General features: G+C 44.1%; 5 protein-coding genes across 8 annotated transcripts in view; 3 read left to right on the top strand and 2 right to left on the bottom strand.

The window, feature by feature from the left end:
• Positions 1–28124, top strand: part of epn3a (epsin 3a) — a 48306-nt gene extending 20182 nt beyond the window's left edge. Inside the window, exons 6-13 of one of the 3 annotated variants that reach the window (XM_045221473.1) lie at positions 12979–13100; positions 14392–14469; positions 15330–15419; positions 17924–18010; positions 21825–22020; positions 23547–23720; positions 25916–26152; positions 26512–28124. In XM_045221473.1, coding sequence (XP_045077408.1) covers positions 12979–13100; positions 14392–14469; positions 15330–15419; positions 17924–18010; positions 21825–22020; positions 23547–23720; positions 25916–26152; positions 26512–26801 — 1274 coding nt within the window. In that variant the 3' untranslated portion in view covers positions 26802–28124. The remainder of the gene's footprint in view (positions 1–12978; positions 13101–14391; positions 14470–15329; positions 15420–17923; positions 18011–21824; positions 22021–23546; positions 23721–25915; positions 26153–26511) is intronic. The other 2 variants (XM_041881757.2, XM_045221474.1) reach the window with 2 other exon arrangements.
• Positions 28125–30146: 2022 nt separating this feature from the next.
• On the bottom strand, positions 30147–33037 carry LOC121570002 (ADP-ribosylation factor-like protein 16). Of its 2 annotated transcripts, none has more exons than XM_041881438.2 (5): positions 32793–33037; positions 32339–32397; positions 32109–32225; positions 31179–31351; positions 30147–30779 (listed from the first exon to the last, which is right to left on the bottom strand). In XM_041881438.2, the coding sequence occupies exons 1-5, from the start codon at positions 32851–32853 to the stop codon at positions 30617–30619; spliced, it is 573 nt and encodes a 190-aa protein (XP_041737372.1). In that variant the 5' UTR covers positions 32854–33037; the 3' UTR covers positions 30147–30616. The 2 variants fall into 2 exon arrangements, with proteins under 2 accessions (XP_041737372.1, XP_041737373.1); XM_041881439.2 differs by having other exon boundaries at positions 31236–31351; positions 32793–33036.
• A 67-nt stretch (positions 33038–33104) lies between these two features.
• Positions 33105–43153, top strand: LOC121570001 (fructosamine 3 kinase related protein). Its single transcript, XM_041881437.2, is given in 7 exon segments — positions 33105–33386; positions 33921–34072; positions 34292–34383; positions 34523–34596; positions 34908–35030; positions 42305–42370; positions 42372–43153. Coding segments are annotated over 7 exon segments (924 nt in total). The 5' UTR covers positions 33105–33245; the 3' UTR covers positions 42648–43153.
• Positions 43154–44285: 1132 nt separating this feature from the next.
• Positions 44286–132359, top strand: tbcd (tubulin folding cofactor D). Its single transcript, XM_041881441.1, has 39 exons — positions 44286–44385; positions 44714–44906; positions 45117–45167; positions 45276–45373; positions 47876–47977; positions 51087–51233; positions 51350–51405; positions 51678–51810; positions 53824–53869; positions 54904–55036; positions 55252–55394; positions 55699–55759; positions 56054–56128; positions 57686–57780; positions 68816–68972; positions 87423–87480; positions 88032–88061; positions 88786–88871; positions 92412–92492; positions 92798–92871; positions 93323–93440; positions 93744–93804; positions 95048–95070; positions 95222–95316; positions 96810–96886; positions 98730–98811; positions 98953–99071; positions 99994–100079; positions 102030–102170; positions 104321–104404; positions 106104–106262; positions 107036–107174; positions 114314–114435; positions 114718–114795; positions 116730–116819; positions 117232–117319; positions 117409–117518; positions 131434–131518; positions 131988–132359. Exons 2-39 carry the CDS (start codon positions 44723–44725, stop codon positions 132000–132002), a joined length of 3582 nt encoding a protein of 1193 aa, XP_041737375.1. The 5' UTR covers positions 44286–44385; positions 44714–44722; the 3' UTR covers positions 132003–132359.
• Positions 57802–63443, bottom strand: znf750 (zinc finger protein 750). Its single transcript, XM_041881442.2, has 3 exons — positions 63360–63443; positions 59381–60702; positions 57802–59202 (listed from the first exon to the last, which is right to left on the bottom strand). The coding sequence occupies exons 2-3, from the start codon at positions 60673–60675 to the stop codon at positions 58389–58391; spliced, it is 2109 nt and encodes a 702-aa protein (XP_041737376.1). The 5' UTR covers positions 60676–60702; positions 63360–63443; the 3' UTR covers positions 57802–58388.
• Positions 132360–143152: the final 10793 nt, after the last annotated feature.

The following is a 143152-nucleotide window of genomic DNA, read 5'->3' as shown; positions in this document are numbered from 1 at the left end:
CTCCAGCTGAACAGCAACCACAAAGAATAGGACACACACACTCACTACCTTTTTTCCCTGTCTCATCATGGCTCTGTGTATACATGGTTGTGCTGTGGTAGCCATGTTTAGCTAGCTGGGACTGGGGATCATGTATTATGCGTCAGCAGCAATTGTTCCAGTTCTAGGGTGATGGCAGCAGACATGCCACCAAGCCCAGGGGCCCTCTCTCTATTCTAACTACCTCTGGCCTGGGGGGTTTTAGTACCACTGCATGGTGGCTGTGGGTCCTCTCTCTGACTCTCACTACCTCTGGCCTGGGGGGTTTTAGTACCACTGCATGGTGGCTGTGGGTCATCTCTCTGACTCTCACTACCTCTGGCCTGGGGGGTTTTAGTACCAATGCATGGTGGCTGTGGGTCATCTCAATTCAATTTCAATTTAAGAGCTTTATTGGCATGGGAAACGTGTGTTAACATTGCCAAAGCAAGTGAAGTAGATAGTAAACAAAAGTGAAATAAACAATAAATATTAACAGTAAACATTACACTCAGAAGTTTCAAAAGAATAAAGACATTTCATATGTCATATTATGTATATATACAGTGTTGTAACAATGTGCAAATAGTTAAAGTACAAATGGGAAAATAAATAAACATAAATATGGGTTGTATTTACAATGGTGTTTGTTCTTCACTGGTTGCCCTTTTCTTGTGGCAACAGGTCACAAATCTTGCAGCTGTGATGGCACACTGTGGTTTTTCACCCAGTAGATAAGGGAGTTTATCAAAATTGGGTTTGTTTTCGAATTCTTTGTGGATCGCTGTAATCTGAGGGAAATATGTGTCTCTAATATGGTCATACATTTGGCAGGAGGTTAGGAAGTGCAGCTCAGTTTCCACCTCATTTTGTGGGCAGTGTGCACATAGCCTGTCTTCTCTTGAGAGCCAGGTCTGCCTACGGCGGCCTTTCTCAATAGCAAGGCTATGCTCACTGAGTCTGTACATAGTCAAAGCTTTCCTTAAGTTTGGGTCAGTCACAGTGGTCAAGTATTCTGCCACTGTGTACTCTCTGTTTAGGGCCAAATAGCATTCTAGTTTGCTCTGTTTTTTTGTTTGTTCTTTCCAATGTGTCAAGTAATTCTCTTTTTGTTTTCTCATGATTTGGTTGGGTCTAGTTGTGTTGTTGTTGTTGTTGTTGTCCTGGGGCTGTGTGGGGTCTGTTTGTGTTTGTGAACAGAGCCCCAGGACAAGCTTACTTAGGGGACTCTTCTCCAAGTTCATCTCTCTGTAGGTGATGGCTTTGTTATGGAAGGTTTGGGAATCGCTTCCTTTTAAGTGGTTATAGAATTTAACGGCTCTTTTCTGGATTTTGATAATTAGCGGGTATTGGCCTAATTCTGCTCTGCATGCATTATTTGGTGTTTTACGTTGTACACGGAGGATGTTTTTGCAGAATTCTGCATGCAGAGTCTCAATTTGGTGTTTGTCCCATTTTGTGAATTCTTGGTTGGTGAGCGGACCCCAGACCTCAGAACCATAAAGGGCAATGGGTTCTATAACTGATTCAAGTATTTTTAGCCAGATCCTAATTGGTATGTCAAATTTTATGTTCCTTTTGATGGCATAGAAGGCCCTTCTTGCCTTGTCTCTCAGATCGTTCACAGCTTTGTGGAAGTTACCTGTGGCGCTGATGTTTAGGCCGAGGTATGTATAGTTTTGTGTGTGCTATAGGGCAACGGTGTCTAGATGGAATTTGTATTTGTGGTCCTGGCAACTGGACCTTTTTTGGAACACCATTATTTTTGTCTTACTGAGATTTACTGTCAGGGCCCAGGTCTGACAGAATCTGTGCAGAAGATCTAGGTGCTGCTGTAGGCCCTCCTTGGTTGGTGACAGAAGCACCAGATCGTCAGCAAACAGAAGACATTTGACTTCAGATTCTAGTAGGGTGAGGCCGGGTGCTGCAGACTGTTCTAGTGCCCTCGCCAATTCGTTGATATATATGTTGAAGAGGGTGGGGCTTAAACTGCATCCCTGTCTCACCCCTACGGCCCTGTGGAAAGAAATGTGTGTGTTTTTGCCAATTTTAACCGCACACTTGTTGTTTGTGTACATGGATTTTATAATGTCGTATGTTTTTCCCCCAACCCCACTTTCCATCAATTTGTATAGCAGACCCTCATGCCAAATTGAGTCAAAAGATTTTTTGAAATCAACAAAGCATGAGAAGACTTTGCCTTTGTTTTGGTTTGTTTGTTTGTCAATTAGGGTGTGCAGGGTGAATACGTGGTCTGTCGTACGGTAATTTGGTAAAAAGCCAATTTGACATTTGCTCAGTACATTGTTTTCACTGAGGAAATGAACTAGTCTGCTGTTAATGATAATGCAGAGGATTTTCCCAAGGTTGCTGTTGACGCATATCCCACGGTAGTTATTGGGGTCAAATTTGTCTCCACTTTTGTGGATTGGGGTGATCAGTCCTTGGTTCCAGATGTTGGGGAAGATGCCAGAGCTAAGGATGATGTTAAAGAGTTTAAGTATAGCTAATTGAAATTTGTGGTCTGTATATTTTATCATTTCATTGAGGATACCATCAACACCACAGGACCTTTTGGGTTGGAGGGTTTGTATTTTATCCTGTAGTTCATTCAATGTAATTGGAGAATCCAGTGGGTTCTGGTAGTCTTTAATAGTTGATTCTAAGATTTGCATTTGATCATGTATATTTTTTTGCTTTGTTCTCTGTTATAGGGCCAAAAAGATTGGAGAAGTGGTTTACCCATACATCTCCGTTTTGGATAGATAGCTCTTCGTGTTGTTGTTTGTTTAGTGTTTTCCAATTTTCCCAGAAGTGGTTAGAGTCTATGGATTCTTCAATTACATTGAGCTGATTTCTGACATGCTGTTCCTTCTTTTTCCGTAGTGTATTTCTGTATTGTTTTAGTGATTCACCATAGTGAAGGCGTAGGCTCAGGTTTTCTGGGTCTCTATGTTTTTGGTTGGATAGGTTTCTCAATTTCTTTCTTAGGTTTTTGCATTCTTCATCAAACCATTTATCACTTATTACTTTTCTTTGGTTTTCTGTTAGAGATTTTTAGATTTGATAGGGAAGCTGAGAGGTCAAATATACTGTTTAGGTTTTCTACTGCCAAGTTTACACCTTCACTATTACAGTGGAACGTTTTGTCCAGGAAGTTGTCTAGAATGGATTGAATTTGTTGTTTCCTAATAGTTTTTGGTAGGTTTCAACACTACTTTCCTTCCATCTATAGCATTTCTTAATATTATTCAGTTCTTTTGGCTTTGATGCCTCATGATTGAGTATTGCTCTGTTCAAGTAGACTGTGATTTTGCTGTGGTCTGATAGGGGTGTCAGTGGGCTGACTGTGAACGCTCTGAGAGACTCTGGGTTGAGGTCAGTGATAAAGTAGTCTACAGTACTACTGCCAAGAGATGAGCTATAGGTGTACCTACCATAGGAGTCCCCTCGAAGCCTACCATTGACTATGTACATACCCAGTGTGCGACAGAGCTGCAGGAGTCGTGACCCATTTTTGTTGGTTATGTTGTCGTAGTTGTGCCTAGGGGGGCATATGGGGGAGGGAATGCTGTCACCTCCAGGTAGGTGTTTGTCCCCCTGTGTGCTGAGGGTGTCAGGTTCTTGTCCAGTTCTGGCATTTAGGTCGCCACAGACTAGTACATGTCCCTGGGTCTGGAAATTATTGATTTCCCCCTCCAGGATGGAGAAACTGTCTTCATTAAAGTATGGGGATTCTAGTGGGGGATATAGGTAGCACACAGGAGGACATTTTTCTCAGTTGAGATAATTTCCTTTTGAATTTCTAACCAAATGTAAAATGTTCCTGTTTTGATTAATTTAATAGAGTGAGTTAGGTCTGCTCTATGCCAAATTAGCATACCCCCTGAGTCCCTTCCCTGTTTCACACCTGGTAGTTTGGTGGATGGGACTACCAGCTCTCTGTAACCTAGAGGGCAACCAGTGGGTTCGTCTCCTCTATACCATGTTTCTTGTAGGATGACAATGTCTGTATTTCCGATTTCTTTGGTGAAGTCCAGATTCCTGCTCTTTTAGGCCAAAGGCAGATGACCTCAGGCCTTGGATATTCCAGGATGAAATAGTGAAGGCTTTGTGTTCCATAAAGTGTCTAATGTTGTTGGTTGTGTGGTTTGGCCTCAGGCCAGTAATTTGAGCAGAGCCTGCTGAGCATCTGGTACATGCCATTGGCTTGGGCTAGTGTAAGAGTGGGTGTTGGGCCTGTTTGCCTGCTCACGGCCTGGGCGTATGTGTGACTTTTATGTTGAGGCCCTCTTTGTGGGAGTGGGGGCTTGGGGTGGGTAGGAGGGGCATAGGTCTGATCTGAGGGGGGCCTAAATGGGGTGTGGGCATGGTTGACTTGGGGGGGAGTTAATTGGTTGGGGTGGGGGGTGTAGATGTGGTTGATGGTGCTGTGGTCTGGATGTAGGTCCTCTCTGCGGGGGTCCTCTATGTGTAGGTCCTGGGGGGGTCCCGCAGGTCTGGGAGAGTGTCTCGCTGGTCTGGGCGGGGTGTCTGTTGATCTGTTGCTCCTGTGTGAGGTGTTGGGTCTGCGGTTGAGGGCGATATCCTTTAGGGTCCGGGCGAAGGTGGGCACTGCTGCCTTGTATAGGTGGACCTGGTCGTAAAGGCTGTTCACGTCCAGGGTGGAGTGGTGGGCCAGGAAGACATTTGGTTTTGATGCACAGTCACGGGAAATACTTGCGTTTACCCGCTGTATGGTAGCAGGGTGGAAGTCTTTTCGTGGTAACAGGGTTGAGATAACCACTTGTGCGTTGGGGAAAGTAGAAGAAGCTTTTCTATCACGCCCTTGAGTGATGTGGCCACCCTTTCCTGCTGTGTTCTCAGGTCGTTTGTGCCTGTGTGTATTATTATGTGGCTGGGTGATCCTAGTCGGTCCTTAGACAGAAGGTCTAGGGCGCGCTGGGTATTTGGACACCAGAGTTTAGACACTGTGTGTTTTGGAAAAAGTTTATTTTCTTGTATGTATTTCCCGTTTGAGTCCATAAGGAGTACAATCTGTGGCTTGTGTATGTCCTCAGTGGGTGTGGGGGGGCGTCATGAGGGCTATCAGGGTGTCTGACTGGGGGGTTGCTCAGAGGGGGTTGGGGTCCCCAGGGCTTGGGGTTCTTCATTTGTTTGTCTGGGTGTGATGTCGAGGCTATGATCAGGGTCTAGGGTGTACTGTTCTGCTGCGGTGTCGAGACTTTGGCCAGGATCTGAGGTGGGCTGTTCTCTAATGGGTTGTTCAATGTCACCCGTCATCGTTCTCACCTTCTCCTCCAGCACTCTGATCCTCTCCTCTAGTGCTCTGTTCTTCTCCTGCTCCTGCTCTTTCTCCTGTTGATGTTGTCTCACCACAGTCCAGAGTGCAGACATGTCTCTCTCCACCTGCAGCTCTCCAGGTCTAGTTAAGGGGGTGTTGTTGTGCTGGACTGTTGTCTGGGTCTGTGCTGACTGGAGTGTGTTCACCTGCTGTTCCAGCTCCACCTGCCTTACCTCCAGCTGGGTGAATTTATCCTTCATTTCAATGAGGGAGTAGTACTCTGTGCTGGGAAGTTGAGTTTCTGCTTGGGGTTGCTCTGTGGGGTTATTTAATGAAGAGGTCTGGTCTGACCCGCTCGGGGGTAGGGGTATCTTTCTCAAGGGACAGCTTCTCCTGCTGAGCTATTTCTTTGATTAGGTGAAAGTCCAGCTGGAACTGTTTGGTGTTGCCTTGAACCAAAACGGTTCCAGATTTATAGAGATTAATATTAGACGACTCAGAGTCCTCGTTGTCCAGTATCCTGAGTTTCCACCCGTCGCTAACACCCCCCCTCTTAAGAGAGGGGTAGTGTGCTAGTATAGCACTGTGCCATGCCAGGGGATGGTCTGTGTGGAAGATAAGGTTGCTTATGTTCCCATTTTTATACAAATCAGCAAAAAGTGTCTCGTGCTTCCCCAAAAGAAGTTTCAATTTGTACTCTTTTCGTGTCTTGTCGTTTTTTACATTCAGAGGGTACTGTATTTTAATGACCTCTGAACAGTGGGGAGTGCTTCTAAGGCCTCTTCTAAGGCCTCTAGTTGGGGTAGACTGTACGACTCTCCTGCCATTGTTGGGCTCAAGGGCTTTGACACCTCTCACTTCACACGTCAGTGCTAATTGAAATTGTATCTCTTTGTAGCAAGCTTAAGCTTGGTAGCCTTAGAATTCAGTCCTTATAATATAAAATATATCATTGTAATGAATTTTTCTTCTTGGTTTTTGAAAGTGAAAAATAGCTTCATACTAAACATTACTCACTCAGTTCCAGGTTGGATGGTGTTTTCAGGTTTCTGTTTGTTTTCCAGAGCATTTGCTGTATAGTTTGAGAATAGTAATCCTTGGTAGTAGAAAGCTTTCCAGGTAATTCCGTCCAAAATCAGGTTGTAGGTTTGGAGTTTTGGTTTGGAATAAAGGTTATGTTGTGGAGGGTAGCATCCTGTATATGTCCCTGCCAAAAAATCCTACTTTATCTAACTCTAAATCTATATTTTTTGTTAAAAATGCAGGAGCAATGTCTTTGAGCTCTCTCTCTCTCTCTCTCTCTCTCTCTCTCTCTCGCTGTCTCTCTCTCGCTGTCTCTCTCTCTCGCTGTCTCTCTCTCTCTCGCTGTCTCTCTCTCTCTCTCTCGCTGTCTCTCTGCCTCTCTCTCTGCCTCTCTCTCTCTCTCTCTCTCTCTCTCTCTCTCTCTCTCTCTCTCTCTCTCTCTCTCTCTCTCTCTCTCTCTCTCTCTCTCTCTCTCTCTCTCTCTCTCTCTCTCTCTCTCTCTCTCTCTCTCTCTCTCTCTCTCTCTCTCTCTCTCTCTCTCTCTCTCTCTCTCTCTCTCTCTCTCTCTCTCTCTCTCTCTCTCTCTCTCTCTCTCTCTCTCTCTCTCTCTCTCTCTCTCTCTCTCTCTCTCTCTCTCACACTACCTCTGGCCTGGGGGGTTTTAGTACCACTGCATGGTGGCTGTGGGTCCTCTCTCTGATTCTCACTACCTCTGGCCTGGGGGGGTTTAGTACCACTGCATGGTGGCTGTGGGTCATCTCTCTGATTCTCACTACCTCTGGCCTGGGGGGTTTTAGTACCACTGCATGGTGGCTGTGGGTCCTCTCTCTGACTCTCACTACCTCTGGCCTGGGGGGTTTTAGTACCACTGCATGGTGGCTGTGGGTCCTCTCTCTGACTCTCACTACCTCTGGCCTGGGGGGTTTAGTACCACTGCATGGTGGCTGTGGGTCATCTCTCTGACTCTAACTACCTCTGTCCTGGGGGGTTTTAGTACCACTGCATGGTGGCTGTGGGTCATCTCTCTGACTCTAACTACCTCTGGCCTGGGGGGTTTTAGTCCCACTGCATGGTGGCTGTGGGTCCTCTCTCTGACTCTAACTACCTCTGTCCTGGGGGGTTTTAGTCCCACTGCATGGTGGCTGTGGGTCCTCTCTCTGACTCTAACTACCTCTGTCCTGGGGGGTTTTAGTACCACTGCATGGTGGCTGTGGGTCCTCTCTCTGACTCTCACTACCTCTGGCCTGGGGGGTTTTAGTACCACTGCATGGTGGCTGTGGGTCCTCTCTCTGACTCTAACTACCTGTGTTTGCCGGTTCATTAAATTGGTCCAAAACATATTATTTAAATAAACATACACTGAGTATACAAAACATTAAGGACACCTACTATTTCAATGACATAGACTGACCAGGTGAATCTAGGTGAAAGCAATGATCCCTTATTGATGTAACTTGTTAAATCCACTTAAATCAGTGTAGATGAAGGGGAGGAGACAAGTTAAAGAAGGATTTTTAAGCCTTGAGACATGGATTGTGTATGTGTGCCATTCAGAGGGTAAACGGGCAAGACAAAATATTTAAGTGCCTTTTGAACGGTTTGTGTCAAGCACATTCTAGATTTGACAGTTATTATATTATAGCCATCAAAATTTGACTAAGGCCACCGATTTGAGTTGACCACATTGTACACTACCAGTCAAAAGTTTGGACACACCTACTCATTCAAGGGTTTTTCTTTATTTTTTACATTGTAGAATAATAGTGAAGACATCAAAACTATGGAATAACACATATGGAATCATGTAGTAACCAAAAAAGTGTTAAACAAATCAAAATATATTTTATATTTGAGATTCTTCAAATAGCCACCCTTTACCTTGATGACAGCTTTGTACACTCTTGGCATTCTCTCAACCAGCTTCATGAGGTAGTCACTTGGAATGCATTTCAATTAACAGGTGTGCCTTCTTAAAAGTTAATTTGTGGAATTTCTTTTATGGCAAGAACAGCTCAAATAAGCAAAGAGAAACAACAGTCCATCATTACTTTAAGACATGAAGGTCAGTCAATACGGAACATTTCAAGAACTTTGGAAGTTTCTTCAAGTGCAGTCGCAAAAACCATCAAGCGCTATGATGAAACTGGCTCTCATGAGGTCCGCCACAGGAATGGAAGACCCAGAGTTACCTCTGTTGCAGAGGATAAGTTCATTAGAGTTACCAGCCTCAGAAATCTCAGCCCAAATAAATGCTTCACAGAGTTCAAGTAACAGACACATCTCAACATCAACTGTTCAGAGGAGACTGTGTGAATCAGGCCTTCATGGTCGAATTGCTGCAAAGAAACCACTACTAAAGGACACTAATAATAAGAAGAGACTTGCTTGGGCCAAGTAACATGAGCAATGGACATTAGACTGGTGGAAATGTGTCCTTTGGTCTGGAGTCCAAATTTGAGATTTTTGGTTCCAACCGCCGTGTCTTTGTGAGATGCGGTGTGGGTGAATGGATGACCTCTGCATGTGTATTTCCCACCGTAAAGCATGGAGGAGGAGTTGTTATGGTGTGGGGGTGCTTTGCTTGTGACACTGTGATTTATTTAGAATTCAAGGCACATTTAACCAGCATGGCTACCACAGCATTCTGCAGCGATACGCCATCCCATCTGGTTTGGGCTTAGTGAGACTATCATTTGTTTTTCAACAGGACAATGACCCAACACACCTCCAGGCTGTGTAAGGGCTATTTTACCAATAATGAGAGTGATGGAGTGCTGCATCAGATGACTTGGCCTCCAGAATCCCCTGACCTCAACCCAATTGAGATGGTTTGGGATGAGTCGGACCGCAGAGTGAAGGAAAAGCAGCCAATAAGTGCTTAGCATATGTGGGAACTCCTTCAAGACTGTTGGAAAAGCATTCCAGGTGAAGCTGGTTGAGACAATGCCAAGAGTGTGCAAAGCTGTCATCAAGGTAAAGGGTGGCTATTTGAAGAATTTCAAATATAAAATATATTTTGATTACTACATGATTCCATATGTGTTATTTCATAGTTTTCTACAATGTAGAAAATAGTAAAAATAAAGAAAAACCCTGGAATGAGTAGGTGTGTCCAAACTTTTGACTGGTACTGTATATGTTAAGATACAATTGGGTGTGTGTAGTAGTACGATGTGATAGTGTGTGGTAGTAATACTACGATTGGAACATGACACACTAGTAAGATAGAAGGATGCAGTATTATGATACAGTAGGATGTGGTGGAGTTGTTAATACAGTAGTATTATGATACAGTAGTGTGTGATGGAGTTGTTAGATAGTACAGTAGTATTATGATACAGTAGGATGTGATGGAGTTGTTAGATAGTACAGTGGTATTATGATACAGTAGGATGTGGTGGAGTTGTTAGATAGTACAGTGGTATTATGATACAGTAGGATGTGGTGGAGTTGTTAGATAGTACAGTAGGATGGTACTGAGACCACAGCCAGTTGCCTGTGTATTATGTGTGAGGTCTGTGCACCAGCTGTGTGTGATCTGGTATCTATAGTGTGTGTAGGGTGTGTGTGATCTGGTATCTATAGTGTGTGTAGGGTGTGTGTGATCTGGTATCTATAGTGTGTGTAGGGTGTGTGTGATCTGGTATCTATAGGGTGTGTGTGATCTGGTATCTATAGGGTGTGTGTGATCTGGTATCTATAGGGTGTGTGTGATCTGGTATCTATAGTGTGTGTAGGGTGTGTGGGGAAGCTATGTAGCATGAGCATGGTTTCAGTTAGTCACACTGTGTTAACGTTATACTTCTGGTGTCTGTGGCATGTTTGATTTTCCCACAGACACACACACACACGCACCAACACACCAGAGTTTTTTCTGGGTCAAAATGGGGCTTAGGTGATTGGCGTGGTGGGAGCTTGGCAATGGGCGTGGTGGGGGCGTGGCCATGGGCGTGGTGGGGGCGTGGCCATGGGCGGTGGGAGCGTGGCCATGGGCGTGGTGGGAGTGTGGCCATGGGCGTGGTGGGGGCGTGGCCATGGGCGTGGTGGGAGCGTGGCCATGGGCGTGGTGGGAGCGTGGCCATGGGCGTGGTGGGAGCGTGGCCATGGGCGTGGTGGGAGCGTGGCCATGGACGTGACCATGGGCGTGACCATGGGCGTGGTGGGGGCGTGGCCACTGGTGCGGTTGCCGACTGGACATTTTAGAGGCCCTCCTGTTGGCCGCATTGTCAAAATGTGCGGTTTTAAAGCTAATTTCCTTAAATTCTACACAAGTTGCCATGGCTTATGCTATCTGAGTGACTCAAACATTATAACAAAATCAATGGGGGCCCCATGCCATCACAAAAATACTCCTGAATGCATCATTTGTAAAATGTGTTATTCTCCCTGACTTTCTAGTTTTTTTTTTGTTATTTAAAAATTATATAGGTCCATTATCTTTTCTACATATTTTAGATCTGGTTTTAGTCGTTTAAGCTTACACTGAAAAGTGTTTTACATCCTGAAGCTTTGACACCTTAGGGATGGTGCCAGGTTTCCTCCTTTCCTCACATACAGTACTGTATGGATCAGAACCAGTCCCAGCGGTCCAGATGAATGGTTGTTACAACAGGGACAGGGGAAAGTAGTCCACAGCGGACAGGAATTAGATCAAATATTTCATATTGTTTAAATACAATTACAGTACAAACAATATCATACAATTCCATTTTCTCACTGTGAAACAATTACTAGGGTTGATCAGCTAAAAAGTACTCAGCTAATCCCCCACTTGGTGCTGGATAATTCTTCTTACTTTTGATATTACTACATACTTTGGAGATTGCTTCTTGTAATTACTGTGAAATGATTCAGACTACATCCAGATTGACACTCTTGCCTGTTTTCTGCCCCATTTCAACACCGTTACAGAAGGACAGTTGAGGTCGGAGGACATACTGTGTGTCCTGGATTGATGATCTTTGAGTCTGTCTGTGTCTGTCTGTCTTGTCCTGTCTTGTCCTGTCTTGTCTGTCGTTGAGGGCTTAGACGGACCTGATGGATGGGCTGGGGCTGGGTGGTTGAGTGGGGTTCAGAGGGTTGGCCTGGCACTGTGGCATTCCTGTCCCTTCCCAGACAGACCTGGGTTCAAATACGATTTGAAATAATTTCAAAAATACTTTGGCTGTGCTTGATTGAGCTTGTCTGTCTTAATGGAACCAATAGAATAACCGTGCAGACTCTACCCATCTGGCACTCCAGGCAGGCTAAAGCAAACGCTTAAAACTATTTGAGAAGATTTGAAATAGTATTTGAACCCAGGTCTGGTCCCAGCTGGCCCAGCCAGAGTACATTCCAGCCCAGGCGGGCTACATTGAGAGGCAGTGTACTGGAAGTGATTGGGGTTCAGCAGAGAGAGACTGGACGTGCCAATGGCTGCATCCCAAATCACACCATATTGCCTTTATATGGGCTCTGGTTAAAAGTAGTGCACTACGTAGGGAATAGGGTGCCATTTGGGACATATATACAGTACTGTATGGAAGAAGAAAAAAAAGTATGCACTCTGGATAAGAGCGTCTGCTAAATGACTAAAATGTCAATGTAAATGTACTGCCTCCCTCCACAGCCCCCTCCCTTACAGCCATGACCCCCCCCACCTCCCTTACAGCCTAGAGAAAGGTAAAGTTTAAAATGAAATAAGTTTGCTAATATGCGTGATTGTTGATGGGACAATTGATAGCTACAACATTTAAAGTAGTAGTATTCGTTTTAAGGGTAATATTTTTTAAAAATAACTGTGGTGCACATTAATAAATGTATCTTTCAATTCATCGTTATCGTGATAATTTAGTCAACTTATCACCTACCCCAAACCTTTGTGTGTGTGCCCTCCTCTCCCCTAAACCTGCTGGCCTGTCTTGGAACCGACCCAGAGGATTTGGGGAAATGGCACACTACAGACTCCCTCAACCTCCTCTACCCCTACTACCTCCTCCTATACCCCCTCTTCCTCCTCTACCCTTCTACCACCTCTACTTCTACCTCCACTACCCCTCTACCTCCTCCTCTACCCCCTCTACCCTCCTCTACCTCCTCTACCCCCTCTACCCTCCTCCTCTACCCTCCTCCTCTACCCCCTACCTCTACCTCCTCCTCTACCTCCTCCTCTACCTCCTCTACCTCCTCCACTACCCCCTACCTCTACCTCCTCCTCTACCCCCTACCTCTACCTCCTCCTCTACCCCCTCCTCTACCTCTTCCTCTACCTCCTCCTATACCCCCTCTACCTTTACCTCCTCCATCTCCCCTCCCCTCTACCTCCTCCACTGCTCCACACAAGCCACCATTGTTCCTAGTGCAGGCAGGCAGAGAGCAGCAGTTAGGCTTGTCCCAAATGGCATCCTATTCCCTATATAGTGCACTACTTTAGACCAGTGCACAATATAGAGAATAGGTTGCCATTTGGGGCGCACCCTTGCAGACCAAGGCAGAGCATGCCATGCCAACACAGCACAGCCCTGCTGGAATAACACAACACACACTGGTTGACTTAACATGCAAACCCAGTGCCAGCTCTCTCTAAAACTCTGCTCTTAAAATCACAGACTAAAATGACTTTTCTCTCTCTCTCTCTCTCCTCCCTCCCTCTGTCCTCCTCTTCCTCCTCCCAGCCACCTCTTCCTCCCCTCGCCGTGCCGCATCAGACATGGAGCAGGCCCGCCCCCAGACCAGCGGGGAGGAGGAGCTACAACTGCAGCTGGCTCTGGCCATGAGCCGAGAGGAGAGTGAAAAGGTGATACACACACATACGCTCATGGGTATGCACACACACACACACACACTGAACAAGAGGCACTGATACTCTGACTACATGCAGTGTGAGTATGTTGTGAATGTGGCTGCCTCCCTCCCACTCATACGCACTCTCCTGCAGAGCTCCCCCCCCCCCGTCTCTCTCTCCCTCTCTCTCTGTCCTCTAAGTGTCATCCATTTCACTGAGCCTTTAATAGAAACCAATATCATCCCTCTCTCCTTGTGATGCGATCTATAACACAGATCTGGCCAATCAAAGACACTGATACTCAGAGTTGGCCGCCGATCTGGCCAATTACAGAGAGCGATGCTGCAGAGAATGATCCGCCGGCAGCTGTGCTGAGTGAATGAGTGACTCGACTGGACAAGATGGAGCCATTCGTCCACTGTTAGATAGCCTGGTATTGATCCACTGTTAGCTAGCCTGTTATTGATGGCACTGAATGGCCTTTGTGTCTCTGTATTACTGTATTGTTAGATGGTGATCCTTTTATAAAACACACAAACTCTTAGCTCCTTTTATAAAACACACAAACTCTTAGCTCCTTTTATAAAACACACAAACTCTTAGCTCCTTTTGTAAAGCACACACAAACTCTTAGCTCCTTTTGTAAAACACACACACTCTTAGCTCCTTTTGTAAAACACACACAAACTCTTAGCTCCTTTTATAAAACACACAAACTCTTAGCTCCTTTTATAAAACACACAAACTCTTAGCTCCTTTTATAAAACACACAAACTATTAGCTCCTTTTGTAAAGCACACACAAACTCTTAGCTCCTTTTGTAAAACACACACACTCTTAGCTCCTTTTGTAAAACACACACAAACTCTTAGCTCCTTTTGTAAAACACACACAAACTCTTAGATCTTTTTGTAAAGCACACAAACTCTTAGCTCCTTTTGTAAAACACACAAACTCTTAGCTCCTTTTGTAAAACACACACAAACTCTTAGCTCCTTTTGTAAAACACACAAACTCTTAGATCTTTTTGTAAAACACACACTAACTAATCATTGACTAACATTATAAGCGGAATTTCCAGTTGTTAGTCCAACTCCTAACACGAAGCTGTTCAACTACTGGCCGTCGAGAGACAAATGATTTCAGGTTCTCTTTTCTACCTGTTAATTCATCAATTCATGTCATTTATTGACCAGAGTCCACTCACCTGGTGTCCCTGATCCCTGGTTAGAAATAATAAAAACCAGAAGTGTTTTGACTGCAGTTAGCCGTACTAATAACACGCCCCCCTTTAACACTCCAGCCTGCTCCCCCGGTGGACATTGATGAACAGACCCAGCTCCAGATCGCTATGAGCCTCAGCGAGGAGGAAGCTCAGAAGGTACTGCTGAGATGTAGGGAGTCATTCCCTCTAGCCTCTGCATCCTCAACCCTAACTGGGGTTGCAAAAAATCCAGAAACATTCCCAAAATTCCCAGGTTTTCCAGAAATCCCGGTTGGAGATTTCTCTCCCTCTATATTCCCTCCTGATTCTGGGAATCATTCAACTGGGATTTCTAGGAAACTAGGGAATTTCAGGAAAGTTACCTGAACTTTGCAATGCTAAACCTAACCAAACCATTTTACCTCCTGCTGCTATACTGAAGCAAGCTCTCTCTCTTAGACCTGTGGGTAAAATGAACTTTGACCCTGGTTCCTGAACAGCCAAGCAGCTTGTTGTGCTGCACCTTTTCCCTCGTCACAGATTGGATAAGGCTGCATCCTTCTGTTTCCACTAACCAATAGCACCATCTCCCTCTCTCTTTAGACCAATGGTATGAGATCCCGCCCTCTGACCCTCTGACCTCTTCTGGTGTACACACCAATCCCTGTCTTGGGGAGGGGCAAAGAGACGTCATCCTTTGTCCTGATTGGTTGTCTGTGAACACTCATAATTCTATAGGTTCTAGAGTGGCTTGCCTTCCATGCAATGTATCAACAACGGTGGCGTTCCAGGTCGTCTTTTATCAACAACGGTGGCGTTCCAGGTTGTCTTTTTTTGCATGTCTCAGCAACCACATGGTGTGATACAGCGTTGTTCTGAGATTCGCGGTGCGTCTGTAAAAAAAAACTAAAAGACAACCTGGAAATGCACCAATGTGAATATCATGGCAGGTTAGGAAGTGTGTTTTTTTTATTTGTCCACCAACGACTGATCTGTATTTCCCTCCTCCTCCACACACCCATTTGGCTCCCTTCTAGCCAGCCCCGCCTCCTCCGGTTGCCTTGGATATGGATGAAGAGACACAGCTCCGGATCGCCCTGAGCCTGAGCAAAGAGGAGCACCAGCAGGTAGCGCCCCCTGGCCCTGGGTGTCACTGGCCAAGTCCCACATGGCACCCTACACACTACCTAGTGCACTGCGTGATAGTGGCCTGGTGGAACCAGCCTGATCCCCCTGCCAGCTCACATTCTGGTGTAGTGAAACAGAAACGTGAGTGAGTGCAGCGGTCAGACTGCTTGACCAGGCCAGCCACAAAGGTTTCAGGCCCAAAGTAGTGCACTACACAGGGACGAGGTTTGGCCCACTGAGAGGGGAATGGGGGAGCATGTTCTCTCCCCCTGAGCCCCCTGTGTTTTGTGTCTTGTGTCTAACCCCTTCTGGTCCTTCAGCTCAGCACTGCTCAACACCTCTCTTTCTTTCCTTCCTTCCTCCTGTCTGGCTGCTCATCCCCCCATCCTCAATGTTTTACACTCTAGACTGGGAACTCACTCTGCTTCTCTAGACTGGGAACTCACTCTGCTTCTCTAGACTGGGAACTCACTCTGCTTCTCTAGACTGGGAACTCACTCACTCTGCTTCTCTAGACTGGGAACTCACTCTGCTTCTCTTGCTCCACTGGCTCTCTCTCTCTCTCTCTCTCCCTCTCTCTCTCTCTCTCTCGCTGTCTCTCTCTCTCTCGCTGTCTCTCTCTCTCTCTCGCTGTCTCTCTCTCTCTCTCTCTCGCTGTCTCTCTCTCTCTCGCTGTCTCTCTCTCTCTCTCGCTGTCTCTCTCTCTCTCGCTGTCTCTCTCTCTCTCGCTGTCTCTCTCTCTCTCTCGCTGTCTCTCTCTCTCTCTCGCTGTCTCTCTCTCTCTCGCTGTCTCTCTCTCTCTGTCTCTGTCTCTCTCTCTCTCTCGCTGTCTCTCTCTCTCTCTCTCTCTCTCTCTCGTCTCTCTCTCTCTCTCGCTGTCTCTCTCTCTCTCTCGCTGTCTCTCTCTCTCTCTCTCTGTCTCTCTCTCTCTCTCTGTCTCTCTCTCGCTGTCGCTCTCTCTCACTGTCTCTCTCTCTCGCTGTCTCTCTCTCTCGCTGTCTCGCTGTCTCTCTCTCGCTGTCTCTCTCTCTCTCTCGCTGTCTCTCTCTCTCTCTCTCTCTCTCGCTGTCTCTCGCTGTCTCTCTCTCGCTGTCTCTCTCTCTCGCTGTCTCTCTCTCGCTGTCTCTCTCTCTCTCGCTGTCTCTCTCTCTCGCTGTCTCTCTCTCTCTCGCTGTCTCTCTCTCTCTCTCTCTCTCTCGCTGTCTCTCTCTCTCTCTCTCGCTGTCTCTCTCTCTCTGTCTCTCTCTCTCTGCCTCTCGCTGTCTCTCTCTCGCTGTCTCTCTCTCTCGCTGTCTCTCTCTCTCTCGCTGTCTCTCTCTCTCTCTCTCGCTGTCTCTCTGCCTCTCTCTCTGCCTCTCTCTCTCTCTCTCTCTCTCGCTGTCTCTCTCTCTCTCGCTGTCTCTCTCTCTCTCGCTGTCTCTCTCTCTCTCGCTGTCTCTCTCTCTCTCGCTGTCTCTCTCTCTCTCGCTGTCTCTCTCTCTCTCTCGCTGTCTCTCTGCCTCTCTGCCTCTCTCTCTGCCTCTCTCTCTCTCTCTCTCTCGCTGTCTCTCTCTCTCTCTCTCTCTGCCTCTCTCTGCCTCTCTCTGCCCCTCTCTCTCTCTCTCTGCCAGGGTGGCACAATGGAAGCAGTTACTCACTGAGTGACTTGTGCTTGACTGCTCTCCTCTCTGACCGGAGTAGACTCTCTGTCTCCGTCTGTCTCTCTGATGCCTTCTCTTCCTTCTCACATGTCTTGTCCAGCTTCTAGACATGTGTTGTTGTTGTGTGACCATGCATGTGTTGTGTCTATGTGTATGTCTGACTATGTGTGAGTCAGTACATGGAGTCAGTACATGGAGTCAGTACATGGAGTCAGTATGTGAGAATCAGTGATGCCGTTCCTACTCGCATGTCATGTCATGTCCAGTTAGTAGACGTGTTGTTGCTGTGGTTCAGTAGTCTGTTGTCCAACCATGCATTTCTGTTATTGTGACTGTTTCTCTGAGTTAGTACTGTAACTGTTTCTCTGAGTTAGTACTGTGACTGTTTCTCTGAGTTAGTACTGTGACTGTTTCTCTGAGTTAGTACTGTGACTGTGTGTAAAGACTGTCTACGTTCCAAATGGCACCCTATATAGTGCACTACTTTAGACCAGAACCCTATTCCCTATATAGTGCACTACTTTAGACCAGAACCCTATTCCCTATATAGTAAACTACTTTAGACCAGAACCCTATTCCCTACATAGTGCACTACTTTAGACCAGAACCCTATTCCCTATATAGTGCACTACTTTTCACCAGAGTCAAAGCACTACATTTGTTCCCTATGTAGTGCCCTATGGGTCCTGGTCCCATAGTGCACTATATATGAAAATAGAGTGCCATTTGGGATTCGGCCAGTGTGTGTGTGTGTGTGTGTGTGTGTGTGTGTGTGTTAGAATCAGTGAGCTTGTCTCCGAGCCCTGTCATGCCCTAACAGCGTCCATGCATCTGTGTGTGTGTGTGTGTGTGTGTGTTGCCAGGAGCAACAGAGTCGCCAAGGAGACGAGTCGTTGCTCCAGAAAGCTCTTGAAGAGAGCAAACGGGAGGCGGCATCTGGTGGAATTGGGGTAGGGAGAGTTAACACACCGTACTACTCTATGTAACCTAGAGTATACAGTGGGGAAAAAAAGTATTTAGTCAGCCACCAATTGTGCAAGTTCTCCCACTTAAAAAGATGAGAGAGGCCTGTAATTTTCATCATAGGTACACGTCAACTATGACAGACAAAATGAGAAAAAAAAATCCAGAAAATCACATTGTAGGATTTTTAATGAATTTATTGGCAAATGATGGTGGAAAATAAGTATTTGGTCAATAACAAAAGTTTCTCAATACTTTGTTATATACCCTTTGTTGGCAATGACACAGGTCAAACGTTTTCTGTAAGTCTTCACAAGGTTTTCACACACTGTTGCTTGTATTTTGGCCCATTCCTCCATGCAGATCTCCTCTAGAGCAGTGATGTTTTGGGGCTGTCGCTGGGCAACACAGACTTTCAACTCCCTCCAAAGATTTTCTATGGGGTTGAGATCTGGAGACTGGCTAGGCCACTCCAGGACCTTGAAATGCTTCTTACGAAGCCACTCCTTCGTTGCCCGGGCGGTGTGTTTGGGATCATTGTCATGCTGAAAGACCCAGCCACGTTTCATCTTCAATGCCCTTGCTGATGGAAGGAGGTTTTCACTCAAAATCTCACGATACATGGCCCCATTCATTCTTTCCTTTACACGGATCAGTCGTCCTGGTCCCTTTGCAGAAAAAACAGCCCCAAAGCATGATGTTTCCACCCCCATGCTTCACAGTAGGTATGGTGTTCTTTGGATGCAACTCAGCATTCTTTGTCCTCCAAACATGACGAGTTGAGTTTTTACCAAAAAGTTCTATTTTGGTTTCATCTGACCATATGACATTCTCCCAATCCTCTTCTGGATCATCCAAATGCACTTCAGACGGGCCTGGACATGTACTGGCTTAAGCAGGGGGACACGTCTCGCACTGCAGGATTTGAGTCCCTGGCGGCGTAGTGTGTTACTGATGGTAGGCTTTGTTACTTTGGTCCCAGCTCTCTGCAGGTCATTCACTAGGTCCCCCCGTGTGGTTCTGGGATTTTTGCTCACCGTTCTTGTGATCATTTTGACTCCCACGGGGTGAGATCTTGCGTGGAGCCCCAGATTGAGGGAGATTATCAGTGGTCTTGTATGTCTTCCATTTCCTAATAATTGCTCCCACAGTTGATTTCTTCAAACCAAGCTGCTTACCTATTGCAGATTCAGTCTTCCCAGCCTGGTGCAAGTCTACAATTTTGTTTCTGGTGTCCTTTGACAGCTCTTTGGTCTTGGCCATTGTGGAGTTTGGAGTGTGACTGTTTGAGGTTGTGGACAGGTGTCTTTTATACTGATAACAAGTTCAAACAGGTGCCATTAATACAGGTAACGAGTGGAGGACAGAGGAGCCTCTTAAAGAAGAAGTTACAGGTCTGTGAGAGCCAGAAATCTTGCTTGTTTGTAGGTGACCAAATACTTATTTTCCACCATAATTTGCAAATAAATTCATTAAAAATCCTACAATGGGATTTTCTGGATTTTTTTTTCTCAATTGTCTGTCATAGTTGACGTGTACCTATGATGAAAATTACAGGCCTCTCTCATCTTTTTAAGTGGGAGAACTTGCACAATTGGTGGCTGACTAAATACTTTTTTTCCCCACTGTATAATGTAGGAACAGTTAACACACCGTACTACTCTATGTATCTATGTAACCTAGAGTATATAATGTAGGAACAGTTAACACACCGTACTACTCTATGTAACCTAGAGTATATAATGTAGGAACAGTTAACACACCGTACTACTCTATGTAACCTAGAGTATATAATGTAGGAACAGTTAACACACCGTACTACTCTATGTAACCTAGAGTATATAATGTAGGAACAGTTAACACACCGTACTACTCTATGTAACCTAGAGTGTAGGAACAGTTAACACACCGTACTACTCTATGTAACCTAGATTATATAATGTATATCCTATAACGCCTATGACTATCTTATAACTCCTATGACTATCCTATAACGCCTATGACTATCCACCTATCCTATAACTGCTATGACTATCCTATAACTCCTATGACTATCCACCTATCCTATAACGCCTATGACTATCCACCTATCCTATAACTATCCACCTATCCTAACTCTTATGACTATCCTATAACTCCTATGACTATCCTATAACTCCTATGACTATCCTCCTATGCTATAACTCATATGACTATCCTATAACTCCTATGACTATCCACCTATCCTATAACTCCTATGACTATCCTATAACCCCTATGACTATCCTCCTATCCTATAACTCCATCCTCCTATCCTATAACTCCTATGACTATCCACCTATCCTATAACTCCTATGACTATCCACCTATCTTATAACTCCTATGACTATCCTCCTATCCTATAACTCCTATGACTATCCTCCTATCCTATAACTCCTATGACTATACTATAACTCCTATGACTATCCACCTATCTTATAACTCCTATGACTATCCACCTATCCTATAACTCCTATGACTATCCACCTATCTTATAACTCATATGACTATCCTCCTATCCTATAACTCCTATGACTATCCTCCTATCCTATAACTCCTATCACTATCCTATAACTCATATGACTATCCACCTATCCTATAACTCCTATGACTATAACTCCTATGACTTTCCACCTATCCTATAACCCATATGACTATCCCCATATATGCTATAACTATCCTCCTATCCTATAACTATCCTGTAACTCCTATGACTATCCACCTATACTATAACTCCTATGACTATCCTATAACTCCTATGACTACCCTCCTATCCTATAACTCATGACTATCCTCCTATCCTATAACTCCTATGACTATCCTATAACTCCTATGACTATATCCTCATATCCTATAACTCCTATTACTATCCACCTATCCTATAACTCCTATGACTATCCACCTATCTTATAACTCATATGACTATCCTCCTATCCTATAACACCTATGACTATCCTCCTATCCTATAACTCCTATGACTATCCTATAACTCCTATGACTATCCACCTATCTTATAACTCCTATGACTATCCACCTATCTTATAACTCCTATGACTATCCTCCTATCCTATAACTCCTATGACTATCCTCCTATCCTATAACTCCTTTGACTATCCTATAACTCCATCCTCCTATCCTATAACTCCTATGACTATCCACCTATCCTATAACTCCTATGACTATCCACCTATCTTATAACTCCTATGACTATCCTCCTATCCTATAACTCATATGACTATCCTCCTATCCTATAACTCCTATAACTATCCTATAACTCCTATGACTATCCACCTATCTTATAACTCCTATGACTATCCTCCTATCCTATAACTCCTATGACTATCCTCCTATCCTATAACTCCTATGACTATCCTATAACTCCTATGACTATCCACCTATCTTATAACTCCTATGACTATCCTCCTATCCTGTAACTCCTATGACTATCCTCCTATCCTATAACTCATTTGACTATATCCACCTATCCTATAACTCCTTTGACTATCCACCTATCTTATAACTCCTATGACTATCCTATAACTCCTATGACTATATCCACCTATCTTATAACTCCTATGACTATCCACCTATCTTATAACTCCTATGACTATAACTATAAGGCCCTGCAACAGACTAGCGTCCTGTCCAGGGGGTGTATTTGTACATCACGCTGCCTCACGCTACAGAAACAGGACACAGGCTCCTGCTCTATGGGCCGCTCTGACTCCGACAAGACTTACCTATTTAATGATTAGAACCTGTTTCTTCTTTCTCTGTGGATAGTCTGCCATGATGGACCTGGTGGAGGTGTTTGCTGTGTCGTCTGAGGTGCCTCCTAGTTCTAGCGCCAACCCCTGGGACCTGCCAGGGGGGAACATCCGCACCCCTCTCCACCACCCCCTCCCCCAGGCCCAGGCTGCTGCTGGGGCTGGTCACCTGCCTGGGGCTGGGGCAGCCTCCGACCCCTGGGACTCACTGGGTAAGAGCTGCTCCAAGCCTCTAAAGAGCTCTAACTCTTAACAGCCGGTCCCAATTCACTCCCTAACCCTTCAACCTTGGCCCTACCCCTTCCTCCGATCTGAAGGGTCTGGATCATAGACATGTATTGGTCTGGATATGTATACACAGTGTAGTTAGGACCAGGGGAAGGGATAGAACCAGGGGGAAGGGATAGGACCAGGGGGAAGGGATAGGACCAGGGGGAAGGGATAGGACCAGGGGGAAAGGATAGGACCAGGGGGAAGGGATAGAACCAGGGGGAAAGGATAGGACCAGGGGGAAAGGATAGGACCAGGGGGAAAAGGATAGGACCAGGGGGAAAGGATAGGACCAGGGGGAAAGGATAGGACCAGGGGGAAGGGATAGGACCAGGGGGAAGGGATAGGACCAGGGGGAAGGGATAGGACCAGGGGGAAGGGATAGGACCAGGGGGAAGGGATAGGACCAGGGGGAAGGGATAGGACCAGGGGGAAGGGATAGAGAGTGAATTGGGACTGTATCCTCATTATACTGCACTGTCTGCCCTCAGTCAGCACTGACTCATTAATACAGTTAGTCTACTGTCTGTCCTCAGTCAGCACTGACTCATTAATACAGTTACAGTCTACTGTCTGCCCTCAGTCAGCACTGACTCATTAATACAGTTACAGTCTACTGTCTGTCCTCAGTCAGCACTGACTCATTAATACAGTTACAGTCTACTGTCTGCCCTCAGTCAGCACTGACTCATTAATACAGTTACAGTCCGTCCTCAGTCAGCACTGACTCATTAATACAGTTAGTCTACTGTCTGCCCTCCAGCATTATCCCAGCATTATCTCTCTCTCTCGCTCGCTATCTCTGCTCACCACTTATACTGTACTGTCTGCCCTCCAGCATTATCTCTCTCTCTGCTCACCACTCGTACTGTACTGTCTGCCCTCCAGCATTTTCTCGCTCTCTGCTCACCACTCATACGGTACTGTAGGCCAATAACATTATCTCTCTCTCTGCTCACCACTCGTACTGTACTGTCTGCCCTCCAGCATTATCTCGCTCTCTGCTCACCACTCATACGGTACTGTAGGCCAATAACATTATCTCTCTCTCTGCTCACCACTCATACTGTACTGTAGGCCAATAACATTATCTCTCTCTCTGCTCACCACTCATACGGTACTGTAGGCCAATAACATTATCTCTCTCTCTGCTCACCACTCATACTGTAGGTCAATAACATTATCTCTCTCTCTGCTCACCACTCATACTGTAGGCCAATAACATTATCTCTCTCTCTGCTCACCACTCATACTGTACTGTAGGCCAATAGCCCAAATCAATTGATTACATAATGTGTTCCAGGCTCTGGTAGTTATTCTCTTACCAATACACACCCTCATATAAAAGAAAACTGTGAAACAGTTTGCAAATAATGTTAATAAAGCTTTGTGTAACTCTAATGGACTGTTTATGATCTGCTTATAGACGTGTAATAATGTAAATCCTTACCCTGTCCTGTTACTGCAGTGGAGGCTCGCTCCACTCCCCCTGTGATAGAGTCTCCCTGGATGGTTCCTCCCACCTCCAGTAGCTCCGCCCCTCCTTGGGAGCGTAGCCGGTCCCCTCCGGACCCCTGGGAGAACCCGGGGGTAGCAGACCCATTCTCTGTCCCAGCTGTTCTTCGAACTGGCAGCCCTACAGGTGACTGGCTATCTCTGGCTCCCTATGGCTAAACACACACACACACACACACACACACACACACACACACACACACACACACACACAGAGACACTCACACACAGAGACACACAGAGACACACACACACAGAGACACACACACACACACACACACACACACACAGAGACACACACACACACACACAGAGACACACACACACACACAGAGACACACACACACACACACACACACACAGAGACACACACACACACACAGAGACACACACACACACAGAGACACACACACACACACTCACAGAGACACAGAGACACACACACACAGAGACACACACAGAGACACAGACACACAGAGACACACACACACACAGAGACACACACACACAGAGACACAGACACACAGAGACACACACACAGAGACACACACACAGAGACACACAAACACACAGAGACACACACACAGAGACACACAGACACACAGAGAGACACACACACACAGAGAGACACACACACAGAGACACACACACACACACACAGAGACACACACACACACACAGAGACACAGAGACACAGACACACAGAGACACACACACACGCACAGAGACACACACACAGAGACACACACAGAGACACACAGAGACACACAGAGACACACACACACACACACAGAGACACACACACACACACAGAGAGACACACACACACACAGAGATACACACACACACACACACAGAGACACACACACACACACAGAGAGACACACACACACACAGAGATACACACACAGAGACACACACACACAGACACTGACACACACACACACACACCTGCTACCTTTTGTTTAACACATTTCTATGTATCATGTAACAACATGTAAAGTATTTGATCCCCTGCTGATTTTGTACGTTTGCCCACTGACAAAGAAATTATCAGTCTATAATTTTAATGGTAGGTTTATTTGAACAGTGAGAGACAGAATAACAACAACAAAATACAGAAAAACGCATGTCAAAAATGTTATAAATTGATTTGCATTTTAATGAGGGAAATAAGTATTTGACCCCCTCTCAATCAGAAAGATTTCTGGCTCCCAGGTGTCTTTTATACAGGTAACGAGCTAAGATTAGGAGCACACTCTTAAAGGGAGTGCTCCTAATCTCAGTTTGTTACCTGTATAAAAGACAGCTGTCCACAGAAGCAATCAATCTGATTCCAAACTCTCCACCATGGCCAAGACCAAAGAGCTATCCAAGAATGTCAGGGACAAGATTGTAGACCTACACAAGGCTGGAATGGGCTACAAGACCATCGCCAAGCAGCTTGGTGAGAAGGTGACAACAGTTGGTGCGATTATTCGCAAATGGAAGAAACACAAAATAACTGTCAATCTCCCTCGGCCTGGGGCTCCATGCAAGATCTCACCTCGTGGAGTTGCAATGGTCATGAGAACACCCAGAACGGGAGGATCTTGTCAATGATCTCAAGGCAGCTGGGACCATAGTCACCAAGAAAACAATTGGTAACACACTACGCCGTGAAGGACTGAAATCCTGCAGCACCCGCAAGGTCCCCCTGCTCAAGAAAGCACATATACAGGCCCGTCTGAAGTTTGCCAATGAACATCTGAATGATTCAGAGGAGAACTGGGTGAAAATGTTGTGGTCAGATGAGACCAAAATCGAGCTCTTTGGCATCAACTCAACTCGCCGTGTTTGGAGGAGGAGGAATGCTGCCTATGACCCCAAGAACACCATCCCCACCGACAAACATGGAGGTGGAAACATTATGCTTTGGGGATGTTTTTCTGCTAAGGAGACAGGACAACTTCACCGCATCAAAGGGACGATGGACGGGGCCATGTACCGTCAAATCTCGGGTGAGAACCTCCTTCCCTCAGCCAGGGCATTGAAAATGGGTCGTGGATGAGTATTCCAGCATGACAATGACCCAAAACACACGGCCAAGGCAACAAAGGAGTGGCTAAGGAAGAAGCCTCGACTGTTGTTGTTATTCTGTCTCTAACTGTTCAAATAAACCTACCATTAAAATTATAGACTGATCATGTCTTTGTCAGTGGGCAAACGTACAAAATCAGCAGGGGATCAAATACTTTTTTCCTTCACTGCATGTATGTACGGGTAGAAGCATACATTTCTAAACATATTTGAACATTTAAACATATTTGTACTCTCCATTAGATGGTGACCTGTTTGACGAGGCGATGGACGGAGGTCATTTCAGCCTGAACAGTCGTGGTGAGGGAAGCCCGGAGCTGTTTGATCTGTCTCGTTTAGTGGACAGTCTGGGGGTCCCCAGCCCTCGGACCTGCCGGACCCCTGAATCCTTCCTGGGGCCCACAGGGGCCTCCCTGGTCAATCTGGACAGCCTGATACCAGCCAACCCCCCAGCCAAAACCAAGAACCCCTTCCTCTCAGGTGAACACAGCCAACCATACCATGTACCCCATCCAAAAGTGCTACTCAGTCACTTACTCAGATCTGGGGCAATTACAGCTTGAAGTTTGCTCTTTTGGGACTATTCCATTGATCCTATCGTAGCTTACTGGGCAAACTTAATAATCAAGTGCAGGTAAAGTATTTAAACATTTAATGTGTAATGGTTAAAAGTGCTTCTACTGACTCTCTCTCTCTCTCTCTCTCTACCTCTCTCTCTCTACCTCTCTCTCTCTACCTCTCTCTCTCTCTACCCCTGTTTCTCCTCTCTCCCTCTGTCTCTCTCCCCAACCTCTCTCTACCCCCCTCTCTCTCTTCCCCTATCTCCTTCCCCCCTCCAGGTCTGAGTGCTCCATCTCCCCTCAACCCGTTCCAGAGTGAACAGCCTCGTCTCACTCTGAATCAGATGCGTCCCAGCTCCACGTCCCCCGTCCCCCCCTCCGGTCCTCCCTCCCTGCCCTACAGTGCTTCTCTGCCCCTGCCCTCCAGCCACCAGCCGGCCAGCCTTCCCTCCTCCCTCACCCAGCCCACCCAGGGAGCCCTGGACATACCTGGGCTGCCACAGCCCCTGCTACCCCTCTCATCCATCTCGTCTCTGGGAGACCAGCACAGTCAGAACCCCTTCCTATGATGCCTGTCCAGCTGAACTGGACAGAACCCCGTAACAGGGAAGGTGGACCAACACCAACGTCTGCCATGTGCAGTAGATCACCTGATGGAGGAGGAAGGAGAGGTAGAAAGAGAGAGAACAGAACTTGTTTAGGTCTATAGTAACCTGATCCTGATACATACAGGCCTATGCCCAAGCTCATCCTTCGCTGTAGTAAGCACAGTGGGTGAAGACATTTTGATGCTAAAGTACTTAGCAATACTTTACAAAGCGAGTGTGTAAGCACTAACCTATTCTCAGATCTGTTCGTGCCCTCTTTCCAACTATGGTCATTGGCTATACAACACAAACAGATCTGGGACCAGGTTAGTTAACTGCTTTTCCAACTGCTTCCTACCTAGTCACATGCCCCGCCCACTCTGCTGCATACTTTAGTTTGATTGGCTCCTCAATGTTGCTCCTGATCCAGCACTGAACTGATTGTACACCAGATATGCCTGCTTATCTCTCCGACCGACGGACCACAATGCACTGGGACAGGACGCCCACTGTTCCGCCGCACTGCTCTATGCTGATTGGTTGGTCCGCTCTCTGGACTGCTTTCATTGGTCGGCTCTTTCTCTCCTATTATGTCTCCCATGATGCCCCAGGGGATAACTCGGACAAGTCTTTTCAGGAGGATGTAACGTTACAGAATGCTCAGATAGAAATGTATCATATAGAACAGATATGATTGTCTGCCAGATAGAATAAGGGAAGTGTGTCAGCTCTATTCAATCTATTTCTGTCTGCAAACGTTCAGTATGTTTCCCAGCACAGACTGCAACTCTTGCTTTCTGAGAACGGACAGAGAACATGCCACACCGGTGATGAGACGCCAGACAACCCACATCCATATAATGACCACTCAGTTTTAAGTTTCCTTTTTGTTGCATTAGGCCTAGTAAGACTCACTCAGAGTGAGTTCTTGTGTAATGGTGGTTTTCTGTTGGAATGGAACAGTGTTGATGGTGAGAAAGATTCTAATGTAGTTTGATTGTATTGTAGTGGACTGGAGTGGGATTCCTTTGGGGGATAACTGAATGAAATCTGCTTTTCAAGGGACCGGAATAACTGCAGGATTCACTACAGGGGCAAATCCTAACGCTCTCGCTTCAAGTTGAATTTTGCATTGATGTCAATGGGAGAAGTGGAAATTCAATTGCAGTGGAAGTTAGAATTCGACCCTATAAGCAAGGCAACATATTAGAAGAATGTTGAATTGAAATCATGATTTTTTTTATTCTCATTGCTTGTGAAACACTGATTGTCATCATCAAATATAAGGGTATAATTAACTAATAACAACACCTTGGATTGGCATTCATTCATATTTTATAGCTTTTATTTCATGATCATTTTTGATCAATATTATATTTCTTGACTTGTTGTTTTGATACCATTCAACCGGTTTACATCTGTTAATACATGACTGTGTATATATAGGCCTAGCCCTAGATTGTAATATCAAACATTTTATTATGTAATGTTTCTACATATTGAATGCTTAGAAAAGCACAATCTTTGAAGGGTTGACTTTTGTACACCATGTTTATCTGCCCCCTGGATGCCAAACATCTGTATAACAGTTACTGTATTTCCACTGTCATCCATCATTTCCCCATATCAATGAATCCAGCATAGTAAGGCTACATCGAGGACACTACTCCAGTATAGTAAGGCTACATCGAGGACACTACTCCAGTATAGTTAGGCTACATCGAGGACACTACTCCAGTATAGTTAGGCTACATCGAGGACACTACTCCACACATGATTATGCATTTCCCCGTTTGAAAATTCTTGAACCAAATGATATACAGTGGGGGAAAAAAGTATTTAGTCAGCCACCAATTGTGCAAGTTCTCCCACTTAAAAAGATGAGAGAGGCCTGTAATTTTCATCATAGGTACACGTCAACTATGACAGACAAATTGAGATTTTTTTTTCCTAAAAATGACATTGTAGGATTTTTAATGAATTTATTTGCAAATTATGGTGGAAAATAAGTATTTGGTCACCTACAAACAAGCAAGATTTCTGGCTCTCACAGACCTGTAACTTCTTCTTTAAGAGGCTCCTCTGTCCTCCACTCGTTACCTGTATTAATGGCACATGTTTGAACTTGTTATCAGTATAAAAGACACCTGTCCACAACCTCAAACAGTCACACTCCAAACTCCACTATGGCCAAGACCAAAGAGCTGTCAAAGGACACCAGAAACAAAATTGTAGACCTGCACCAGGCTGGGAAGACTGAATCTGCAATAGGTAAGCAGCTTGGTTTGAAGAAATCAACTGTGGGAGCAATTATTAGGAAATGGAAGACATACAAGACCACTGATAATCTCCCTCGATCTGGGGCTCCACGCAAGATCTCACCCCGTGGGGTCAAAATGATCACAAGAACGGTGAGCAAAAATCCCAGAACCACACGGGGGACCTAGTGAATGACCTGCAGAGAGCTGGGACCAAAGTAACAAAGCCTACCATCAGTAACACACTACGCCGCCAGGGACTCAAATCCTGCAGTGCCAGACGTGTCCCCCTGCTTAAGCCAGTACATGTCCAGGCCCGTCTGAAGTTTGCTAGAGTGCATTTGGATGATCCAGAAGAGGATTGGGAGAATGTCATATGGTCAGATGAAACCAAAATATAACTTTTTGGTAAAAACTCAACTCGTCGTGTTTGGAGGACAAAGAATGCTGAGTTGCATCCAATGAACACCATACCTACTGTGAAGCATGGGGGTGGAAACATCATGCTTTGGGGCTGTTTTTCTGCAAAGGGACCAGGACGACTGATCCGTGTAAAGGAAAGAATGAATGGGGCCATGTATCGTGAGATTGAGTGAAAACCTCCTTCCATCAGCAAGGGCATTGAAGATGAAACGTGGCTGGGTCTTTCAGCATGACAACGAAGGAGCGGCTTCGTAAGAAGCATTTCAAGGTCCTGGAGTGGCCTAGCCAGTCTCCAGATCTCAACCCCATAGAAAATATTTGGAGGGAGTTGAAAGTCCGTGTTGCCCAGCGACAGCCCCAAAACATCACTGCTCTAGAGGAGATCTGCATGGAGGAATGGGCCAAAATACCAGCAACAGTGTGTGAAAACCTTGTGAAGACTTACAGAAAACGTTTGACCTGTGTCATTGCCAACAAAGGGTATATAACAAAGCATTGAGAAACTTTTGTTATTGACCAAATACTTATTTTCCACCATAATTTGCAAATAAATTCATAAAAAATCCTACAATGTGATTTTCTGGAGAAAAAAAATCTCATTTCGTCTGTCATAGTGGACGTGTACCTATGATGAAAATTACAGGCCTCTCTCATCTTTTTAAGTGGGAGAACTTGCACAATTGGTGGCTAACTAAATACTTTTTCCCCCCACTGTAACAGTGTTCTCCCTCAGCCTTTAAAAAACAAATCCTGGTAGATACAGTATCTATACAGAGTGTTGGCAATAAATACAGGGATGATATTCCAGCTGTAAGAGCATTAATATCCCGCCTCCTCAAGAAGACGTGATCCCATGTGAATGACGGCATCATTCTTGGTGTGACAACTGAGGGGGGACGAGCTCCGACTGAGAAAATCGTTTTGAACGGTCATCCAACTTAGAATTCCAACTCGGGAACTTGGGCCTCTTTCTAGTGCTCCGACTTTCCGACCTGAAGATCACTGACGTCATGATATGACCTCGTATTTTTCCCAGCTGTCTTGAAAGCACCAGTAATGAGGAACTGCTTCCTGAAAGGAAGATGCTTCTATGACATCAGTCAGCCAGCCAGTCAGTCAGTTAGGGGTGGAGTCCAGCCAGGCCAACACCTCCTGGAGCCCCTGGCCGGATCGAGCGCTCAGTTCCAGGGTTGTGATTGGCTGGGTGGCAGAGGCGATGATGTCATCCATCCTGAACAGTGACATCATCTCTACGAGACTCATGGTACAAGGGAGGTCCCTGGAGGAAGGGCGGGTGGAGAAAGGGTTAGAAATTTGCAGAGGGAGGGAGAGGCACTGTTGATCACTTATGCAAAGGAGGTGAATAAAGATAATCTCTACTAGACTCATGGTACAATAGAGATCCTGAGAAGAAGGGTGGAGAATCAGTCAGGAACGTTGCAGGGAGGGAGAGAAACTGTCTGTTTGGGAAAAAAGCATTTAAAGTGGGAGTATATTGGGAGGAATTAGATACGTCTGTTTCGTAGCCAGGGGTCTGTCTAGTAAGGTGCAATGTTGCAAAACATTCAGATAGAACTGTATTGTGCTGAATAAACCTGATTGTCTGTCATGTAGAAAATAGGGGATCATGTCACATCTATTCATTACATTTCTATCTGGAACTTTCTGAATGTTTCACCTATAAAATACACTGATCTTGTCCAGAGAATTTGTAGTGTCTGTGTTACTACAAGACCTCTTGTTGAAGATAACCAGGACAGAGGCTGTGTGGAGAGGTTCAGCAGAGAGGACAGACAGGAGCTGGATACAGGAGGACGAGATCTGGGTGGTGTTGGCAGAGTCCACCATGAACTATATAGAGGACAAACAACAATTATTTTATTTTAAATCATTCATGCCTGCAGTTGACACGCCTGAAATTATGCAGAATGCACAGATGATCTCCCAGTTTTACATTTACATTTACGTCATTTAGCAGACGCTCTTATCCAGAGCGACTTACAAATTGGTGCATTCACCCTATAGCCAGTGGGATAACCACTTTACTTTTTTTTTTAGGGGGGGGGGGTAGAAGGATTACTTTATCCTATCCTTTCCCAGTTCAGTGGGCTGATGGTCTACCATGTATTGCAGTGATATTAGCCTATTCAAACCTCTGGTTGATCTCTATTTTTGATCAGAGGAGCTTTGCTTATTAATCATATAGAAATATTTACTATTTTTGCATTAAACTTCACAATCAATGTATTATGTGTACAAAGTATTATTGAGATCATTCCAAGCACTTACAATGAATTATTCCCAAATTGAGAGAAACGTCTTCCTATATAGGAGTCATGACGTGGTTCTCATGCTACTGCTATCTTGGACCAGGGCTCTCTTGCTAAAGAGATTTGATCTCAATTGGACAAACCTGAATCCATAAAAGGTTTAATTTATAAAATGTCTATGGACAATAACAGAGGAGCATTCAGTGTAGGTAGTATCTGGACCAGATTGCCTGCCTGCCTGCCTCCCTCCCCCAGCTCTCACACTGTCATCATCTTCTTCTTTAGAGTAGATATATTAACTCGACTTATACACTGTATGGATGTGGTTCTGGACTCACGATGACAGAGGAACAGTCCGTATAGTAGCTGGGCCAGATAGGTCCCATACAGCCTCCCAGCTCTCTCACGGTCACCCTCTTCCTCTTCAGAGTCAGGTCTGTCAGGTTGGTGCCCACCTGTAATAGAGGGATACATAATAGTAGTCTAGAATATTCCTTTTCTGTTTTAAAGACACCCTCGAATGGTGACTGACGCAACAATCACTGTGGTGAATACTGAATGGACTCACCGTAGGTAGAGTAACAGGGGGTTCCCCTAAATCAGTTGTCCCATCTCTCAAACTGAGCTGTGAATCGTCTGTTAAGGGTGATTAAATAGACACTGTGACGTTAGCGCTTGTTATTTATGAGACAGGATGGCATGGAAATGTCCTCTGAAGATACATGTTGGAGTGAGACATGGGCTGCGTCTTCTCAATAGTCAACAGCGGCCCCCTCTTCCGGTCTCCTCTCCTTCATTTGCACTGATATTAAAACATAGGATAAGTGAGAAGAAGAATATGGTGGATGTGTATTGGAAAACTGTAATCAGATTCCAAGCAGATGAAGAAGAGGATACGAGGAAAGGAAGCCAAAACATTATTGAGATGCAGCCATGGTCATAATTGCTAACGTTAGCTAGCTAGCTTATTATCTTGCTTGCTTGCTACATTAATCTCAATGATGGCTAGTTTGAAAGGATATTCTGTAAACGTTTCAAGAGCAGCGTCTTTCCAACACCGGTCGCACCGAGCAGCAAACACATTTCGTAAAATCCAACAAAGACTTCATCCGTATCAAACTTTTCGAGACTAGTTAGCTAGCAAGCAAGCCTCTCCAGCTTCCTTTGACACCATTGCGACGCTCATATGATCAACTATGATTGCACAAATAAGAAGTAAATCATTGCAAATCCAGTTTCCCATTAGTCGTTTCATTGCCGACTGACCCGGAACCAAAACATTTAATCACTTCCTTTCCTTCGAAAACAAGCCACGCCTTCTTCCACCCAGTTGTCAAAACATAAACAGACAGCTACAGGAGTGGGAGTCAAACCTAAAGAAGTTTGGGAGTCAAACAATCCACCCCGGTGGTGTGCAGCTAAGTTCAGCAATAGGTTATTCTTCAAGCGTTTGGAGAGCATCTTGGAGAACAGCCATGGAAGCTCAGCTAAAGAAGGAGCTGGGAACATCCATGCTTAAGTCAACTGGCCATTCTGGAGGTGGTTGTATCAGCCAGGGACAGAGCTTTGATACTGACCACGGGAGAGTGTTTGTCAAGATCAACCACAAGAGTCAGGTTCTTCATTTACTTAATACCAATTCCATACTGCATGCCTTTACATTGACATATGAAGTCACTCAAAATAGATTAGCACTGTAAAATAGTAGCCTAATAAGGATAATTTGTCAGAAATATCAAACATTATTTTGTTGCAAGCTATTTAGCTACACACTGTATCAAATGAATTACAGTAGCCAGCACTCTGAGAGCAAAGGATTAGGATTCACAATATAGCCATCCAGTCATGTGCTGGCAAAATCAGGGCACTGTTGTGCACAGAGCTGGATGTTTTTATGTGATGGGACAGCCCTAATCCTGACCTCTGAAAAGTCATAAACTGCCTTCTCTGAAGGCTGCTAGACTACTTCCGTGGGAGGCTAGTTTTGCATGTTTTGTAAACAAGTGATCAATTGTACATAGAAACATACATAATCACTTTTTCTGTACAATACATTTCATCACAAAGGGCTGTGCCACTATCTCAAGGTATGGTATAATTCTTTGGTCAATGTCATGATGATCCTCACGTCTCCTATCCTCGTCCCCCAGGCGAAGCGTATGTTTGATGGGGAGCTGGCTAGCTTGGAAGCCATCGTTATGACAGACACAGTGAAGGTCCCCAAGCCTGTCAAGGTGATAGAGCTGGATACAGGAGGGGCTGTGTTCGTCATGGAACATGTTGACATGAGGGGTCTCAGCAGGTAAGAGAATCTCCTCATATACTGTATAATACACGTATTTGATCTTTCCTCCTTCTTCTTCTTCTTCTTCTTCTTCTTCTTCTTCTTCTTCTTCTTCTTCTTCTTCTTCTTCTTCTTCTTCTTCTTCTTCTTCTGTATGCATTAGTAAAGTATTAGTGTTATGTCAGACTTTATTGTGATGATTGAGTGTGTTAATGATTGTCTGATTGATTCCCCCAGGCACTCTAAGCAGCTGGGAGAGCGTCTGGCTGATCTGCACCTACACAACCAGAGACACAGGGACAGACAGAACAAGGAACAGCAGACAGTTGGTAACTCACCTAGTCCATTGATTGACTGATCAATTTTTTTGGGTAAAACAATTCGTACAATTTAAAAGTCAAGCTTTCTCACGTATACAACATCAGACTACTGCATGCCTTCACTCACCACTCTATTAAATGTAAACAGGAAAAGGACCTGATGTTCCTGTCATTGACCAGTTTGGGTTCCATGTCCCCACGTGCTGTGGATACCTCCCTCAGGTGAGCTACTATGCAACAGATTGTCTGATATTGGGTGACAACTAGATTTCCACCTTTCCCACAAGTGAATACGAGACTGGAATATGTGGTAACATGGGATTTAAACTGTATGCTGTACAAATAAATAAACAGAGTCGCACACTCAATATACAAGCTCCCAGTAATTTATTGGGTAAACCACCAATGTTTCGGCATCACTGTGCCTTCAACATGGGATTTAAAAGACAAACTGGATGAGAAAACCTGCCACTTTTTGAATGACATTTATCTGTGTTCCACTTTCTAACCTCTCTTTGTCTCTCTCTCATCAGGAGAACGAGTGGCAGAGTGACTGGGTAACATTCTACTCTCAGCACAGACTACAGCACCAACTCAATATGGTGGAGACGTCTTATGGAGACAGGGAGGCCAGGGAACTATGGTCCCAGCTACAGGTAACTGTAAAACTAGGTAACTACAGGGAACTATGGTCCCAGCTACAGGTAATTGTATAACTAGGTAACTACAGGAACTATGGTCCCAGCTACAGGTGACTGTATAACTAGGTAACTACAGGGAACTATGGTCCCAGCTACAGGTAACTGTATAACTAGGTAACTACAGGGAACTATGGTCCCAGCTACAGGTAACTGTATAACTAGGTAACTACAGGGAACTATGGTCCCAGCTACAGGTAACTGTATAACTAGGTAACTACAGGGAACTATGGTCCCAGCTACAGGTAACTATATAGCTAGGTAACTATAGGGAACTATGGTCCCAGCCACAGGTATCTATATAGCTAGGTAACTACAGGGAACTATGGTCCCAGCTACAGGTAACTGTTTTTTTTTTTTTTTTTTTAGGGGGTAGATCAGCTTTAAATATTTCAGATAGATTGTAACTTCCATCAATGTAATTGTCTGCATCACTTCCAATCCCCCATATGTTTTTTTTTCTCATAAATATATATATATATATATATATATATATATATATATATATATATATATATATATATATATATATATATATTACAGTGGGGAAAAAAAGTATTTAGTCAGCCACCAATTGTGCAAGTTCTCCCACTTAAAAAGATGAGAGAGGCCTGTAATTTTCATCATAGGTACACGTCAACTATGACAGACAAAATGAGGGGGAAAAATCCAGAAAATCACATTGTAGGATTTTTAATGAATTTATTTGCAAATTATGGTGGAAAATAAGTATTTGGTCAATAACAAAAGTTTCTCAATACTTTGTTATATACCCTTTGTTGGCAATGACACAGGTCAAACGTTTTCTGTAAGTCTTCACAAGGTTTTCACACACTGTTGCTGGTATTTTGGCCCATTCCTCCATGCAGATCTCCTCTAGAGCAGTGATGTTTTGGGGCTGTCGCTGGGCAACACGGACTTTCAACTCCCTCCAAAGATTTTCTATGGGGTTGAGATCTGGAGACTGGCTAGGCCACTCCAGGACCTTGAAATGCTTCTTACGAAGCCACTCCTTCGTTGCCCGGGCGGTGTGTTTGGGATCATTGTCATGCTGAAAGACCCAGCCACGTTTCATCTTCAATGCCCTTGCTGATGGAAGGAGGTTTTCACTCAAAATCTCACGATACATGGCCCCATTATTCTTTCCTTTACACTGATCAGTCGTCCTGGACCCTTAACAGCCCCAAAGCATGATGTTTCCACCCCCATGCTTCACAGTAGGTATGGTGTTCTTTGGATGCAACTCAGCATTCTTTGTCCTCCAAACACGACGAGTTGAGTTTTTACCAAAAAGTTCTATTTTGGTTTCATCTGACCATATGACATTCTCCCAATCGTCTTCTGGATCATCCAAATGCACTCTAGCAAACTTCAGACGGGCCTGGACATGTACTGGCTTAAGCAGGGGGACACGTCTGGCACTGCAGGATTTGAGTCCCTGGCGGCGTAGTGTGTTACTGATGGTAGGCTTTGTTACTTTGGTCCCAGCTCTCTGCAGGTCATTCACTAGGTCCCCCCGAGTGGTTCTGGGATTTTTGCTCACCGTTCTTGTGATCATTTTGACCCCACGGGGTGAGATCTTGCGTGGAGCCCCATATCGAGGGAGATTATCAGTGGTCTTGTATGTCTTCCATTTCCTAATAATTGCTCCCACAGTTGATTTCTTCAAACCAAGCTGCTTACCTATTGCAGATTCAGTCTTCCCAACCTGGTGCAGGTCTACAATTTTGTTTCTGGTGTCCTTTGACAGGTCTTTGGTCTTGGCCATAGTGGAGTTTGGAGTGTGACTGAGGTTGTGGACAGGTGTCTTTTATACTGATAACAAGTTCAAACAGGTGCCATTAATACAGGTAACGAGTGGAGGACAGAGGAGCCTCTTAAAGAAGAAGTTACAGGTCTGTGAGAGCCAGAAATATTGCTTGTTTGTAGGTGACCAAATACTTATTTTCCACCATAATTTGCAAATAAATTCATTAAAAATCCTACAATGTGATTTTCTGGATTTTCTTTTCTCAATTTGTCTGTCATAGTTGACGTGTACCTATGATGAAAATTACAGGCCTCTCTCATCTTTTTAAGTGGGAGAACTTGCACAATTGGTGGCTGACTAAATACTTTTTCCCCCCACTGTATACTTATTATGGACACAGTATGCTTTACATTAGTTATCTTGTTGTTATTAGGTGTTGTTATTAGTCCCATCCTTCAGCTCCATTCAACACCTCCCATATATCTCGTAACACCATCCATATTGGATTTCTATTTGCCATATATTTTTCAACTGTACTGTGATGTTTTACAAAAGTTCTGAATCTTTCTATTCTCATTGTTTCTACAGATCGTAAATTGAATATAAACATTTTTGCTAAAAGTATTATTATATTATTGATCGTTTGACTATGACTTTTCAGATCACCCAGTAGTGCTATCTGCAGGGTTAGCTCCAGGTAAATATTGCAATCCTTTAGCCATTCCTGGACCTGTGTCCAAAAACAAGCTACAAATGGACAGTACCAAAACAAATGATCTAATGATTCTGTCTCTTCGCAACAAAATCTGCAGAGCTGGGAAGATTGTATCCCCCATATAAATAACATTCTATTGGTAGTAAGAATTTTATATAATAATTTAAATTGAAAAATTCTAAGTTTTGAATCCGGCGTCGTTCTGTGTATCAATTCATAAACACTATGCCATGTAATCGGTACGTCAAAAATCTCTTCCCAACTATTTTGCAATCTATATGGGACAGCTGTCAATCCTTTGGTCCTTAAATGAAACTGGTATACTTTTTTATTTATCACAATTTTCTTTAACCAATTATATTCTTTAATGCAAGGCCGACATACAAGTTCCTTACTTTTTCCACCTTCCACTTTCCTTTTCCATTTTTGCGGTAATGCTGCAATTATTTGGTTGTCATTTTGGGTAGAGCAGACATTTCCATATGTTTTTGTTAGCTGCATGTGCGACATAACTCCACCAGTCCTACCAATAATATCATTTACGCAGATTATACCTTTCTTAAACATTTTGTCAAAAAAATTTAATATATTTGAGTTTAACCACAATATTTGTTGCATTATTTGTTCTGTCGTTTCTGGAGGATTAAATTGAAATTGCAACCAACTTTCTATGGCTTGTTTTAGAAATAGTGATATTTGGGAGATTATTTCCTTTTCAAATAACTTAAAGTGAGAGGTTGTAATCTGAATAAAGGGAAAAAGGCCATTCTTGAACATTGGTTGAGACAATTTTACTAATTTGCTAGAGAACCAGTTCGGATTTAAGTATAACTTTTGTATGACTGAAGCTTTTAGTAATAGGTCTAATGCTTTAATATTTAATCATTTCTGTCCTCCGAATTCATATTCATTATATAAATAGGCCCGTTTAATTTTGTCTGGCTTGTCATTCCAAATAAAATAGAATATTTTTTTTCTTATATAATTTCAAAAACTGTTCGCTAGGCCATAAGCAAATAGGTAAACTGGGATAATACTAAAGAGTTAATCAGGGTGATTTTTCCACAAATTGACAGGTATTTAACCTTTCCATGGTAGCAAGATCTTATCTATTTTTGCTAACTTTCTATTAACATTTATTGGAGTGAGATCATTTATTTCATTTGGGATATGTATTCCGAGTATATCCACATCACCATCAGACCATTTTATTGGTAAACTACATGGTAATGTAAAAATTGTATTTTTTTGTGATCCAATACGTAATATAGTACATTTATCATAATTTGGTTGTAATCCAGAGAGGTTAGAAAATGTATCTAGATCCTCTATGAGGCTGTGGAGGGACTCAAGTGGATTTAAAAGAAAACATGAATCATCAGTGTACAATGACACCTTTGTTTTTAAGCCCTGGATTTCTAATCCCTTGATATTATTGTTGGATCTGATTTTAATAGCTAACATCTCGATGGCAATAATAAATAGATACAGTGGGGAAAATAAGTATTTAGTCAGCCACCAATTGTGCAAGTTCTCCCACTTAAAAAGATGAGAGAGGCCTGTAATTTTCATCATAGGTACACGTCAACTATGACAGACAAATTGAGAATTTTTTTCTCCAGAAAATCACATTGTAGGATTTTTTATGAATTTATTTGCAAATTATGATGGAAAATATGTATTTGGTCACCTACAAACAAGCAATATTTCTGGCTCTCACAGACCTGTAACTTCTTCTTTAAGAGGCTCCTCTGTCCTCCACTCGTTACCTGTATTAATGGCACCTGTTTGAACTTGTTATCAGTATAAAAGACACCTGTCCACAACCTCAAACAGTCACACTCCAAACTCCACTATGGCCAAGACCAAAGAGCTGTCAAAGGACACCAGAAACAAAATTGTAGACCTGCACCAGGCTGGGAAGACTGCATCTGCAATAGGTAAGCAGCTTGGTTTGAAGAAATCAACTGTGGGAGCAATTATTAGGAAATGGAAGACATACAAGACCACTGATAATCTCCCTCGATCTGGGGCTCCACGCAAGATCTCACCCCGTGGGGTCAAAATGATCACAAGAACGGTGAGCAAAAATCCCAGAACCACACAGGGGGACCTAGTGAATGACCTGCAGAGAGCTGGGACCAAAGTAACAAAGCCTACCATCAGTAACACACTACGCCGCCAGGGACTCAAATCCTGCAGTGCCAGATGTGTCCCCCTGCTTAAGCCAGTACATGTCCAGGCCCGTCTGAAGTTTGCTAGAGTGCATTTGGATGATCCAGAAGACGATTGGGAGAATGTCATATGGTCAGATGAAACCAAAATATAACTTTTTGGTAAAAACTCAACTCGTCGTGTTTGGAGGACAAAGAATGCTGAGTTGCATCCAAAGAACACCATACCTACTGTGAAGCATGGGGGTGGAAACATCATGCTTTGGGGCTGTTTCTCTGCAAAGGGACCAGGACGACTGATCCGTGAAAGGAAAGAATGAATGGGGCCATGTATCGTGAGATTTTGAGTGAAAACCTCCTTCCATCAGCAAGGGCATTGAAGATGAAACGTGGCTGGGTCTTTCAGCATGACAATGATCCCAAACACACCGCCCGGGCAACGAAGGAGTGGCTTCGTAAGAAGCATTTCAAGGACCTGGAGTGGCCTAGCCAGTCTCCAGATCTCAACCCCATAGAAAATCTTTGGAGGGAGTTGAAAGTCCGTGTTGCCCAGCGACAGCCCCAAAACATCACTGCTCTACAGGAGATCTGCATGGAGGAATGGGCCAAAATACCAGCAACAGTGTGTGAAAACCTTGTGAAGACTTACAGAAAACGTTTGACCTGTGTCATTGCCAACAAAGGGTATATAACAAAGTATTGAGAAACTTTTGTTATTGACCAAATACTTATTTTCCACCATAATTTGCAAATAAATTCATTAAAAATCCTACAATGTGATTTTCTGGATTTTTCCCCCTCATTTTGTCTGTCATAGTTGACATGTACCTATGATGAAAATTACAGGCCTCTCTCATCTTTTTAAGTGGGAGAACTTGCACAATTGGTGGCTGACTAAATACTTTTTTCCCCCACTGTACATATCGGATGAACCGTTTAGAAATGACAGCACCTTTTGTACATGGTCCACCCATTTTAAGGTACTACAAGTATTTGTTAAATTGGCTTCACAGATGTGTGTCGTTAGGCAGGTGTATTCATTTGTGTCGTTAGTGAATGCAGGAGAGCTGTTGATGAATAGTATTGATTCTAGACTTTGCTATTGCCTTTGGGGTTGTTGTTGGGGTGTGACAACATGAGGAAGACGGCAGTGTCGATGCAAATGAAGCTGGCCGTCATAAGGCTCAGAAATAAAAATCAATCAATCAGGAACATTGCAAAAACCCTGGCCATGCCCAAGTCAACAGTTTGGTTCATTATTAACAAGAAAAAAACAACCGGTGAACTCAATTATGTCAAAAGACCCGGTAGACAGAGGAAGACCACTGTAGTGGATGACCGGAGAATACTCTCTATGGTGAAGAAAACCCCCCTGACAACAGCCCAACAGATCAAAAACACTCTCCTGGATGCAGGTGTAGATGTGTCAAAGTCTACCATACGTAGAAGACTACACCAGCAGGACTACAGAGGGTAACACTACAAGATGCAAACCACTGATAAGCCTGAAGAACAGAAAGGCGAGATTACAGTTTGCTAAAAAGCACCTAAAAGAGCCCTAAGAGTTCTGGAAAAAAGTATTGTGGACAGATGAGACAAAGATGAACATGTACCAGAGTGATGGAAAGAGGAAAGTGTGGAGAAAAAAAAGAAATGCCCATGATCCAAAGCTTACCACCTCATCGTGAAACATGGTGGAGGGGGTGTTATAGCTTGGGCCTGTATGGCTGCCAGTGGAACAGGCTCACTTGTCTTCATCGATGATGTGACTGCAGACAGAAGTAGAACAATGAATTCTGATTCTACAGAAATATTTTATCTGCTCAGATAAAACCAAATGCCTCCAAACTCATTGGACGGCACTTCATCATGCAACAAGACAATGACCCTAAACATTCTGCTAGAGCAATGAAAGGATTTTTGATGGCCAAAAAGTGGAAAATCCTTGACTGGCCGAGTCAATCACCGGATCTGTATCCAATTGAACATGCATTTTACATGCTGAAGAGGAGACTGAAGGCAATAAGTCCCCGAAACAAGCAGGAATTGAAGATGGCTGCAGTACAGGCCTGGCAGAGCATCACCACGGAAGATACCCAGCGTCTGGTGATGTCGATGCATCGCAGACTTCAAGCAGTCATTGCATGCAAAGGATATGCGACCAAATATTAACAATGATTACTTTATTCTACATTATGTTAAATTGTCCAATGTTTTTTGATGCCCGAAAATGGGGGTGACCATGTACATATTATATATATTGTCAAAGAAGTGTGGATCATCATTATTTGGTCCATAAAGTTTAATGAGCCATATCTGTTTATGGTCCAATAACATATTTAAAATAATTCATCTACGTACCTGCGTATCTGTTTGGACAATTTGCACATTCGGATCGAAATTACTGTTAATTAATATCATCACCCCTACAGGTAACTGTTAAAACAACAACACAGACTACAGCAGCAGCTCAACATGGTTCTCTACTATGCCCAATCCCAAACCAACCCCTTACCCCTATGCACTTTTTGAGATCTGAGAGGACTTTATGGGTGATTGATCTTCTGTCTGATATCTCCTTTCCTCTCCTTAGCTGAAGATCCCTCAGCTATTTACCGACATCGAGGTGTTCCCCGCCCTGCTTCACGGGGACCTGTGGGGGGGGAAACGTGGCAGAGTGTTCCGACGGCCCTGTCATTTTCGACCCTGCCTCCTTCTATGGCCACGCTGAGTACGAGCTGGGCATCGCCGGGATGTTCGGAGGTTTCAGTGACTCCTTCTACTCTGGGTACCACAACAAGATCCCCAAGGCCCCGGGGTTTGATAAGAGGAATCAGCTGTACCAACTCTTCCACTATCTGAACCACTGGAATCACTTTGGTGGAGGATACAGAGGGTCCTCACTGAGGATCATGAAGGATCTGGTCAAATACTGACCACTGATCATCGCTGTACAGTAGCATGATGTACAACTACACTACCCATAATGCTCTGTAACATAAACACACCAATGACACTGACCAGCTTGAAGGACCTTACAAAGTCTTACACTGCAGCTTAGTGTTCCATCCAGAAGGGAACAAATCAATTTTTGGGTGAAAATATTAGTTCTTTCGAAAACCTTTTAATTCAAAAAGCAAGAAACAAGAAAACTATGATGCTATGGTATAGAAGAGAGATTCCACAGAATCCCATTCTATATTCCTATTTATCTTGAAATGCTTGAGAAATATATCATTTTTGAGTTCACATTCCACAGCTGTTTGAAAGCATAATTGTGATTTTAATGCTACAGTGTAAAACAGAGTATTGCACATCCTGCTTAAATAAGAAACATAGCAGCAAGCAAGGTTATGATCTGTTTGAGTTGTAATAATTAGCTTTGTTAAAAGCTGTGTTAATACTAATAATGCAATGCTAAATAAAGTACATTACTTGCTTCTTTGGTGTTGGTTCTTCCTGTATCCTGGCCAATATACACTAAACTAGGTTTTTGAATACCTCAATAAGGACAATAACCTAAAAAAGGGCAACAGTGTACAAAACATTAGGAACACCTTCTTATTATTAAGTTGCACCCTCATTTGCCCTCAGAACAGCCTCAATTCGTCGGGTCATGGACTCTACAAGGGGTCGAATGTGTTCCACTGGGATGCTGGCCCATGTTGACTCCAATGCTTCCCACAGTTGTGTCAAGTTGGATGTCCTTTGGGTGGTTGACCATTCTTGATACCACAGGAGGTTTGGTGGCACCTTAATTGGGGAGAACGGGCTTGTGTTAATGACTGTAGTGGAATCGGTGGAATGGTATCAAACACATGGTTTCCAGGTGTTTTTTTCCAGGTGTTTTTTTGCTCCGTTTCAGCCATTATTATGAGCTGTTCTCTCCTCAGCAGCCTCCTGTGCTTGATACACACAGGAAACTGTTGAGTGTGAAAAACCCAGCATCGTTGCAGTTCTTGACACACACAAACCGGTGTGCCTTGCACCTATTGCCATAACCTGTTCAAAGGCACTTAAATATCTTGTCTTGCCCATTCACCTTCTGAATGGCACACATACACAATCCATGTTTCAATTGTCTCAAGGCTTAAACTTCCTTATTTAACCTGTCTCCTCCCCTTCATCTACACTGATTGAGGCAGGGAGCTTAGTGGGTAAGAGCGTTGTGCTCTTCTAATCCCCGAGCCGACTAGGTGAAAAATCTGTTGATGTGCCCTTAAGCAAGGCACTTAACCCTAATTGCTCCTGTAAGTCGCTCTGGATAAGAGCGTCTGCTAAATGACTAAAATGTAAATTTAACAGGTGAAATCAATAAGGGATCATAGCATTCACCTGGTCAGTCTATGTCATGGAATGAGCAGGTGTTCTTAATGTTTTGTACGCTCAGTGTATTTTATTTTTTATTTTCATAATATACATGAGGTGAGATAATATTTCCACCTCTGAATATGTCTGATGCAAGAGATTGAAGAGACATGCATGATGCATGAACCTCTTTGGTGTGGCGCGTCTCTCATTAACGAAACGCTTTTTGTCCCCATTCGCTTAACGTACTGTAGGGTGGAGCAACTTGCAAACTTCACAACAGATAACAGACATCCGCAACTGCGTGAGCATCATCATCCGAAGTTATAATAATTCATTTTCTGGACAGAATTTTCATAACTACAGGTATGCATTCATAAGCTTACGATAACCAAATGTATGAGCTGTGTGTGTTCACTGATCACTCAAATTCTGTTTGATTTATGTTGCCACTTGCCAACCAACAGCACTAGCTAGTAAGCTAGCATCATTGGCTAGTATCGGCATGGATAGAACCAATTCAGTGACACGCCCATGCTAGGCGTCACACTGTTCTCATCTAGCTATGAAAACTACAAGGCAAACTAGCTACACTTGCTAGCTATTATGAAGACGTGTGTTTAAACATTAGACAGTAGACATGCATATAACCAAGTGCATGAAATGTATCAAATCTGTCATACCGGTAATCTAGGCAAGTATAATGGCCCAGACCGACATGGATTCCGGGGAGGATGGAGGCGGCGGCGGGGAGCCCGAGGTGATCGCTAAAGCCAGTGTCTTGGGAGGTTTTACAGAGAGCACTGAGATTCGAGCCCTGATCTCCAACCTACCAGAGGTTCACGAGAACATCGTGACACTGGAGTCAGCCATAGAGAGGTTCCTCGGTGAGATTCATACTGTACATGTTTAGTCTGTTGTTGTGGCCAACTTGATCCAGTCTTGCATGGAACAGTCTGTGGGCTTTAGGCCTAAATGCTTGTACTAACTACAGACATAAGTCGTAATAACACATTCATAACCTATACATACCACAATCATAAGCAGTCAAAGAAAAGTCAACAACTTTATGTTGACCAGTTATTTTTTTTCTACAGTGATAATGGACCGTTATCAAGAGCAGCCCCATCTTCTGGATCCACATCTGGGTAACAACACACATACAGACACGCACAGCACATGATCTTCTGCATTAGTGAAACGTGCGCTTGTTATGATCGCATGATGATGACAGTGTTTCTTTCCTGTGACCACAGAGTGGATGTTGAACCTGCTGTTGGACCTCATCAGGAGTGAACAGTCTCCTCCTCTACTGGTTCACCTGGGCTTCAAATTCCTCTACATCATCTCCAAGGTAACTACAGACAGATGTATTCAGCTACATCATCTCCAAGGTAACTACAGACGGATGTATTCAGCTACATCATCTCCAAGGTAACTACAGACAGATGTATTCAGCTACATCCTCTCCAAGGTAACTACAGACAGATGTATTCAGCTACATAATCTCCAAGGTAACTACAGACAGATGTATTCAGCTACATCCTCTCCAAGGTAACTACAGACAGATGTATTCAGCTACATCATCTCCAAGGTAACTACAGACAGATGTATTCAGCTACATCATCTCCAAGGTAACTACAGACAGATGTATTCAGCTACATCATCGCCAAGGTAACTACAGACATGTATTCAGCTACATCATCTCCAAGGTAACTGCAGACAGATGTATTCAGCTACATCATCTCCAAGGTAACTACAGACAGATGTATTCAGCTACATCATCTCCAAGGTAACTACAGACATGTATTCAGCTACATCATCTCCAAGGTAACTGCAGACAGATGTATTCAGCTACATCATATCCAAGGTAACTACAGACAGATGTATTCATATACAGTGCAGTTGGAAAGTATTCAGACCCCTTCACATTTTCTACATTTTTGTTACATTACAGCCTTATTCTAAAATGGATTAAATTGTTTTTTTCCCTCATCAATCTACACACAATACCCCGTAATGACAATGCAGAAACAGGTTTTTGCAAATGTATACAAAATAAAATAATGAAATATCACATTTACATAAGTATTCAAACCCTTTACTCAGTACTTTGTTGAAGCAACTTTGGCAGCGATTACAGCCTCGAGTCTTCTTGGGTATGACGATACAAGCTTGGCACACCTGTATTTGGGGAGTTTCTCCCATTCTTATCTGCAGATCCTCTCAAGCTCTGTCAGGTTGGTTGGGGAGCGTCGCTGCACAGTTACTTTCAGGTCTCTCCAGAGATGTTTGATCAGGTTCAAGTCCAGGCTCTGGCTGGGCCACTCAAGGAAATTCAGAGACTTGTCCCGACGCCACTCCTGCGTTGTCTTGTCTGTGTGCTTAGGGTCGTTGTCCTGTTGGAAGGTGAACTTTCGCCCCAGTCAGAGCAGGTTTTCATCATGGATCTCTGTACTTTGCGCCGTTCATCTTTCCCTCGATCCTGACTAGTCTCACAGTCCCTGCCGCTGAAAAACATCCCCACATCATGATGCTGCCACCACCATGCTTCACCGTAGGGATGGTATTGGCCAGGTGATGAGCAGTGCCTGGTTTCTTCTAGATGTGATGCTTGGCATTCAGGCCAATGAGTTCAATCTTGGTTTATTCAGACCAGAGAATCTTATTTCTCATGGTCTGAGAGTCCTTTAGGTGCATTTTGGCAAACTCCAAGTGGGCTGTCATGTGCCTTTTACTGAGGAGTGGCTTCCGTCTGACCGCTCTACCATTAGGGCCTGATTGGTGGAGTGCTGCAGAGATGGTTGTCCTTCTGGAAGTTTCTCCCATCTCCACAGAGGAACTCTGGATCTCTGTCAGAGTGACCATTGAGTTCTTGGTCGCCTCCCCCCAAGGCCCTTTTCCCCCGATTGCTCAGTTTGGCCAGGTGGCCAGCTCTAGGAAGAGTCTTGGTGATTCCAAACTTCTTCCATTTAAGAATGATGGGGGCCACTGTGTTCTTGGGGACCTTCAATGCTGCAGAAATGTTTTGGTACCCTTCCCCAGATCTGTGCCTCGACACAATCCTGTCTCGGAGCTCTACGGACAATTCCTTCAACCTCATGGCTTGGTTTTTGCTCTGACATGCACTGTCAACTGTGGGACATTATATAGACAGATATGTACCTTTCCAAATCATGTCCAATCAATTGAATTTACCACAGGTGGATTCCAATCAAGTTGTAGAAACATCTCAAGGATGATCAATGGAAACAGGATGCACCGGAGCTCAATTTTGAATCTCATAGCAAAGGGTCTGAATACCTATGTAAATAAGGTATTTATGTTATTTTTTTTATTTTTTTTGCAAACATTTCTAAAAAAGTTTTTGCTTTGTCATTATTGGGTATTGTGTGTAGATTGATGAGGAAAACATGAAATGTCATTCATTTTAGAATAAGGCTGTAACATAACAAAATGTGGAAAAAGTGAAGGAGTCTGAATACTTTCCGAATGCACTGTGTATCATCTCCAAGGTAACTACAGATAGATGTAAAGTTGGTGGTTTGATGAACCACGCTCCTATGATGAGTAACCTTGACTGAGACCTATAGACTCGCGTTAGCTTCTCAAGCTAATGTCTTGGCTTTAGCTCAGCGGTTTAACGCTATTGTGTCACCCAGGTTTGAATCCAGTTGGTCACACAGATAGCAAGATTTCAGTTCACGAAGCCAAGTGTTCTGTTGTGTGTGTTGATTCAGTGGCGTCTTACCCTACAGTCTCAGACTAGAGTTAGAAGTATTGTGCTCAGCTTTCTCAGCCTGTGCAGTTGTGACAAGCCAGACTCCTAACCCCCTGGTGTTTTTGTCTTGGCCAGGTGAGAGGGTATAAGATCTTCATGCAGCTCTTCCCCCATGAGGTGGCTGATGTCCAGCCAGTCCTGGACCTCCTGTGTCGACAGGACCCCAAAGACCCAGAGGTGAGCCTGAATTCCTTAATTACAAGACCTCAATGGAAGGTGAGTCTGTTACTTCCTAGCCCAGTAGCCCCCCTGATTTCTCATGTTACAAGACCTCAATGGAAGGATAACCCTTTACTTGAAGGGGTACCTTTTATTAAGTATACATTTATAATCATTACATTGCACATTCGTAAGCAGAGTATCCATTGCTTTTACCCTCTTGTTGCTTTCTAGATTAGGCCTATAGTGATTTAGCTAACTTGAAACTGTTTACTTCCAAGTTGTTTAATGTATCGTATGTGTAGAAGCTAATGTTTGTCTTTGTGTTGGCCCTGTCTGTATCTTGTTATGGATACAAATCAAATAGTATTCGTCACATGCTTGGTAAACAACAGGTGTAGACTGACAGTGAAATGCTTACTTATGGGCCCTTCCCATCAATACAGAGAGAAAAATAGAAAAAGAATAGAAAAGTAAAACACGTAATAATAGATACACAATGAGTAACGATAACTTGGCTTTATACACGGGGTACCAGTACTGAGTCTATGTGCAGGATATGAGGTAGTTGAGGTAGATATGTACAGTCGTGGTCAAAAGTTTTGACAATGACACAAATACTAATTTTCACAAAGTCTGCTGCCTCAGTTTTGATGATGGCAATTTGCATATACTCCAGAATGTCATGAAGAGTGATCAGATGAATTGCAATTAATTGCAAAGTCCCTCTTTGCCATGAAAATGAACTTAATCCCAAAAAACATTTCCACTGCATTTCAGCCCTGCCACAAAATTACCAGCTGCCATCATGTCAGTGATTATCTCGTTAACACAGGTGAGAGTGTTGACGAGGACAAGGCTGGAGATCACTCTGTCATGCTGATTGAGTTAGAATAACAGACTGGAAGCATTAAAAGGAGGCTGGTGTTTGAAATCTTGTTCTTCCTTGTTAACCATGGTTACCTGCAAGGAAACGCGTGCCGTCATCATTGCTTTGCACAAAAAGGGCTTCACAGGCAAGGATATTGCTGCTAGTAAGATTGCACCTAAATCAACCATTTATCGTATCATCAAGAACTTCAAGGAGAGAGGTTCAATTGTTGTGAAGAAGGCATCAGGGCGCCCAAGAAAGTCCAGCAAGCGCCAGGACCGTCTCCTAAAATTGATTCAGCTGCGGGATCGGGGCACCACCAGTGCAGAGCTTGCTCAGGAATGGCAGCAGGCAGGTGTGAGTGCATCTGGACGCACAGTGAGGCGAAGACTTTTGGAGGATGGCCTGGTGTCAAGAAGGGCAACAAAGAAGCCACTTCTCTCCAGGAAAAACATCAGGGACAGACTGATATTCTGCAAAAGGTACAGGGATTGGAATGCTGAGGACTGGGGTAAAGTACTTTTCTCTGATGAATCCCCTTTCCGATTGTTTGGGGCATCCGGAAAACACCTTGTCCGGAGAAGACAAGGTTAGCGCTACCATCAGACCTGTGTCATGCCAACAGTAAAGCATCCTGAGACCATTCATGTGTGGGGTTGCTTCTCAGCCAAGGGAGTGGGATCACTCACGATTTTGCCTAAGAACACAGCCATGAATAAAGAATGGTACCAACACATCCTCCGAGAGCAACTTCTCCCAACCATCCAAGAACAGTTTGGTGACAACCAATACCTTTTCTAGCATGATGGAGCACCTTGCCATAAGGCAAAAGTGATAACGAAGTGGCTCGGGGAACAAAATATCAAAATGTTGATCAATGGCCAGGAAACTCCCCAGACCTTAATCCCATTGAGAAGTTGTGGTCGATCCTCAAGAGGCGGGTGGACAAACAAAAACCCACAAATTCTGACAAACTCCAAGCATTGATTATGCAAGAATCAGTCAGGATGTGGCCTAGAAGTTAATTGACAGCATGCCAGGGCGGATTGCAGAAGTCTTGAGAAAGAAGGGTCAACACTGCAAATATTGACTCTTTGCATAAACTTAATGTAATTGTGAATAAAATCCTTTGACACTTATGGAATGCTTGTAATTATACTTCAGTATACCTTAGTAACATCTGACAAAAATATCTCATAACACTAAAGCAGCGAACTTTGTGAAGACCAATACTTGTGTCATTCTCAAAACTTTTGACCACGACTGTACATATAAACAGTAGCAGCAGCGTATGTGATAAGTCAAAAAAGGGTCAATGCAGATAGTCCGGGTAGCTATTGGTTAACTATTTAACTAACTATTTAGCAGTATTATGGCTTGGGGGTAGAAACTGTTCAGGGTCCTATTGGTTCCAAACTTAGTGAATCGGTACCGCTTGCCGTGCGGTAGCAGAGAGAACAGTCTATGATTTGGGTGGCTGGAGTCTTTGACAATTTTTCGGGCCTTCCTCTGACACCGCGGCCCAGTGATGTACTGGGCCGTACGCACTACCCTCTGTAGTGCCTTGCGGTCGGAGGTCAAGCAGTTGCCATACCAAGCAGTGAAGCAGCCAGTCAAGATGCTCTCAATGGTGCAGCTGTAGAACTTTTTGAGGATCTTTTCAACCTCCTGAGGGGGAGGAGGCGTTGTCGTGCCCTCTTCACAACTGTGTTGGTATGTTTGGACCACGATAGATCCTTATTGATGTGGACACTGAGGAAGTTGAAGCTCTCGACACGCTCCACTACAGACCCTTCGATGTGAATGGGGGTGTGCTCGGCCCTCTGTTTCCTGTAGTCCACGATCAGCTCCTTTGTCTTGCTGAGGGAGAGGTTGTTGTTCTGGCACCACGCTGCCAGATCTCTGACCTCCTCCCTATAGGCTGTTTCATCGTCATCGGTGATCACCGTTGTGTCGTGGGCAAACTTAATGATGGTGTTGGAGTCGTGCGTGGCCAGGCAGTTGTGGGTGAACAAGGAGTACAGGAGGGGACTAAGCACGCACCCTATGTTGAGGGTCAGCATGGCAGATGTGTTGTTGCCTACCCTCACAGCCAATTTCCCCTCTAGGATTCAATAAAGTAAATTCAAATGTTTCTCTCCTTGCCCCTTCCTGCCAGACCTGGGAGACCATTACATGTTGGTGCTGTGGCTGTCCATGACCTGTCTGATACCCTTTGACCTTTAACCCTAACCCTTCCTCTGCCCCTTGTGTTAGACCTGGGAGACCCGCTACATGTTGCTGCTGTGGCTGTCTATGACCTGTCTGATACCCTTTGACCTCTCCCGTCTTGACGGTCACCTGACCTCTGACCCCGGCCAGGCCAGAGAGCCAATCATGGACCGCATTCTGGCCGTCGCCAAGGTAACTAATTCCAGCCTCTCCTGCCGGTGGGCAATGTTCCGCCGTGTTCTCCCAGGTCCAGTCCATGTATGATGTATTTAGTTTGTAGCTAACCATTTCTCTGTTGTTATTTCCAGTCTTACCTGATGGTCAGTGATAAGTCCAGGGATGCTGCCTCTGTGTTGGTATCAAAGTGAGTATTCAACCTTATTGTTTAAAACCAAAAAAAGCAACATTTGTGTTGCATTTCATGTTCTAGCCAGAAGAGGGAGGACTTGTACTTGAAGATGCCTAGGCCACACACACACACACACACAGTTTACGGAGTGTTCCTAGCGTGTCGTCATCTAACTGCCTGTGTTTGCAGTTTACGGAGTGTTCCTAGCGTGTCGTCATCTAACTGCCTGTGTTTGCAGTTTACGGAGTGGTCCTTGCGTGTTGTCATCTAACTGCCTGTGTTTGCAGGTTTGTGACGCGTCCTGATGTGAAGCTGAAGCGACTAGGAGACTTCCTGGACTGGAGTCTGACCACCATCTCTCAGGCCAGTGACCAGACCATGGGAGGTACTGTGATCCTGGACGGGGCCCTGCAGTCTCTGGTACGACACACACACACACACACACACACACACACAGTTCGTCTGTCCGTGAGCGCATGTAAGTGTGGATTGCAGTGATCAGTGTGAAGGCCTAGTTTACAAGAGCCTACATGTATGTTTGTGGGAGATCATAGCTCTTGTGGGTTTGGCAGGTTTGGCAGGTGTATAGTGCTGCACCTGTTGTGAGTGTTTGATGACTGGTCCCAGACCTGTTTTAGGAGCTGGTATCCCAGATCCCTAGGGGTTGGCTATACAGCACAAACAGATCTAGGATCAGTGTAGTAGTCCATAGAGGTGCTGTGGCCTAACTAACTAACCCCCAGTCCCTCACGCTCTTCCAGCTTGTCTTTCTCTTTCATCTCTTCCTGTCCTGTAGTTGTGCCGTCACCAACCTCCTTGATTAAACAGTGGATTAGTCAATTTTTTCAGGTTAACTCTTGTGTTGTGTCAGTTAGTCTAAAAAGCTAATTTAATGCAACCCTCAAGCGAGCAGTGTGTAAAAGTCATATTATTGGCGTTGAAACTGGCGCTACCTGTTTTCAAACCGTTTCTCCTTCTCTCTCTGCTTCTGTAATATGACTGGGAGGGGAAACCGGCTTGTCTCTATGTGGCACTCAGAGCGTTTAAAACTGGCTCTGTGTGTTCTGACTGCCCTAAGGGGCTTAAACTGGCTCTGTGTGTTCTGACTGCCTTAAGGGGCTTAGACTGGCTCTAGTAAGCTTTTTTTTTTTGCAAAGTTGCATTTTGAATTTCACCATGCAGCAAAACTTAAAAAGAGCCACTGAGAAATGGGGAAAGAGACAGAGAGTGTTATTAGAAGAGTGGTTAAGATGAACCTTTATTGGTTACTTTCAATGCCAATGTAAGTCCTTGCTGCTACAATGTAAAGACATGGAGAAGGTAGAGGTTTGTGGTGCTTTAACCCCAAACAACATGTTGATCGAACCCTTAAAAGGGCAGGAGGCACAACATTATGAACAAAATAGGTGTTGGAATTTCACAACTTTAAAGGAAAATGTATTATTTTGATCTCCTCCACGATATTGATGTTGTTGCCCTCTCTCCTGACTCTCCTCTCTCTCCTGTCTCTCCTCTCTCTCCTGTCTCTCCTGACTCCTCTCTCTCCTGTCTCTCCTCTCTCTCCTGTCTCTTCTCTCTCCTCTCTCTCCTGACTCTCCTCTCTCTCCTGTCTCTCTCTCCTCTCTCTCCTGTCTCTTCTCTCTCCTCTCTCTCCTGACTCTCCTCTCTCTCCTGTCTCTCTTCTCTTTCCTGACTCTCCTGTGTCTCCTGTCTCTCCTGTCTCTCCTGTCTCTCCTCTCTCTCCTGTCTCTCCTCTCTCTCCTGTCTCTCCTCTCTCTCCTGTCTCTCCTCTCTCTCCTCTCTCTCCTCTCTCTCCTCTCTCTCTCCTCTCTCACCTGTCTCTCCTCTCTCCTCTCTCTCCTCTCTCTCCTGTCTCTCCTCTCTCTCCTCTCTCTCCTCTCTCTCCTGTCTCTCCTGTCTCTCCTGTCTCTCCTGTCTCTCCTCTCTCTTCTCTCTCCTGTCTCTCCTCTCTCTCCTCTCTCTCCTGTCTCTCCTCTCTCTCCTCTCTCTCCTGTCTCTCCTCTCTCTCCTGTCTCTCCTCTCGCTCCTCTCTCTCCTCACTCTCCTCTCTCTCCTCACTCTCCTCTCTCTCCTCACTCTCCTGTCTCTCCTCACTCTCCTCTCTCTCCTCACTCTCCTGTCTCTCCTCTCTCTCTCCTGTCTCACTTCTCTCTCTCCTGTCTCACTTCTCTCTCTCCTGTCTCACTTCTCTCTATCCTGTCTCACTTCTCTCTCTCCTGTCTCACCGCTCTCTCTCCTGTCTCACTTCTCTCTCTCCTGTCTCACTTCTCTCTCTCCTGTCTCACCGCTCTCTCTCCTGTCTCACCGCTCTCTCTCCTGTCTCACCGCTCTCTCTCCTGTCTCACCGCTCTCTCTCTCTCTCCTGTCCTCTCCCCTCTCTTTCCTCTCACCTCTCTCTCCTCTGTCTTCTAGGCCCAGCTATTCAAGCATGGCAAGAGAGATGACTTTCTCCAGTATGGTAAGAATGTCCTTCAATAGTTGCTTTTTGATCAGCAATTTGACTTTAGATTGTGATAAGAAGTTGTCTTACCTCCTTTAATTGAATGTACCTGTTGTCCCTCCATTCTGGATAAGAGCATCTGCTAAATAACTTGAATGTAGGTGATCTTCTGATGTTGACTGATGTGACCATGTTGTGATACTGGCTGTAGGTGATGATGTGAGATACTAATGCTGGGTGTACACTTCACCACTGTCTGAATCCTGACATCGCTGAGCCTCTCACATTGAACCACCGTCTATCCTGTAGTGTTTTGTCTTGCCAACGTAGTGGTGAGCACATTAAACCACGTGACACAGACGGGGAGTCACTTGGTAGTGAGGATTCTCCATACCACGCTGTCTCGCCAAAACAATGATGTGATTAGATTGTTAACGTAGCTACAAGGAGCTGTGGCTCAAAGCAGCCTCATAAATGTTTTCAGTCAGACATTCACACTTGAACTACGGAGTTGAAATATCTAGCCAATGCATTTTGAATTGAATAACATTGCTTGTAAACTTCAGAGCTGCAACGATTTGACGGTTTGGTTAAAGGCAGGTACAAACACATGCTAATAGTAGTCATGGTTCCTGCTCCAGAGTCTACCCATTCTGGGTGATGGGAAACAACGTCGTCATCTCACTGGCTTCTTCTCTGGCCAGCTCTCATTGGCTATTGCTAATCACCGTTCTCAAAAGTTGTCGTTGCACATCTCACACTACAAGAGCGTTTGAGATTTTGTGCCGAAAAAAATATTTTAAAAATATCGTGATGGCTCAAAGACGAGATGGGTAGCCCTCAGATTGCATCTCTGACCCGCTCACATTAAACGAGCGTCGGTGACGGCCACACGCCCCGAGTAGGCAACGACATGAGGAGTTTGTCTCCGATCTCAAGAACTTGTCTGGGACAGCTGAATCGTATGCCTGGCTTAACCTGTGATGCTGCAGTGTCTGGGCCAGTGTAGTGTTACCATGATACTAATGTGTGTCTGTGTGTGTGTTCCCCAGCTCCGGTGGTGCTGCAGTGTCTGGACCAGCGTCATGTGGCAGAGAGCAGCCAGGCTATGCTGAGGAAGCTGGGGGTCAAGCTGATACAGAGACTGGGTCTCACCTTCCTCAAGCCGCGACTGGCCAAGTGGAGGTGAGACGCATGCGCGCGCGCGCGCACACACACACACACACACACACACACACACACTGAGGTAGGGGTCAAGCTGATGCAGAGACTGTCTCACCTTCCTCAAGCAGTGGAGGAGACACACACACTCCCTAAATGTTAATTTGGGAGCCTTTGCCGTAGAACATTTCCTAAAGGAAACACTGTGTTGAGACTTTGTGTGTTTGCTTCTCATTCAGGTACCAGAGAGGTAGTCGCTCCCTGGCAGCCAACCTGTCCCAGTCCCAGTCTAGCTCCACTGTAGAGGCTGTTAGCCCAGACATGGAGACCCAGAGCCAGGAGGAGGACTATGATATCCCTGAGGAGGTGGAGAACGTCATCGGTCAGTCAGCATTACTCTCTCTCTCTCTCTCTCTCTCTCTCTGTCTCTCTGTCTCTCTGTCTCTGTCTCACTGTGTCTCTCATTTGGTTTTTCTCACTGTCTCATTGGTGTTAATGATCTTATGTTCAGTAGGGAGTGCAACATCCTGAACTGCTTGACCAATAACAACACAGATTGACATGTTCTGTTGCAAAACATTTTGTTAGGGTATGCCCTACTGAACTTGACCCACGTCAGGTCTGTTATGGTGTTCAGTCACAGCTATTCAGGTAGTGACTCTCTCTCTGTCTTTTTTATTTCACAGAGCAGCTGTTGGGTGGGCTGAAAGACAAGGAGACCATCGTCCGCTGGTCTGCAGCTAAGGGGTAGAACCTTGTTGTCACATTTTATTAACAGTGATAAACACAAATAGTCTGTCTTTCAGAAGGTAGAATGATGCCTATAGGCAGGAGCACTGAGTAATGTCTGTCATGTTGATGAAGTACGTAATAAATGACTCTTATGTGGGTGGCATCTGAACAGACAAAACGCCTAAAATCCAGAAAGCTGCCTATAGGCAGAAGCACTCCCTCATGTTGATGAAGTACATAATAAATGACTCTTATTCATGTGGCACCTGTTTAGACAAACCTAAGGTAAGATCCAACATGTGTTCTCAGTATTGGGAGGGTGACGGGGAGACTCCCCAAGGAGCTGGCTGACGAGGTGGTTGGATCAGTGTTGGAGTGTTTCAGGTAACAACTGGTGCATTTACAGCTTTGCATTCCATCTGTGTTATGTTATGCTGTTTGTCTGTGCCACTGGGGAGAACATCCTATCAGACAATTTACAGAGATATGTTATGGTATTAAAGCTCCAAAAATAGTCGTTCTGATTCCCATGTAAAATAGCCTTTTGAGTGGGCGGGGAGCTTTATATTCATGAGCTCGCCTTGACTGACAGGTGTTTGAAACGCCTATGTCAAGCAACTTGGATGCAGTGTTGTAGTAAAATCATCTCAAGCAAAATGAAAGTCACGACAGCTGTGATGGAAACCGAAAAGTTTAGGGGTCATTTTATAAAACGGCGACAGATAATTTCTTTGTTCGACGTGGTGGGATCTTTTTTTGTCTGTAAAATTAATTATGCAGGAAATGGCGGTGGAAACGACTTTATGCGCAGCAAATATTGATAAAATAACCATCATATTGAAGTAAATTTGGAGTCACGCAATGATATGGTGTGTGTGTGGTCCTCCCACTACCACTTGGGAAAGCATGCAGTTTATTAGGCTACAGATGAAATAAGTTATGATGAACTTCACAGGGTGGTGAAAGTGCACGGTGATGAGCTTAATGCTCCTTTCCAATAAATATGGAGGGTCTTATTCTGGTGACATGATCGATGCTTGACAAATAAAAATGTTCTCGCTCTTATCCAACCTACCTGCACTGTGTTTGCTGTTGGCCAGAGCGCAGGTGCCAAGACCAGACAAATCTATCGGTAGAGTTGAAAATGCGATGTAAACACAATGAACTTTTTGAATTTTTATTCGGTAAATGAAAACTTAAGCGAAAAAGTACATTTTGTGTGCACTACGTCATCACGCACGTACTTTTATCCTCAACAGGACCTTTTGGTGGAAACACACCACTGGTGGGAAAATTCACATATTTTCTTTATGCGGATTCTAGAATATTCACATGAAAATCTGTTGCCAATTGATGGAAACCTAGCTACTGATGTAACAAAAAAATATATACATTTCTCGTTTTGGCATGTCTCTTGTGATGCGGTTCACAGCAACACTGACGGATGTATTGACATGACAACTGCATCAGAGTTTTGAACGACCCTTCCTTTTAATTATATTTGCTGACACCCTACAGTCACATCTTGGCACCAGCAGAGTAGCTATCTAACTATATAAACCACGCCCCTCTGCAAACACGCCTTCTCTGATGTTGGTTACAAGGCGCTACTTATTTAATTTAGGTTAGAGAATATCATGTTACCATTGGTGTATTAAAATGAGAGTTGGGATGATATCACCTTAATAATCCCACCTCCTGAATCCAAGTGTTTGACATGGGGGAGGGGACCAGTAACTTTATGATAAAACTTGATCAATGTAGAAGCAACAGTCATTTTTCATACTTTGGTCATCACATTTTGATCTGATTTCATCCAAATATCATCAAATTTCATGAAAAACATGATTTTGACTGTTCATTACCTTTAAGGTAAGTTTTACGGAGCTCAGGTCAGTTTTGCGGAGCTCAAATGTTATCCTTTGTGTGTTTCTGTTGTAGTTTCCAGGAGACAGACAACGCGTGGCATGGAGGCTGCTTGGCCCTGGCAGAGCTGGGGAGAAGAGGCCTGCTGGTGCCCGCTCGTCTCCCGGACGGTACGTAACAACAACCCTGCACATACTTTGCTAGAGCAGTGTGCGGGAGCTTCTTGTATATCAACTACTACTACATATGTCCTCTGTACCAGCAAAGCAACCCCTAGACTGCACTTCCCTTCTCCATAGACCCTCAGTCACAACAGCCAGGCAACAACCCATGGATAAATATGGACAGATTTTATTTTAGTAAAGCTTTTTTTTTTAGGACAGTATTAAATATATACACCTTATCCCATCACCATGCACCTTGTAGTATACAACATATTATAGTCACTTAAATAGTTCCACCCTTGTTATATACAGCGTTCTGTGATCAAATGGAAAGGGTTAACGTTGATATAAAAAGGCTACCCTGGGCCAAGTCAGTGCAGGTGAGAAGGTTTTTGACAGGGTTTCCCCAGTCCCTATAGCCTACGACATGTTGGTTTAAAACATGAGTCTTGCTTTTAGTGTTTGGTAAATATTTGATCATCCTATAGACAGACAGGGGAGGGTCCATGGAGGTTCAACTGTACAGCTCCTTTACATCCTGGTCCTAGACTGGGGGCCACTGTTGACTGCCTGTGCCAGGTGAATGGGGATTGGTTCAACTGGCACTTTAGTGTTCAGCAGCAGAGAGGTCTCCTCCTCAGTGCTCTCCCTCCTCCTGTCTCCATCACCACCCTGGCCTTCTTAGTCGGTCTCTGTTTCTGAGGTGCTGTAAGCTTGGTGTTTTCCCTGGCTGGTAGCTGGCTCTCTCCCCTGGCAGCTCTCTTCACCCCCCTAGCCTTGGCACTAGACTGTTCAGCCTGGCCCTTGGCTGTGTGTACCTGTTTGACCTTCTTAGAGAGGCCTGAAGTTGTGTGTTTCACCTCCCTGGCGAGGGCTGTGGTTGTTGGGGGACAGGGGCAGCTATGGCTGCCAGAGTTTGTTGGTGTTGGACGTACTGACAGGCTGTCTGCTGCAGTAGAGCGGAGGCTGGAGGAGGAGGAGGAGGAGGAGGAGGAGGAGCTAGCCAGCTGGCAGAGAGCCAGGGCTGCAGTCTGTCTCTGTTGGTCACTGGGCTCCTTGTCTGTTTGGGTGGGAGCTGGGCTGGAGCCCTGTTGACTGAGACCCACTGCGATTAAGGCGGCCAGTTTGGAGCAATGATCTGTGCTGGAGCCCCGTTGAAAACCTCTTGAGGCGGCCATTTTGGAGCAGTGATCTGGACTGCCTGGTGTGGCCCTAAGGCTGAGGTTTAATGGCAGGTCCTCCTCTGTGTGCCGTGTTTCAGGACAGCTCCTCCTGCTGGTGAGGAGGTCAGACTCCTGGTCCTTTTTGGAGAGGTTCAGGGGGATCAGATCTTCCTCAGTATCTTCAACCTCATCATCCTCATCTCGTTCAGATGAGGAGTCGTTGCTTTCGTCAGAGGTGGAGGGCTCTGCGCTGTCGGCTGCCGACCTGAATGAGGATGGAAGACATGTAATATGCTTAGACATATACGATTAGACATCCAATGATACATTTGAATTGACTATTTAGAGCTTTAGGTGTTTTGGCTGGTAAAGAGCTTTGAATTTGAATGAACCATGAACCAGTGTGTGAGGAGAATGCTTGTGCATGTTGTATCATCGCTTACCCTCTTTCCATGTGCTTCGTCCCCACTTGCATCAACAAGCTCTGTGGTGCGTCCTCTTTGTTCACGTCTACTCTGATTGGTTGAGAGGCTGGCTCTGGTCCTCCTGATTGGTTGACAGGCTGTGGTTCCCCCAGGACAGTGTATCTGGAACCCTCAGTAGTGTCTCTCTGGGTGAAGGGGTGTGGAGGGCTGGGTCTGTCAGGGGAGCCCAAGGCAGAACACCCCTCCATGGGGCTTAGTCTGATGGGCTTGTCTCCGCTCTGCTCCCCCTGGCTGTTCCCTTCCTCAGTGGGTCTACTGTGAGGTTCACCATGGAGCCTAGGGTGGATGTAGAAGTCATAGTCCCTAGGTCCCAGGCCGGGGCCTGGTCCTGGGCCGTACACATCCAGAGGAAGGTACCTGGAGCCTGGGATGGGGTGGTGGTGGTCTGGGGGGTGGTACAGGCCATAGGGCAGGTGGAGACCGTATCTGTAGGGATACGGAGGGATGTCAGAAGGGTGGGAGTGGTCCGGGTTCAGGGGTATCACAGTTCTTTGTGGGGTCTCCAGGAAGGTAGGCCGGTAGGTCTGGGAGTTTGGCCCAGAAAGGTGATGCATCCTTGGGATGAAGTAGGGCTGGTAGAGGGGGTGGAGGGCCGGGTGGCGATCGGGAAACGGGTAGGGAGGGTACTCGGGTATTATGTGCGGTGGGAGGGGCTTCAGCGGCATGGAGGCTGCGGCCATTGGGCCCCAGGCGAAGGTGGGGTTATAGAATGATGGCATGGGCGGAGTCAGAGACGGCTCCTCTGATTGGTTGTTTGGCGACTTTAGCCCGCCCTCTGGGTTCTCCCGATTGGGTGTGACTTGGAAGAAGGCTGACGGGCGTGGCAAAGCCTTGGCCTCTTTGAGTTCCCTTGTGTCTGATTTGATCACACTCTGAATGTCCTTCCTGACTGGACTCCCACACTCCTCCTCTCTCTCCTCCTTCTCTTCTCTCCTGTTCTCCACTCCTCCTCTGTGACCCTCAGGGGTCATGTCCCGCTTCAAAGGAAGTGGGCCTGAGTTCTCTTTCAGGGTTAAAGATGACAGTTTGTCCTTGGCAGGGCCAGGGGTCTTGGTCTGCCTCCCTGTGTGACCCCCTTTCTGAGATACCAGTGATATGGAGTTCTTACACAGGTTATACTTCATGTGGTTGAAGAGGTGAGACTTCTCGTTGCAAGTGAAGGGGCACTGGAAACACTGGTACTTGTAGGGCTTGCCTGGGGGCCGTGGGATGTAGTGAGGCCTCTTGGGCTTGCGCTCCTGAACGGTGAGCATTTTGGATCTGGTGTGTGTGCAGTTTCACTGGAAAGACAAGAGGAGGAGATAACAGATTGATGGATTAGTTGTGCTGTACATTGACATACATTTATAATGCTTTCTTCACATCATGTCATTATGTGTACAATGAAATGTGGTTTCTTTACATCATTAATGTTCTTTAAGGAAATGTCAGGGTATATTAGTATTTTAGGACCTTTTGTTAATTATCCTTTTGTTGAAGTTTGTTAACACCACATTCTCACAGCGTTTACTGAGTAGGATTAACATAGCTAATAGGCTAGTTTAACTGGTTCAACTAGAGGAGAGGAGAGGAGAGGAGAGGAGAGGAGAGGAGAGGAGAGGAGAGGAGAGGAGAGGAGAGGGAGAGGAGAGGAGAGGAGAGGAGAGGAGAGGAGAGGAGAGGAGAGGAGAGGAGAGGAGAGGAGAGGAGAGGAGGAGGGTAGTTAGGCTAGTTTACACTGACTTCTCCTCTCCTCTGTCTGTGTCCTTTATCTGCTCAGGCCAAAGAAACAAGATCCCTCCCTAAAGTCGTGAAACATATAGTCTAGTCCACAAATATATATATATACACACCTGGATCTGTCCAAAACGGATCAAGCCAAGCATCCTAGTATGACATTTAGGAGTATTAATTGAGTCAAACTTGTGACAGATGGACAGATAGTAGTGAGGGTCTGCCTCTGTGTGTATAGAGGCACTCAGACTAACCTAGTCCACTAACCGTTGCTCTGTATGTTATGTTTGGAACAAGGAACAACTGTCCAACTTTCACAGTATGCAAACCACCTGTATGTTATTTCCATAGACCCATCACTGTCATGGGTGGCTGGTTAAGTCTCGCTACATAGACCCATCACTGTCATGGGTGGCTGGTTAAGTCTCTCTACATAGACCCATCACTGTCATGGGTGGCTGGTTAAGTCTCTCTACATAGACCCATCACTGTCATGGGTGGCTGGTTAAGTCTCTCTACATAGACCCATCACTGTCATGGGTGGCTGGTTAAGTCTCGCTACATAGACCCATCACTGTCATGGGTGGCTGGTTAAGTCTCGCTACATAGACCCATCACTGTCATGGGTGGCTGGTTAAGTCTCGCTACATAGACCCATCACTGTCATGGGTGGCTGGTTAAGTCTCTCTACATAGACCCATCACTGTCATGGGTGGCTGGTTAAGTCTCGCTACATAGACCCATCACTGTCATGGGTGGCTGGTTAAGTCTCGCTACATAGACCCATCACTGTCATGGGTGGCTGGTTAAGTCTCTCTACATAGACCCATCACTGTCATGGGTGGCTGGTTAAGTCTCTCTACATAGACCCATCACTGTCATGGGTGGCTGGTTAAGTCTCTTTACATAGACCCATCACTGTCATGGGTGGCTGGTTAAGTCTAGAAAAAAATCATAGACCTCACCCAGTCTAGCAGACCTGCATCATAGACCTCACCCAGCCTAGCCGACCTGGAGGGCGTGTAGCGACATGCTCCTCTCTCTCTCACTCTCACTAAACTCTCCGCTGCCTGCCTGAAGGCGTGGGAACCGAAAGGCACCTGTTTCCCATGACTACGCCTGCAGTGCAGCGGGATGCAGCCGATACGGGGCTCTATGCACAGCTCTATTGCAGTAGGCAGCTAGGCTATCTGAGGAGCTCATCACACCAGATCTACCTGGCCTTCTGACAGCATGGTCTTCCTGGAGAGACTGTTACTCAGGAGTCAGGGGCTTACTTACAGGGAAAAGTGTGTATGTATGTGTGTGTGCGCATAGTAAACTGGCTAAGATGCACCAGCACCAGAATAAAGGGCATTAATGCACATCTAAATTGGAACTGGTATTCAAATGAGAACCATCTCAGTTTAACGGATATATAACAATTCCGATTTTTTTCCTTTGAGAAGGAGCTGTCACCTAAGGCCATGTCTTCAGGTTTAGGACACACACACACACACACACAAACACACGGTTCAGGGCTCCGCCTAAAGAGACCGAACTGTTCCGTCACACACTGTCGCAAGAAGTCGTCTCTCAGGTTCCTGCCCAGGTGTGGTGCAGAACGGAACGCCACTCCCTTCTCAAGAAGAGAAATCGGTTGGAAAACCTTTTTAGTTGTAATATCTTGCTTTCATTATCTGGAACATGACCAACACTCATAGTCTACCAGATACAAAGCCCCTCACAGAAACAACTCAATTTTCTTATAGTTTTCCAACTTTCCCAACTCAACCCCCCCTCATCCATATCTTACCAGGTGTTCTTTCTTAGTGAACATCTGGTTAATCTAAACCATCAACATGTTTTAATCATTTCCACGTCCTATGGTCCACTTCCTCTGTCTCAGACATAACAAGCCAGTGTTGACTGTTGAGCTAATTGCCAGGCGTGTTTGTGGGTCCGTCCGTCAGTACCATGCAGGCAGTAGGTTATTAAAACACAGGTAACAGGTGGCATAACAGGTGCACAGTCTCACCTCACCCCAAATACACCTGTAGATTCAGCTTCACATGTACACCCGCACACACTGAACCACAGACAGGTTACAAGGTACCGTTCAAGCTGGATATGTGGAATAAATAACTGCTTGTCGTGATCTGAAGAGCTCGATCGCATTCACCAACTGCCGTTTCCCTTGGCCGGTTAAACCCGTCGTAGTTAGGTAGTGAGAAAGTGGTCTTACCTGCTCTGTTTGTGAGGACCAGCCAGTAGTTCTGTACCAATCTCTCCAGTAGTGTCCCGAGTCCCAAATGTGTGTGTGCTCTCTGCTGCCTGGTCTGTGGTAAGTGTTGATCTGACTTCCTGTCTGTGAGGTCTTGCCTGTCCTGTCACCTTGGGCTAGCTACCTAGGGGGCGGAGCCTACTTTATCCTAACAGTAACAGTAGGGCCCTGAGTGGGCGTGTTCTCCAGCAGCAGTAGATCCCTGAGGGGGCGTAGCCTCCAACTGCATCAGTCGGGCCCTCAGGCAACATCCATCCTAGCTGAATATTACTCAGGCCCTGAGCCACCATTTATATGATGGGAGAAAACCTCTCTCTCTCTCTCTGTGTGTGTGTTAGAGAGAAGTGCTTTAACAGAAGTTCCCACAACATTCCGAGGATGTTGTTAGACATTTGGTAGCAATGAAAAGGTAATTTGCATCCAGGCAAATAAGGGTAATGGTGTTTGGCTCTACCTGTGACTTTATATCAGCGGCAGCCTTTATAATGTTCAGTGTCAACCCAAATCAAACAAAAGTGTTGTTGTTTTTTTACGCAAGTGAACACGCTGGAATTAGAAATGCACGGTAGTGAAATGACAGTAAAGAGAGACGGGCAGCGAGCGTCAACGCTGTCGACGGCGTCGTGTGCTTCAAATTAGAAAGCATGTCTATATTTCTCGTTTCTACTCGAAGCTGCTAGTGAGCGGATAAATTGCCCTTGTGCATTGTTACGTCTGGAATTGACATAGTTAAAAAGTGTCTATTTAGTGTTGATACGTTTAGCTGCCAGTATCTATAGTATATATTTGAAACTTTATGCCTACCTACCTTTTGTTGATTTCGTGCACAGGCTTATAGCAAAGGCAGGCTGCGACTGGGAAACTGAAGGAACGTTCTAGAGATAATACTGCTGTAGAAAAAACGAGACTAGCTAAATTCTTTATAGGCCTACAGTGCATTCGGAATGTATTCAGACCCCTTGACTTTTTCCACATTTTGTTACGTTACAGCCTTATTCTAAAATTGATTAATTAAATTTTTTCTCTCATCAATCTATACACAATACGCCATAATGACAAAGCAAAAACAGGTTTTTAGATTTTTTTGCAAATGTATTAAAAATAAAAAACAGATACCTTATTTACAGTATTCAGACCCTTTGATATGAGACTCGAAATTGAGCTCATGTGCATCCTGTTTCCATTGATCATGTAGGTGAATGCACCAATTTGTAAGTCGCTCTGGATAAGAGCGTCTGCTAAATGACGTAAATGTAACATAAATGTAAATATAAATCATCCTTGAGATGATTCTACAACTTGATTGGAGTCCACCTGTGGTAAATTAAATTGATTGGACATGATTTGGAAAGGTACACACCTGTCTGTATAAGATCCCACAGTTGACATTGCATGTCAGAGCAAAAACCAAGCCATGAGGTCGAAGGAATTGTCTGTAGAGTTCCGAGACAGGATTGTGTCGAGGCACAGATGTGGGGAAGTGTACCAAAAAATTTCTGCAGCATTGAAGGTCCCCAAGAACACAGTGGCCTCCATCATTCTTAAATGGAAGAAGTTTGGTACCACCAAGACTCTTCAAAGGGCTGGCCACCCGGCCAAACTGGGCAATCAGGGGAGAAGGGCCTTGTGCAGGGAGGTGACCAAGAACCCGATGGTCACTCTGACAGAGCTCCAGAGTTTTTCAGCGACTGGGACTAGGAGACGAGTCAGGATTGAGGGAAAGATGAATCGAGTAAAGTATAGAGAGATCCTTGATGAAAACCTGCTCCAGAGCTTCAGACTGGGGCGAAGGTTCACCTTCCAACAGGACAACAACCCTAACCACACAGCCAAGACAACGCAGGAGTGGCTTCGGGACAAGTCTCTGAATGTCCTTGAGTGGCCCAGCCAAAACCCGGACTTGAACCATATCGAGCGTCTCTGGAGAGACCTGAAAATAACTGTGCAGCAACGCTCCCCATTCAACCTGACAGAGCTTGAGAGGATCTGCAGAGAAGAATGGGAGAAACTCCCCAAATACAGGTGTGCCAAGCTTGTAGCGCATACCCAAAAACACTCAAGGCAGAAATTAATGCCAAGTGCTTCAACAAAGCACTGAGTAAAGGGTCTGAATACTTATGTAAATGTCATATTTCCGTTTTTTTAATTTTTAATACATTTGCTAAAATTTCTAAAAACCTGTTTTTGCTTTGTCATTGTGGGATAGATAAAAATAAAAAATTTAATCCATTTTAGAATAAGGCTGTAACGTAACAAAAATGTGGAAAAAGTCAAGATCTGAATACTTTCAGAATTCACTGTACATAGCGAACACAACAAATACAACTGTTTATTATGGACTCTCATGACATTAAGTTGGCATACGCTACACAGTGTATGTGAATTGACGCTCTCTACTAGAGCACGCAAAATTTGCTGCCATTGAATGTGGTTTTGGCTTAAGTAGTTTACTCTTGGCTGTTATCAGCTTTCATTTCCGATGAGTCATGTCACCCTGCTTTTCCCTCTCCAGTTCTCAGGTAGTGTGTATCAGAAACTTGTGGGTAAAACTGGTTGAAATAACGTCATTTCAACATCATTTCAACCAGTTTTGCCCACTAGGTTTACCTGCGGTACACCGTCATAGGAGTTGAAGTTGCTTATTCCACCACAGTAGCGAAAACTATCGTAGGGTTTCTCTCTTGGCAATAAAAGATGTGAGAGGTGTTGGTTTACATCAACACTATTAATCCCACCAGTCACTGAGTCTCTTGCATTAAAGTAAACCAATGAGGCCAGGAGAGGAAGACGTTCTGAATAGGTCACATGACTTAGAATCCCACATGAACAACAATAAAACTGCCATTGTGATAAAACTGTTGTCAGGGGAGATGGAGAAAGCTATGATGTGATTGGACTTATGGATTTAGTAAAACAGTAGTAATGCAGCTATGTATACCTTACACCAACAAAATGGCAATCACACAATTTCAATAGATTAGTTATATATCACTTTATTGATGACCTGCAGTGAGGGAAAAAAGTATTTGATCCCCTGCTGATTTTGTACGTTTGCCCACTGACAAAGAAATGATCAGTCTACCCCTGATTTTGAGACTTTTTTCCTGCAAGGATAATGTGCATGTCGGGGTGATCCGTCTCTGAAGGCTTCATTGGTTTTTCTTCTTTCTCTAAAGTAAAACAAACTCTTTATTATTAATAACTAAAGTACATGTTGTATGGAAATCTGTCCCTTTGTACTGATTATTCTGCGGTGGTGAAGTTGTGAAAGCTCTCTGGATCCGTCATCCAGCTCCTTTCTTGGCCTGTATTCATAAAGCATCTTGGTAGGAGTCCCACCTGTCTATGTAACCTTGTTGATTAAAAAAAATATATATGGCAGGTCTCTCTCCCCCCTGTCATGTGAATTTCTATCTCTAATTCAACCTAAGCTTGAATCATTACCAGAGGTTGTAAGGCTCTGGTTTTAATCATCAATGATTCAAGGTCCACAACTCACAAGTCTTATCTGTATTTTTATTCATGGTGAGAGCTCTGGTTTCAAAGACCCAAACATACGATTTTATACCTCCTGGACTTGACTCCTCCCACCTTTGTACCGCCCCCTCTGTTAGTGGGTTGACACTACATGATAATTCTAACATTTATACTGTATTTGGGGTAAAATCCTTTAGTCATTATTCTTAAAATCCAAATTAATCTAACACCCCCCCAAAAAAAGAAAAAAGAAATGATCAGTCTATAATTTTAATGGTAGGTTTATTTGAACAGTGAGAGACAGAATTTAAAAAAAATATACAGAAACGCATGTCAAAAATGTTATACATTTATTTGCATTTTAAGGAGGGGAATAAGTATTTGACCCCCTCTCAATCAGAAAGATTTCTGGCTCCCAGGTGTCTTTTATACAGGTAACGAGCTGAGATTAGGAGCACACTCTTAAAGGGAGTGCTCCTAATCTCAGCTTGTTACCTGTATAAAAGACACCTGTCCACAGAAGCAATCAATCAATCAGATTCCAAACTCTCCACCATGGCCAAGACCAAAGAGCTCTCCAAGGATGTCAGGGACAAGATTGTAGACCTACACAAGGCTAGAATGGGCTACAAGACCATCGCCAAGCAGCTTGGTGAGAAGGTGACAACAGTTGGTGCAATTATTCGCAAATGAAAGAAACACAAAATAACTGTCAATCTCCCTCGGCCTGGGGCTCCATGCAAGATCTCACCTCGTGGAGTTGCAATGATCATGAGAACGGTGAGGAATCAGCCCAGAACTACACGGGAGGATCTTGTCAATGATCTCAAGGCAGCTGGGACCATAGTCACCAAGAAAACAATTGGTAACACACTACGCCGTGAAGGACTGAAATCCTGCAGCGCCCGCAAGGTCCCCCTGCTCAAGAAAGCACATATACAGGGCCGTCTGAAGTTTGCCAATGAACATCTGAATGATTCAGAGGAGAACTGGGTGAAAGTGTTGTTGTCAGATGAGACCAAAATCGAGCTCTTTGGTATCAACAACTCGCCGTGTTTGGAGGAGGAGGAATGCTGCCTATGACCCCAAGAACACCATCCCCACCGTGAAACATGGAGGTGGAAACATTATGCTTTGGGGGTGTTTTTCTGCTAAGGGGACAGGACAACTTCACCGCATCAAAGGGACAATGGACGGGGCCATGTACCGTCAAATCTTGGGTGAGAACCTCCTTCCCTCAGCCATGGCATTGAAAAATGGGTCTTGGATGGGTATTCCAGCATGACAATGACCCAAAACACACGGCCAAGGCAACAAAGGAGTGGCTCAAGAAGAAGAACATTAAGGTCCTGGAGTGGCCTAGCCAGTCTCCAGACCTTAATCCCATAGAAAATCTGTGGAGGGAGCTGAAGGTTCGAGTTGCCAAACGTCAGCCTCGAAACCTTAATGACTTGGAGAAGATCTGCAAAGAGGAGTGGGACAAAATCCCTCCTGAGATGTGTGCAAACCTGGTGGCCAACTACAAGAAACGTCTGACCTCTGTGATTGCCAACAAGGGTTTTGCCACCAAGTACTAAGTCATGTTTTGCAGAGGGGTCAAATACTTATTTCCCTCATTAAAATGCAAATCAATGTATAACATTTTTGACATGCGTTTTTCTGTATTATTTTGTTGTTATTCTGTCTCTCACTGTTCAAATAAACCTACCATTAAAATTATAGACTGATCATGTCTTTGTCAGTGGGCAAACGTACAAAATCAGCAGGGGATCAAATACTTTTTTCCCTCACTGTACATATTAAGTTATAATGAACTGCCTGTACACTACTTCTGAACTCTTTATAAATGTTAGCGTTGTCTCTCTCTCTGTCTCTGTCTAACCTCTCTCTCTCTCTCTCTCTCATATATATCTCTCTCTCATATCTCTCTCTCCCTCCAGTGGTGCCTCTGATCCTGAAGGCCCTGGTCTATGATGAAAAGAGAGGAGCGTGTAGCGTTGGTTCTAACGTACGGGACGCAGCCTGCTACGTCTGCTGGGCGTTTGCCAGGGCCTACGAGCCCACCGAGCTAAAGCCCTTCGTCACGCAGATCGCCTGGTAACACTTCTTCATCATCCTCCTCTGTCTCTCTGACCCCGGTTCGGGGTCAATTTCCTTTTTTAATTCGCTCAATTCAGGTAGTGAATTGAAATTCAGTTCATGAATTGATGTCAATTGAAGATTTGTTTGAAAACTTGCACATCTCAAGGTAGGATTCTGGCCTAAGGTTAAACATGGGCTTTTAGATGACAATGTTTCAAATATAGTCCAACAAAGACATTTCACTTCAAGATCTCGTTAGAATTGTCCTTAATGATAGTAGTTCACAGCAGCATAAACAACAGACACTACATTGAGGTTTGTTAAGGGGGGGGGGGGCAACTCAATATTAGGAAGGTGTTCCTATTGTTTTGTACACCCAGAGTAGACGCCTATTTCAAATTATTTTAGAATGCAAAGAATCTTTTTAGATTTTCGCTCTATCGCTAACGACAAATGATTGCATCTTGTTATTATATTTAACTACCGGTTGTTTTTTTTGTTAATAAGAGCGTAATCGTATATTTCCCATCTGCGCAAGGCTATGGGCTTCCGAGTGGCGCAGTGGTCTAAGGCACTGCATCTCAGTGCTTGAGGTGTCACTACAGACCCCCTGGTTCGATTCCAGGCTGTATCACAACCGGCCGTGATTGGGAGTCCCATAGGGCGGCGCACAATTGTTCCAGCGTCGTCCGGGTTTGGCCGGTGTAGGCCGTCATTGTAAATAAGAATTTGTTCTTAACTGACTTGCATAGTTAAATAAAGGTAAAATAAAAATAAATAAATACTAGGCTACTTCTGCTTTCTTGCTATGCAATACTTCACCCACTAGAAACAGTGTGTACGCATGGTCTAAAGTTTGATTATCATAGTTCCCAGTAACAACAGTATCTTATGTACTGTGGTCATTATCATAGTTCCCAGTAACAACAACAGTATTGTATGTACTGTGGTGGTTATCATAGTTCCCAGTAACAACAACAGTATCGTATGTACTGTGGTCGTTATCATAGTTCCCAGTAACAACAGTATCATATGTACTGTGGTCGTTATCATAGTTCCCAGTAACAACAGTATCGTATGTACTGTGGTCGTTATCATAGTTCCCAGTAACAACAGTATTGTATGTACTGTGGTCATGATCATAGTTCCCAGTAACAACATCAGTATCGTATGTACTGTGGTCATTATCATAGTTCCCAGTAACAACAGTATTGTATGTACTGTGGTCATTATCATAGTTCCCAGTAACAACAGTATCTTATGTACTGTGGTCATGATCATAGTTCCCAGTAACAACAACAGTATCTTATGTACTGTGGTCGTTATCATAGTTCCCAGTAACAACAGTATTGTATGTACTGTGGTCATGATCATAGTTCCCAGTAACAACATCAGTATCGTATGTACTGTGGTCATTATCATAGTTCCCAGTAACAACAGTATTGTATGTACTGTGGTCATTATCATAGTTCCCAGTAACAACAACAGTATTGTATGTACTGTGGTGGTTATCATAGTTCCCAGTAACAACAACAGTATCGTATGTACTGTGGTCGTTATCATAGTTCCCAGTAACAACAGTATCATATGTACTGTGGTCGTTATCATAGTTCCCAGTAACAACAGTATCTTATGTACTGTGGTCATGATCATAGTTCCCAGTAACAACAACAGTATCTTATGTACTGTGGTCGTTATCATAGTTCCCAGTAACAACAACAGTATCGTATGTAATGTGGTCGTTATCATAGTTCCCAGTAACAACAGTATCTTATGTACTGTGGTCATGATCATAGTTCCCAGTAACAACATCAGTATCGTATGTACTGTGGTCATTATCATAGTTCCCAGTAACAACAGTATTGTATGTACTGTGGTCGTTATCATAGTTCCCAGTAACAACAGTATCTTATGTACTGTGGTCATGATCATAGTTCCCAGTAACAACAACAGTATCGTATGTACTGTGGTCGTTATCATAGTTCCCAGTAACAACAGTATTGTATGTACTGTGGTCGTTATCATAGTTCCCAGTAACAACAGTATCGTATGTACTGTGTTCGTTATCATAGTTCCCAGTAACAACAACAGTATTGTATGCACTGTGGTCATTATCATAGTTCCCAGTAACAACAACAGTATCGTATGTACTGTGGTCATTATCATAGTTCCCAGTAACAACAACAGTATCGTATGTACTGTGGTCGTTATCATAGTTCCCAGTAACAACAGTATTGTATGTACTGTGGTCATTATCATAGTTCCCAGTAACAACAACAGTATCGTATGTAATGTGGTCGTTATCATAGTTCCCAGTAACAACAGTATCTTATGTACTGTGGTCATGATCATAGTTCCCAGTAACAACATCAGTATCGTATGTACTGTGGTCATCATCATAGTTCCCAGTAACAACAGTATTGTATGTACTGTGGTCGTTATCATAGTTCCCAGTAACAACAGTATCTTATTTACTGTGGTCATGATCATAGTTCCCAGTAACAACAACAGTATATTATGTACTGTGGTCGTTATCATAGTTCCCAGTAACAACATCAGTATCATATGTACTGTGGTCATTATCATAGTTCCCAGTAACAACAACATTATCGTATGTACTGTGGTGGTTATCATAGTTCCCAGTAACAACAACTGTATCGTATGTACTGTGGTCGTTATCATAGTTCCCAGTAACAACAGTATCTTATGTACTGTGGTCATGATCATAGTTCCCAGTAACAACAACAGTATCGTATGTACTGTGGTCGTTATCATAGTTCCCAGTAACAACAGTATTGTATGTACTGTGGTTGTTATCATAGTTCCCAGTAACAACAGTATCGTATGTACTGTGGTCATTATCATAGTTCCCAGTAACAACAACAGTATCGTATGTACTGTGGTCGTTATCATAGTTCCCAGTAACAACAGTATTGTATGTACTGTGGTCGTTATCATAGTTCCCAGTAACAACAGTATCTTATGTACTGTGGTCATGATCATAGTTCCCAGTAACAACATCAGTATCGTATGTACTGTGGTCATTATCATAGTTCCCAGTAACAACAGTATTGTATGTACTGTGGTCGTTATCATAGTTCCCAGTAACAACAGTATCTTATTTACTGTGGTCATGATCATAGTTCCCAGTAACAACAACAGTATATTATGTACTGTGGTCGTTATCATAGTTCCCAGTAACAACAACAGTATCGTATGTACTGTGGTCGTTATCATAGTTCCCAGTAACAACAACTGTATCGTATGTACTGTGGTCGTTATCATAGTTCCCAGTAACAACAGTATCATATGTACTGTGGTCGTTATCATAGTTCCCAGTAACAACAGTATCGTATGTACTGTGGTCGTTATCATAGTTCCCAGTAACAACAGTATTGTATGTACTGTGGTCATTATCATAGTTCCCAGTAACAACAACATTATCGTATGTAATGTGGTCGTTATCATAGTTCCCAGTAACAACAGTATCTTATGTACTGTGGTCATGATCATAGTTCCCAGTAACAACATCAGTATCGTATGTACTGTGGTCATTATCATAGTTCCCAGTAACAACAGTATTGTATGTACTGTGGTCGTTATCATAGTTCCCAGTAACAACAGTATCTTATGTACTGTGGTCATGATCATAGTTCCCTGTAACAACAACAGTATCGTATGTACTGTGGTCGTTATCATAGTTCCCAGTAACAACAGTATTGTATGTACTGTGGTCATTATCATAGTTCCCAGTAACAACAACAGTATTGTATGTACTGTGGTCATTATCATAGTTCCCAGTAACAACAACAGTATCGTATGTAATGTGGTCGTTATCATAGTTCCCAGTAACAACAGTATCTTATGTACTGTGGTCATGATCATAGTTCCCAGTAACAACATCAGTATCGTATGTACTGTGGTCATTATCATAGTTCCCAGTAACATCCGTATTGTATGTACTGTGGTCATTACCACAAGCCTCTGTCTCTGCCTGCTCCTCATCCACACCTCAGCATGATGAAACCATCTCTCTCTGGCTGTTAAGCCATACTACGTGTCTAACTCGTTTGGTTTGGAGCGGTGTCCAGGCTTATTGTATTTCACTGGCAGGCAGACAGGCAGGCAGACGCTCCTTTGTCCCTGAAAGGATTAAAGGTGACTGAAGGTCTTGTGTTAATGTTACTGTGGATGACTGGGTGTTCCTTGCCATGCTGAGGAGAGAGTGATGAGAGAAGAAGAGAGGAGGAAGTGGTGAGAGGAGAGAGTGATGAGTGGAGGGCCTTGGTTGTCAGTCAGGTATCTCCTGTTTGTGTGCAGGTTCTGGTCTCAGGTGTCAGTCAGGTATCTCTGTGTGTGTGCAGGTCTCAGGTGTCAGTCAGGTATCTCTGTGTGTGATCAGGTGTCAGTCAGGTATGTGTGTGTGTGCAGGTTCAGGTGTCAGTCAGGTATCTCTGTATGTGCAGGTTCAGGTATCAGGTGTCAGTCAGGTATCTGTATGTGGGTTCAGGTATCAGGTGTCAGTCAGGTATCTGTGTGTGTGTGTGTGTGCAGGTTCAGGTATCAGGTGTCAGTCAGGTATCTGTGTGGGTTCAGGTATCAGGTGTCAGTCAGGTATCTCTGTGTGTGTGCAGGTTCAGGTATCAGGTGTCAGTCAGGTATCTCTGTGTGTGTGCAGGTTCAGGTCTCAGGTGTCAGTCAGGTATCTCTGTGTGTGTTCAGGTCTCAGGTGTCAGTCAGGTATCTCTGTGTGTGCAGGTTCAGGTATCAGGTGTCAGTCAGGTATCTCTGTGTGTGTGCAGGTATCAGGTGTCAGTCAGGTATCTCTGTGTGTGCAGGTTCAGGTATCATGTGTCAGTCAGGTATCTCTGTGTATGTTCATGTATCAGGTGTCAGTCAGGCATCTCTGTGTGCAGGTTCAGGTATCAGGTGTCAGTCAGGTATCTCTGTGTGCAGGTTCACGTCTCAGGTGTCAGTCAGGTGTCTCTGTGTGTGTGCAGGTTCAGGTATCAGGTGTCAGTCAGGTATATCTGTATGTGTTCAGGTCTCAGGTGTCAGTCAGGTATCTCTGTGTGTTCAGGTATCAGGTGTCAGTCAGGTGTCTCTGTGTGTGCAGGTTCAGGTATCAGGTGTCAGTCAGGTATCTCTGTGTGTGTGCAGGTTCAGGTCTCAGGTGTCAGTCAGGTATCTCTCTGTGTGCAGATTCAGGTATCAGGTGTCAGTCAGGTATCTCTGTGTGTGTTCAGGTATCAGGTGTCAGTCAGGTATCTCTGTGTGTGTGCAGGTTCAGGTATCAGGTGTCAGTCAGGTATCTCTGTGTGTGTGCAGGTATCAGGTGTAGCTCTAAGCTGTGCATGACTCCACACCTTTCCTACCTGTGTCTGCAGAGAAGTTCACATTAATTTAGATGCCCTGCTCCTCCCTCCCTCTCTCCTTCCTCCTCCCTCCTTTCTCTCCCTCCCTCCCTCCCTCCCTCCCTCCCTCCCTCCCTCCCTCCCTCCCTCCCTCCCTTTCCCTCCCCCTTTCTCTCCCTTCCTCCCTCCCCCCTCCCTCCGTGGACGTGTGTGGGCCTGTGGGCCCCTGTGACTGTGCAGATCAGCTCTGCAGTGTCAGTTTGAACGCCCCCCCCTACACACACCAGCCTCCTGTTCATTCCCAGCCCTGCAGCCAGCCCTGCCAGGTTTCGCCTGGCGTGGTTGGTTTCGGTGGCTGTTTGGTAGCGAGGCTCAGGCATGCTCGGTCCTGCTCCTGATTTCATCAAGGCCTCATGACATTTTTATTCCTTTAGTGTGCTGTTTGCATGCAACACAACCGTTTGTTGTCACGAACACACGGGGGTGTGCACACGCACGCACACAGACGGTGTGCTTGGTCACTATTAGACACTGTCACTCAGGATAAGATGCAGGATGTCCTCGGGAACTATCTCTTTCTTTATTTTCCTCCCCCCAGTCCGTGGACTGTTGCTCACTGAAACCAGAGTGGTTAGTCAGGTTAGAGTCCAGGGACAGAGACAACATATTTAGTCAGGTTAGTGTCCAGGGACAGAGAGAACAGATTTAGTCAGGTTAGTGTCCAGTGACAGAGAGAACAGATTTAGTCAGGTTAGGGTTAGTGTCCAGGGACAGAGAGAACAGAGTTAGTCAGATTAGGGTTAGTGTCCAGGCACAGAGAGAACAGAGTTAGTCAGGTTAGTGTCCAGGGACAGAGAGAACAGAGTTAGTCAGGTTAGTGTCCAGGGACAGAGAGAACAGAGTTAGTCAGGTTAGTGTCCAGGGACAGAGAGAACAGTGGGAGAGCAAACAGAGCCTGGGGCAGTTTCTCCCTCCCTACCTGGCTGGCTGCCTGGCTGGCTGGCTGTCAGAGGGACTGAGTATCCCTCAGCAGCCTAGTTCACACACCTACACCTTCCTATAACACTTAGAGGGAGGACAGAAAGAGATTGTGAAGGAGGAAAGAAATAGTGGAATGATTTGTAAGGAGAGAGAGAAGAGATGAGATGTCAACGGCGTGATCAAAGACCACTATCAGTGACTACAGGAGGGTCCCAGAGTCAGTGACTACGGGAGGATCCCAGAGTCAGTGACTACGGGAGGGTCCCCCAGAGTCAGTGACTACGGGAGGGTCCCCCAGAGTCGGTGACTACGGGAGGGTCCCCCAGAGTCGGTGACTACGGGAGGGTCCCCCAGAGTCGGTGACTACGGGAGGGTCCCCCAGAGTCGGTGACTACGGGAGGGTCCCCCAGAGTCGGTGACTACGGGAGGGTCCCCCAGAGTCGGTGACTACGGGAGGGTCCCCCAGAGTCGGTGACTACGGGAGGGTCCCCCAGAGTCGGTGACTACGGGAGGGTCCCCCAGAGTCGGTGACTACGGGAGGGTCCCCAGAGTCGGTGACTACGGGAGGGTCCCCCAGAGTCGGTGACTACGGGAGGGTCCCCCAGAGTCGGTGACTACGGGAGGGTCCCCCAGAGTCGGTGACTACGGGAGGGTCCCCCAGAGTCGGTGACTACGGGAGGGTCCCCCAGAGTCGGTGACTACGGGAGGGTCCCCCAGAGTCGGTGACTACGGGAGGGTCCCCCAGAGTCGGTGACTACGGGAGGGTCCCCCAGAGTCGGTGACTACGGGAGGGTCCCCCAGAGTCGGTGACTACGGGAGGGTCCCCCAGAGTCGGTGACTACGGGAGGGTCCCCCAGAGTCGGTGACTACGGGAGGGTCCCCCAGAGTCGGTGACTACGGGAGGGTCCCCCAGAGTCGGTGACTACGGGAGGGTCCCCCAGAGTCGGTGACTACGGGAGGGTCCCCCAGAGTCGGTGACTACGGGAGGGTCCCCCAGAGTCGGTGACTACGGGAGGGTCCCCCAGAGTCGGTGACTACGGGAGGGTCCCCCAGAGTCGGTGACTACGGGAGGGTCCCCCAGAGTCGGTGACTACGGGAGGGTCCCCCAGAGTCGGTGACTACGGGAGGGTCCCCCAGAGTCGGTGACTACGGGAGGGTCCCCCAGAGTCGGTGACTACGGGAGGGTCCCCCAGAGTCGGTGACTACGGGAGGGTCCCCCAGAGTCGGTGACTACGGGAGGGTCCCCCAGAGTCGGTGACTACGGGAGGGTCCCCCAGAGTCGGTGACTACGGGAGGGTCCCCCAGAGTCAGATGTAATCATAGGTTACTTCAGGTTGTTGTTGGCACGTCGTCAACTTGTTGAGTTTTGGTTCTCAGTACAGATTAGGTCGTTTTTCTTCAGTTGGTCGACTAAGAAACTGGCCAACACTTTACTTGAGTGGTAGCTTAGTAGTTCATAATGCTTTTATCAACAACCACAAGGTCGAAATATACTTCTCCCATGGGCAAAGAAATTCAAAAGGGGTGATGATATTAATTAATAGTAATTTCGATCCGAATGTGCAAATTATCCAAATAGATACACAAGGTAGATGGATTATTTTAAATATGTTATTGGACCATAAACAGATATGTCTCATTAACCTTTACGGACCAAATAATGATGATCCACAATTCTTTGACAATATATATAATAAATTATCAACCCTGCAAGCAATTCAAGACAATATTATTATGGTGGGGGATTATAATACTGTTTTAAATAGCTCAATGGACCGTAAAGGAAATCACACCACAAACAATCACCCACATGCTCTTAAGGAAATTGTGAATGTCATGGATACATTAGAACTAGTAGATACAGTGGGGGAAAAAAGTATTTAGTCAGCCACCAATTGTGCAAGTTCTCCCACTTAAAAAGATGAGAGAGGCCTGTAATTTTCATCATAGGTACACGTCAACTATGACAGACAAAATGAGGAAAAAAATCCAGAAAATCACATTGTAGGATTTTTAATGAATTTATTTGCTAATTATGGTGGAAAATAAGTATTTGGTCACCTACAAACAAGCAAGATTTCTGGCTCTCACAGACCTGTAACTTCTTCTTTAAGAGGCTCCTCTGTCCTCCACTCGTTACCTGTATTAATGGCACCTGTTTGAACTTGTTATTAGTATAAAAGACACCTGTCCACAACCTCAAACAGTCACACTCCAAACTCCACTATGGCCAAGACCAAAGAGCTGTCAAAGGACACCAGAAACAAAATTGTAGACCTGCACCAGGCTGGGAAGACTGAATCTGCAATAGGTAAGCAGCTTGGTTTGAAGAAATCAACTGTGGGAGCAATTATTAGGAAATGGAAGACATACAAGACCACTGATAATCTCCCTCGATCTGGGGCTACACGCAAGATCTCACCCCGTGGTGTCAAAATGATCACAAGAACGGTGAGCAAAAATCCCAGAACCACACGGGGGGACCTAGTGAATGACCTGCAGAGAGCTGGGACCAAAGTAACAAAGCCTACCATCAGTAACACACTACGCCGCCAGGGACTCAAATCCTGCAGTGCCAGACGTGTCCCCCTGCTTAAGCCAGTACATGTCCAGGCCCGTCTGAAGTTTGCTAGAGTGCATTTGGATGATCCAGAAGAGGATTGGGAGAATGTCATATGGTCAGATGAAACCAAAATAGAACTTTTTGGTAAAAACTCAACTCAGTCGTGTTTGGAGGACAAAGAATGCTGAGTTGCATCCAAAGAACACCATACCTACTGTGAAGCATGGGGGTGGAAACATCATGCTTTGGGGCTGTTTTTCTGCAAAGGGACCAGGACGACTGATCCGTGTAAAGGAAAGAATGAATGGGGCCATGTATCGTGAGATTTTGAGTGAAAACCTCCTTCCATCAGCAAGGGCATTGAAGATGAAACGTGGCTGGGTCTTTCAGCATGACAATGATCCCAAACACACCGCCCGGGCAATGAAGGAGTGGCTTCGTAAGAAGCATTTCAAGGTCCTGGAGTGGCCTAGCCAGTCTCCAGATCTCAACCCCATAGAAAATCTTTGGAGGGAGTTGAAAGTCTGTGTTGCCCAGCGACAGCCCCAAAACATCACTGCTCTAGAGGAGATCTGCATGGAGGAATGGGCCAAAATACCAGCAACAGTGTGTGAAAACCTTGTGAAGACTTACAGAAAACGTTTGACCTGTGTCATTGCCAACAAAGGGTATACAATTAATCCTCCAGAAACGACAGAACAAATAATGCAACAAATATTGTGGTTAAATTCAAATATACTAATTGACAAAAAACCTTTATTTTTTGACAGAATGTTTAAAAAAGGTATAATCTTCGTAAATGATATCATCGGTAGGACTGGTGGAGTTATGTCGCACATGCAGCTAACAAAAACATATGGAAATGTCTGCTCTACCCAAAATTACAACCAAATAATTGCAGCCTTACCGCAAAAGTGGAAGAGGAAAGTGGAAGGGGGAGAAAGTAAGGAACTTGTCTGTCGGCCTTGCATTAAAGAACATCATTGGTTAAGGAAAACTGTGATAAATAAAAAAGTATATCAGTTTCACTTAAGGACCAAAGGATTGACAGCCGTCCCATATAGATTGCAAAATAGTTGGGAAGAGATCTTTGACGTACCGATCCCATGGCATAGTGTTTATGAACTGACACGCAAAACGACACCGGATTCAAAAAATTTGAATCTTTCAATTTAAATTATTATATAAAATTCTTGCTACCAATATAATGTTATTTATATGGGGGATACAATCTTCCCAGCTCTGCAGGTTTTGCTGTGAAGAGACAGAATCATTAGATCATTTGTTTTGGTTCTGTCCATTTGTAGCTTGTTTTTGGACACAGGTCCAGGAATGGCTAAAGGATTGCAATATTTACCTGGAACTAACCTTGCAGATAGCATTACTGGGTGATCTGAAAAGTCATAGTCAATCAATCAATAATATAATAATACTTTTAGCAAAAATGTTTATTTTTAATTCACAATCTGTAGAAGCAATGAGAATAGAAAGGTTCAGAATTTTTGTAAAACATCACAGTACGGTCGAAATATATATGGCAAATAGAAATCCTATATGGATGGTGTTAAGAGATAGATGGGAGGTATTGAATAGAGTTGAAGGATGGGACTAATAACAAATAACAACAAATAATAACAAAGATAGCTAATAATGTAAGCATACTGTGTCCATAATAAGTATATAGGTTGTATGTTGGGAGCTTTTGGGAAGGAGCACAGTTAGAAAGATATGGCAAACCGGATGGACACCATGAAAATGATCGGAGAGGTTGAGAGTAGAAGAAGTTCAGGAGCAAAAAAAAATAATATATATATATATAATAGAATTATTGTAAAATGAACTCTGTCCATAAGGTGTAGATAGTAAGTATAGACCGGAAGTAGACGCCTGGGCATTGTTGTTCACTAATTTACTCCAAGTAGGAAAAGGATGGTGGGGTTGAAAAGTAATAAAGGGGAGTATATATATAAAAAAGAAAAAAAACATGGGGGATTGGAAGTGATGCAGACAATTACATTGATAGAAGATACAATCTATCTGCAATATTAAGCTGATCCATTCCCCACAATAAATAAATAAAAATAAAAAATGACAAAAAATATATAAAAAAAAGAATAACAAAAACAAACAAAGGGTATATAACAAAGTATTGAGAAACTTTTGTTATTGACCAAATACTTATTTTCCACCATAATTTGCAAATAAATTCATTACAAATCCTACAATGTGATTTTCTTGATTTTTTTTTTCTCATTTTGTGTGTCATAGTTGACGTGTACCTATGATGAATATTACAGGCCTCTCTCATCTTTTTAAGTGGGAGAACTTGCACAATTGGTGGCTGACTAAATACTTATTTTCCCCACTGTATATGGAGGCTTAAATATACTGATCTAGTGAGATATACATGGTGGAGACTCAATCAAGCTAGTCGTCTTGACTTTCTTATCTCATTCTCGTTGGCACCAAAAGTAAAAAAAAAGTGTTGATAGGGGACAGAATGCGGTCGGACCATCATATACAGTGGGGAAAAAAAGTATTTAGTCAGCCACCAATTGTGCAAGTTCTCCCACTTAAAAAGATGAGAGAGGCCTGTAATTTTCATCATAGGTACACGTCAACTATGACAGACAAAATGAGAAAAAAATATCCAGAAAATCACATTGTAGGATTTTTATGAATTTATTGGCATATGATGGTGGAAAATAAGTATTTGGTCAATAACAAAAGTTTCTCAATACTTTGTTATATACCCTTTGTTGGCAATGACACAGGTCAAACGTTTTCTGTAAGTCTTCACAAGGTTTTCACACACTGTTGCTGGTATTTTGGCCCATTCCTCCATGCAGATCTCCTCTAGAGCAGTGATGTTTTGGGGCTGTCGCTGGGCAACACAGACTTTCAACTCCCTCCAAAGATTTTCTATGGGGTTGAGATCTGGAGACTGGCTAGGCCACTCCAGGACCTTGAAATGCTTCTTACGAAGCCACTCCTTCGTTGCCCGGGCGGTGTGTTTGGAATCATTGTCATGCTGAAAGACCCAGCCACGTTTCATCTTCAATGCCCTTGCTGATGGAAGGAGGGTTTCACTCAAAATCTCACGATACATGGCCCCATTCATTCTTTCCTTTACACGGATCAGTCGTCCTGGTCCCTTTGCAGAAAAACAGCCCCAAAGCATGATGTTTCCAACCCCATGCTTCACAGTAGGTATGGTGTTCTTTGGATGCACTCAGCATTCTTTGTCCTCCAAACATGATGAGTTGAGTTTTTACCAAAAAAGTTATATTTTGGTTTCATCTGACCATATGACATTCTCCCAATCCTCTTCTGGATCATCCAAATGCACTTCAGACGGGCCTGGACATGTACTGGCTTAAGCAGGGGGACACGTCTCGCACTGCAGGATTTGAGTCCCTGGCGGCGTAGTGTGTTACTGATGGTTGGCTTTGTTACTTTGGTCCCAGCTCTCTGCAGGTCATTCACTAGGTCCCCCTGTGTTGTTCTGGGAATTTTGCTCACCGTTCTTGTGATCATTTTGACCCCACGGGGTGAGATCTTGCGTGGAGCCCCAGATCGAGGGAGATTATCAGTGGTCTTGTATGTCTTCCATTTCCTAATAATTGCTCCCACAGTTGATTTCTTCAAACCAAGCTGCTTACCTATTGCAGATTCAGTCTTCCCAGCCTGGTGCAGGTCTACAATTTTGTTTTTGGTGTCCTTTGACAGCTCTTTGGTCTTGGCTATTGTGAAGTTTGGAGTGTGACTGTTTGAGGTTGTGGACAGGTGTCTTTTATACTGATAACAAGTTCAAACAGGTGCCATTAATACAGGTAACGAGTGGAGGACAGAGGAGCCTCTTAAAGAAGAAGTTACAGGTCTGTGAGAGCCAGAAATCTTGCTTGTTTGTAGGTGACCAAATACTTATTTTCCACCATAATTTGCAAATAAATTCATTAAAAATCCTACAATGGGATTTTCTGGATATTTTTTTCTCAATTTGTCTGTCATAGTTGACGTGTACCTATGATGAAAATTACAGGCCTCTCTCATCTTTTTAAGTGGGAGAACTTGCACAATTGGTGGCTGACTAAATAATTTTTTTCCCCACTGTAATAGGCATATACATTACTCTTACTGAATTTCCACGTGGGCGAGGATATTGGAAATTTAATCAAAGCCTATTGGATGATAATTTATTTATAATTAGAACAAAGGAATTTATAACTGACTTTTTCCAACATAACATAGGTACAGCGAATCCCCTTATTGTATGGGACACCTTTAAATGTGCCTTTAGAGGCCATGCAATTCAGTACTCATCTCGAAAACAAAAGCAATTTAGGTCAAAAGAGTTTATACTAAGAAAAGAAATAGAAAGTCTAACAGAACAGATAGATGGCAATAAAAACTGTAACTTAGAGGAAAAACAAAAAGAAATGGAGAAACTTATTCAAGAAAGATCAAGTGTAATATATTATAAAAATAAAGCAAACTGGATGGAATATGGGGAAAAATGCACAAAATTATTTTTTGATCTTCAACATAGGAATGCTACCAAAAAGAACTTAATGAAACTGGTTACAATTGACGGAGTCACCCATAATTCACCAAATTATATTTTGAAGGAAGAAACAAAGTACTTTAAGCATATGTTTTCTTTTCAGTTGCCTCCATCTCCTCTAACTGAAGCTAATTGTAGAGATTTTTTTTCTATTGATAATGTCAAATTAACAGCCACACAGAAAGACTCATGTGAAGGTGAAATTACAGAGGAGGAACTTCTGGATGCAATTAAAGACTTTAAGTCTGGGAAAACTCCAGGGTTGGATGGCATACCAGTCGAGGTATACCAAACCTTTTTTGATATACTAAGAGGACCGTTATTAGCATGTTTTAACCACTCCTATGTAAATGGTAGATTATCTGACACTCAAGAAGAAGATCTCATTATTACTGAAACAGGATACAAGTGGAAAATATAAAGATCCAGTCCATTTACAAAATTGGAGGCCCCTTACACTTCAGTGTTGTGATGCAAAAATTCTAGCAAAATGTATAGCGCATAGAATTAAAAAGGTATTGTCGGATATTATTCATTCTAATCAGACAGGTTTTTTACAGGGGCGATACATTGGAGATAATATAAGGCAAGTATTGGAAACAATAGAACACTATGGAAAATATGGGAAACCAGGCCTGCTATTCATAGCAGACTTCGAAAAGGCATTTGATAAAGTTCGACTGGGGTTTATATATAAATGCCTGGAGCATTTCAATTTTGGAGAATCTCTTATAAAATGGGTCAAAATCATGTATAGTAACCCTAGGTGTAAAATAGTAAATAATGGCTATTTCTCAGAAAGTTTTAAACTGTCAAGAAGAGTGAAATAAGGTTGTCCACTATCGGCATATCTATTTATTGTGGCCATCGAGATGTTAGCTATTAAAATCAGATCCAATAATAATATAAGAGGATTAGAAATCCAGGGCTTAAAAACAAAGGTGTCATTGTACGCTGATGATTCATGTTTTCTTTTAAATCCACAACTAGAATCCCTCCACAGCCTCAGAGGATCTAGATACATTTTCTAACCTCTCTGGATTACAACCAAATTATGACAAATGTACTATATTACGTATTGGATCACTAAAAAATACAATTTTTACATTGCCATGTAGTTTACCAATAAAATGGTCTGATGGTGATGTGGATATACTCGGAATACATATCCCAAAGGAAATAAATGATCTCACTTCATTACATTTTAATAGAAAGTTAGCAAAAATAGACAAGATCTTACTACCATGGAAAGGAAAATACCTGTCCATTTGTGGAAAAATCACCCTGATTAACTCTTTAGTATTATCCCAGTTTACCTATTTGCTTATGGTCTTGCCTACGCCTAGCGAACAGTTTTTTAAATTCTATGAGAAAAAAATATTCAATTTTATTTGGAACGGCAAGCCAGACAAAATTAAAAGGGCATATTTATATAATGAATATGAATTCGGAGGACAGAAATTATTAAATATTAAAGCATTAGACCTATCACTAAAAGCTTCAGTCATACAAAAGTTATACTTAAATCCGAACTGGTTCTCAAGCAAATTAGTAAGATTGTCTCACCCAATGTTCAAGAAAGGCATTTTTCCCTTTATTCAGATTACAACAACTCATTTGCAGTTATTTGAAAAGGAAATCATCTCCCAAATATCACTATTTCTAAAACAAGCCATAGAAAGTTGGTTGCAATTTCAATATAATCCTCCAGAAAAGACAGAACAAATAATGCAACAAATATTGTGGTTAAATTCAAATATACTAATTGACAAAAAACCTTTATTTTTTGACAGAATGTTTAAAAAAGGTATAATCTTCGTAAATGATATCATCGGTAGGACTAGTGGAGTTATGTCGCAAATGCAGCTAACAAAACCATATGGAAATGTCTGCTCTACCCAAAATTACAACCAAATAATTGCAGCCTTACCGCAAAAGTGGAAGCGGAAAGTGGAAGGGGGAGAAAGTAAGGAACTTGTCTGTCGGCCTTGCATTAAAGAACATAATTGGTTAAGGAAAACTGTGATAAATAAAAAAGTATATCAGTTTCACTTAAGGACCAAAGGATTGACAGCCGTCCCATATAGATTGCAAAATAGTTGGGAAGAGATTTTTGACGTACCGATCCCATGGCATAGTGTTTATGAACTGACACGCAAAACGACACCGGATTCAAAAATTTGAATCTTTCAATTTAAATTATTATATAAAATTCTTGCTACCAATAGAATGTTATTTATATGGGGGATACAATCTTCCCAGCTCTGCAGATTTTGCTGTGAAGAGACAGAATCATTAGATCATTTGTTTTGGTTCTGTCCATTTGTAGCTTGTTTTTGGACACAGGTCCAGGAATGGCTAAAGGATTGCAATATTTACCTGGAGCTAACCTTGCAGATCGCATTACTGGGTGATCTGAAAAGTCATAGTCAATCGATCAATAATATAATAATACTTTTAGCAAAAATGTTTATTTTTAATTCACAATCTGTAGAAGCAATGAGAATAGAAAGGTTCAGAACTTTTGTAAAACATCACAGAACGGTTGAAATATATATGGCAAATAGAAATCCTATATGGATGGTGTTAAGAGATAGATGGGAGGTATTGAATAGAGTTGAAGGATGGGACTAATAACAAATAACAACAAATAATAACAAAGATAGCTCATAATGTAAGCATACTGTGTCCATAATAAGTATATAGGTTGTATGTTGGGAGCTTTTGGGAAAGAGCACAGTTAGAAAGATATGGCATATAGAAGCAAACCGGATGGACATCATGAAAATGATCGGAGAGGTTGAGAGTAGAAGAAGTTCAGGAGCAATTTTTTAAAATATATATATATACAGTGGGGAAAAAAAGTATTTAGTCAGCCACCAATTGTGCAAGTTCTCCCACTTAAAAAGATGAGAGAGGCCTGTAATTTTCATCATAGGTACACGTCAACTATGACAGACAAATTGAGGAAAAAAAATCCAGAAAATCACATTGTAGGATTTTTAATGAATTTATTTGCAAATTATGGTGGAAAATAAGTATTTGGTCACCTACAAACAAGCAAGATTTCTGGCTCTCACAGACCTGCAACTTCTTCTTTAAGAGGCTCCTCTGTCCTCCACTCGTTACCTGTATTAATGGCACCTGTTTGGACTTGTTATCAGTATAAAAGACACCTGTCCACAACCTCAAACAGTCACACTCCAAACTCCACTATGGCCAAGACCAAAGAGCTGTCAAAGGACACCAGAAACAAAATTGTAGACCTGCACCAGGCTGGGAAGGCTGAATCTGCAATAGGTAAGCGGCTTGGTTTGGAGAAATCAACTGTGGGAGCAATTATTAGGAAATGGAAGACATACAAGACCACTGATAATCTCCCTCGATCTGGGGCTCCACGCAAGATCTCATCCCGCGGGGTAAAAATGATCACAAGAACGGTGAGCAAAAATCCCAGAACCACACGGGGGGACCAAGTGAATGACCTGCAGAGAGCTGGGACCAAAGTAACAAAGCCTACCATCAGTAACACACTACGCCGCCAGGGACTCAAATCCTGCAGTACAAGACGTGTCCCCCTGCTTAAGCCAGTACATGTCCAGGCCCGTCTGAAGTTTGCTAGAGTGCATTTGGATGATCCAGAAGAGGATTGGGAGAATGTCATATGGTCAGATGAAACCAAAATAGAACTTTTTGGTAAAAACTCAACTTGGAGGAAAATAATGCTGAGTTGCATCCAAAGAACACCATACCTACTGTGAAGCATGGGGGTGGAAACATCATGCTTTGGGGCTGTTTTTCTGCAAAGGGACCAGGACGACTGATCCGTGTAAAGGAAAGAATGAATGGGGCCATGTATCGTGAGATTTTGAGTGAAAACCTCCTTCCATCAGCAAGGGCATTGAAGATGAAATGTGGCTGGGTCTTTCAGCATGACAATGATCCCAAACACACCGCCCGGGCAACGAAGGAGTGGCTTCGTAAGAAGCATTTCAAGGTCCTGGAGTGGCCTAGCCAGTCTCCAGATCTCAACCCCATAGAAAATCTTTGGAGGGAGTTGAAAGTCTGTGTTGCTAGCGATAGCCCCCAAAACATCACTGCTCTAGAGGAGATCTGCATGGAGGAATGGGCCAAAATACCAGCAACAGTGTGTGAAAACCTTATGAAGACTTACAGAAAACGTTTGACCTGTGTCATTGCCAACAAAGGGTATATAACAAAGTATTTAGAAACTTTTGTTATTGACCAAATACTTATTTTCCACCATAATTTGCTAATAAATTCATTATAAATCCTACAATGTGATTTTCTGGAATGTTTTTTCTCATTTTGTCTGTCATAGTTGACGTGTACCTATGATGAAAATTACAGGCCTCTCTCATCTTTTTAAGTGGGAGAACTTGCACAATTGGTGGCTGACTAAATACTTTTTTTCCCCACTGTATATATATATATATAATAGAATTATTGTAAAATTAACTGTGTCCATAAGGTGTAGATAGTAAGTATAGACCGGAAGTAGAGGCCTGGGCATTGTTGTTCACTAATTTACTCCAAGTAGGGAAAGGATGGCGGGGTTGAAAAGTAATAAAGGGGAGTATATATATAAAAAAAACATGGGGGATTGGAAGTGATGCAGACAATTACATTGATAGAAGATACAATCTATCTGCAATATTAAGCTGATCCATCCCCCCCAAAAAAAAGTGTGTAGAGTGGTAGCTTTGTAGTTCATAATGCTTTTATCAACAACCACAAGGTCAACCAAGAAACTGGCTAACGCTTTACTTGAGTGGTAGCTTAGTAGTTCATAATGCTTTTATCAACAACCACAAGGTCAAACTTGGGTGATCTTCAAGGGTTCTCTCCTGTCTGATCATAGCAATGACTTCACTGTGGCCCAATACCCACTACCATAAAGGTAGTAAATACATTCCCTGCCTGTGTATCAGTGGATGTTTACCTGTCCATCAATTTGTGTCCCTCCCTCCCTGTCTTCTCAGTGCTCTGGTGATCACTGCTGTGTTTGACCGAAACATCAACTGTCGTAGAGCTGCGTCAGTGAGTGACCTCTCTCTCTCTCTCTCTCTCTCTCTCGCGCTGTCGCTCTCGCTCTCTCTCTCTCTCTCTCTCTCTCTCTCTTGCTCTCGCTCTCTCTCTCGCTCGCTGTCTCTCTCGCGCTCGCTGTCTCTCGCGCTCGCTGTCTCTCTCACGCTCGCTGTCTCTCTCTCTCTCTCTCTCGCTGTCTCTCTCTCTCTCGCTGTCTCTCTCGCTCTCTCTCGCTCGCTGTCTCTCTCGCTCTCTCTCTCTCTCGCTCTCTCGCTCTCCGTTTTCAATTCAATAAATCCAGGGAATTAATTGAAATTCAATTAATACATTTAAAAAACATCATTGAAAATAATGGGACATTTTATTTATTTATTCATGAATTGAATTTTTATTAACTTCCTGGATTACCTGAATTGACCCTAACCCTGTCATTTCTGTCAGATCTCACTACTGCCTATAATCTAACTTCTGTCTCTTTGACTCTAACCCTGTCATTTCTGTCAGATCTCACTACTGACTATAATCTAACTTCTAACTCTCTGTTGTTCTCCCTTCTCTCCCAGGCTGCCTTCCAGGAGAATGTGGGAAGACAGGTTTGTGAACCCAGTTACCAAAACCATAAGTTATTATTACATGACTAATGCTATGATACACAGTAAATTAGAGTTGTAATGATCACCTACCATCCAGGTCTAGCTGTAACGTGCCCTGACTGTCACTAAAGTCCTTCAAACAGATCAACAACTGGTTGTAATGATCACCTACCATCCAGGTCTAACTGTAACGTGCCCTGACTGTCACCAAAGTCCTTTAAACAGATCAACAACTGGTTGTAATGATCACTTGCCATCCAGGTCTAACTGTAACGTGCCCTGACTGTCACCAAAGTCCTTTAAACAGATCAACAACTGCCAGAAAAATGACATTATGTGCTGATCAAGAGATGCCTACACTGACTTGGCCACAGGCATAGATTAATATGCTTTGTGTGCCGCCAGCACTTACCAAGCTGGGCATCAGATCTAGTGACTAGTTATCAAAATGTGATTACCATTGGGATTTCATATTGTTCAACTGCTCATATCATTCAACTGTTCATATCATTCATTGTGGCTGATAGCGTACACCATGGGTTTACTGATGGACACAGGTGTTTTTGCCTGAGACCTGGAGATTTGTGTTAGCTCCCTGGTCTAATGCATAGGCTTTAGCACAGCGGTCTAACAGGAGACCTGGGTTCGAACCCTGCCGGTCACACTGAAACACTGTTCTCTTGGTACATAAGTAAAACCATAGATCTGATCCCTCTCTCTCCAGGGCACATTCCCCTACGGTATCGACATAGTAGTAGCAGCTGACTACTTTGCTGTTGGGAACCTGAACAATTGCTACCTGACCATCAGGTGAGTTAAAGATACTCTACAGAGCTTTTGCCTCTGGGGGAGCTGTTGAGCCAAAATGGCCTCCTGAGGTTTCCATCCAACCATTTCATGAGGATGAATTACTTGACGCTTGAAAAAGGTCACTACCGGGCTGATGGAAACAAGACGTCGGTACAATTTCATATTTGTCAACAGACAATTTGTTTATTCAACTTGGTGGGATCTTTTTGTGTTGGTAAAATGTATTATGTTAGAAATGGCGGTGGAAACGCCTTTATGCAAAAATATTGATATAATAACCATCATATGGAAGTAAACTTTGAGTCCTGCGATGATATGCTGTGTGGTCCTCCCACTGCGACTCGGAAAAGCATTCAGTTTATTAGGCTACATATAAAATAAGTTATGATGAACTTCACAGGGTGGTGAAAGTGCACGGTGATGAGCTTAATGCTCATTTCCAATAAATATCGAGGGTCTTATTCTGGTGACATGATCGATGCTTCAATGCTTGGCTGCCGTTTGACAAATAAAAATAATCTAGGTCTTATCCATAATAATCTCATCATGTAGGCTAGCCTACCCGCATTGTATCTGCGAGCTGTTGGCCAGAGCGCACGTGCCAAGACCAAAGTTGACAAAACCATCGGTAGAATTGAAAAACGCGATGGAAACCCATTTTAACTTGGGAACTTAAACTGCAAAAGTAATTTCTATGTGCACTACGTCACTGACTGCGTCTGAAATGGCGTCCTATTCTCCCTTCTTAAAAGTAGTTCACTAGGGTGCCATTTCAGACGCAGTCCTGCCTCACTGTGGAATGGGACCGTCGCCATCCTAACCCTATGGGTGACGTTTCTACCACCACCTGTACTGTCAGAGTAAACATTCCTCCCACGTCACGGAGCAAACCGTGTTAAAGAATGTAGCCCCGGGGTAGACTTACTACACTTCTGACTGTAGCAGCAGATTACTGTTGAGGCCCAAGATGTTGTTGAGGAAATAAACTGAGAATATGTACTGTAGAGTGACGCTAAATGTTGTTGTAAAGCAGCCTTCAAATATCTGTGTCCAGTACTGTAGTTAGGGTTAGCTGTGTCCAGTACTGTAGTTAGGGTTAGCTGTGTCCAGTACTGTAGTTAGGGTTAGCTGTGTCCAGTTCTGTAGTTAGGGTTAGCTGTGTCCAGTACTGTAGTTAGGGTTAGCTGTGTCCAGTTCTGTAGTTAGGGTAAGCTGTGTCCAGCACTGTAGTTAGGGTTAGCTGTGTCCAGTACTGTAGTTAGGGTTAGCTGTGTCCAGTTCTGTAGTTAGGGTTAGCTGTGTCCAGCACTGTAGTTATGGTTAGCTGTGTCCAGTACTGTAGTTAGGGTTAGCTGTGTCCAGTACTGTAGTTAGGGTTAGCTATGTCCAGCACTGTAGTTAGGGTTAGCTGTGTCCAGCACTGTAGTTAGGGTTAGCTGTGTCCAGCACTGTAGTTAGGGTTAGCTGTGTCCAGCACTGTAGTTAGGGTTAGCTGTGTCCAGCACTGTAGTTAGGGTTAGCTGTGTCCAGCACTGTAGTTAGGGTTAGCTGTGTCCAGCACTGTAGTTAGGGTTAGCTGTGTCCAGCACTGTAGTTAGGGTTAGCTGTGACCAGCACTGTAGTTAGGGTTAGCTGTGTCCTGCACTGTAGTTAGGGTTAGCTGTGTCCAGCACTGTAGTTAGGGTTAGCTGTGTCTAGCACTGTAGTTAGGGTTAGCTGTGTCCAGCACTGTAGTTAGCTGTGTCTAGCACTGTAGTTAGGGTTAGCTGTGTCCAGCACTGTAGTTAGCTGTGTCCAGCACTGTAGTTAGGGTTAGCTGTGTCCAGAACTGTGGTTAGGGTTAGCTGTGTCCTGCACTGTAGTTAGCTGTGTCCAGTACTGTAGTTCGGGTTAGCTGTGTCCAGAACTGTAGTTAGGGTTAGCTGTGTCTAGTACTGTAGTTAGGGTTAGCTGTGTCTAGTACTGTAGTTAGGGTTAGCTGTGTCCAGCACTGTAGTTAGCTGTGTCCAGCACTGTAGTTAGGGTTAGCTGTGTCCAGCACTGTAGTTAGGGTTAGCTGTGTCTAGTACTGTAGTTAGGGTTAGCTGTGTCCAGCACTGTAGTTAGGGTTAGCTGTGTCCAGCACTGTAGTTAGGGTTAGCTGTGTCTAGTACTGTAGTTAGGGTTAGCTGTGTCCTGCACTGTAGTTAGGGTTAGCTGTAGTAGTAGTTGCTATAATATTACCTGTAGTAGTAGTTGTTATAATATTACCTGTAGTAGTAGTAGTAGTTATAATATTAGTAGTAGTAGTAGTAGTAGTAGTAGTTATAATATTACCTGAAGTAGTAGTTGTTATAACATTACCTGTAGTAGTTGTTATAATATTACCTGTAGTAGTAGTTGTTATAACATTACCTGTAGTAGTAGTTGTTATAACATTACCTGTAGTAGTAGTAATTGTTGTTATAACATTACCTGTAGTAGTAGTAGTAGTAGTAGTAGTAGTAGTAGTAGTAGTAGTAGTTGTTGTTATAACATTACCTGTAGTAGTTGTTGTTATAACATTACCTGTAGTAGTAGTAGTTGTTATAACATTACCTGTAGTAGTAGTAGTAGTAGTAGTAGTAGTAGTAGTAGTAGTAGTAGTAGTTGTTGTTATAACATTACCTGTAGTAGTAGTTGTTGTTATAACATTACCTGTAGTAGTAGTAGTTGTTATAACATTACCTGTAGTTGTTATAACATTACCTGTAGTAGTAGTAGTAGTAGTAGTAGTAGTAGTAGTAGTAGTAGTAGTAGTAGTAGTTGTTATAACATTACCTGTAGTAGTAGTAGTAGTTGTTATAACATTACCTGTAGTAGCAGTTGTTATAACATTACCTGTAGTAGTATTTGTTCACCCTGTTATAATATTACCTGTAGTAGTAGTTGTTATAACATTACCTGTAGTAGTAGTAGTAGTAGTAGTAGTAGTTGTTGTTATAACATTACCTTTAGTAGTAGTAGTTGTTGTTATAACATTACCTGTAGTAGTAGTAGTAGTTGTTATAACATTACCTGTAGTAGTAGTAGTTGTTATAACATTACCTGTAGTAGTAGTTGTTATAACATTACCTGTAGTAGTTATATCATTACCTGTAGTAGTAGTTGTTATAACATTACCTGTAGTAGTAGTAGTAGTAGTAGTAGTTGTTATGACATTACCTGTAGTAGTTATAACATTACCTGTAGTTGTTATAACATTACCTGTAGTAGTAGTAGTACTAGTAGTAGTAGTAGTAGTTGTTATGACATTACCTGTAGTAGTTATAACATTACCTGTAGTAGTAGTAGTAGTAGTAGTTATAACATTACCTGTAGTAGTAGTTGTTATAACATTACCTGTAGTAGTAGTTATATCATTACCTGTAGTAGTAGTTGTTATAACATTACCTGTAGTAGTAGTAGTAGTAGTTGTTGTTATGACATTACCTGTGGTTGTTATAACATTACCTGTAGTAGTAGTTATAGCATTACCTGTAGTAGTAAAATAGTAATAACCTCTTGTCTCGTTCTCTTCAGTGTATACATCGCCAGTTTCCCTGAATACACCAGGCCCATGATAGACCACTTGGTAGCCATGAAGATCAACCACTGGGACGGGTAAGGGCCTTTCCTGTCCTCCTCCATGTCCTTTAGACTTTAATCAAATACTTTCAAATACTGTACTTGATTTAGTTTGCCCGCTACCATGGAACCAATGGAATAGTCCCAGAAGCTAAATCAAGCTCACCTCAAGTTAGTATTTGGAAGTATTTGTCATATGTGTTTGGCCCAGGTCTGATATCCGTATGCCAGCCTGCTGCCATTAAAGCATTCGTACTGTGTGTAGCCTATTAGTGTTGAAACTGTTGTATGTAATGGAGAAGGTGAAATTCTCCTCTGCGTGTTTCTCTGTTGTGTTGCAGGGTGATCCGTGAGCTAGCGACAAAGGCTCTGCATAATCTGACGCCTCAAGCACCTGATTATATGGCCGCAACAGGTGAGCTATGTCATTCATCCTGTTCCCTACCCGCTCTAACGCAACACAGCTTTGACGTCGTTGTCTTACTGTGGAATGGACTGGGTGACGTTCAGCTGCAATCACTGTTGTTGTGTCTGGGTCCTTACATCTGTCAAGTTATTATTATTATTATTTATTTTTATTTTTTTAGAATGGTATTTTATTGAACACATAGGGAACACACAGAGAGAGGTCAAAGGGCATTAGGCCAGATTGGACACTATGGCGACATCGTAGAAGTGTGCCGGAGGCTGCGGCATTACAGGTAGACCAGCCAGGCCACAAATCATTCAGGTTATATTCAAATATATTAACCACACCCACACCTCTGCCCTGTTGATGTTCTGTCAGGTGTCCCTGCAAGGTATGAAAAAGACACACAATTATTGAGTTAGAATTACGTTTTATATTTGGATTATTATATTTTCAGTTATGCCTCAGCTGCTGCCCGTTGCGTTGGGCATTGATCTCCACAGTCGCCATGGCGCCATTCTGGCATCTGCTGAGATCAGCCACGCCCTCTACAAGCTGGCCAATCAGAACAACAGGTACTGAAACCTCACCTCTCAACCAGCCAATTACACTATTGGCCGTACTTATAGGAAAACCACATGAACGTTGTTATGTAATAAATCCATCCACAATGACAGCTTTTGTTTTGCATATCGACCCGTGATTTGACTTCCTGATTTGACTTAAGCCCTTGGCTTCTATAAGGTCATAGGTAATTGACTGTCTCTATCTATTGTAGACCCAACTGTGTGTGAGATATGTGCTATCTGGGGGGATTGAACATTTCTGTTGTTCGCTGGAACATATGGACAATAAAATTGAATTGCATTGGATTGTAGACCGGTGACAGAGCTCATCTCTTCAGACTGTGTGGATGGACTCAAGAGCATTCACCAGAGGGTTAGTTCACTTCTCTCTTGCTACTCTCTCTCTCTCTCTCTCTCTCTCTCTCTCTCTCTCTCTCTCTCTCACTACCCTCTCTCTCTCCCTTTCTCTCTCTCACTACCCTCTCCCTTTCTCTCTCTCTCTCACTACTCTCTTCCTCTTTCTCTCCTCCGGTGTCTTTTCACCCACATGTATGTTGTCTCAAGTGTTGACCATTCACCTGAGTCAGTTGTACCAAAATCAAATCAAATTGTATTTGTCACATGCGCCAAATACAGCAGGTGTAGTAGACCTTACAGTGAAATGCTTACTGACAAGCCCTTAACCAACAATGCAGTTTTAAGAAAGAATACCAATTAATTTTTTTTTACAAAGAAATACAAAATCAAATAATATTAAATAAAAGTAACAATTTTAAGAGCAGAAGTAAAAATAACAATAGCGAGGCTAAATACAGGGGGTACCGGTTGATGTACGTAGGTACATGTTGATGTTGACCATTCACCTGAGTCAGTTGTACCAACATACAGTACCAGTCAGAAGTTCTACATTGTAGAATAATAGTGAAGACATTAAAACTACGAAATAACACAAATGGAATCATGTAGTAACTAAAAAGTGTTAAACAAATCAAAATATATTTTATAATTGAGATTCTTCAAAGTAGCCACCCTTTGCCTTGATTACAGCTTTGCACACTCTTGGCATTCTCTCAACCAGCTTCATGAGGTAGTCACCTGGAATGCATTTCAATGAACAGGTGTGCCTTCTTAAAAGTTAATTTGTGGAATTTCTTTCCTTCTTAATGCGTTTGAGCCAATCAGTTGTGTTGTGACAAGGTAGGGGGGTATACAGAAGACATGTTGATGTTGACCATTCACCTGAGTCAGTTGTACCAACATAGGTACATGTTGATGTCGACCATTCACCTGAGTCAGTTGTACCAACATAGGTATATGTTGATGTCGACCATTCACCTGAGTCAGTTGTACCAACATAGGTACATGTTGATGTCGACCATTCACCTGAGTCAGTTGTACCAACATAGGTACATGTTGATGTTGACCATTCACCTGAGTCAGTTGTACCAACATAGGTACATGTTGATGTTGACCATTCACCTGAGTCAGTTGTACCAACATAGGTACATGTTGATGTTGACCATTCACCTGAGTCAGTTGTACCAACATAGGTACATGTTGTTGTCTTTAAAGTTGTACATTAGCAGTCTTTTCATCATGTGTTTTATGTCTTCCAGCTATTTGACAGAAAGCAGTACAGGTAAGCACTGTTGTTTTCCTCTTTCTCCTCATTCTGGTTTGGACTGTTTCAGGAGTTCTAATGCCCCTTTAAAGGTTTCAGACCAGTATGTTGTGCAACCGCAAAAAAATGTTGGGGTGTACACGTGTGCTGTTGTCTCCTGTCTGTGTAGGGGCTTTGGTGGTGAGCTGATGAGGCCTGCAGTCTGTTCTCTCATTGAGAAGATGTCCCTCTCCAAGATGCCTTTCAAGGACGACCCTGTCATCAGTGAGTTTTCATTTCGTTGATATTCAGGCCTTATCTGAATGATTCCTTCATCTAGCAGGGTTTCTCAATAGGCGGCCCACAGGTCAAATACATCCTGCGGGTCATTTTACGGTATGTGTTTTCAGAGATTTTATTAGATTTTTTAAAAATCATTTTCGTTGTTGGACATAAAAGACTGTAAAATCACCAGAAAAACTTTTTGAGAAATCTGTTCCCAAGTATTCCCACGCATAAATAGAGGCATATGTGATCGTATCCCAATGTAATCAAGGTTTGAAATTATTCTGTTTTTGTCAAATACTACATCTATTTGGGATTCTCGCGGTCAATTTGCAGTATACAAATTATTTATAACTATGTTCCGGCCCCCCGACCATCCGCTCAAGAAGAAATCGACCAGGGGTTGAATGTAATTAGGGACCGTATAGCATCAATAAACTGGCTATTATCTTCCTGAAGGTTTTGTTGGAACAGGAAAAGGGTTATACCTGGGCTATAGTTAACAAAGAGCTGTCTAACAGAGAGCTGTTTAACAGTAGTAACCACTTGTTTTATCTGTTGTCATGGTTATACCTGGGCTGTGTTTGTTAATGATTAACAGATGGTGTATAATAATGGACAAGCCACGCCCCACCGTTAGAGCCAGGAGGGGCAGTACTGTACTGTTCAAACCACTGACACGTCATGACAGAGTAAACCCTGTCTGTTTCAGCTGGCTGGCAGTGTCTCTGTACTGTTCAAACCACTGACACGTCATGACAGAGTAAACCCTGTCTGTTTCAGCTGGCTGGCAGTGTCTCTGTACTGTTCAAACCACTGAAACGTCATGACAGAGTAAACCCTGTCTGTTTCAGCTGGCTGGCAGTGTCTCTGTACTGTTCAAACCACTGAAACGTCATGACAGAGTAAACCCTGTCTGTTTCAGCTGGCTGGCAGTGTCTCTGTACTGTTCAAACCACTGAAACGTCATGACAGAGTAAACCCTGTCTGTTTCAGCTGGCTGGCAATGTCTCTGTACTGTTCAAACCACTGACACGTCATGACAGAGTAAACCCTGTCTGTTTCAGCTGGCTGGCAGTGTCTCTGTACTGTTCAAACCACTGACACGTCATGACAGAGTAAACCCTGTCTGTTTCAGCTGGCTGGCAGTGTCTCTGTACTGTTCAAACCACTGAAACGTCATGACAGAGTAAACCCTGTCTGTTTCAGCTGGCTGGCAGTGTCTCTGTACTGTTCAAACCACTGAAACGTCATGACAGAGTAAACCCTGTCTGTTTCAGCTGGCTGGCAGTGTCTCTGTACTGTTCAAACCACTGAAACGTCATGACAGAGTAAACCCTGTCTGTTTCAGCTGGCTGGCAGTGTCTCTGTACTGTTCAAACCACTGAAACGTCATGACAGAGTAAACCCTGTCTGTTTCAGCTGGCTGGCAATGTCTCTGTACTGTTCAAACCACTGACACGTCATGACAGAGTAAACCCTGTCTGTTTCAGCTGGCTGGCAGTGGCTGATAGACGACACCTTGAAGAGCCTCCACCTCATCTCACCTGGACCTAGGGACGGTATCAAGGTACAGTACAGCATTCTACACACACACACACACACACACACACACACACACGTTTGTTTTACTATTCTTGTGAGGACCAAACAATTGATTCCCATTCTAAATCCTATTTTCCGTAACCCCTAAACCTAACAATAACCTTAACAGACACACACACACACACACACACACCATATTGTGAAATCCCTTTATTGTGGGATTTATATTGTACAGTGCCTTTGGAAAGTATTTTCCACGTTTTGTTAGGTTACAGCCTTATTCTAAAATGTATTTAAAAAATGTTTTCCCCCTCATCAATCTACACACAAAAACCCATAATGACAAAGCAAAAACAGTTAAAGAAATCTTAGCAAATTTTGCAAAAAACAGAAATATCACATTTACATAAGTATTCAGACCCTTTACTCAGTACTTTGCAGCCTCGTCTTCTTGGGTATGACGCTACAAGCTTGGCACACCTGTATTTGGGGAGTTTCTCCCATTCTTCTCTGCAGATCCTCTCAAGCTCTGTCAGGTTGGATGGGGAGCATTGTTGGACAGCTATTTTTAGGTCTTGCCAGAGATGTTCTATCGGGTTCAAGTCCGGGCTCTGGCTGGGCCACTCAAGGACATTCAGAGACTTGTCCCGACGCCACTCCTGCGTTGTCTTGGCTGAGTGGTTAAGGTCATTGTCCTGTTGGAAGGTGAACCTTCGCCCCAGTCTGAGGTCCTGAGTGCTCTGGAGCAGGTTTCATCAAGGATCTCTCTGTACTTTGCTCCGTTCATCTGTCCCTCGATCCTGACTAGTCTCCCAGTCCTTGCCGCTGAAAAACATCCCCACAGCATGATGCTGCCACCACCATGCTTCACCGTAGGGATGGTGCCATGTTTCCTCCAGATGTGGCGCTTGGCATTCAGGCCAAAGAGTTCAGTCTTGGTTTCATCAGACCAGAGAATCTTGTTTCTCATGGTCTGAGAGTCTTTTAGGTGCCTTTTGGCAAACTCCATGCGGGCTGTCATGTGCCTTTTACTGAGGAGTGGCTTCCATCTGGCCACTCTACCATAAAGGCCTGATTGGTGGAGTGCTGCAGAGAGGGTTGTCCTTCTGGAAGGTTCTCCCATCTCCACAGAGGAACTCTGGAGGTCTGTCAGAGTGACCATCGGGTTCTTGGTCACCTCCCTGATGAAAGCCCTTCTCCCCCGATGGCTCAGTTTGGCCGGGTGGCCAGCTCTAGGAAGAGTCTTGGTGGTTCCAAATTTCTTCCATTTAAGAATGCTGGAGGCCACTGTGTTCTTGAGGGCCTTCAATGCTGCAGAATTATTTTGGTACCCTTCACCAGATTTGTGCCTCAACACAATCCTGTTTCGGAGCTCTACGGACAATTCCTTCGACCTTATATAGACAAGTGTGGGCCTTTCCAAATCATGTCCAATCAATTGAATTTACCACAGGTGGACTCCAATCAAGTTGTAGAAACATCTCAAGGATGATAAATGGAAACAGGATGCACCGGAGCTCAATTTCGAGTCTCATAGCAAAGGGTCTGACTACTTATGTAAAAAAGGTATTTCTGTTTTTTTATTTTTAATAAATTTGCAAACATTTCTAAAAACCTGTTTTCGCTTTGTCATTATGGGGTATTGTGTGTAGACTGCTGAGGATTTGTATTTATTTAATCCATTTTAGAATAAGGCTGTAATGTAAAAAAGTGGGAAAAAGTCAAGGGGTCTGAATACTTTCCGAAGGCCCTGTACATAGCGAACACAACAAATACAACTGTTTATTATGGACTCTCATGACATCAAGTTGGCATACGCGACGCACTGTATAATGGTTTATGTGTAATGTGGTCCTCCCCCCCTGTAGGAGGCAGCGGTGTCAGCACTGGCAGCACTGTGTGAGCAGTACTACCAGCCGCAGCCAGGCATGGCTGACCCCCAGATGCAGAGTGGGTAGCATGGGGGGATACTGTACCATTTAGAAGGCTTCATAAAAATTTGCCATACCTTACACAGTATTCTGGATTCCTCTAACTCTAACTCCTGTGATCTAATCTGTCTGTCCGCCTGTGTGTGTTTTCTGTGTGTAGAGGTCCTGGTGTCCCAGTATATAGCAGGGTTAAAGAGTACGGAGGTATTGACCCGGTGTGGCAGTGCACTGGCCCTGGGTTCTCTACCAAGGTTCATGATCCATGGAAAACTACACCAGGTACTATACATCTGTTAGTTAATAACACTACACCAGGTACTATACATCTGTTAGAGTTAATAACACTACACCAGGTACTATACATCTGTTAGTTAATAACACTACACCAGGTACTATACATCTGTTAGAGTTAATAACACTACACCAGGTACTATACATCTGTTAGTTAATAACACTACACCAGGTACTATACATCTGTTAGTTAATAACACTACACCAGGTACTATACATCTGTTAGAGTTAATAACACTACACCAGGTACTATACATCTGTTAGTTAATAACACTACACCAGGTACTATACATCTGTTAGTTAATAACACTACACCAGGTACTATACATCTGTTAGAGTTAATAACACTACACCAGGTACTATACATCTGTTAGTTAATAACACTACACCAGGTACTATACATCTGTTAGAGTTAATAACACTACACCAGGTACTATACATCTGTTAGTTAATAACACTACACCAGGTACTATACATCTGTTAGTTAATAACACTACACCAGGTACTATACATCTGTTATAGTTAATAACACTACACCAGGTACTATACATCTGTTATAGTTAATAACACTACACCAGGTACTATACATATGTTATAGTTAATAACACTACACCAGGTACTATACATCTGTTAGTTAATAACACTACACCAGGTACTATACATCTGTTAGAGTTAATAACACTACACCAGGTACTATACATCTGTTATAGTTAATAACACTACACCAGGAACACGTCAACAGCCTGATTCAGTATTATACTGATAGATTATGCTGACATGTTGGGGTGAGCAACCTCTTTTCACTATGACCATATTCTATTATAGTAGCATTCTACACAGTGCCTCAGGTCAGTTTCAGCACCACACTTCGTCAGACTACCTTTGAAACGTGTGTTTGTGTGTGTGTCAGATCCTGTCAGGTCTTCAGCAGAGCTGTAGTCAGAGGGAGGTATGCTTCACTGAGGCCAGGAGAGATGCTGCCAAGGCCATGGCACAGTGAGTCTGTCCTCTATAATCTCTCCTCTTCTTCATCTATCTCCTCTTATTCCACCTCTCCACTCCTCCACCTCTATACTCCTCCACCTCTCCTCTCCTCCACCTCTATACTCCTCCTCCTCTCCACTCCTCCACCTCTCCACTCCTCCACCTCTATACTCCTCCACCTCTCCACTCCTCCACCTCTCCACTCCTCCTCCTCTCCACTCCTCCACCTCTATACTCCTCCACCTCTCCACTCCTCCACCTCTCCACTCCTCCACCTCTCCACTCCTCCACCTCTCCACTCCTCCACCTCTCCACTCCTCCTCCTATCCACTCCTCCACCTCTATACTCCTCCACCTCTCCACTCCTCCTCCTCTCCACTCCTCCACCTCTATATTCCTCCTCCTCTCCACTCCTCCACCTCTCCACTCCTCCACCTCTATACTCCTCCACCTCTCCACACCTCCACCTCTCCACTCCTCCACCTCTCCACTCCTCCACCTCTCCACTCTTCCACCTCTATACTCCTCCACTCCTCCACCTCTCCACTCCTCCACCTCTATACTCCTCCACCTCTCCACTCCTCCACCTCTATACTTATACTCATCCTCCTCTCCACTCCTCCACCTCTATACTCCTCCACCTCTCCACTCCTCCACCTCTATACTCCTCCACCCCTCCTCTCCACTCCTCCACCTCTATACTCCTCCACCTCTCCTCTCCACTCCTCCACCTCTATAGTCCACCTCTCCTCTCCACTCCTCCAACTCTATACTCCTCCATCTTTTCTCTCCACTCCTCCATCTCTCCTCTCAACTCCTCCACCTATATACTCCTCCACCTCTCCTCTCCTCTCCACTCCTCCACCTCTTCTCTCCAATCCTCCACCTCTTCTCTCCACTCCTCCACCTCTTCTCTCCAATCCTCCACCTCTCCTCTCCACTCCTCCACCTCTATACTCCTCCACATCTCCACTCCTCCACCTCTATACTCCTCCATCTCTTCTCTCCACTCCTCCACCTCTCCTCTCCACTCCTCCACCTCTATACTCCTCCACCTCTCCTCTCCTCCACCTCTATACTCCACCTCTTCTCTCCACTCCTCTTCTCTCCACTCCTCCCCCCTCTACTCCTCTCCACTCCTCCATCTCTCCACATCTCCACACCTCCACCTCTCTACGCCTCCACTCCACCTCTCCGTTTCTCCACTCCACCTCTTCACTCCTGACTCCTCCACCTCTCCACCCTTCCACCTCTACCCTTCACCTCTCCACCCTACCACTCCTCCATCTCTCCACCTCTCCACTCCTCCACACCTCCACCTCTCTACTCCTCCACCTCTCCACTCCATCTCTCCACTCCCCCACTCCTACGACTCTCCACCTCTCCACGCCTCCATCTCTCCATGCCTCCACCCCTCCACCTCTACCTTCCACCTCTCCACTCTTCCACTCTACCACTCCTCCATCTCTCCACCTGTCCCAGCCTCTCTCCTCTCCTCCACTCCCAGCCTCTCTCCACCCTCTCTCCCAGCTTCTCTCCACCACCTCTCTCTCTCTCTCTCTCTCTCTCTCTCTCCCTCTGTCCCTCCCTCCCTCCTCATCTCTTGGCATCTTCCAGCCTGTCTTACACACAGTGCCTATCTTGTTCCCTCTCCTGTTCCCATCTGTTTCCCTCCCTCCCTCCCTCCCTCCCTCCCTCCCTCCCTCCCTCCCTCCCTGTCTGTCTGTCTGTCTGTCTGTCTGTCTGTCTGTCTGTCTGTCTGTCTGTCTGTCTTCTGGGATAACAGGTCAACGTTAGCATTAGGGTTGTAGCCAGAAGTAAAGAACCAGCTGGTTGTACCTGCAGGACCTGTCTATCATGTTTCTCTGTGTGTCTGTTTCTCGGTGTCTGTGTCTCTGTCTCTCTGTCTCTCTCCCTCTCTCTCCCCTCCTAACCCCCTCTATCTATCTGTGTCTCTGTCAGGGTGTGTGTGACAGCGGGGATATCAGCCAAGGGTAGTTCTGACTCTGTGGTGTGTGAGGGGAACGTGTCAGCTGTCTACAGAGTTCTGCTGGACTGTATGACTGACTACACACTGGACAGCAGAGGAGACGTAGGGTCCTGGTAAGTGACAGCTGGTTTACCCCTTCTCCCTGCCCTACAGGCATGTGTCACACCTGGTGGCCCCGGGCAATGCTTAGTTAGTTTACCTGACAGGAATGTCACCTGGCGTGTCACCTGACCCTGCTGTGGGACAGACTTTCTCTCTGTCTCTCTATCTGTCTCTCTCTCTCTCTCTCTCTCGCGCTCGCTCTTTTTCTCTCTCGCTCTCTCTCTCTCTCGCTGTCCTTCTCTCTGTCGTTCTCCAGTGGGGACACATTCCTCTGTGAGGTGGACAAGAGAGGGGAGGAAGGAGGGATTGAATCACCTTTTTGTCTAACAGGACAGTTCTGTGGCAATTATATCTGTTTTTGATTGATTTAACCTTGAATTAATCAGGTTAGGCCTGTTGCCTGGCCTTCAATGCTGCTGCTCACCCAACATGAACTACAGTGTCATTGCGGAAGTATTCACCCCCCTTGGCATTTGTTCTATTTTGTTGCCTTACAACCTGGAATTAAAATGGATTTTGGGGGGGGGGGGGTTTGGGTTTGTATTATTTGATTTACATAAGATGCAAAATAATATTTTATTGTGAAACAAACAAGAAATAAGACAAAAAAACAGAACTTGAGCGTGCGTAACTATTCACCCCCCCAAAGCAAATACTTTGTAGAGCCACCTTTTGCAGCAATTAAAGCTGCAAGTCTCTTGGGGTATGTCTCTATAAGCTTGGCACATCTAGCCACTGGGATTTTTGCCCATTCTTCAAGGCAAAACTGCTCCAGCTCCTTCAAGTTGGATGGGTTCTGCTGGTGTACAGCAATCTTTAAGTCATACCACAGATTCTCAATTGGATTGATGTCTGGGCTTTGACTAGGCCATTCCAAGAAATTTAAATGTTTCCCCTTAAACCACTCGAGTGTTGCTTTAGCAGGATGCTTAGGGTCATTGTCCTGCTGGAAGGTGAACCTCCGTCCCAATCTCAAATCTCTAGAAGACTGAAACAGTTTTCCCTCAAGAATTTCCCTGTATTTAGCGCCATCCATCATTCCTTCAATTCTGACCAGTTTCCAAGTCCCTGCCAATGAAAAACATCCCTACAGCATGATGCTGCCACCACCATGCTTCACTGTGGGGATGGTGTTATCAGGGTGATGAGAGGTGTTGGGTTTGCGCCAGACATAGCGTTTTCCTTGATGGCCAAAAAGCTCAATTTTAGTCTCATCTGACCAGAGTACCTTCTTCCATATGTTTGGGGAGTCTCCCACATGCCTTTTGGCGAACACCAAACGTGTTTGCTTATTTTTTTCTTTAAGCAATGGCTTTTTTCTGGCCACTCTTCCATAAAGCCCAGCTCTGTGGAGTGTACGGCTTAAAGTGGTCCTATAGACAGATACTCCAATCTCTGCTGTGGAGCTTTGCAGCTCCTCCAGGGTTATCTTTGGTCTCTTTGTTGCCTCTCTGATTAATGCCCTCCTTGTCTGGTCCGTGAGTTTTGGTGGGTGGCCTTCTCTTGGCAGGTTTGTTGTGGACTTTATTTAACTATTATGTGACTTCTGAAGGTAAATGGTTGCACCAGATCTTATTTAGGGGCTTCATAGCAAAGGGCGTGAATACATATGCACGCACCACTTTTCCGTTATTTATTATTTAGAATTTTTTCATTTAATTCACTTCACCAATTTGGACTATTTTGTGTATGTCCATTACATGAAATCCAAATAAAAATCCATTTAAATTACAGGTTGTAATGCAACAAAATAGGAAATTCGCCAAGGGGGATGAATACTTTTGCATGCCACTGTAACTGTTAGTTTGAACTGGTTGCCTCAAGGGAATGATGAATCTGATCTATGACCTTTACTCCCTGTTGCAGCCTTAATATTACATGAACTAATCTGTCTGTCTGATGAACTGGACCCCTTCTACGGCATTCTCTCCACCTGTTAAATGTCGCTTCGCACACACAGACACTGTAGCTCCTCTCTCAGGGCGTGACGTTAGAGTAGATATCCTCATTACCACATCACACAAACTAAAGCTGCCCTCGGGACATGACCAAACTGATTTGAATATTAGCTTTTAGGACCCTGGGGGCGGTGGCATGACAAGTGGCATTTCAGGTGTGTGTGTGTGTTTAAGGTATTAATCTCTCTTCTCCTCCTCTCCAGGGTGAGAGAGGCAGCCATGACTAGTCTGATGGAGGTGACTCTGTTGGTGGTCGGCACCGCTCCACAACTACTCTCCCAAGACCTGTGAGTAGAATAACTTCCTCAATCACGCTGTACCACTTTAAACTAACAACTTTATAAAACCTTCATAAGGCCTTCATAGATGCTTCACAAATCATTCATAAGCGTGCTATATAGAAGGTAAGAAAGGTGTTATGACATTTGTTATTTTATATAGTAGGAATTAAAGAGTCTTAGCCGTAGCTCTTCATTCATTCATTCCCTCCCTGACCACCTTTTTACATTCTCATCCGTTAATTCCCTCTCCATTCATTCATTCCCACTTCTTTTCCTCCTCTCATCCCACTCTCCTCTCCTCCTCTCATCCCTCTCTCCTCCTCTCATCCCTCTCTCCTCCTCTCCTCTCATCCCCCTCTCATCTCCACTCTCCTCTCCTCCTCTCATCTCTCCTCTCCTCCTCTCATCCCTCTCTCCTCTCCTCCTCTCATTCCTCTCTCCTCCTCTCTTCTCATCCCTCTCTCCTCTCCTCTCCTCCTCTCATCCCTCCTCTCCTCTCCTGCCCCTCTCATCTCTCCTCTCCTCTTCTCATCCCTCTCTCCTCTCCTCCTCTCATTCCTCTCTCCTCCTCTCTTCTCATCCCTCTCTCCTCTCCTCTCCTCTCCTCTCCTCTCCTCTCCTCTCCTCTCCCTCTCCTCTCCTCTCCTCTCCTCTCCTCTCCTCTCCTCTCCTCCCCCTCTCATCTCTCCTCTCATCCCTCTCTCCTCTCCTCCTCTCATCCCTCTCTCCTCTCCTCCTCTCATCCCTCTCTCCTCTCCTCCTCTCATTCCTCTCCTCCTCTCTTCTCATCCCTCTCTCCTCTCCTCTCATCCCTCTCTCCTCTCCTCCTCTCATCTCTCCTATCTCCTCTCCTCTCATCTCTCCTCTCCTCCTCTCATCTCATCCCCCTCTCATCTCTCCTCTCCTCCTCTCATCTCTCCTCTCCTCCTCTCATTCCTCTCTCCTCCTCACTTCTCATCCCTCTCTCCTCTCCTCTCATCCCTCTCTCCTCTCCTCCTCTCATCTCTCCTCTCTCCTCTCCTCTCATCTCTCCTCTCCTCCTCATCTCATCCCTCCTCTCATCTCTCCTCTCATCCCTCTCTCCTCTCCTCCTCTCATTCCTCTCCTCCTCTCATTCCTCTCCTCTCCTCTCCTCTCCTCTCCTCTCCTCTCCTCTCCTCTCCTCTCCTCTCCTCTCCTCTCCTCTCCTCTCCTCTCCTCTCCTCTCCTCTCCTCTCCTCTCCTCTCCTCTCCTCTCCTCTCCTCCCCCCTCTCATCTCTCCTCTCATCCCTCTCTCCTCTCCTCCTCTCATCCCTCTCTCCTCTCCTCCTCTCATCCCTCTCTCCTCTCCTCCTCTCATTCCTCTCCTCCTCTCTTCTCATCCCTCTCTCCTCTCCTCTCATCCCTCTCTCCTCTCATCTCTCCTATCTCCTCTCCTCTCCTCTCTCCTCTCCTCCTCTCATCTCATCCCCCTCTCATCTCTCCTCTCCTCCTCTCATCTCTCCTCTCCTCCTCTCATTCCTCTCTCCTCCTCACTTCTCATCCCTCTCTCCTCTCCTCTCATCCCTCTCTCCTCTCCTCCTCTCATCTCTCCTCTCTCCTCTCCTCTCATCTCTCCTCTCCTCCTCATCTCATCCCTCCTCTCATCTCTCCTCTCTCTCCTCTCATCTCCTCCTCTCATCCCTCTCTTCTCCTCCTCTCCTCCCTCTCTCCTCTCTTCCTCAGGGTGAATGGTATGATGTGTAGCTTGGCCCAGCAGTCAGCAGAGAAGATAGATCGCTACAGAGCCCATGCTGGATCAGTGTTCATCAGGCTCCTCCATAGTAACAACCCTGCAGTACCTCACATCCCCCACCGGGAGGAGCTGCTCGCCATCTTCCCTCCGTGAGTCTAAATACATTTACATTTTAGTCATTTAGCAGACACTGTTATCCAAAGTGACTTATATCTTAAGCTAGCTAGGTGAGACAACCACATGTCATAGTCAGCACATTATCCCTCAATAGAGTAGTTATCAGATAGCTAGGTGGGACAACCACATATCACAGTCATAGTCAGTACATTATCCCTCAATAGAGTAGTTATCAGATAGCTAGGTGAGACAACCACATATCACAGTCATAGTCAGCACATTATCCCTCAATAGAGTAGTTATCAGATAGCTAGGTGAGACAACCACATACCACAGTCATAGTCAGCAAGCAAGTTAAGCAGCTATCAGCAGTCGGTGCTAATAAGAAGTAACTACTAACTAACCCCTCAGGCTGTTAGAAGGGGATCAGAGAACTCTACTCTTCGCTGTGTGAGTCTAAGGCCCTGTCCAGAAACAACCCCTAGCCTGAACTTCCCCGTAGGGACTTCAGTGATCTGAAAGAGTTGGATAAGTCGTCTCTGAGCCGTTAAGAGTTTGTCTAACTGGACGCCATGTTAGTGCCTTTGACCATTCCATGTATCCATTCATGACAAGCGTGTTGGATATGTGTTCTCCATCTATGGATGGCTTAGGGTCATCTCATACAAGACAGTGGGCACATTTCAATGAAATAATTGAATTTTAATTCACTTATTGAATTGAAAAGCTGAATTGACCCTAACCCTGTGTGTGTGTGTGTCTCACTCTCTCGCTCTCTCGCTCTCTCGCTCTCTCTCTCTCTCAGTGAAGGGGCAGAGAGTCTGAACTGGAATGCTCCGTCTCAGGCCTTCCCCCACATCACCCAGCTGCTGAGACTGCCCCAATACCAGTACCACACACTACTGGGGTTGACCGTGTCTGTAGGAGGACTGACTGAGTCTACGGTACGTGTCTGTAGCGCTGTGTCTGTAGCGCTGTGTCTGTAGCGCTGTGTCTGTAGCGCTGTGTCTGTAGCACTGTGTCTGTAGCGCTGTGTGTAGCTCTGTGTCTGTAGCTATGTGTCTGTAGCAGTGGAGGCTCCTCAGAGGAGGAAGGGGAGGACCATCCTCAGTGAATTTCATAAAAATTAAAATAGTGAAACATTAAAAAAGTTATCGTTTTTAGATAAACTATACTAAATCACCAAATAATTGATTAAAACACACTATTTTGCGAAGAAGGTCTACAGTAGCCTCAACAGCACACTGTAGGGTAGCACCATGGTGTAGCCGGAGGACAGCTAGTTTCCATTTTCCTCTGAGTACATTGACCTCAATACAAAACCTAGGAGGCTCATGGTCCTCACCCCATTCCAAATACTTACACAGTAATTATGACAACTTCCGGAGGACGTCCTCCAACCTATCAGAGCTATTGCAGCATGAACTGACGTGTTGTTCACCCAATCAAAGCATCAGAGAATTAATCTAGTACTGAAAGCATAAGCTACAGCTAGCTAGCATTACAGTGCATAAAATGTGGTGAGTAGTTGACTCAAAGAGAGAGAAAGCCAATAGTTTAACAGTTTTGAACAAATTAATTTATAAAAAAATGTAGGAGAAGCAAGAGTGAGAGAGAAAGAGCTATATTTTGTATTTTTTTCACTTTTACTTACTTAGCTAGCTAATGCAGCTAGCTAGTTTAGCCTACTCAAACACCCTGCTCAAACAGAGAGGGATGCTATGTTAGCTAGCTGGCTATGGCTATCCAACACTGGAACTCTTCCAAGTCAAGATAAGCTTTTGGTGTTATTAATTTATTGCCACCGGGGCCCGGCGGTGTAACTGCTTGCTGCTAACTGTACTGCATGATTGTAGCGGGTTTACCATGACGTGACAACGATGTAGTCTGTTAGCGGTCATGTTATGAAGGTTTGGCTTGGAAAGTTTTTTCGCCTGGGCACAGACAGCTGATGTGTTGTGCACTGAAGTCCACAAGCGAAGGGGAGGAGGAGAGAGGTGAGAGGAGGAGAGAGGTGAGAGGAGGAGAGCGAGTAGGTAGATGTGAGAAGGAATTATATAAACAGCGAGCTGTTTCTATGTGGCTGCTATGAAAGAGACTGTGTTTGCGTGGGATTAGGGGTGTGTTCATTGTGCCGATTCTGTTTTAAAAATGACAAAATGAGAACAAATTTTCCAGAAAATCACATTGTAGGATTTTTAATGAATTTATTTGAAAATTATGGTGGAAAATAAGTATTTGGTCAATAACAAAAGTTTCTCAATACTTTGTTATATACCCTTTGTTGGCAATGACACAGGTCAAACGTTTTCTGTAAGTCTTCACAAGGTTTTCACACACTGTTGCTGGTATTTTGGCCCATTCCTCCATGCAGATCTCCTCTAGAGCAGTGATGTTTTGGGGCTGTCGCTGGGCAACATGGACTTTCAACTCCCTCCAAAGATTTTCTATGGGGTTGAGATCTGGAGACTGGCTAGGCCACTCCAGGACCTTGAAATGCTTCTTACGAAGCCACTCCTTCGTTGCCCGGGCGGTGTGTTTGGGATCATTGTCATGCTGAAAGACCCAGCCACGTTTCATCTTCAATGCCCTTGCTGATGGAAGGAGGTTTTCACTCAAAATCTCACGATACATGGCCCCATTCATTCTTTCCTTTACACGGATCAGTCGTCCTGGTCCCTTTTCAGAAAAACAGCCCCAAAGCATGATGTTTCCACCCCCATGCTTCACAGTAGGTATGGTGTTCTTTGGATGCAACTCAGCATTCTTTGTCCTCCAAACACGACGAGTTGAGTTTTTACCAAAAAGTTCTATTTTGGTTTCATCTGACCATATGACATTCTCCCAATCGTCTTCTGGATCATCCAAATGCACTCTAGCAAACTTCAGACTGGCCTGGACATGTACTGGCTTAAGCAGGGGGACACGTCTGGCACTGCAGGATTTGAGTCCCTGGCGGCGTAGTGTGTTACTGATGGTAGGCTTTGTTACTTTGGTCCCAACTCTCTGCAGGTCATTCACTAGGTCCCCCCGTGTGGTTCTGGGATTTTTGCTCACCGTTCTTGTGATCATTTTGACCCCACTGGGTGAGATCTTGCGTGGAGCCCCAGATCGAGGGAGATTATCAGTGGTCTTGTATGTCTTCCATTTCCTAATAATTGCTCCCACAGTTGATTTCTTCAAACCAAGCTGCTTACCTATTGCAGATTGTCTTCCCAGCCTGGTGCAGGTCTACAATTTTGTTTCTGGTGTCCTTTGACAGCTCTTTGGTCTTGGCCATAGTGAAGTTTGGAGTGTGACTGTTTGAGGTTGTGGACAGGTGTCTTTTATACTGATAACAAGTTCAAACAGGTGCCATTAATACAGGTAACGAGTGGAGGACAGAGGAGCCTCTTAAAGAAGAAGTTACAGGTCTGTGAGAGCCAGAAATCTTGCTTGTTTGTAGGTGACCAAATACTTATTTTCCACCATAATTTGCAAATAAATTCATTAAAAAAAAAATTCTGGAGAAAAAAAATCTCAATTTGTCTGTCATAGTTGACGTGTACCTATGATGAAAATTACAGGCCTCTCTCATCTTTTTAAGTGGGAGAACTTGCACAATTGGTGGCTGACTAAATACTTTTTTCCCCCACTGTATGTGTCTGAAGCTATGTGTCTGTAGCTATCTGTCTGTACTCTGTATCTCACTGTCTGCCCCAGTACCAGTACCAGTACCACACACTACTAGACCTCACTGTCCATGGTCCATACACTCTGGTCCCCACACTGTGGTCCAAAGACTGCATGTTTGTGAGTCAAATGAAAGTCATGATGTTGTCCCTGGAAAATAACCTTTGTGAAAGGTGGTTTGACAACTCCTCTCTCCAGTGTGTGTGTGTGTGTGTGTGTGTGTGTGTGTGTGTCTGTAGGCCAACAGAGGCGGCTAGAGCTCATCAGACTGCTAATATTAAAACCACTGAGGATCCAGTACCTCTCCTCTGATCTGTTCTATCAGTCTTTGTTTCTCAGGCACCAGGCATCAGCTTGACGCTCCTCTGGCCCACATCCACCTGGTTCCTGTAAATAAGAACCTAAAACCCAAAACAAAGATGGGAGCTCATCCAGAACAAATGGAACTGTTTTGAGTGTTATTGGCAGGGCTGGTGTAGTCTTTCCTTTCTTTAAGCAAACGTCCTTTCCCATCTTAAGCCATTCGTCTCTGCGTTGTGTGATGAATGAAGGTGGAAAGTGTGTGTGTGTCTGTGTGTGTGTGTGTGTGTTTGTGTGTGTATGTGTGATGGATGGATGGATGGATGAATGAATGAATAAAGGTTTTATATAAAGCGTGTCTGATGCTTTGCTCTACTGATAATCCACCACTCCTGGCCCGTTTCCATCACTCTGCATGGTCCTGGCCCGTTCCCATCACTCTGCACGGTCCTGGCCCGTTCCCATCACTCTGCACGGTCCTGGCCCTTTCCCATCACTCTGCACGGTCCTGGCCCTTTCCCATCACTCTGCACGGTCCTGGCCCTTTCCCATCACTCTGCACGGTCCTGGCCCATTCCCATCACTCTGCACGGTCCTGGCCCTTTCCCATCACTCTGCACGACGGTCCTGGCCCTTTCCCATCACTCTGCACGACGGTCCTGGCCCGTTCCCATCACTCTGCACGATCCTGGCCCGTTCCCATCACTCTGCACGGTCCTGGCCTGATCCCATCACTCTGCACGGTCCTGGCCCGTTCCCATCACTCTGCATGATCCTGGCCCAGATAGGGGTTCTCAAACTGGGGGTCCAACCTCCAACGGCTCCCAGACCCAGTACCCTTGTTCCTCTCCCCTCTCAGACCCAGGCTGTATCCCAAATGGCACCCAATTCCTTACATACAGTGAGGCAAAAAAGTATTTGATCCCCTGCTGATTTTGTACGTTTGCCCACTGACAAAGAAATGATCAGTCTATAATTTTAATGGTAGGTTTATTTGAACAGTGAGAGACAGAATAACAACAAAAAAATCCAGGAAAACGCATGTCAAAAATTTTATACATTGATTTGCATTTTAATGAGGGAAATAAGTATGACCCCCTCTCAATCAGAAAGAGTTCTGGCTCCCAGGTGTCTTTTATTCAGGTAACGAGCTGAGATTAGGAGCACACTCTTAAAGGGAGTGCTCCTAATCTCAGCTTGTTACCTGTATAAAAGACACCTGTCCACAGAAGCAATCAATCAATCAGATTCCAAACTCTCCACCATGGCCAAGACCAAAGAGCTCTCCAAGGATGTCCGGGACAAGATTGTAGACCTACACAAGGCTGGAATGGGCTACAAGACCATTGCCAAGCAGCTTGGTGAGAAGGTGACAACAGTTGGTGCGATTATTCGCAAAAGGAAGAAACACAAAAGAACTGTCAATCTCCCTCGGCCTGGGGCTCCATGCAAGATCTCACCTCGTGGAGTTGCAATGATCATGAGAACGGTGAGGAATCAGCCCAGAACTACACGGGAGGATCTTGTCAATGATCTCAAGGCAGCTGGGACCATAGTCACCAAGAAAACAATTGGTAACACACTACGCCGTGAAGGACTGAAATCCTGCAGCGCCCGCAAGGTCCCCCTGCTCAAGAAAGCAGATATACAGGCCCGTCTGAAGTTTGCCAATGAACATCTGAAAGATTCAGAGGAGAACTGGGTGAAAGTGTTGTGGTAAGATGAGACCAAAATTGAGCTCTTTGGCATCAACTCAACTCGCCGTATTTGGAAGAGGAGGAATGCTGCCTATGACCCCAAGAACACCATCCTCACCGTCAAACATGGAGGTGGAAACATTATGCTTTGGGGGTGTTTTTCTGCTAAGGGGACAGGACAACTTCACCGCATCAAAGGGACGATGGACGGGGCCATGTACCGTCAAATCTTGGGTGAGAACCTCCTTCCTTCAGCCAGGGCATTGAAAATGGGTCGTGGATGGGTATTCCAGCATGACAATGACCCAAAACACACGGCCAAGGCAACAAAGGAGTGGCTCAAGAAGAAGCACATTAAGGTCCTGGAGTGGCCTAGCGAGTCTCCAGACCTTAATTCCATAGAAAATCTGTGGAGGGAGCTGAAGGTTTGAGTTGCCAAACGTCAGCCTCGAAAGCTTAATGACTTGGAGAAGATCTGCAAAGAGGAGTGGGACAAAATCCCTCCTGAGATGTGTGCAAACCTGGTGGCCAACTACAAGAAACGTCTGACCTCTGTGATTGCCAACAAGGGTTTTGCCACCAAGTACTAAGTCATGTTTTGCAGAGGGTTCAAATACTTATTTCCCTCATTAAAATGCTAATCAATTTATAAAATGTTTGACATGCGTTTTTCTGTATTTTTTTGTTGTTATTCTGTCTCCGACTGTTCAAATAAACCTACCATTAAAATTATAGACTGATCATGTCTTTGTCAGTGGGCAAACGTACAAAATCAGCAGGGGATCAAATACTTTTTTCCCTTACTGTAGTGTACTATTGTTGTCCAGGGCCCATAGAGGTTGGAAAGTAGTGCTTTATAAAGGGAGCAGGATGCCATGTGAGACATCCCTGGTCTCTCTCCCCCCTCAGCCCCAGTCAGCTAGTGAAAGCCAACCCCTCCGGTGTGACTAATGCCCATGGGGATACACGCTCAACACTTAACGATGATTTGTGGTGGTTAGGTTTATTTTTAACCCATTTCAGTTTGTGGAGGTAATGTAGAACAATAAGGTGATGGTTTTAATAGGTGTAGTGAGGGTGGTAAAGCTACGGTCATCTGCCAACAATGCCTGTAAACCTATTCCCTGAGAGGTGATCTGGCCTGGTCCCTCTGTCTCTCTCTGTCTCTCCCTCTGTCTCTCTCTGTCTCTCTCTCTCTGTCTCTCTCTCTCTGTCTCTCTCTCTCTCTCTCTCTCTCTCTCTCTCTCTCTCTGTCTCTGTCTCTGTCTCTGTCTCTGTCTCTGTCTCTCACTCTCACTATCTCTCACTCTCTGGACCTGTGGCTTGGTAGACTCTTGCTATAATCTGGATGGACTGGTCTGGAGACACACACACACACTTCTGAGGTAGCCAGAACTGTGATCCTAGGCTGAGGTAGCCAGAACTGTGTCCCTAGGCTGAGGTAGCCAGAACTGTGTCCCTAGGCTGAGGTAGCCAGAACTGTGTCCCTAGGCTGAGGTAGCCAGAACTGTGTCCCTAGGCTGAGGTAGCCAGAACTGTGATCCTAGGCTGAGGTAGCCAGAACTGTGATCCTAGGCTGATTTGGAGTTGGTTCTCACACAGAGTCCAAAGTGATGAAGCATCCTGTTGGATCCCTGGAAACTCTTTCTCACCCTCCTAGTCTTGTTTACTGCCGTTTCACATTTTGTGTTGCTGTATTATACATAAACGATCTCTAGTGAGACTACCCTTCCTCTCTTTCTCCCTCCCCCTCTCCCACTGCTTAGTCCAACTCTCTCATACCCCCTGAAAGACCATGTCATCACCACAGACCGTTGTAACTGCCGATATAGAAAAGAAAGACAGAATTCCTCTCTTCTTCTGCTGTCTCCAGCGGATCTTGATGCTGTGTTGTAGCTGTGTGAACGATGAGCAGCTTTCATAGCCTTCACTGTCACTCAGTTTCATGACGTCATCACTATGTGAGGGGAAGTGATACCACAAGTCTTGATGCTGTGTGAACGATGAGCAGCTTTCATAGCCTTCACTGTCACTCAGTTTCATGACGTCATCACTATGTGAGGGGAAATTATACCACGAAATCAGTGTGTGTGTCCCTATTCCCTCTGGACTCTGGCCAAAAGTAGTGCACTACAGTGGAAATACAGTGCCATTTGGGACTTTAGACTTAATGTTGCTCAATGTGGCTTCTCACACTGTCAATCTAGACTTACGCAATTTTAAACGGAGCGGTAATATCATGTTTTATTGTTATGGGGTTCTCTCTCTCCCCCTGTCTCCCTCTCCCTCCATCTCTTTCCCTCTCAACATCCCTCTCTCCCCCCTCCTCTCTCCCTTTCCCTCCCTCCCTCCATCTCTTTCCCGCTCTACATCCCCCCTCCCCTCTCCCTCTCTCCTTATCTCTCCATCTCCAGGTTCGTTTCTCCTCCCAGTCTCTGTTTGACCACCTGATGTTGATTCAGCAGGATACAGCCGCTCTGGGACAGTTTAGTGACACACTGCTACGCGTCTTCAGAGACAACCTGAGAAATGACAGGTAGGCGCACACACACACACACACACACACACACACACACACACACACACACACACACACACACACACACACACCCTTTGTACACATGCACACACTCTTCTATCTATTTATTTCTTACAGTCCACTTATGCAATACGTGGGAGATTAAAATTGATAGTTTAAAAAAAACGATGTATTTTTTTACACATTATTCTATTTTGAGCCCGGTCTCCCTAGTGTCAATCTCAATGAAACTAACCTGGTAAAATAAAGATAAGCTAAAGGTAATGTGTGTCTGTGTAGGGTGTCGGTCCCCTTCCTGAAGATGCTGGACCAGATGCTGGCTCGAGCCTGCTTTGACACCTTCACTACTGACCAGGAGTGAGTCTAGTAGTGTTCATGTTATATAATGTTGCTTTATTGATGCCTGTTAGGTAGGACTCAATACTACTTCATTATCTCACAGAAACAGCAGAAACAGGATATACAGTGGGGAGAACAAGTATTTGATACACTGCCGATTTTGCAGGTTTTCCTACTTACAAAGCATGTAGAGGTCTGTCATTTTTATCATAGGTACACTTCAACTGTGAGAGACGGAATCTAAAACAAAAACCCAGAAAATCACATTGTATGATTTTTAAGTAATTAATTTGCATTTTATTACATGACATAAGTATTTGATCACCTACCAACCAGTAAGAATTCCAGCTCTCACAGACCTGTATGTTTTTCTTTAAGAAGCCCTCCTGTTCTCCACTCATTACCTGTATTAACTGCACCTGTTTGAACTTGTTACCTGTATAAAAGACACCTGTCCACACACTCAATCAAACAGACTCCAACCTCTCCACAATGGCCAAGACCAGAGAGCTGTGTAAGGACATCAGGGATAAAATTGTAGACCTGCACAAGGCTGGGATGGGCTACAGGACAATAGGCAAGCAGCTTGGTGAGAAGGCAACAACTGTTGGCGCAATTATTAGAAAATGGAAGAAGTTCAAGATGACGGTCAATCACCCTCGGTCTGGGGCTCCATGCAAGATCTCACCTCGTGGGGCTTCAATGATCATGAGGAAGGTGAGGGATCAGCCCAGAACTACATGGCAGGACCTGGTCAATGACCTGAAGAGAGCTGGGACCACAGTCTCAAAGAAAACCATTAGTAACACACTACGCCGTCATGGATTAAAATCCTGCAGCGAACGCAAGGTTCCACCGCTCAAGCCAGCGCATGTCCAGGCCCGTCTGAAGTTTGCAAATGACCATCTGGATGATCCAGAGGAGGAATGGGAGAAGGTCATGTGGTCTGATGAGACAAAAATAGAGCTTTTTGGTCTAAACTCCACTCGCCGTGTTTGGAGGAAGAAGAAGGATGAGTACAACCCAAAGAACACCATCCCAAAAGTGAAGCATGGAGGTGGAAACATCATTCTTTGGGGATGCTTTTCTGCAAAGGGGACAGGACGACTGCACCGTATTGAGGGGAGGATGGATGGGGCCATGTATCGCGAGATCTTGGCCAACAACCTCCTTCCCTCAGTAAGAGCATTGAAGATGGGTCGTGGCTGGGTCTTCCAGCATGACAATGACCCGAAACACACAGCCAGGGCAACTAAGGAGTGGCTCCGTAAGAAGCATCTAAAGGTGCTGGAGTGGCCTAGCCAGTCTCCAGACCTGAACCCAATAGAAAATCTTTGGAGGGAGCTGAAAGTCCGTATTGCCCAGCGACAGCCCCGAAACCTGAAGGATCTGGAGAAGGTCTGTATGGAGGAGTGGGCCAAAATCCCTGCTGCAGTGTGTGCAAACCTGGTCAAGACCTACAGGAAACGTATGATCTCTGTAATTGCAAACAAAGGTTTCTGTACCAAATATTAAGTTCTGCTTTTCTGATGTATCAAATACTTATGTCATGCAATAAAATGCAAATTAATTACTTTCAAATCATACAATGTGATTTTCTGGATTTTTGTTTTAGATTCCGTCTCTCACAGTTGAAGTGTACCTATGATAAAAATTACAGACCTCTACATGCTTTGTAAGTAGATAAACCTGCAAAATCGGCAGTGTATCAAATACTTGTTCTCCCCACTGTATATAGAAGATTAATAGTGTTGTATATCTAGAATACATGAAGAAATGTCATATATTGTCTGATTGAATTAATAGAAGCTAAACTAATCTGTTATTTCCTCTCTGTCTCTCTCTCTCTCTTTCTCTGTCTCTCTTTCTCTCTCTACTCTCTGTCTCTCTCTTTTTCTCTGCTTTGTCTCTCTTCTCTCTGTCTGTCTCTCGTTTTCTCTCTCTCTCTGTAGTCATCAGTTCTGTGTGGACCTGTTGGCTCTCTGTAAGGAAGAAATTAAAAAGTCCAAGGACACTCAGAAGCTACGCTCCGCTATCGCTGTGTGAGTGGGGTATCTTTTAACACACACAGGAACATCTGTGACTCACGCCTGCACTCACTAACTCACTCACACACACACACATAATAATTATTATTTAATTACCACAGTGAATGATTGTAATGTTTGTTTATCTGTCAATTAATCCCATAAGGGATGGGTTGCCAACTGGCGATTTGACACGAAAATAAAATGTAATTCATTCATTCACACACACGACATTCAGAAGCTCTGCTCCTGTATCACTGTGTGAGGATCCTCTAACATTACTGTAGCAATCACTCATACTCCAAATGCATCTGGACTGCATCTCACTTGTAATACAGTGTTAACACATTCACTCATAACAGACAAACTGATATACACACTCTACCCCTTGATCTCCCACCCTAACCCTCTCTCTCCCCTCCTGTAGGTTCTGTGGTCTGATCCAGTTCCAGGGAGAGGTCCGTAAGAAGGTTCTGTTTCAGCTGCTGCTTCTTCTCTGTCACCCCTTCCCTGTGGTGAGTTAGCGCTCTCTCTCTCGCGCGCGCTCCCCCCCCGGATCAGGAAGACCAAAGCCAGCCAGGTGTAACATGCTCTCTCTCTACAGATCAGGAAGACCACAGCCAGCCAGGTGTACGAGATGCTGCTGACCTACGATGATGTCATCGACCCTGACGTGATGGATGACGTCATGACCTCGCTGAGTGACACCAACTGGTCAGTGGAATGAAGACAGGAACTGGCGTGCTCAACGCAATAGACCATAGCTGCGTTCCGATTCTCCACCCTTCTCCCGGTGTTTCATTTGCACACTCCCAGTCATGAAGTTAACAATGGTCTAAGCCCCCTCCAATCCTATGCTTTTAAATCCAGGAGAGGAAGTGTGCAAATGTACACTTTGGGAGAAGTGTGGAGAATTGGGATGCAGACCCTGTAACAGGTCTTTGGGTGCAGGGTTTTAAAGGCAGACCTTGTAACAGGTCTTTGGGAGCAGGGTTTTAAGGACAGACCTTGTAACAGGTATTTGGGTGCAGGGTTTTAAGGGCAGACCTTGTAACAGGTCTTTGAGTGCAGGGTTTTAAGGGCAGACCTTGTAACAGGTCTTTGGGTGCAGGGTTTTAAGGGCAGACCTTGTAACAGGTCTTTGGGTGCAGGGTTTTAAGGGCAGACCTTGTAACAGGTCTTTAGGTGCAGGGTTTTAAGGGCAGACCTTGTAACAGGTCTTTGGGTGCAGGGTTTTAAGGACAGACCTTGTAACAGGTCTTTGGGAGCAGGGTTTTAAGGGCAGACCTTGTAACAGGTCTTTGGGTGCAGGGTTTTAAGGGCAGACCTTGTAACAGGTCTTTGGGTGCAGGGTTTTAAGGGCAGACCTCTGTAACAGGTCTTTGGGTGCAGGGTTTTAAGGACAGACCTTGTAACAGGTCTTTGGGTGCAGGGTTTTAAGGACATTAACTAGTAAAGGGAAACCCCTTACTTACTGGAAATGGTTTTAACAAGAAATGAGCGGTGGACTATTTTAATAATAATACGGTAATAATAATAATTTTGTCTCCTGCTACTAATTTATTAAACTGCTAAAGACCATTTCCAGACAATGAGGCTTTTCCCTTGTCTACTAACTGGTCATTGGTCACACAGTGTTTTCTAGAGGAGTCATTGCACTATAGGGTCAGTCTTACGGTAGGTTTAGTCTTCCTGTAGGGTCAGTCTTCCTGTAGGGTCAGTCTTCCTGTAGGGTCAGTCTTCCTGTAGGGTCAGTCTTCCTGTAGGGTTAGTCCAACTGTAGGGTTAGCCTTCCTGTAGGGTTAGTCTTCCTGTAGGGTCAGTCTTACTGTAGGGTTAGTCTTACTGTAGGGTTAGTGCTACTGTAGGGTTAGTCTTACTGTAGGGTTAGTCTTCCTGTAGGGTTAGTCTTCCTGTAGGGTTAGTCTTACTGTAGAGTTAGTCTTACTGTAGGGTTAGTCTTACTGTAGGGTTAGTCTTCCTGTAGGGTTAGTCCAACAGTAGGGTTAGTCTAACTGTAGGGTTAGTCTTACTGTAGGGTTAGTCTTCTTGTAGGGTTAGTCTTCTTGTAGGGTTAGTCTTACTGTAGGGTCAGTCTTACTGTAGGGTCAGTCTTACTGTAGGGTTAGTCCAACTGTAGGGTTAGTCCAACTGTAGGGTTAGTCTTACTGTAGGGTTAGTCTTACTGTAGGGTTAGTCTTACTGTAGGGTTAGTCTGACTGTAGGGTTAGTCTGACTGTAGGGTTAGTCTTACTGTAGGGTCAGTCCAACTGTAGGGTCAGTCTTACTGTAGGGTTAGTCTTACTGTAGGGTTAGTCTTACTGTAGGGTTAGTCTTACTGTATGGTTAGTCTTACTTTAGGGTTAGTCCAACTGTAGGGTTAGTCTTCCTGTAGGGTTAGTCTTCCTGTAGGGTCAGTCCAACTGTAGGGTTAGTCTTCCTGTAGGGTGAGTCCAACTATAGGGTTAGTCTTCCTGTAGGGTTAGTCCTACTGTAGGGTTAGTCTTACTGTAGCGTTAGTCTTACTGTAGGGTTAGTCATCCTGTAGGGTTAGTCTTACTCTAGGGTTAGTCTTACTGTAGTGTCAGTCTTACTGTAGGGTTAGTCCAACAGTAGGGTTAGTCTTCCTGTAGGGTTAGTCTTCCTGTAGGGTTAGTCCAACAGTAGGGTTAGTCTTACTGTAGGGTTAGTCTTACTGTAGGGTTAGTCTTCCTGTAGGGTTAGTCCAACTGTAGGGTTAGTCTTCCTGTAGGGTTAGTCCAACTGTAGGGTTAGTCCTACTGTAGGGTTAGTCTTACTGTAGGGTTAGTCTTACTGTAGCATTAGTCTTACTGTAGGGTTAGTCATCCTGTAGGGTTAGTCTTACTCGAGGGTTAGTCTTACTGTAGGGTTAGTCCAACAGTAGGGTTAGTCTTCCTGTAGGGTTAGTCTTCCTGTAGGGTTAGTCCAACAGTAGGTTTAGTCTTACTGTAGGGTTAGTCCTACTGTAGGGTCAGTCCTACTGTAGGGTCAGTCCTACTGTAGGGTCAGTCTTACTGTATGGTTAGTCTTACTGTATGGTTAGTCTTACTGTAGGGTTAGTCTTACTGTAGCGTTAGTCTTACTGTAGGGTTAGTCTTACTGTAGGGTTAATCCAACTATAGGGTTATTCCTACTTTAGTGTTAGTCGTATTGTAGGGTCAGTCCAACTGTAGGGTTAGTCTTCCTGTAGGGTTAGTCTTCCTATAGGGTTAGTCTTACTGTAGGGTTAGTCTTACTGTAGGGTTAGTCTTACTGTAGGGTTAGTCTTACTGTAGGGTTAGTCTTACTGTAGGGTTAGTGCTACTGTAGGGTTAGTCCAACTGTAGGGTTAGTCCAACTGTAGGGTAGTCTTCCTGTAGGGTTAGTCCAACTGTAGGGTTAGTCTAATGTAGGGTTAGTCTAACTGTAGGGTTAGTATTACTGTATGGTTAGTCTTCCTGTAGGGTTAGTCTTACTGTATGGTTAGTCTTACTGTAGGGTTAGTCCAACTGTAGTGTTAGTCCTACTTTAGTGTTAGTCTTACTGTAGTGTCAGTCTTCCTGTAGGGTTAGTCCAACTGTAGTGTTAGTCACACTGTAGGTTCAGTCTTCCTGTAGGTTCAGTCTTCCTGTAGGGTTAGTCTTACTGTAGTGTCAGTCTTACTGTAGGCTTAGTCTTACTGTAGGGTTAGTCTTCCTGTAGGGTTAGTCTTCCTGTAGGGTTAGTCTTCCTGTAGGGTTAGTCTTACTGTAGGGTTAGTCCAACTGTAGTGTTAGTCCTACTTTAGTGTTAGTCTTACTGTAGGGTTAGTCTTACTGTAGGGTTAGTCTTACTGTAGGGTTAGTCTTACTGTAGGGTTAGTCTTACTGTAGGGTTAGTCCAACTTTAGTGTTAGTCGTACTGTAGGGTCAGTCCAACTGTAAGGTCAGTCTTCCTGTAGGGTTAGTCCTACTGTAGGGTTAGTCTTACTGTAGGGTTAGTCTTACTGTAGGGTTAGTCTTCTTGTAGGGTTAGTCTTCTTGTAGGGTTAGTCTTCTTGTAGGGTTAGTCTTACTGTAGGGTCAGTCTTACTGTAGGGTCAGTCTTACTGTAGGGTTAGTCTTACTGTAGGGTTAGTCTTACTGTAGGGTTAGTCTTACTGTAGGGTTAGTCTTACTGTAGGGTTAGTCTGACTGTAGGGTGAGTCTGACTGTAGGGTGAGTCCAACTATAGGGTTAGTCTTACTGTATGGTTAGTCTTCTTGTAGGGTTAGTCTTACTGTAGGGTTAGTCTTACTGTAGGGTCAGTCTTACTGTAGGGTCAGTCTTACTGTAGGGTCAGTCTTACTGTAGGGTTAGTCTTACTGTAGGGTTAGTCATACTGTAGGGTTAGTCTTACTGTAGGGTTAGTCTTCCTGTAGGGTTAGTCCAACAGTAGGGTTAGTCTTACTGTAGGGTTAGTCTTACTGTAGGGTTAGTCTTCTTGTAGGGTTAGTCTTACTGTAGGGTTAGTCCTACTGTAGGGTCAGTCTTACTGTAGGGTTAGTCTTACTGTAGGGTTAGTCTTACTGTAGGGTTAGTCTTCCTGTAGGGTTAGTCTTACTGTAGGGTCAGTCTTCTTGTAGGGTCAGTCCAACTGTAGGGTTAGTCTTCTTGTAGGGTGAGTCCAACTATAGTGTTAGTCGTCCTGTAGGGTTAGTCTTACTGTAGGGTTAGTCTTACTGTAGGGTTAGTCCTACTGTAGTGTCAGTCTTACTGTAGTGTCAGTCTTCCTGTAGGGTTAGTCCAACTGTAGTGTTAGTCACACTGTAGGTTCAGTCTTCCTGTAGGTTCAGTCTTCCTGTAGGGTTAGTCTTACTGTAGTGTCAGTCTTACTGTAGGCTTAGTCTTACTGTAGGGTTAGTCTTCCTGTAGGGTTAGTCTTCCTGTAGGGTTAGTCTTCCTGTAGGGTTAGTCTTCCTGTAGGGTTAGTCTTCCTGTAGGGTTAGTCTTACTGTAGGGTTAGTCCAACTGTAGTGTTAGTCCTACTTTAGAGTTAGTCTTACTGTAGGGTTAGTCTTACTGTAGGGTTAGTCTTACTGTAGGGTTAGTCTTACTGTAGGGTTAGTCTTCCTGTAGGGTTAGTCTTACTGTAGGGTTAGTCCAACTTTAGTGTTAGTCGTACTGTAGGGTCAGTCCAACTGTAAGGTCAGTCTTCCTGTAGGGTTAGTCCTACTGTAGGGTTAGTCTTACTGTAGGGTTAGTTTTACTGTAGGGTTAATTTTACTGTTGGGTTAGTCTTACTGTAGGGTTAGTCTTACTGTAGGGTTAGTCCAACAGTAGGTTAGTCTTCCTGTAGGGTTGGTCTTACTGTAGGGTTAGTCTTCCTGTAGGGTTAGTCTTCCTGTAGGGTTAGTCTTACTATAGGGTTAGTCTTACTGTAGGGTTAGTTCAACTGTAGTGTTAGTCGTACTGTAGGGTCAGTCGTACTGTAGGGTCAGTCGTACTGTAGGGTCAGTCCAAGTGTAGGGTCAGTCTTCCTGTAGGGTTAGTCTTCCTGTAGGGTTAGTCCTACTGTAGGGTTAGTCTTCCTGTAGGGTATCTTACTGTAGTTAGTCTTACTGTAGGGTTAGTCTTACTGTAGGGTTAGTCTTACTTTAGGGTTAGTCTTCCTGTAGGGTTAGTCTTCCTGTAGGGTTAGTCTTCCTGTAGGGTTTGTCTTCCTGTAGGGTTAGTCTTACTGTAGGGTTAGTCTTCCTGTAGTCCAACAGTAGGGTTAGTCTTACTGTAGGGTCAGTCCAACTGTAGGGTCAGTCTTACTGTAGGGTTAGTCTTACTGTAGGGTTAGTCTTACTGTAGGGTTAGTCTTACTGTAGGGTTAGTCCTACTGTAGTGTCAGTCTTACTGTAGTGTCAGTCTTCCTGTAGGGTTAGTCCAACTGTAGTGTTAGTCACACTGTAGGTTCAGTCTTCCTGTAGGTTCAGTCTTCCTGTAGGGTTAGTCTTACTGTAGTGTCAGTCTTACTGTAGGCTTAGTCTTACTGTAGGGTTAGTCTTCCTGTAGGGTTAGTCTTCCTGTAGGGTTAGTCTTCCTGTAGGGTTAGTCTTCCTGTAGGGTTAGTCTTCCTGTAGGGTTAGTCTTACTGTAGGGTTAGTCCAACTGTAGTGTTAGTCCTACTTTAGAGTTAGTCTTACTGTAGGGTTAGTCTTACTGTAGGGTTAGTCTTACTGTAGGGTTAGTCTTACTGTAGGGTTAGTCTTCCTGTAGGGTTAGTCTTACTGTAGGGTTAGTCCAACTTTAGTGTTAGTCGTACTGTAGGGTCAGTCCAACTGTAAGGTCAGTCTTCCTGTAGGGTTAGTCCTACTGTAGGGTTAGTCTTACTGTAGGGTTAGTTTTACTGTAGGGTTAATTTTACTGTTGGGTTAGTCTTACTGTAGGGTTAGTCTTACTGTAGGGTTAGTCCAACAGTAGGTTAGTCTTCCTGTAGGGTTGGTCTTACTGTAGGGTTAGTCTTCCTGTAGGGTTAGTCTTCCTGTAGGGTTAGTCTTACTATAGGGTTAGTCTTACTGTAGGGTTAGTTCAACTGTAGTGTTAGTCGTACTGTAGGGTCAGTCGTACTGTAGGGTCAGTCGTACTGTAGGGTCAGTCCAAGTGTAGGGTCAGTCTTCCTGTAGGGTTAGTCTTCCTGTAGGGTTAGTCCTACTGTAGGGTTAGTCTTCCTGTAGGGTATCTTACTGTAGTTAGTCTTACTGTAGGGTTAGTCTTACTGTAGGGTTAGTCTTACTTTAGGGTTAGTCTTCCTGTAGGGTTAGTCTTCCTGTAGGGTTAGTCTTCCTGTAGGGTTTGTCTTCCTGTAGGGTTAGTCTTACTGTAGGGTTAGTCTTCCTGTAGTCCAACAGTAGGGTTAGTCTTACTGTAGGGTCAGTCCAACTGTAGGGTCAGTCTTACTGTAGGGTTAGTCTTACTGTAGGGTTAGTCTTACTGTAGGGTTAGTCTTACTGTATGGTTAGTCTTACTGTATGGTTAGTCTTACTTTAGGGTTAGTCCAACTGTAGGGTTAGTCTTCCTGTAGGGTTAGTCTTCCTGTAGGGTTAGTCTTCCTGTAGGGTCAGTCCAACTGTAGGGTTAGTCTTCCTGTAGGGTGAGTCCAACTATAGGGTTAGTCTTCCTGTAGGGTTAGTCCTACTGTAGGGTTAGTCTTACTGTAGCGTTAGTCTTACTGTAGGGTTAGTCATCCTGTAGGGTTAGTCTTACTCTAGGGTTAGTCTTACTGTAGTGTCAGTCTTACTGTAGGGTTAGTCCAACAGTAGGGTTAGTCTTCCTGTAGGGTTAGTCTTCCTGTAGGGTTAGTCCAACAGTAGGGTTAGTCTTACTGTAGGGTTAGTCTTACTGTAGGGTTAGTCTTCCTGTAGGGTTAGTCTTCCTGTAGGGTTAGTCTTCCTGTAGGGTTAGTCCAACTGTAGGGTTAGTCCTACTGTAGGGTTAGTCTTACTGTAGGGTTAGTCTTACTGTAGCGTTAGTCTTACTGTAGGGTTAGTCATCCTGTAGGGTTAGTCTTACTCGAGGGTTAGTCTTACTGTAGGGTTAGTCCAACAGTAGGGTTAGTCTTCCTGTAGGGTTAGTCTTCCTGTAGGGTTAGTCCAACAGTAGGTTTAGTCTTACTGTAGGGTTAGTCCTACTGTAGGGTCAGTCCTACTGTAGGGTCAGTCCTACTGTAGGGTCAGTCTTACTGTATGGTTAGTCTTACTGTAGGGTTAGTCTTACTGTAGCGTTAGTCTTACTGTAGGGTTAGTCTTACTGTAGGGTTAATCCAACTATAGGGTTATTCCTACTTTAGTGTTAGTCGTATTGTAGGGTCAGTCCAACTGTAGGGTTAGTCTTCCTGTAGGGTTAGTCTTCCTATAGGGTTAGTCTTACTGTAGGGTTAGTCTTACTGTAGGGTTAGTCTTACTGTAGGGTTAGTCTTACTGTAGGGTTAGTCTTACTGTAGGGTTAGTGCTACTGTAGGGTTAGTCCAACTGTAGGGTTAGTCCAACTGTAGGGTAGTCTTCCTGTAGGGTTAGTCCAACTGTAGGGTTAGTCTAACTGTAGGGTTAGTCTAACTGTAGGGTTAGTATTACTGTATGGTTAGTCTTCCTGTAGGGTTAGTCTTACTGTATGGTTAGTCTTACTGTAGGGTTAGTCCAACTGTAGTGTTAGTCCTACTTTAGTGTTAGTCTTACTGTAGTGTCAGTCTTCCTGTAGGGTTAGTCCAACTGTAGTGTTAGTCACACTGTAGGTTCAGTCTTCCTGTAGGTTCAGTCTTCCTGTAGGGTTAGTCTTACTGTAGTGTCAGTCTTACTGTAGGCTTAGTCTTACTGTAGGGTTAGTCTTCCTGTAGGGTTAGTCTTCCTGTAGGGTTAGTCTTCCTGTAGGGTTTGTCTTCCTGTAGGGTTAGTCTTACTGTAGGGTTAGTCCAACTGTAGTGTTAGTCCTACTTTAGTGTTAGTCTTACTGTAGGGTTAGTCTTACTGTAGGGTTAGTCTTACTGTAGGGTTAGTCTTACTGTAGGGTTAGTCTTCCTGTAGGGTTAGTCTTACTGTAGGGTTAGTCCAACTTTAGTGTTAGTCGTACTGTAGGGTCAGTCCAACTGTAAGGTCAGTCTTCCTGTAGGGTTAGTCCTACTGTAGGGTTAGTCTTACTGTAGGGTTAGTTTTACTGTAGGGTTAATTTTACTGTTGGGTTAGTCTTACTGTAGGGTTAGTCTTACTGTAGCGTTAGTCTTACTTTAGGGTTAGTCATCCTGTAGGGTTAGTCTTACTCGAGGGTTAGTCTTACTGTAGGGTTAGTCCAACAGTAGGGTTAGTCTTCCTGTAGGGTTAGTCTTCCTGTAGGGTTAGTCCAACAGTAGGTTTAGTCTTACTGTAGGGTTAGTCCTACTGTAGGGTTAGTCCTACTGTAGGGTCAGTCCTACTGTAGGGTCAGTCCTACTGTAGGGTCAGTCTTACTGTATGGTTAGTCTTACTGTAGGGTTAGTCTTACTGTAGCGTTAGTCTTACTGTAGGGTTAGTCTTACTGTAGGGTTAATCCAACTATAGGGTTATTCCTACTTTAGTGTTAGTCGTATTGTAGGGTCAGTCCAACTGTAGGGTTAGTCTTCCTGTAGGGTTAGTCTTCCTGTAGGGTTAGTCTTACTGTAGGGTCAGTCTTACTGTAGGGTTAGTCCAACAGTAGGGTTAGTCTTCCTGTAGGGTTAGTCTTACTCTAGGGTTAGTCTTACTCTAGGGTTAGTCTTCCTGTAGGGTTAGTCCAACTGTAGGGTTAGTCTAACTGTAGGGTTAGTCTAACTGTAGGGTTAGTATTACTGTATGGTTAGTCTTCCTGTAGGGTTAGTCTTACTGTATGGTTAGTCTTACTGTAGGGTTAGTCCAACTGTAGTGTTAGTCACACTGTAGGTTCAGTCTTCCTGTAGGTTCAGTCTTCCTGTAGGGTTAGTCTTACTGTAGTGTCAGTCTTACTGTAGGCTTAGTCTTACTGTAGGGTTAGTCTTCCTGTAGGGTTAGTCTTCCTGTAGGGTTAGTCTTCCTGTAGGGTTAGTCTTACTGTAGGGTTAGTCCAACTGTAGTGTTAGTCCTACTTTAGTGTTAGTCTTACTGTAGGGTTAGTCTTACTGTAGGGTTAGTCTTACTGTAGGGTTAGTCTTACTGTAGGGTTAGTCTTCCTGTAGGGTTAGTCTTACTGTAGTGTTAGTCCAACTTTAGTGTTAGTCGTACTGTAGGGTCAGTCCAACTGTAAGGTCAGTCTTCCTGTAGGGTTAGTCCTACTGTAGGGTTAGTCTTACTGTAGGGTTAGTTTTACTGTAGGGTTAATTTTACTGTTGGGTTAGTCTTACTGTAGGGTTAGTCTTACTGTAGGGTTAGTCCAACAGTAGGTTAGTCTTCCTGTAGGGTTGGTCTTACTGTAGGGTTAGTCTTCCTGTAGGGTTAGTCTTACTGTAGGGTTAGTTCAACTGTAGTGTTAGTCGTACTGTAGGGTCAGTCGTACTGTAGGGTCAGTCCAAGTGTAGGGTCAGTCTTCCTGTAGGGTTAGTCTTCCTGTAGGGTTAGTCCTACTGTAGGGTTAGTCTTCCTGTAGGGTATCTTACTGTAGTTAGTCTTACTGTAGGGTTAGTCTTACTGTAGGGTTAGTCTTACTGTAGGGTTAGTCTTACTGTAGGGTTAGTCTTCCTGTAGGGTTAGTCTTCCTGTAGGGTTAGTCTTCCTGTAGGGTTTGTCTTCCTGTAGGGTTAGTCTTACTGTAGGGTTAGTCTTCCTGTAGGGTTAGTCCAACAGGAGGGTTAGTCTTACTGTAGGGTCAGTCCAACTGTAGGGTCAGTCTTACTGTAGGGTTAGTCTTACTGTAGGGTTAGTCTTACTGTAGGGTTAGTCTTACTGTATGGTTAGTCTTACTTTAGGGTTAGTCCAACTGTAGGGTTAGTCTTCCTGTAGGGTTAGTCTTCCTGTAGGGTTAGTCTTCCTGTAGGGTCAGTCCAACTGTAGGGTTAGTCTTCCTGTAGGGTGAGTCCAACTATAGGGTTAGTCTTCCTGTAGGGTTAGTCCTACTGTAGGGTTAGTCTTACTGTAGGGTTAGTCTTACTGTAGCGTTAGTCTTACTGTAGGGTTAGTCATCCTGTAGGGTTAGTCTTACTCTAGGGTTAGTCTTACTGTAGTGTCAGTCTTACTGTAGGGTTAGTCCAACAGTAGGGTTAGTCTTCCTGTAGGGTTAGTCTTCCTGTAGGGTTAGTCTTCCTGTAGGGTTAGTCCAACAGTAGGGTTAGTCTTACTGTAGGGTTAGTCTTACTGTAGGGTTAGTCTTACTGTAGGGTTAGTCCAACTGTAGGGTTAGTCTTCCTGTAGGGTTAGTCCAACTGTAGGGTTAGTCCTACTGTAGGGTTAGTCTTACTGTAGGGTTAGTCTTACTGTAGCGTTAGTCTTACTGTAGGGTTAGTCATCCTGTAGGGTTAGTCTTACTCGAGGTTTAGTCTTACTGTAGGGTTAGTCCAACAGTAGGGTTAGTCTTCCTGTAGGGTTAGTCTTCCTGTAGGGTTAGTCCAACAGTAGGTTTAGTCTTACTGTAGGGTTAGTCCTACTGTAGGGTCAGTCCTACTGTAGGGTCAGTCCTACTGTAGGGTCAGTCTTACTGTATGGTTAGTCTTACTGTAGGGTTAGTCTTACTGTAGCGTTAGTCTTACTGTAGGGTTAATCCAACTATAGGGTTATTCCTACTTTAGTGTTAGTTGTATTGTAGGGTCAGTCCAACTGTAGGGTTAGTCTTCCTGTAGGGTTAGTCTTCCTATAGGGTTAGTCTTACTGTAGGGTTAGTCTTACTGTAGGGTTAGTCTTACTGTAGGGTTAGTCTTACTGTAGGGTTAGTCTTCCTGAAGGGTCAGTCTTACTGTAGGGTCAGTCTTACTGTAGGGTTAGTCCAACAGTAGGGTTAGTCTTACTGTAGGGTTAGTCTTACTGTAGGGTTAGTCTTACTGTAGGGTTAGTGCTACTGTAGGGTTAGTCCAACTGTAGGGTTAGTCCAACTGTAGGGTAGTCTTCCTGTAGGGTTAGTCCAACTGTAGGGTTAGTATTACTGTATGGTTAGTCTTACTGTATGGTTAGTCTTACTGTATGGTTAGTCTTACTGTAGGGTTAGTCTTACTGTAGGGTCAGTCCTACTGCAGGGTCAGTCTTACTGTAGGGTCAGTCTTACTGTAGCGTTAGTCTTACTGTAGGGTTAGTCTTACTGTAGGGTTAATCCAACTATAGGGTTATTCCTACTTTAGTGTTAGTCGTATTGTAGGGTCAGTCCAACTGTAGGGTTAGTCTTCCTATAGGGTTAGTCTTACTGTAGGGTTAGTCTTACTGTAGGGTTAGTCTTACTGTAGGGTTAGTCTTCCTGTAGGGTCAGTCTTACTGTAGGGTCAGTCTTACTGTAGGGTTAGTCCAACAGTAGGGTTAGTCTTCCTGTAGGGTTAGTCTTACTCTAGGGTTAGTCTTACTGTAGGGTTAGTCTTACTGTAGGGTTAGTGCTACTGTAGGGTTAGTCCAACTGTAGGGTTAGTCCAACTGTAGGGTAGTCTTCCTGTAGGGTTAGTCCAACTGTAGGGTTAGTCTAACTGTAGGGTTAGTCTAACTGTATGGTTAGTCTTCCTGTAGGGTTAGTCTTACTGTATGGTTAGTCTTACTGTAGGGTTAGTCTTACTGTAGGGTTAGTCTTACTGTAGGGTCAGTCCTACTGTAGGGTCAGTCTTACTGTAGGGTCAGTCTTACTGTAGGGTTAGTCTTACTGTAGGGTTAGTCTTACTGTAGGGTTAGTCTTACTGTAGGGTTAGTCTTACTGTAGGGTTAGTCTTACTGTAGGGTTAGTCTTCCTGTACGGTTAGTCCAACTGTAGGGTTAGTCCTCCTGTAAGGTTAGTCCTACTGTAGGGTTAGTCTTCCTGTAGGGTTAGTCTTACTGTAGGGTCAGTCTTCCTGTAGGGTGAGTCCAACTGTAGGGTTAGTCTTCCTATAGGGTGAGTCCAACTAAAGGGTTATTCTTACTGTAGGTTTAGTCCAACTGTAGTGTCAGTCTTACTGTAGTGTCAGTCTTACTGTAGGGTTAGTCCAACTGTAGTGTCAGTCTTCCTATAGGGTTAGTCTTACTGTAGGGTTAGTCCTACTGTAGGATTAGTCTTCCTGTAGGGTTAGTCTTCCTGTAGGGTTAGTCCTACTGTAGGGTTAGTCCTACTGTAGGGTTAGTCTTCCTGTAGGGTTAGTCCAACTGTAGTGTTAGTCACACTGTAGGGTCAGTCTTCCTGTAGGTTCAGTATTCCTGTAGTGTCAGTCTTACTGTAGGCTTAGTCTTACTGTAGGCTTAGTCTTACTGTAGGCTTAGTCTTACTGTAGGCTTAGTCTTACTGTAGGGTTAGTCTTACTGTAGGGTTAGTCTTACTGTATGGTTAGTCTTACTGTAGGCTTAGTCCAACTGTAGGGTTAGTCTTCCTGTAGGGTTAGTCTTCCTGTAGGGTTAGTCTTCCTGTAGGGTCAGTCCAACTGTAGGGTTAGTCTTCCTGTAGGGTGAGTCCAACTATAGGGTTAGTCTTCCTGTAGGGTTAGTCCTACTGTAGGGTTAGTCTTACTGTAGGGTTAGTCTTACTGTAGCGTGAGTCTTACTGTAGGGTTAGTCATCCTGTAGGGTTAGTCTTACTCTAGGGTTAGTCTTACTGTAGTGTCAGTCTTACTGTAGGGTTAGTCCAACAGTAGGTTTAGTCTACCTGTAGGGTTAGTCTTCCTGTAGGGTTAGTCTTCCTGTAGGGTTAGTCCAACAGTAGGGTTAGTCTTACTGTAGGGTTAGTCTTACTGTAGGGTTAGTCTTACTGTAGGGTTAGTCTTCCTGTACGGTTAGTCCAACTGTAGGGTTAGTCCTCCTGTAAGGTTAGTCCTACTGTAGGGTTAGTCTTCCTGTAGGGTTAGTCTTACTGTAGGGTCAGTCTTCCTGTAGGGTGAGTCCAACTGTAGGGTTAGTCTTCCTGTAGGGTGAGTCCAACTAAAGGGTTAGTCTTACTGTAGGGTTAGTCCTACTGTAGTGTCAGTCTTACTGTAGTGTCAGTCTTACTGTAGTGTCAGTCTTACTGTAGGGTTAGTCCAACTGTAGTGTCAGTCTTCCTATAGGGTTAGTCTTACTGTAGGGTTAGTCCTACTGTAGGGTTAGTCTTCCTGTAGGATTAGTCTTCCTGTAGGGTTAGTCTTCCTGTAGGGTTAGTCTTCCTGTAGGGTTAGTCTTCCTGTAGGGTTAGTCCTACTGTAGGGTTAGTCTTCCTGTAGGGTTAGTCCAACTGTAGTGTTAGTCACACTGTAGGGTCAGTCTTCCTGTAGGTTCAGTCTTCCTGTAGTGTCAGTCTTACTGTAGGCTTAGTCTTACTGTAGGCTTAGTCTTACTGTAGGATTAGTCTTACTGTAGGGTTAGTCTTCCTGTAGGGCTAGTCTTACTGTAGGGTTAGTCTTACTGTAGGGTTAGTCCAACTATAGTGTTAGTCCTACTGTAGGGTCAGTCTTCCTCTAGGGTCAGTCTTCCTGTAGGGTTAGTCTTACTGTAGGGTTAGTCTTCCTGTAGGGTTTGTCTTCCTGTAGGGTTAGTCTTCCTGTAGGGTTAGTCTTCCTGTAGGGTTAGTCCAACTGTAGGGTTAGTCTTCCTGTAGGGTCAGTCTTCCTGTAGGGTTAGTCCTACTGTAAGGTTAGTCTTCCTGTAGGGTTAGTCTTCCTGTAGGGTTAGTCCAACTGTAGGGTTAGTCTTCCTGTAGGGTCAGTCTTGCTGTAGGGTTAGACCAACTGTAGGGTTAGTCTTCCTGTAGGGTAAGTCTTACTGTAGGGTAGGTCTTACTGTAGGGTTAGGCTTACTGTATGGTTAGTTCTACTGTAGGGTAAGTCTTCCTGTAGGGTCAGTCTTCCTGTAGGGTCAGTCTTCCTGTAGGGTCAGTCTTCCTGTAGGGTTAGTCTTCCTGTATGGTTAGTCTTCCTGTATGGTCAATTTTACTGTAGGGTCAGTCTTTCTGTAGGGTCAGTCTTTCTGTAGGGTCAGTCTTTCTGCAGGGTCAGTCTTACTGTAGGGTCAGTCTTCCTGTAGTGTCAGTCTTACTGTAGTGTTATTCTGGCGTCTTCACATGATGTTGTCCTCTGATTTTAGGGAGGAGGACATTGCCACGGTGAGGACCCACAGAAACCAGCTCTGTGATTGGCTAGGAGTACAGAAGCCCCAGCTCGTTGCCAAGGTAACCATTTGAGAACTGCTAATCAACAGATTTGGTGTGTTTTGCATGTGTGGATGGATTAATGAATAAATGATTGAATATTGTATTAGTCTAATGCCATAAGTCAGGTGCTGTTGCAGGGTAGTAGCCCATTCCTATCAGTGTTGTAATCTGAAGAACTGTGTTTGGTTGTTAGTAAGGTTGACTGTTCCTTATTAGACCCAGATGCCTGCCTTTCCTCTGCCTGCCAAACCTTGATTCACTTTACTGTGTAATTAGTCTGGAAACGAGGTATGCTCCGATAAGAGAGAACCTTTCAAAGATATGACCTTCAACTATTTATCAGAGTAATGACTTGATTTAGTTTTCTGTCTATGAAAAGAAACAACAAATGTTATCCACTTTTAGCTCCTTGACACATCTGATTAACTTCAATATTGTATTTTATTTTCGCTTTTCTTTTTTGTACTCTTCCTGTTTTCTTCCGTAGGGTCCTGTTCAGTAGGCCTGGGGGAAACTATTCTCAGCAGGAACTAAAGAACTGGAGCACAGGATCCTTCAGGATGGCATTCTGTGTGACACATCACTAAGTACAGCTGCACTTCTAAAAGGTCACAGTCTTCAGTGATATTCCAAGACCCACACACTTTGCTACAGTACATTCTAATTGGTATGCTGGTATGGTCATTAAAATGGAAAGTAGTCTGGGTCGATTTGGGATTCATCATTCCTCTCTGTCTGTCTCTCTGTATGTCTGTCTGTCTGTCTGTCTGGTTGTGGAACGTCTTTGAATGAGAATGTGGACTGAAAAAGTTATAAACGAAACAAGTCATGATCTGTCAATAAACAAACAGAAACACCATCATGATTTTCCCGTTTCCAATTTATTGACTTTTTTGGGGGGAGGAGAAGATAGAGAAACCCTGTCATGACGAACTCAATAGTCACCATTGTTTCAGAAAAACGTCCTGCACACTTTTCATAATGAGTTCAGTGCTCTTAAACAGTTTTCTCCTAGTAAGGGGAGAAATAGGACCAGGAATGAAGGAGAGGGGGGAGGGGTGGGTGACCCCAAATATAGGACCAGGAATGAAGGAGAGAGGGGAGGTGGTGGGTGACCCCGAATATAGGACCAGGAATGAAGGAGAGAGAAGAGGGAGACCTGGAATATAGGACGAGGAATGAAGGAGAGAGGGGAGGGAGACCTGGAATATAGGACTAGGAATGAAGGAGAGAGACCTGGAATATAGGATGAGGAATGAAGGAGAGCGGGGAGGGAGACCTGTAATATAGGACTAGGAATGAAGGAGAGCAGGGAGGGAGACCTGGAAATAGGATTAGGAATGAAGGAGAGCGGGGAGGAGAGGGGAGGGAGACCTGGAATATAGGACGAGGAATGAAGGAGAGAGAGGAGATTGCAATAAAAAGAGACAGTCTTTCAGCAGCGTTACATTTCTGAGATAGCCGGGTGAGAGGGAATTTGCCCGTCAGCACATTTGATAGTGAGAATCTCTTCTCCCCCCTCCCGTCTGTCCCACCCTGTGGCCTCTTCTCTCTCTGACATGCTACACATTCCATAGTAGAGCAGTGATAATACCCCTTAAATACCCATTAAATCTAGACCTTATGTCATCCAATTTGAGCATGGCCAGCTGTAGACGTGTAAGAGTTTTCCCTATGTGCTTATAGTATCAACTGACTGGGACTTGGAAGAGAATGTGCCCCACTAGCAAACGCAACAGCAGCTACTTGTTGTGACAGGCTGGTAGTTGTTGTGACGGGCTGGTAGTTGTTGTGACAGGCTGGTAGTTGTTGTGACAGGCTGGTAGTTGTTGTGACAGGCTGGTAGTTGTTGTAACAGGCTGGTACTTGTTGTGACGGGCTGGTAGTTGTTGTGACAGGCTGGTAGTTGTTGTGACTAGCTGGTAGTTGTTGTGACAGGCTGGTAGTTGTTGTGACTGGCTGGTAGTTGTTGTGACAGGCTGGTAGTTGTTGTGACTGGCTGGTAGTTGTTGTGACGGGCTGGTAGTTGTTATGACAGGCTGGGAGTTGCTGCTTCTTTCAAGGTTATCTATCCATGCAAGTTCCATCAACAAATCAGGCTCTGTTTAGTGTTTGAAAGTAATTTAGAGGAGGGAGGAAGGGCCTTTGACTTTCATTCATTCAGTCCATAGCTTGTATCGCCTGTGTTTTTGTCGTTTAGTATTTAGCTGCTTGTTGTGACAGGTTGGTAGTTGTGTCTTTCAACACTATCTGTCCTTGTACATTACAATAAACAGAATGTTCAGTGTTGGCGATTGTTTTATCTTATTTTCATTCATTTCATTGCTTGTATTTGGGTTTTAGGAAAAAAAGTTATATTTAAAATTATAGTGTGTGCCATGATTTGTCGTTACAACAAAAAAACACTCTCTCTGTCTTTTTCAGCCGTAAACACATCTCCTAGTAGAGCGTTTACTTGAAGCCTCATCTATTTGAGTTGTCCAGCCTGCTTCCATTCCTCTTCATGACATGTAATCATTAACCATTTAACCAGTGGGTTGTTTACCCTCAGACAGCCACTAAAGCAGTGGTAATTTGTCTTTGGTTGTCAGTTTGGGTTCCATGCCTGTTTGCCCTGGTTAATTACATCCTCTCTGCTTGGCCTGTAGAGGTCAGGGGTTAGAGGGGATGACCTGTGACCTTCCTCTGGCCCCTCTGAGTAGTGTCAAGCGGGGGCTATGCCTGGTAGAAAGTCAACGTCCTTAAGCCTTCAGTATAACAATATATCCAGTGGTAAGGATCATGGTCAGCTGTGGGTACAGCCCAGCTGGAAGTCATATCTGTTATACATATATCAAGTTGTCCACCCCTTCACTGTGTGTGTGTGTGTATTTGTGTGGGTCTTTGTGGTTGTGCATGTGTACATGGATGCCTGCCTGTGTGTGTGTGTGTGTGTGTGTTCCTGTGCAGCTCTACTTTCCCTGGGCTCAGCCTTTCTCTCACCAGCTGACTGTTCAGCTGTCACTAGCACTTGTCCTCTGACTAACTGTTGTCACAACACACACACACACACACACTACTGTTCCACAACACACACACACACACACACACACTACTGTTCCACAACACACACACACACACACACACACTACTGTTCCACAACACACACACACACACACACACACACACACTACTGTTCCACAACACATACACACACACACACACTACTGTTCCACAACACATACACACACACACACACACTACTGTTCCACAACACACACACACACACACACACACACACACACTACTGTTCCACAACACATACACACACACACACACACTACTGTTCCACAACACACACACACACACACACACACACACTACTGTTCCACAACACACACACACACACACACACACACACACACGCTACTGCCTAAACCCTAATGGTTATACATGGATACAACACCACACACAGTGGTGTAAAGTACTTAAGTAAAAATACTTTATGTAGTTTTGGGGGGAATCTTTACTTTACTAGGTATATTTTTCACAACTTTTACTTCACTACATTCCTAAAGAAAATAATGTACTTTTTACTACATACATTTTCTCTGACACCCAAAAGTACTGGTTACATTTTGAATGCTTAGCAGGACAGAAAATGGTCTCATTCACATACTTATCAAGACAACATCCCTGGTCATCCCTACTGCTTCTGATCTGGCGGACTCACTAAACACAAATGCTTTGTTTGTAAATGATGTCTGCGTGTTGGAGCGTGCCCCTGACTTTCCGTAATAAAAATATAATAAAATAAATGGTGCCATCTGGTTTGCTTTATATAAGGAATTTGAAATGATTTATACTTTTACTTTTGATACTTAAGTATATTTTAGCAATTACATTTACTTTTCATACTTAAGTATATTTAAAACCAAATACTTTTAGACTTTTACTCAAGTTGTATTTTACTGGGTGACTTTCACTTTTAGTTGAGTCATTTTCTATTAAGGTATCTTTTACTTTTACTCATGTATGACAATTGGGTACTTTTTCCACCACTGACCACACACTATGTAAGCCCTAATGATTATACATGAACATACTCAGACCATTATAAGACATGCTATTTGACAGTCTGATATCTTTAATCTCAGTTAGGAAAAGGAGTTAGGAATTCAAATTAGGCTCAGGCAAGTGTGTGTGTGTGTGTGAGTGGACTGTCAGAGGGTGTGTCTGTGTGAGTGGACTGTCAGAGGGTGTGTCTGTGTGAGTGGACTGTCAGAGGGTGTGTCTGTGTGAGTGGACTGTCAGAGGGTGTGTCTGTGTGAGTGGACTGTCAGAGGGTGTGTCTGTGTGAGTGGACTGTCAGAGGGTGTGTCTGTGTGAGTGGACTGTCAAAGGGTGTGTCTGTGTGAGTGGACTGTCAGAGGGTGTGTCTGTGTGAGTGGACTGTCAGAGGGTGTGTCTGTGTGAGTGGACTGTCAGAGGGTGTGTCTGTGTGAGTGGACTGTCAGAGGGTGTGTCTTTGTGAGTGGACTGTCAGAGGGTGTGTCTGTGTGAGTGGACTGTCAGAGGGTGTGTCTTTGTGAGTGGACTGTCAGAGGGTGTCTGTGTGAGTGGACTGTCAGAGGGTGTCTGTGTGAGCGTGTTTATATTGGGTTGTGTGTGCTATGCAGGGAGGGGTCAGGATAGTTTGTGTGAGACCCCTGAATTCCACCGACTTTATTCTGAATTAGATGGCAGTAGTGTTGTGGGGTTTCTATTAGAGATGGCAATAGTGTTGTGGGATTTCTATTAGAGATGTCAGTAGTGTTGTGGGGTTTCTATTGGAAATGGCAGTAGTATTGTGGGGTTTGTATTAGAGATGACAGTAGTGTTGTGGGGTTTATATTAGAGATGGCAGTAGAGTTGTGGGGTTTCTATTAGAGATGTATTATCGATTTATCACCCCCGTCCCAGAGCTAGCAGGTCACGTCCTCTCCCGTGTGAAACCCCAAGTCTCCTCTCTCCTCTACTTCCTTCTCGTCCATCACTCCATCCTTTATTCCTTTAATTTAGACGCCTGTCACACATTCAATCACACCATCCATCACGCTCCTCTCTCATCCTACCAAGGCTGATGGTCATTGTCGTATTCCACAATACTCTTGAGATGTGTGTCATCAGCATAATGCCCCAGAGACGTGTGTTGTTTCTCCTAAAGGCTAGGAGGGCATGTCCTTGTCCCCCCTTGTCACCTTTGTCTCAACCCTGCCCCCCCCCCCCCTGTATTTATATGGTTACATCCAGGTTGTGTCACCTCTGTCTAATGGCTGTATTTATATGGTTATATCCAGGTTGTGTCTCCTCTGTCTAATGGCTGTATTTATATGGTTATATCCAGGTTGTGTCTCCTCTGTCTCTACTGTATTTATATGGTTATATCCAGGTTGTATCTCATCTGTCTCTAATGGCTGTATTTATATGGTTATATCCAGGTTGTGTCTCCTCTGTCTCTAATGGCTGTATTTATATGGTTATATCCAGGTTGTGTCTCCTCTGTCTCTAATGGTTGTATTTATATGGTAATATCCAGGTTGTGTCTCCTCTGTCTCTATTGTATTTATATGGTTATATCCAGGTTGCATCTCCTCTGTCTCTAATGGCTGTATTTATATGGTTATATCCAGGTTGTGTCTCCTCTGTCTCTACTGTATTTATATGGTTATATCCAGGTTGTGTCTCCTCTGTCTCTACTGTATTTATATGGTTATATCCAGGTTGTGTCTCCTCTGTCTCTACTGTATTTATATGGTTATATCCAGGTTGTGTCTCCTCTGTCTCTAATGGCTGTATTTATATGGTTATATCCAGGTTGTGTCTCCTCTGTCTCTAATGGCTGTATTTATATGGTTATATCCAGGTTGTCTCTCCTCTGTCTCTAATGTATTTGTATGGTTATATCCAGGTTGCATCTCCTCTGTCTCTAATGGCTTTATTTATATGGTTATATCCAGGTTGTGTCTCCTCTGTCTCTAATGGCTGTATTTATATGGTTATATCCAGGTTGTGTCTCCTCTGTCTCTAATGGCTGTATTTATATGGTTATATCCAGGTTGTGTCTCCTCTGTCTCTAATGGTTGTATTTATATGGTAATATCCAGGTTGTGTCTCCTCTGTCTCTATTGTATTTATATGGTTATATCCAGGTTGCATCTCCTCTGTCTCTAATGGCTGTATTTATATGGTTAAATCCAGGTTGTGTCTCCTCTGTCTCTAATGTCTGTATTTATATGGTTTTATCCAAGTTTGTGTCTCCTCTGTCTAATGGCTGTATTTATATGGTTATATCCAGGTTGTGTCTCCTCTGTCTCTACTGTATTTATATGGTTATATCCAGGTTGTGTCTCCTCTGTCTCTACTGTATTTATATGGTTATATCCAGGTTGTGTCTCCTCTGTCTCTACTGTATTTATATGGTTATATCCAGGTTGTGTCTCCTCTGTCTCTAATGGCTGTATTTATATGGTTATATCCAGGTTGTGTCTCCTCTGTCTCTAATGGCTGTATTTATATGGTTATATTCAGGTTGTCTCTCCTCTGTCTCTAATGTATTTGTATGGTTATATCCAGGTTGCATCTCCTCTGTCTCTAATGGCTGTATTTATATGGTTATATCCAGGTTGTGTCTCCTCTGTCTCTAATGGCTGTATTTATATGGTTATATCCAGGTTGTGTCTCCTCTGTCTCTAATGGCTGTATTTATATGGTTATATCCAGGTTGTGTCTCCTATGTCTCTAATGGCTGTATTTATATGGTTATATCCAGGTTGTGTCTCCTCTGTCTCTAATGGCTGTATTTATATGGTTATATCCAGGTTGTCTCCTCTGTCTTTACTGTATTTATATGGTTATATCCAGGTTGTGTTTCCTTTGTCTCTACTGTATTTATATGGTTATATCCAGGTTGTGTCTCCTCTGTCTCTACTGTATTTATATGGTTATATCCAGGTTGTGTCTCCTCTGTCTAATGGCTGTATTTATATGGTTATATCCAGGTTGTTTCTCCTCTGTCTCTAATGGCTGTATTTATATGGTTATATCTAGGTTGTGTCTCCTCTGTCTCTACTGTATTTATATGGTTATATCCAGGTTGTGTCTCCTCTGTCTCTAATCGCTGTATTTATATGGTTATATCCAGGTTCTGTCTCCTCTGTCTAATGGCTGTATTTATATGGTTATATCCAGGTTGTCTCTCCTCTTTCTAATGGCTGTATTTATATGGTTATATCCAGGTTGTCTCTCCTCTGTCTCTACTGTATTTATATGGTTATATCCAGGTTGTGTCTCCTCTGTCTCTAATGGCTGTATTTATATGGTTATATCCAGGTTGTGTCTCCTCTGTCTCTAATGGTTGTATTTATATGGATATATCCAGGTTGCGTCTCCTCTGTCTCTAATGGCTGTATTTATATGGTTATATCCAGGTTGTGTCTCCTCTGTCTCTACTGTATTTATATGGTTATATCCAGGTTGTGTCTCCTCTGTCTCTAATGGCTGTATTTATATGGTTATATCCAGGTTGTGTCTCCTCTGTCTCTACTGTATTTATATGGTTATATCCAGGTTGTGTCTCCTCTGTCTCTAATGGTTGTATTTATATGGTAATATCCAGGTTGTGTCTCCTCTGTCTCTATTGTATTTATATGGTTATATCCAGGTTGCATCTCCTCTGTCTCTAATGGCTGTATTTATATGGTTAAATCCAGGTTGTGTCTCCTCTGTCTCTAATGTCTGTATTTATATGGTTATATCCAGGTTCTGTCTCCTCTGTCTAATGGCTGTATTTATATGGTTATATCCAGGTTGTCTCTCCTCTTTCTAATGGCTGTATTTATATGGTTATATCCAGGTTGTCTCTCCTCTGTCTCTACTGTATTTATATGGTTATATCCAGGTTGTGTCTCCTCTGTCTCTAATGGCTGTATTTATATGGTTATATCCAGGTTGTGTCTCCTCTGTCTCTAATGGTTGTATTTATATGGATATATCCAGGTTGCGTCTCCACTGTCTCTAATGGCTGTATTTATATGGTTATATCCAGGTTGTCTCCTCTGTCTTTACTGTATTTATATGGTTATATCCAGGTTGTGTTTCCTTTCTCTCCACTGTATTTATATGGTTATATCCAGGTTGTGTCTCCTCTGTCTCTACTGTATTTATATGGTTATATCCAGGTTGTGTCTCCTCTGTCTAATGGCTGTATTTATATGGTTATATCCAGGTTGTGTCTCCTCTGTCTCTAATGGCTGTATTTATATGGTTATATCTAGGTTGTGTCTCCTCTGTCTCTACTGTATTTATATGGTTATATCCAGGTTGTGTCTCCTCTGTCTCTAATGGCTGTATTTATATGGTTATATCCAGGTTGTGTCTCCTCTGTCTCTACTGTATTTATATGGTTATATCCAGGTTGTGTCTCCTCTGTCTAATGGCTGTATTTATATGGTTATATCCAGGTTGTGTCTCCTCTGTCTCTAATGGCTGTATTTATATGGTTATATCCAGGTTGTGTCTCCTCTGTCTCTAATGGCTGTATTTATATGGTTATATCCAGGTTGTGTCTCCTCTGTCTAATGGCTGTATTTATATGGTTATATCCAGGTTGTGTCTCCTCTGTCTCTAATGGCTGTATTTATATGGTTATATCCAGGTTGTGTCTCCTCTGTCTAATGGCTGTATTTATATGGTTATATCCAGGTTGTGTCTCCTCTGTCTCTAATGGCTGTATTTATATGGTTATATCCAGGTTGTGTCTCCTCTGTCTCTAATGGCTGTATTTATATGGTTATATCCAGGTTGTTTCTCCTCTGTCTCTACTGTATTTATATGGTTATATCCAGGTTGTGTCTCCTCTGTCTCTAATGGCTGTATTGATATGGTTATATCCAGGTTGTGTCTCCTCTGTCTCTAATGGCTGTATTGATATGGTTATATCCAGATTGTGTCTCCTCTGTCTCTACTGTATTTATATGGTTATATCCAGGTTGTCTCTCCTCTGTCTCTACTGTATTTATATGGTTATATCCAGGTTGTGTCTCCTCTGTCTCTAATGGCTGTATTTATATGGTTATATCCAGATTGTGTCTCCTCTGTCTAATGGCTGTATTTATATGGTTATATCCAGGTTGTGTCTCCTCTGTCTCTAATGGCTGTATTTATATGGTTGTGTCTCCTCTGTCTCTAATGGTTGTATTTATATGGATATATCCAGGTTGCGTCTCCTCTGTCTCTAATGGCTGTATTTATATGGTTATATCCAGGTTGTGTCTCCTCTGTCTCTACTGTATTTATATGGTTATATCCAGGTTGTGTCTCCTCTGTCTCTAATGGTTGTATTTATATGGATATATCCAGGTTGCGTCTCCTCTGTCTCTAATGGCTGTATTTATATGGTTATATCCAGGTTGTCTCTCCTCTGTCTCTACTGTATTTATATGGTTATATCCAGGTTGTCTCTCCTCTGTCTCTACTGTATTTATATGGTTATATCCAGGTTGTGTCTCCTCTGTCTCTACTGTATTTATATGGTTATTTCCAGGTTGTGTCTCCTCTGTCTCTAATGGCTGCATTTATATGGTTATATCCAGGTTGTGTCTCCTCTGTCTCTAATGGTTGTATTTATATGGATATATCCAGGTTGCGTCTCCTCTGTCTCTAATGGCTGTATTTATATGGTTATATCCAGGTTGTCTCCTCTGTCTTTACTGTATTTATATGGTTATATCCAGGTTGTGTTTCCTTTGTCTCTACTGTATTTATATGGTTATATCCAGGTTGTGTCTCCTCTGTCTCTACTGTATTTATATGGTTATATCCAGGTTGTGTCTCCTCTGTCTCTAATCGCTGTATTTATATGGTTATATCCAGGTTCTGTCTCCTCTGTCTAATGGCTGTATTTATATGGTTATATCCAGGTTGTCTCTCCTCTTTCTAATGGCTGTATTTATATGGTTATATCCAGGTTGTCTCTCCTCTGTCTCTACTGTATTTATATGGTTATATCCAGGTTGTGTCTCCTCTGTCTCTACTGTATTTATATGGTTATATCCAGGTTGTGTCTCCTCTGTCTCTAATGGCTGTATTTATATGGTTATATCTAGGTTGTGTCTCCTCTGTCTCTACTGTATTTATATGGTTATATCCAGGTTGTGTCTCCTCTGTCTCTAATGGCTGTATTTATATGGTTATATCCAGGTTGTGTCTCCTCTGTCTCTACTGTATTTATATGGTTATATCCAGGTTGTGTCTCCTCTGTCTAATGGCTGTATTTATATGGTTATATCCAGGTTGTGTCTCCTCTGTCTCTAATGGCTGTATTTATATGGTTATATCCAGGTTGTGTCTCCTCTGTCTCTAATGGCTGTATTTATATGGTTATATCCAGGTTGTGTCTCCTCTGTCTAATGGCTGTATTTATATGGTTATATCCAGGTTGTGTCTCCTCTGTCTCTAATGGCTGTATTTATATGGTTATATCCAGGTTGTTTCTCCTCTGTCTCTACTGTATTTATATGGTTATATCCAGGTTGTGTCTCCTCTGTCTCTAATGGCTGTATTGATATGGTTATATCCAGGTTGTGTCTCCTCTGTCTCTAATGAGTGTATTGATATGGTTATATCCAGATTGTGTCTCCTCTGTCTCTACTGTATTTATATGGTTATATCCAGGTTGTCTCTCCTCTGTCTCTACTGTATTTATATGGTTATATCCAGGTTGTGTCTCCTCTGTCTCTAATGGCTGTATTTATATGGTTATATCCAGGTTGTGTCTCCTCTGTCTCTAATGGTTGTATTTATATGGATATATCCAGGTTGCGTCTCCTCTGTCTCTAATGGCTGTATTTATATGGTTATATCCAGGTTGTGTCTCCTCTGTCTCTACTGTATTTATATGGTTATATCCAGGTTGTGTCTCCTCTGTCTCTAATGGTTGTATTTATATGGATATATCCAGGTTGCTTCTCCTCTGTCTCTAATGGCTGTATTTATATGGTTATATCCAGGTTGTGTCTCCTCTGTCTCTACTGTATTTATATGGTTATATCCAGGTTGTGTCTCCTCTGTCTCTAATGGTTGTATTTATATGGTAATATCCAGGTTGTGTCTCCTCTGTCTCTATTGTATTTATATGGTTATATCCAGGTTGCATCTCCTCTGTCTCTAATGGCTGTATTTATATGGTTAAATCCAGGTTGTGTCTCCTCTGTCTCTAATGTCTGTATTTATATGGTTATATCCAGGTTGTGTCTCCTCTGTCTAACGGTTGTATTTATATGGTTATATCCAGGTTGTGTCTCCTCTGTCTCTAATGGCTGTATTTATATGGTTATATCCAGGTTGTGTCTCCTCTGTCTCTAATGGCTGTATTTATATGGTTATATCCAGGTTGTGTCTCCTCTGTCTCTAATGGCTGTATTTATATGGTTATATCCAGGTTGTGTCTCCTCTGTCTCTGTTAGGCTATGGTTCAACCCAGCACTCAGAGAAACAACACGACAAAGGGAGTGGAAGAAACAAAAATATTTAATCAAAGTTAAAATTGTCTTAGTCCAAAAACAACTGAAGTAAAGGAACAGAGTGGGCTAGTCGGCTCCGGAGGAAGGAGAGGCTGAGGCAGGCAGGCAGGCA

This window comes from Coregonus clupeaformis, chromosome 7, assembly GCF_020615455.1.
Source record: "Coregonus clupeaformis isolate EN_2021a chromosome 7, ASM2061545v1, whole genome shotgun sequence".
Classification (NCBI taxonomy): domain Eukaryota; kingdom Metazoa; phylum Chordata; class Actinopteri; order Salmoniformes; family Salmonidae; genus Coregonus; species Coregonus clupeaformis.
Note: the sequence above shows the minus strand (reverse complement) of the source record. Positions and strands in the feature narration are given on the sequence as shown.

Excerpts from the sequence above, each read along its gene's own strand:
- LOC121570002 (XM_041881438.2), bottom strand. The coding sequence starts at position 32,853 with ATGTGTTTGCTGCTCGGTGCGACCGGTGTTGGAAAGACGCTGCTCTTG. Across the intron at positions 32,398-32,792 it reads GCTCTTGAAACGTTTACAGA|AGCTCAGTTTGAGAGATGGG; the intron begins ATATCCTTTCAA and ends CAGACGATTCAC. Across the intron at positions 31,352-32,108 it reads CGGACTGTTCCTCTGTCATC|TTCATGGTGGACTCTGCCAA; the intron begins GTGAGTCCAGAA and ends TCCTCTATATAG.
- tbcd (XM_041881441.1), top strand. The coding sequence starts at position 44,723 with ATGGCCCAGACCGACATGGATTCCGGGGAGGATGGAGGCGGCGGCGGG. Across the intron at positions 96,887-98,729 it reads GACCTAGGGACGGTATCAAG|GAGGCAGCGGTGTCAGCACT; the intron begins GTACAGTACAGC and ends CCCCCCCTGTAG. Across the intron at positions 99,072-99,993 it reads TCCATGGAAAACTACACCAG|ATCCTGTCAGGTCTTCAGCA; the intron begins GTACTATACATC and ends TGTGTGTGTCAG.
- znf750 (XM_041881442.2), bottom strand. The coding sequence starts at position 60,675 with ATGCTCACCGTTCAGGAGCGCAAGCCCAAGAGGCCTCACTACATCCCA. Across the intron at positions 59,203-59,380 it reads ACGAAGCACATGGAAAGAGG|GTCGGCAGCCGACAGCGCAG; the intron begins GTAAGCGATGAT and ends ATCCTCATTCAG.